The sequence below is a fragment of the Carex rostrata genome, chromosome 3, assembly GCF_964058835.1.
Source record: "Carex rostrata chromosome 3, lpCarRost1.2, whole genome shotgun sequence".
NCBI lineage: Eukaryota > Viridiplantae > Streptophyta > Magnoliopsida > Poales > Cyperaceae > Carex > Carex rostrata.
In genome coordinates this window covers 1,965,622-2,109,800 of record NC_135920.1, presented here as the reverse complement: position 1 = coordinate 2,109,800, position 144,179 = coordinate 1,965,622, and the positions used below count along the sequence as shown (strand labels likewise).

Below are 144,179 nucleotides of genomic sequence, written 5' to 3'. Positions count from 1 at the left end.
ACTATGATGTCGCGTGGTCCTTGCCGCAGTGGTTACACTTTGCCCCAGTTGTGAATGGATAATTGTTGCGTGGAAGGTTGGTTCTTGGGTTTTCCTCCACCCTAGGCCGGACATTCCTGGTTCCCATGCTCTGGCTAATGCGGACTTCATAGGATTCTGCAATGGAAGCTCTAGACATCATGTCTGTTAGCCTTTGTATCCCTAGTAGGTCAATAAGCTGGGTGAAGCGAGGGTTTAGGCCCCCCAAATATTGTTGTTTCAAACGAAATTCATCTCGAATGATGTCATGAGGTTTTCAAATTTGGAGTCATACTCCATCACCAAACTGCTTCCTTGTTTCAGGCTCGTGAACTTTTGGCGAAGTAGTTCTCGAGACCTTAAATCCATGTACCTCCCTTCAAATACAAACTCTATCCAGTTCATAGGGTCCGTGTTTTGACGCTCTCCTGCCACCAGAACCGTGCGTGTCCCTTGAACAGCTGTGTAGCTAACTCCACCTTGTTCGCTTCTAGAGCCCGAAGGATCTGGAACTTGTCCTAGATGTTAGCAATCCAATTTTCAGCTATAGAGAAATCTCTGATTCCATTGAATGTCGGAGGTTGCAGAGAGTTAAATGAGCGATATAGCTCAAAGAAAGGGTCTACTTAGCGAGGCCTTCTCTGTTCAGTCTCCATTGCCACACGATCTACCCTCTCGAGACCCTATAAGAGGGTCTGTAGTTGGTTGACAGCCTCTTGGGCATTGGCCACATGCGGGACAATTCCTTTAGTGTTACAAGCATTCGTTCCTTCTTAGGGGTGGTGTCCTCTCACCATTTTTATAGATTGATCATAAGATAGGTTACTTATTATTGTGTGAAAGGATTTTATTATTCATAATTGCTAGAGGAATATGTTTACACATTTACAGATAAAAAAAATAGTGAAATAATTGTCGTCAATTGAAATACAGTAGCATTTTTTAACTTAATCAGAGGTCCATTATATATAATATAACAAAACTAAATATGCTATTAATTATTAATTGATCCAATATTAATGTATAAATATTACTGTATTAATTACTTCAAATTTTATTTTACTATTTTTTTTTATCAGATTATAATATAATAATGGAAGTTGTATCGATATTCTTATATTAAGCATATAATTTAGCTAAATTTACTTATTTATTTATATATATACTTTTCTAAGAGAAGTTTTCAGAATAAAATATAAATGACTTGAATTCAAATAAATTTTGGATTATTTTAACAAAGATACATCGTCATCATAAGCAAACTCTAGTTCTACTAGAGTGCTCCAAACACCTTGTATTAGAGTGTTGTATTAGGGTTGTAAATGCCCTATTATCTTGTCATATAGAGACACTACTAAAGTGCTCCCAACACCATCAATTAGAGTGTTGTATTAGGATTGTAAATTCCCTATTATCTTATCATCTGGAGACCTACTAGAGTGCTCCAAACACCTTCAATTGGAGTGTTTTATTAGGATTACAACTACCATCTTATGTTGCTATCTGGAGACACTATTATAGTGCTGCAAATACTTTCAATTGGAGTGTTGTATTAGGGTTGCAACTACCCTATTCTCTTATCATATAGAGACATTACGAGAGTGCTCCAAACACCTTCAATTGGAGTGTTGTATTAGGGTTGTAAATGCCCTATTATCTTGCCATATAAAGACACTACAAGAGTGCTCCAAACACCTTCAATTGGAGTGTTGTATCAGGGATGTAAATGTCATATTATCTAGCAATCTGGAGACACTACCAGAGTGCTCAAAACACCTTGTATTAGAGTGTTGTATTAGGGTTGTAAATGCCCTATTATCTTGCCATATAGATACGCTACTAGAGTGCTCCAAACACCTTTAATTGGACTGTTATATTAGGGTTGTAAATGCCCTATTATCTTCCTATCTGGAGACACTACTAAAATGCTCCAAATACCTTTAATTGGAGTGTTATATTAAGGTTGTAAATGCCCTATTATATTGCCATATAGAGACACTACTAGAGTGCTCCAAACATCTTCAATTGGAGTGTTGTATTTGGATTGTAAATGCCCTATTATCTTGCCATCTTGAGACACTACTAGATTGCTCCAAACACCATCAATTGGAGTGTTGTATTAGGGTCGTAAATACCCTATTATCTTGCCATATAGAGACACTACTAGAGTTCTCCAAACACCTTCAATTGGAGTGTTGTATTAGTATTGTAAATACCCTATTATCTTGTCAGATTGAGACACTACTAGAGTGCTCCAAACATCTTCATTTGGACTGTTGTATTTGGATTGTAAATGCCCTATTTTCTTGCCATTTGGAGACACTACTAGAGTGTTCCAAACACCTTCAATTGGACTGTTGTATTACGGTTGTAAATGCTCTATTCTCCTGCCATATAGAGACACTACTAGAGTTCCCTAAACACCTTCAATTGGACTGTTGTATTAGGATTGTAAATGCCCTATTATTTTGCCATATAGAGACACTACTAGAGTTTTCCAAACACCTTCAATTTGAGTGTTGTATTAGAGTTGTAAATGCCCTATTATCTTGAAATCTGGAGACACTACTAGAGTGCTCTAAACATCTTCAATTAAAGTGTTGTATTAGGTTGTAAATGCTCTATTATCTTGCCATATAGAGACACTACTAGAGTGCTCAAAACAACTTCAATTGGAGTGTTATATTAGGGATGTAAATGCCTTATTATCTTTCCATATATGGACACTACTAGAGTGCTCCAAACACCTTCAATTGGAGTAAGCAACAAATGATGGAAGGTGAATCAATCGAGATCTCATGAGATTTGACAATAGATACCAGCTGATGTCTCTCTAAGAAGGTTCCTGCGACTTTCACATTATAAATTTTGTTTTATGACCTTCCTATAATTATAGATCTCGTTGTCCTCTTTCTAGCAAGTTTTTATTTGTTAGTGTAATAATCTAGAAGTCAATAATACGATAATTTATCATAAAGTTTTGTTCATGAATTGGATGATTAATATCATTTTGTTGCCTTGAGTATTATTGCATTTATGGATCATTTCGAGTTCATGACTGAAATTGTGAGACTCCATAATATAGATGATATATACTCTTAAAAGGTCACTGACCAAGGTAATTAGCAGGAACACTAATTACCGTTGTAAGGTTAGTATGTGGATTAAATGATGGTCAAGTTTTACAGACCATGGACAAGGAGTTGTCATTTTAATCACATAGATATATGTTCCAGGAACATGATATCTGACAGACCCCGAATGAAACATTATACGGAATTGTGTTCGTGTCATTAATGCTTTCATTCAGTGTTAAGTTCTAAAGTATGAGGTATTCATCTTTTCTACTAAGAAATGTATATGTGTGATTGTTATCAAATGCTGTCGGTAAAATGCAGTTATAACGGTAGCTCTTCGGTATACATGGCTTAGCTGAGGTAGTGATAGTTTACCAAAAGTACTATTGTCCCTCGTATCTCTATACGAGCTATAGCATCACTGGGCCCCTTGATAGAGTAAGATTATCAGCGCGCGGTATGATTACAAGAGTAATCATATTTGATAATCTGCTCAAGATCAAGAAAAGATTAAGTTTACAAGGATGACACACACCTACCTTGAAACTAATCTGATAGCTATGTGACAAAAGAACAGACACAAGTAAATTGTTTACTGGATCGTGATATTGTACTGTACAGCATCATCTGTGTAATTGGATGGTCATGATGTGTTGCCAGATGCCTCTCATGATTATAGAAGTTAAAACAGTTTTAACTCTATTTACCAACATAACACAGATCCTATTGGGTCACACCATATAGGAGTTAATCGGAGAATCTTATTGTGATTGATTATAAATTGGTTATGATCAATAGTAAGATGGTTATAATTAATTATACGTGTTATAATTAAATTATAAATGTTATGTAAAAATAACAAGCAAAAACATTGGTTAATTTATAAACGTGTGTGACACGTTGTATAAATTACTGAAACAACAACCGCAGAAAAATATATATAATTGTTCAGAATAATTATACAAACATTATTTGTGTTCGGGCCGAGGGCATTCGGGTCTTTTCAGATTCGTGCTTATCCGCATGACGTGTCATCGATCCTATCCAGATGACACGTCATCGATCTTATCCACATGTCATCATCCTTATCCATTCGATGGCATATCTTGTAAATAGGACGAACTTGGAGGGCATTTTGGTCATTTGGCAACCGACCCTAAACCCTATAAATAGGGGTGGAGGGGTAGAGAGAAAAATTGCTAATTCACTTGTATCGTTTCGTGCAGAATCGAATCGATATTTTCTCTCTTTCTCGGTTTCTCTCCCAAATAGTTTTTTGGTTGAGAAAAGAAAGTTATACGTAGTTGACGTATAATCTTGCGGGTTGTTGTGGAGTATATTTACGGGATCGATGAATAGTATTTTATCGAATTTCGCGGTATGTCAGTTTTGCTCATTTTATGAAACTGAGTAACCGAAAATTCGTGTTTACGGGTTTTCGTCTTTTTCCCCGTGAATAGTGTTTTTGCAGAATTCCGCGGATTATAGTATTTCTGGCAAAAGAAATAAACCGCTCTCTGGTTAGTCCTGGTGAATAACCGATAGAGGTATCACATGTGTGATACTCCGAGTCGATTCCTTCCCTGGTGAGGCTCTACTCGCTCGGTCTGCATTCCAACTGTGATTTGGAAACAAGGTATAAATATGTTATATTAATCTATTTAATTGGTAAGTAGATTAAAGTTTTAGAAATCAATCATGGAGTAGATCTGTAAAAGGATTAAATTGGGTTTTGATGCCAAAGGAACACTGAAGGTGGACCGCCTTGGAAAGTTTCCTGACATACCCCGTTTAATCCTGAGCTTAAGTTGGCTGTAAAAATTTTTGTTCTACGGTCATTCCACACCTTAAGCCTAAACGGGTTTTGGTTACAGCCCCGCCGAAACCCCAACATTATTCACCTAAAATGGAGCTCGTATGGCCCAAATATGGTTAAAATACAAAAGGGTGTCGAAAGCTGGAATTTCTGCGAATATATATACGACCAGGGGTGCCCACACCTTGGGCCACACAAACTCTTTCTTTTTCCTTCTTTTGCTCTGCTGTGTTGGTTGTGTGGGTTGGCTAGGCCGCACTGTAGGCTGCACAGAGCCTCTGACTCGGCTGTGAACCAAACTTCAAATAGGCATAACTCACTATCTGTAACTTCGTTTTTAGTGTTCTACCACTTTTCGGAAAGCTTGTGAGAAAATCTATAATTTGCTATATTTTCTATAATTTAAATAGACTTGGCCATTAACTTGATTCTTGGTATAATTCTAAACTAAATTACTCTAAAATGCAAGGAAATTAGTCAAGTATTGAGATTAAACCATAATCAAAAGTGTATATAATTTAGGGTTATCATGGCACTGGCCGGCGGGTGTGGTGGCGGTTCAGCCAAGGGAAGAGAGAGAGAGAGCGATGGAGTGAGAGAGCTAGAGAGAGAGTTTGCTTTGATCAAATGATTTTGCTTGAATGAATTCCTTAGTTTAGATGGAGGGATGAGGCATTTAAATAGACTTCATGAATTACACAAATGCCCTTGTAAATATCTAGCTTGTAACATGATAATCAAGGCTCATTTGGTAATTAAACATGCCATTGGTCTAATGGACCAATAGTTCATCAAAATAATATCTTAATTTTGTTTAAGGAACAAGCAACCTCCCTCTCCATCTCATATTGTTGACCAGGTCAATGCTTACATCACATAATCTGGTCAACCACGTTTTGACCAAATATTCCCGAGTTTGACCAATTCAAACTTCTCATCTCTTCACTAAAATGGCTCTAACTTTTAAACCGTAAGTCCAAATCGCGCATACCACATATCCACACGCTTGTCTCTCAATTCTCTATCTCATAGTACAATATAATTGTATCAAATAGTAGAATTAGTAATCCCCATTATATGTTTACTCCAGTTAAACATATATCCCCATTCAGTCGAATCAAGCCTTTGTACCAGTAGGTGTACAAACATGATTCAACTAATTCCTCATCTGATTAAATCTTCCAGTGTACAAACACTTGTACCATAGATTTAATCGAACCTCTCATTACTTCTTAATGTGTGTAATTGTATTCAATACTTATCATTAGCCAGCATGAATAAGTATTCCTGTGATACGATATGCAACAAGTAGTTGTGCATCAATGGCATCATAAACTTGTATGATGAAATGACTAGAGCCCTTGGAGGTGTGACCCGCTTGGATTCGTATCATGTTGACAATGAGCTTCCAGTCTCATTGATCAAGATAGGCATCTAGTAATGCTTCTTAACTACCCAAAAGATACAGACGATATGTAACCAGACACTATTGTGATCTAATATAGACAATGCATAACACTGCCTGTGTCGTATCCAATATCACATGATATCTCATGATAAGCTCAAGATAGGATTGTGTCATTCCTGTACACTTATCCATTTTGTTTCTTGATCTGTGAATCATTATATACTTGCAATTACCTAGTATCACAATGCATGTTATATAATTTGATTCTCTTAAGGGGCCCAAAAGATATCATCACTCATTACACATTCTTCCCAATGTGTGTGAGGGATATTTTCCTTCTTGATTTCACGAGCTCCATTCCACAAGTCTATATCTGCCGAGAAGACACTATTATGACCCATTTTTACAGAGAGCGATAGGTGCCAACTACATCTCAGGCTTGAGATTTGACACCATGTGAACCATCAATGACACCAAATAACGAATCCAGCTAATGTTCACATATGGTCATATCCAATGCCATATAAACACTTATATGCATCCACAGGGCATTAGATTTGAAACCAGTCCACTGTTCTAATTCCCATGCTAATCTCGTATGCAATCAGTGTCCCTTGCTAATTGTTTGGATTAGGGATGTTTAAAGGATACCATTTTAGTTCCAGCAGATGAACCAAACGGTGTCACACTCTAGGAACAAGCTGAATTTCTTCAGCCATCATATGAACCCAAACCATAAAGTCAAAACTATTTGCTCTATGATACTAACACTATCATTTTGTTTCCATTGGGAAACACTAATAGAGTGTTGCGAAGACCTTCAATTGGTGTATTGTATTGAAGTTGTAACTACCATTTTCTCTTGCCATATGGAGACACTAATAGAGTGTTGTAAAGACATTCAATTGAAGAGTTGTATTAGAGTCGCAACTACCATTTTCTCTTGCCATTTAGGGACACTACCCATTGTAATTTGAGTAGTGGCGATTGTATCAAGTTTGCAAAATAACATCTCATCTCTGGTCATGTGATTGCTACACCTACTATCAACATACCACATATTTTTTTTCTCAACCACTGATTAGCATGCATAAAATGTGCTTTCAACACCTCCTTTATCATCATTTTTCTCCTCCGTATAATTTGCATTCTCTTTATTTTTTAACCTACAATTTTTCTCAACATGGCCAAACTTCTTGCAATGGTAACATTGAGGTTTTCCTTTATGCCAACAATTATTTTCTAAATGACCTAACTTCTTGCAATGGTAACATTGAGGTTTTCCTTTATGCCAACAATTATTTTCTAAATGACCTAGTTTCTTACAAAAATTGCAAGTTTGGGTTTCTCCACTTCTACCACCATGAAACATATCCCCTTTGATCACATTTTGGTTAGATGACTCTTTTAAATTAATCTTTGATTAAAAAGCACTTTCTAGAAAAGAGTCACTAGGTCTATTTAATCTTTGCTCATGCATTTCAAGAGAACCCATTAAATCTTGTACATTAAGAGTAGATAGATCTTTAGTTTCTTCAATAATGACCACAATATTATTAACTTGGGAGAGAGAGGCTAATTAAAATTTTCTCATAAACTAGTTTATCAGTTAAGTTTCACCCAACTTTTTAATTTGATTCACCAACTCTGTCACCTTAGAAAAATACTTATTGAAAGTCTCTTTCTCCTTCATTTGTAAATTCTGAAAATCTCTCTTAAGAGTAAAAAGTTTTAGGGCTCTAACCTTTTCGGTACCTTGAAACTCATTTTGCAAAATCTTTCATGCTTCATTCAAACTTGTCGCTCCGATTATTTTTGGAAAAATCTTGTCAGTGATGGCTTGTTGAATCAAATAGAGAGCCTACGCTCTTGTTATTTTCCTTTTTCTCACCCAGCGTCTCAATCTTCTTCTTTTTCCCTTCTCATTTTTTTTTCTTCACAAACCTTCTTCCACTACCTCCCATAAATCTTGTGAGATCAAGAGGGTTTTCATATTTATACTCAAATAGTCATAATTCTCACCATCAAAGACGAGTTACGCACCTTGCAGCCCCTATGCACCACCTTGCATAGCCATTGCACTATCAACTTCTTCTTCTTTTTTATCACACTTCAATTAAAGAAACTTCACTTGAACTCTCACATAACTTATGCTCTGATACTACTTATGTTGGCCTATTCATGGCCTTTTGTTGTTTTGTTTTATAATTTATATTTAGTGGAAGAGAGAAATAGTAAGGAGAAGAGTAGCAGAAATTTTCATACTATATTGATATTTTCTAACTTTCTTAGATATTACAAATGACTACTCATCTATTTATAAGCTAAATGATGCCTTTTATATACCCTAAAACATAAATGACATTAACCATGACACAAGTATCAAGTACATGAATTGCACATTCCAACATTGACTCTAGAAAACATAAACATTTAATTTATTTAGAAAAACTCAAAATATATTAATCCAAACATTTGACTAATTGACCAATTTCATTATGTTTACTATTTTTCAAATTAAAACATTAATTTCAACAAGAAACTCATTATTTTTAAGGACCAACAAGTAACTATATGATTACTGCATACATTCAGGATATGAGGTACTTAGAGCATCTCCAACAGTGATTGCTTATGGATTGCTTATGTTGATGTGTCAATTGTTTTTGTAATTGCTGGGTTGTATGGCTATTGCTTATTTAGCAATTGTTGGAAATAATTGCTTAATAAAAAATCTTTTTTTAAAGATGAGTTGGCCAAATGTTTAATTCTCAATTGTTTAATTGATTGCACCAATGTAAGAGTGGATTGCTTAATTTTTAAAATTTTCATAATTGCTAATTTAGCAATTAATTTCAATTGTTGGATTGGAGATGCTCTTAATGTTTGATATTATAAGTTTAGCAAGTCAAATTTTTATCTACGCATACAACCCAGATTATTAGTTATAATAATACAACACCAATTAGATGGTTAAAACTAAATATCTAGCAATGACACAAATTAACGATAACTATAGAATTAAGCAATGACAATGATTTAGGTTTAGGTGGGCTGCTACGCGTGAGAGAGAGAGACGGGGCCTCGCCGTCCAATAATTAGGGCGTGTTCGGATGTCACGGGATTACGAAATGAAAATGAGAATGGGAATAGGAATAGGAATTCACCTTTGAAAAAGTGGGAACCCATGGGTACGGAATGCACATGATTAATTATGGAAATATGAGAAAATGAGTGTTCGTTTGTATCATGGGATTAATTGTGAAAAATATTTATTTATTTTAAAATATGTATATTTATTTAATTGTTTTAATTTAGTTTAGTTATAAATAATTTTTTATTTAATTATTGTTTTTGAATAGTATAGCATTCTGTTCTGTATTGATTTTAATCAATTAAGTTAAAGTTAGCTTAATATAAAGAAATAATTAAATATAAAATTACAATGAAAAAAAACTGTCATGGCATCATCTATTTATTTAGACCAATAATATATTGTAAATTTAATATTTCAATGGGATGTAAATTCTAACATTCGGTAAACATAATTTTTTTAAATTATATTAATGAAATTAAACAAAATTGATTAAATAATATTATTAAAAATATGAATCATATCTAATAAAAATATTACTAAAATGGTACAAATAAAATAAGAAAATATATATAAATAAATTAAAAAAATAAGAAAACAACAATTAAAAATATTTACAAAAAATAAACATTTATAAACAAACAAACGTTTAAAAATATGTAATTACAAAAATTAGAAAACAAACAAATAGGTAAAATATGTATTTAAAAAATACTACTAAAATGGATACAAATAAAATAAAAAATGATTATAAATAAAAATAATAAAAAACACAAATTAAAAATATTTACGAATAAATAAACACTTACAAACATTAAACAAACAAATATTTAAAATATGAATTACAAAAAAAAAAATAAAGAGGGACCGGATCCGGACTCTTTAGTCCCACTATAGAAAATAAAATGATTTCCCCCTTCCTTGTATATACATGAGCTTGGTTGCTAAGGATTATAGAAAGAGAAAGGGAAAGAGAGAGCCACGTGGTGTTGGGAGGCAGAAAAGCAAAAAGAAAGTGGGTTCCAACATAGAAAAGTAGAGGAGAGATATGGTTGGGAAAAAAAAAATGAAGTAGGAGGTGTTGTTTTTTTTCCCAAAATTTTACACTAATATAGGAATCGATGTAGGAAATAAAATGAGATTTTTGATAAAAAAATCCTGTACAGCCGAACAGCTGTAGGAAATTAATTGGGAATTTAATACTATTCCCACCAATTCCAGCGGGAATGGAGACAGCCGAACACGGCCTAACTGAATAGCGTCTAAATCCTTCTCCATCGACAAAATTTGAATCAGATAATTAAGATTCTACTTTAAAAGCATATTGAACGCTTTAAAACTTGGTTGCTTCAAAGTCCATATATAAAGGGGAGTGCTATACTGAGATCATCTTTTGAGATAATGAGAGCTAAGAGAAATTTTTCTCTGTAAATGTCTATTTTTTCCTTGCATTTTTTTTCTCTCACCCCAATTAATAGAAGAACAAATAAAAGGAAAGAAAAGTTACATGAGAAAAATCACATCCTATAGATCTTCTCTGTGAGGATTTAGAATCTTTCTCTCCGTGTTTCTCTTTCTCCTTCAATTTTTTTATTTCGAAATCTTTGTTCACCTATACCCAAAAACTCTTCAATTTTGCAAAAAATTGAATGTTGCTATTTCTCATCATGTTCGGGACTTAGTAAAAACAAAATAGAGAAAAATAATTTATGCTTCAAAGGGACAAACAAAACTCTCATTTAAAGTTTAGCACTATTCCTAGCATTTATTGTTATATTCCGAATTTTTAAAAACAAGATTAATTAGCTAAACTAAAATCACGCCTAAATTAAATTTTTATTTAAGTAAATGGTGCATCAAACGATATTCGAGTAATTAAAACAAAACTAAAATTTCGAAAATAAATAATCATAGGATTAAAAATTTCTAACTTAAGATTTAAAGATAAAATTTTAGAACTTATAAAACTAAGATAAAATTCGGAATATTTGAGAAATTCGAGAAATCAAATAATTGAGAATGAATTCATTACTCGTGAATTATTAGAACATGATTAATCGATAAAATAAGATTTACTAATAACGAAAATAACCGGATTTATGAGGTTAATACATAATAAATAAAATTTGAAACTAAACTATAAAACTTAGGAACTAGTTTTAATATTCGAAAGATTCGTAATTATAAAAATGTTATTAATTTATAAATTAGATATGTTCTCGTTTCAATCAGATAGTGAAATAAAATATTGTATAATTTTTAAACAAAAGTTTTGTAAGTTCAATTTGATTAGAAGACCAATTCCATTCTTTAAATTAATGGAGATCTCAACCGTTCAAAAGATTAGCACTAATCTCAAAGCCATTTCCCTATTGAATGTTTGGAGCAAATTCACTCTTAACCAAATTGAAATTTTGTTCGGATCCGCACCTTATATCCCTCTCTCTTATTTCATTCCGGGAGGAATCTCAACCATTCAAATACAATTGGCACGAATCTTAAAGCATCAATTAATTAAAACCCCCTCTATTTCTCTCCAGTCTCTATTCGTGTAACCCCACCCCCGCTCCTCTCTTTTCTCTCTTTTCCGCCTCCTCCATCTCTCCCGTTCAAAACTCTAGCTCACTCTCTCTTCACTCGCTGACCCGCGGCCCCCACTAAGGAAATGCCCTCTCTCGTTCCTTCCAGGAGAAGGATCTTGGATTCGATTTTCCCCGCTCTCTCCCACTGTCCTGTCGCAAGTCAGAACGCCCACGCCCCTTTTGAGGCGAATTTATTGCGAAGCTGCGAATTTCGCCGTTGTCTCTTCCGTTGTCAGTCGGTCGTACGGGCTGTCCCTGTTGCGTGTAGTTCCTCTCTTATTTCGGGTATATAAACCCTCCCCTCTCCCCTATGTTGCATGGATACGGATACGGGTATCGTATCGGATACGATACGGATACGGCGATACGGTAATTTTCAAATATCTAGGATACGATACGTCTATTATATATATATTATTTTTTATTAATTTATATATTACATTTGATCTAATTATTTAAAGAGGAGGGTTCAAATGCCTCCATGTTTTTGTGCCTCCATCATGCCTCCATCTCTCTCCATCATTTTCAAAGTTCAAACAGTCGATCCGAACCGCTCAATCTAACCTCCATACTAAAATATGTTTGGAGACCAAATTTTATATTTTTAGGAATTTTTTTACTATTTTTTTAGATAGGTACAAAATCAGTAAATCTGAACCATCTAAAAACAGTATTTTTGTACCTATCTAAAAAAATAGTAAAAAAATTCCTAAAAATATAAAATTTGGTCTCCAAACATATTTTAGTATGGAGGTTAGGTTGAGCGGTTCGGATCGACTGTTTGAACTTTGAAAATGATGGAGAGAGATGGAGGCATGATGGAGGCACAAAAACATGGAGGCATTTGAACCGTCCTCTTATTTAAATAACCACAAAAGTCTAATTAATAAGTGAATATATTACAAAAATCTAATTTGCTAAATGAAGCTATAATTTATAAGAATACGTTAAGTATTATAGTTACTCAGATATAACACGAAACAAACTTGGGTGGAGTGGTAAAGTGTTTTGCACAGGATGAGCCTTCCCAAGATCGAATCCCGCTACCCGCAGAGAAAAAACTCAATTTCCTCTGGGCGGTGTTTGCGCGGTGCCCAGGGTCAAAGTCGCGGCTCACGGCTGCGGGGGCGCGGTTCACGGGTCTATGCGCGGTTCACGGGCGCTGATGGCCGTATCCAGCCGTATTCAGCCGTATCCAGACGTGTCAACGGAGTATCGGAGACCGTATCGACTGAGTAAGGATACGCCACGTCAGCCGATACGCCAGCTGGTGTATCGGATACGTATCGTGGCCGTATCGGACGCGTATCGGTATCCGATACGGGTACAGCGCCTAAACTAAAGTATCGGAGTAACATAGCCTCTCCCCTTTGGTTGGTTGCTCTCTCTCTCTCTCTTTCTGCCTCTCTCTCATGTGTTGAGAAAAACCCTCTTTTGAATTCGATTTTTCTGTTGTAATTGTGAATCTGTGTTGTTGGTTGTTCTTGAGGCATTTCTAAGAAACGGGCATTTCAATGGTGCGAAAAATCGATTTAGACGGTCAAGACGCGAGCCGTGCTTGGAACCGACTGTTTTTCATCTCCATCTCTTCCCTTGCTTATTCGGGTAATCTTTCGAAATGCCTCATTTTATTTGATTGATTTGTGCCTTGTCAAGTTATAATCGTTAGAATTGTGGCTTGCTCGGGTTGTTGATTTTCCCGGCAAGCCAATGCACGTGGCTGTGTTGCCTTGCCCTCTGACCTGTTGCTTTGTCTGTGCTTGCCTTGCTCCATTCTGGTTCTGTTTGCCTTGACTTGTTTCCTTGCTCTGTTTTGTTTCGCTGGGTGTTTTGCCCTTTGACCTGTTGCCTTGTTCTGTTCTGTTTTGTTGGCCTTCGTGCCTTGAGTTACTGGTAGTGTATGGCGCTGGTTTTACCAGTATATGATTTGCCGGGGGCCTTGATGTAATTTCTAAAATTTAGGTGGGGTGATATGCTAATTGCCCTTGTTGTGTTAATAAATTAAAAGGGAGGGGCCTCTATGCAAATCTGATATGAAACATGGTAATTTCGGCCTTGAATTGATGTATATTAATTAGACTTTGGGCCTCTTCCTTGCTGGGCCAAAATGACATGTTTAAAAATATAGATAAATGGATTAAGGACTTTGGGTCTTTAATAAATGCGTAGTTGAATTGTTAAAATTGAATTGGGCTTGAACTTAGCATTTGAAATAAAAATTATGGTATTTGGTTTAAAAGCTAAGATGCATAATTGTTAGATTAAACTAAAACACTCCACATGTTAAATAAAATAAAAGTCTAATAAATAAGTTTTAATTAAAACTTTTAAACTTTTAAACTTTTTGAAACTTTTATAAAAACTTCGTTGCTAATTAATAAAAGGACATTTAATTAGCAACCAAAAGTAATGTTTTATACTTAGATTCGAAATGCTGAGATAAACGTAAAATTAGAGTAGTTATAAAATATCGAATTGTGCGGCTTAGTTCGAAATAATTAAAAACACGTAAACATTTCTTTTTCTAAAATTTTGTAAAATCAATTTACGTATCTAAATTACAATATAACTAAAAGCATATTATAATACTTATTAGTTTAGTAATAATTACATAATTTATGCATTTTTATAAGAATAGTAATATTAGGAATTTTTAATAATAAATTAACTTTCAAAACTGCAATTCGATCGGTTAGAATAGTTATAGTTAAGTTGGAATAAATCAAATAGCTAAGTAATTATGATATATTAAATAGGTAAGAACATGTATAAAATTTCTGTAACTCACGAATAATAATTTTGCGAATATTTCGACTTTAGAATTTTTATAAGCAATTTATCTTCAAATTAAATTATTAAAACTATAAATTATTTAGAATTAAAATTTGGATAATTTAAATCAAAGTAAATAATTAATATCTGACTAACCGGTTTAGTCGGACTGACTGAATCGGTAATCTTTATAAAATCAAAATAATTGATAATTTAATTTACATATTAACTGGGACAACGGTTAGAATAATTTAGAGTAGATCTTAACTAGTTATAATTACGTAATTTCAGATCAGCAGATCCCGTACGAGCTCGATCATTGGGCTGATCCGACTGACCCGCTATTCGGAGCATACGCGAAGCGCGCTGATTATTAGCGACAGAGACTCCAATCCTACAGGTGTGGGATATATGAATTATTCTTTTAGTGGGCGTACTCTTACCAGTCGTTCCATCTGACTTGACATCCGCACTTTATTTTTAAGTAGTTGCATTAAAACTTTAGAGCATGTTTATCCTTTCTGCACTGTAGGTAGATTTGCATAAACCCTGAAAAACCTGAATTTACTGTATTTTAGGAGTAGAATAATTAAATAATATTATAAATATATTATTAGAATATTAGGTTATTAGTTGTCTCCTTCTCGTGGGAGACAATATATTATTATTATAATACGTGCATACGCATGCATTGGTGAGAGCTGAGCAGAGCCGAGTGACTTCGTTCCGTCTTGGTGTCACTTGGCATGGGACGGCCCGACAGCCACTGAGCTGAGGGTCACTTGATCCTTGGATGGCTTTAGGATTTATATTATATGTATAAACTTTGAATATATATCTTTTCGATTCATTTTACCATTACGGCCCGACAGCCACGGACGATTCGGGATTTATTCCTTCCCTACATTAGGAGCTACTTTGCCTAGAACGGAAGTTCCCAAGTCCAATGCAGGCCTTGAGGAATGATGTGCAAGTGCATAAGGTCGACGAGCCCCTGATCCTATTGGTCTGACCGGACAGTAGAGTTCTCTCCTGCTCATGAGGGAAGAGATTAACTTTTTACGACTTGCATTGTATGATTTCTCCTATTGGATATGTTTGGGTGATGAATCGTTAGGCGAGATGACACACTGGATTTTGATATAACCATCGGCTAGTGTGCTGTTCTTGTGGAGCAATGCTCGATGTCACTAGGCAACGGGTATCATTGCACTCTGATCACAGTCCTTGGATTATATTATTCAGATTCTTTTTGGTAAAGGTATAACCATCGGCTAGTGTGTTGTTCTTGTGGAGCAATCCCGATGTCACTAGGCAACGTGTATTATTGCACTCTGATCACAGTCCTTGGATTATACTATTCGATTCTTTTGATACTATTAGCACGGCACGGGGTGATTTACTTAATTTCATATTATTATTATTATATTTGTTCACACAGTGCTTTGGTACTAGACTCCGATTTGATTTATATCTGATATTACACCTTGATTTTATTTTGGGTTTATTCCGCATATTGGCATAATAGAATAATCGCATCATGACATCATTCAAAAGTATTATAAATTCTATTAGATATTAATATAGGTTCACACATGTGCATATTTTTAATTGTATTCATTTTATAAATAAAAGTGCTTTGACCGTAGAGGATCCCTGAGGGGATAATTCTGGGTCACATACTGGGCGATTCGTCGCTCACCCACAAGTTGTTTCGTGGGTTTTAGGTGCAGGTTCTGGCGGTCCGCAGCAGGAGATGTCAGGAGCTATCCCTGAGGGCCACACCACTTGACCCGTATTTCCTGTGCTATATATACGGGCTCGATTGATCATGTATCCCCTTCTATAGATGGTGTTATTTGGATCCGAGATGGATCGAATTATTTGTTATGTATGTGTATGTTTATTTATTTGCTATGTGACTGATGCTTGATATTTATATTATTTTGCTTCCGCTACTGTTTGATTTATTATTTATGATTAGCCTTGCGTGCTTAATGATTAATTAAGCACGAGGCGATGTTGATCACACCTTAACCCAGAATTCCTGGTTTGGGGTGTGACATTTATTATGTATTTTTTTTCATTAGTAGTTTACTTGTTGAGAATTTATATTTCAGCTGTTATAGCAATGATTTCTAAGGTTTAGTATGTACCCTCATGTACTCTTTTTGCTTTAAACCAAGAAAATTTATGGAATCGTGAAGACGAAGCATCACAAAAACATCAACGAGACTAGGTTCTACACATTTGTTGATTCTTAGATAAGCTTAGTTTAATATAATTTTCTTAAATTGGGTATTTTTCTGGTTAATTCTGGTTTTCTGGAAATTTCTAATATTTACTTGTATTGCTGGGTATCTATGTATTTTTCTAGTTAATAGTACAGGAAACCAGTAGTGAGATAAAAATCTGGAGTACATTTTGCCAATAGCGAAAGGAAGAGATGAATAAATACCTCATGTCTCCACCACTGAAAGATAACGACTTTGTATTATTATTAATTAGGTGTCTATATATATGGTTGTATTATTATTAATTAGGTGTCTATATATATGGTTGTTAACAGTACATTATAGCGAGGATTTTATTGTATTCTTGAGTTAAAATTAAATATGAAAGCTATACATTGTAAAAATAAATATCGACCTTCTCAGGGGCGTATTATAAATTTCCTTTTTACTCACGGATGGAAATCATGGAATCATGGAAGGAACTTTAAAATTTCCTTTAAATTATTTCCTTTATTATTAGATGAGTTGGAGAGAAGGTGGAAGGGTAAAATTGGTATCTAAAGAAAAATGTTTCTCTTAGCTCTCAAAATTTGAATATATGCCTTCAATATAGCACTGAGACCGAATCGTCTGCCCCCCGGGAGACGGGAATTAAATTAGAATATATGCCTTCAATATAGCACTGAGACCGAATCGTCTGCCCCCCGGGGGGCAGGAAATTCCTGCCCCCAGAGTCACTGCGGGTGGGCCCTCATTTAAAAACAGTAACAGTAGTTAAACCCTTTAACAGTAACCGGTCCCACTCTACAGTGACTCTGGGGGCAGGAATTTCCTGCACCCCGGGGGGCAGGAAATCCGGTTCCTATAGCACTCCCCATATATAAATATTTTAATATTAACCATTTTATCTCTTTCTTTCTCTCTATCTCTCGATATTTGTGGAAACGTGCAATTTTAAGTAAGCAATTATTACAGCCTACTGACTAATCTTCACTACTAAAACCATCACCATATACAAACCGCCCCAAACTGAGACTACTTGAATATGCATTGCCCCTCAAAGAATTATTTGTTTAGCATATCTTATCTATATTCAATTATTTAACTGAGCCAGCACATGCATAGTTTCCAAAATTATTTTTAAGATTGTTAATGCTTCTATTTTTAAGATTATGTTTCCAAAAATAGATCTTGATTATTTTCTAACTTGGTTTTTTCACAATGCACCTGACAGAGCGAATTCACACTACAGGTATGGGCCAGATGACTTTTCTTTTTCAAAATTGAGCCAATAATACAATACTTTTTCTCATTCAAATAATAACAAAATCATAATTAAAATCGAAATTTTAATAAAAGTATCACACTGTATCTCAGTATTTCTTATATAATAAATCGAAATTATAATTATTACATACAACCTCTGTATATAGAAAGAGGAGTTGGCTAAAATCAAAATGGTAGTTCTTAAGCCTTAGTGCTATCAATTGGTTTTTACGGCTTCAAAGTTCGAATAGTTGATCTGAAGTGCTTAAAAAATTCTCTATATTAAAATGTGCTTAGAGACCAAATATATTCTTTATGGATATTTTTAACTTTTGTAAGGGTTTTTTAAAATGATTATTTTTATAATAAAAAATAAATAAATAAATTTGAAAAAAAAAAGTGATTTTTAAAAATCCATAAAAAATAGTATAAAAATTCAAAAAATATAAAATTCAGTTCCCAAGCACATTTTAATATGAAGAACATGTTGAGAACTTTAGCTCGACTATTTGAACTTTGAAGTCTGCAAATGCGAATTGATAGTACCAAAACTCGGGAACTATTATTTTAATATTAACCAAATTCTATGCAGCTTATATCATACTAGTATTGTGCTCGTGCGTTGCAACGGGAATATATTATAAGATTGAATATAATATGAAGAGATCTTTTTGTTTGACATTCACACAAAATTAATAAATATAATTTCATTACCTTACAGAATAATATATTATAACTTTTACATAATAATTATTAAATATAAAATTATATATGATATCTTTTTATTTATACATATAATTATATAATTTCATTATTAGAAGTAGAGTGGGGCAATGGGATACATAGCGCATATTGGTCCGCGCTATGAACTGAATTTTTTTTATTTTAATTGTAATAGTGGATATGAACCGTTCAACATGACCTTCATATAAATGTGTATTTGTAAACTAAATTTTATATATTTTTAGAAAATTTTACTATTCGTTTAGATGGGTAAAAAATCACTTAATCTGAAAATTATGGACCATCCAAAAATTCTAAAAATGTAAAATTTAGTTTACAAATACATATTCATATAGAGACCATATTGAATGATTCAGATCAACTGTTACAATTTTGAAAATAAAAATATTGGTCCGTAGTACGGACTAATCCGTGCTATACATAGCACCATAGCCTCACTCTTTATATAGCTATTTAATTAGTAATTTATGACAAAATTAAATTATACAATATTTTTTACCACTTTTTTAATTAATAGTTTATATATTTTGAAATAATGGTTATAATTTTCCAAGTTCAAATGTACTTGAACCCCAATCATGCCTCACATTCTTAACTTTATTTTCAAAGTTCAAATGGCTGGTCTGAATTGCTCAACATGATCTCCATAATAAAATGGTCTTTGAGGTCTTATAATTTGTTTACTAATTATTTTGATGAGTACAAAAATCATTGGTTTTGTACATATCTAAAAGTTAGTACTTGTTTTAAAATATACAATTTGATCTCAAAGCACATTTTAATTAAATGTCATGTTTAACAATTTAGATTAACTATTTAAAAATTAAGTGTATAATTAATATACGAAAATAATAATCAAGCATTTTCATCTTACTCTGAAAAAAAAAGACTTCAATAGTTTCATGTTTTAATTCGCTTTAGCCATCTGAGTGTTTCGTTAAATCGAAGTCATAAGGTGAGAGAAAGAATATGACGAGCGAATATATTCAGATAATGTGCAAAGATTATGTGTTGATTATGTAGATATATGCCAAAATTATATTTTTATTGTTTCTTTCTTTGTGTATCGTACACAAATTGAACTATCAACTAAAAATGGCAAACAATCATTTCTAAAAACTCTCTCACCTCAACACTGCATGAGTCAAAACATTGCTGTTAAAATTCACACCCTACTATCAGCACAAGAATTTTTTTTAGTGTAAACATCAACATAATAAGATTTGCTATTCATTTATTCACAAAGATACAGTAGATCTAAACAAAATTCGAAAATATATAATTGTTTCCATTTTCATTATCAAAAATATAGAGAAAGAGGAGAAATTAAATGAAAAAAAATATGGAAATAATTTAATTGCATGAATCAAAGATAGCTGTAAGAAGAAATAAGGAAATTTTAATTATGACAAACCATGTAACAGTCTGTGTGGCGACTATATTTTTAATTAAATTTAGACTTCTACACATAAAATAGATATATTTAATCAAAAAAATACATATTATGTGATTGAATGGCTGATATTCAATTCGAAAATTCATCTTTCAATCTTAGCCGTTGGCGGATCAGGACAACTACGTGCATAATATAAGAATTGAGATAAATTCTATGCAGCTTAAGGATTAGAAAAATGATAACATTGTTACCTATTTATGCAAAGCTGATAACATGCTAATAAATAACTTATTAAAATGTACTTAAATTATGCATTAAGCAGGGAAGGCACACTCCAAAAAATTCTTAATTCTTCGTGAATGATCTATAACTAGGTTATAATAAGGATTTCAACTCCATTATTGTTGGTCCATGAACCTTGCTTTAACGTAACAACTTTTTTTTCCTTTTTATTTTATTTCATTAGTTATTTTTTTTTAAAATATGGCTGACGAAACAAACATCATCTCAACCAGCAAACAGATTCGCCCCTCAAAGTCAAAAGGACAACTTGTGGAATAAAAGGGCTGCATCTTAAATTTCATTAAAAGAATCGAATTATTAGAAGACTAACCGAACTGAGGAAAGGTAAAAAAGTGTCACACCATTGTCAAATAAAAAAAAGAAGAAAAATAAACAGTGACAATAAGGACAATAAGTGTGTAATTTTAAAAAGGAAAAAAAGTAAGTGGGATGAAAGATTCCACAGGGGAGATTAGAAAAGAAAAAAAAAAACTTTGTTTGAAGCCTCTAGCTTCTATTTATTTTTTTATTTTGTTGTCTCTTTGGTGCAAAAGAAGTGAAAATAGAACAGCTAATTGTTCGCTTTCTTCCTATCTTTTTTTATCTTATCTGTTAAGAATAATTTATATTTAATAAGTAAAAATAATAATTACTAACACTATTTATTAGAAATATTACTTATTTATTTAAATTATTGTTGTTTTTAGCTAACAATAATGTATTTTTCGCTAATAAATAGACAGTTAATAATTTTTAATCTATATTTTGTTGTAGAGGTCAACATGTCTGTCCCATATATATATATATCGGTATCGGCTTCTAAAAGCCTCATTCCTCAACAATGCCTTTCTTGGTTGAGACCTTTCTCCTTCAACTTCCAACAGGTGTTTTTGAAACATTTGCCCTTCTAAACCCAAAAGGCCATGAATAACCTCTCTTTCTCAAAGGCCAAATTCAACCTGATCAACCAAGTCTCCGACAGGGGTTACTTTACGTACACAGGACACAGATTACATATATTTTGTGTATATTTTTTCAGTGCTCTCTTCTCCGTACCATTAGTTTTACACTTATTTTCTTCGATCGAGTATTTGTAATAATATATATGTGTTCTTCTTCTAGAGCTCTAATGGAGAACCCGAGCAGTTCTTCGAATAAGAAAGAGAAGAAAGGTTTATTCGCAAAGGCGATAGAGAGATGTAGGTCCATCGGTAGCGGCATGTATGGGGATACGAAAAACCAATCAAAATCCAGATCAAATCCATCATCACCCAGGCAAGCATCACCCCGGGTCGGCTTTTGGAATCGATCGAACTCAACCAGCTGTTCGTGTCATGGTTCCACGCAGCAAACGGAGAAGAAAAAACTCACGGAGACACTACAGAGAAGCTGGTCTCTCAGTAGTTGGTATCATGACATGAAAACCCAATCCAAATTCAATCCAACATCACCCTTGCCAAGCTTTTTGCGTCGGTCAGAATCAAACGGCCATGCCACCAGCTCCCGGGTTGTGCCAGCGGGCTGCATAGCAGTTTGCGTGGGACCCAAGAAGCAACGGTTCGTGGTCAAGATGGCATGCTTGAACCATACCCTCTTTCACGCACTTCTCCAGCAAGCCGAAAACGAATTCGGATTCGCATCCGATGGCCCGATAATGCTGCCTTGCGACATCGAGACATTTCAACAGGTAATGCTGGAGATGGAACAACGGAGAAGTCCCGACAACTCGCCGAGATGTAACTTCTCCAGATCTCCTTATAGATATGGCCTCATAAGTCCATCTACGTTCGTCGTTGCAGGGCCTATGTAACCATTGTTTTAAATTTTTTTTTTTTTGTGATGTTCACATTTGACTAAACTGAATTCTGTCAAGAATTAAAGAGGGTTTTGTTCATGGGATTTTGTCTGCTTTTCATGGCCATGATACTAGCTAGTAAGTTTATATTTTGGTTGTTTTGGAAAAATTCAAAGTCATCGCTAGTTAATTTTAAAGTTTCTTGTAAAGTGTCTTTTCTCGTCTGGTCACTTGAAGGGGAGGAGAAAGAGAAAGAAGGATGCCCAGGTCTGATCAAACTTAGTTTATTTGTTTCATAACAGTGAAATTTGAATGAAACGAGAAAAAAAAAAAAAAAGAGGTAACTTTGTATATAAATTCAACAATTTTTGTTACTCTGGATTTAAGTGTAGAAGTTATATTATTAATTTCTCTCTCCTTTTCTCTTTTTTATATATATTTCTGTCTGCGTGGAGCACGCTTATAGAGAAATTTATTAAATACTTCATTTTTTTTTTTAAAGTCAATTACTTGGGTGGGTATGCATATTTGTTTTTCTCGCTTAATATATTCAAGATTGGTCAATATTTAATTAAATGGATAACCACGTCTAATTTAGTGGTTAAGAGTTGTCTATTATATGAAAGTGCTGCAAATTTGAAACCCATACTTGCCAAAAAATTTATTATTATCCTCCGTTAAATAAAAAATTACACAAATACCCATAATTTTTTTTAGGGTAAATTTTTCCCTAGGTCACTAAACTTTATTATTTGTCACGAATTTGTCACTCAAATTTGATTTGTCCCTTTTTAGTCACTTAACTTTGTTATTTGTTCTAATCAAGTCTCTTTATATTTTCCATCCAAAATACTAATGGAATATGCTCATTCCGTTAGTTTTTTGGATGGAATATGCTCATTATGTTAATATTTTGGATGGAATGACTAAATTTCATTAATATTTTGGACGGAATAAGAATATTCTGTTAAGATTTTGGATGAAAAAGTATAGAATGATTAAAAAGGGACAAATCAAACTTGAGTGACTAATTCGTGACAAATAACAAAATTTAGTGACTTCTAACGAAATTTACCTTTTTTTTTAAAAATACCCCAACCGTTTAGATTCTGGACAGCTCACTTCCTATTCAACTGCCCAGAATCTGAACAGTAGACTTTGAAAGTTAACCTGGGTGGTGGTAGACTTTGAACCTGGGTGGTAGACTTTGAAAGTGGTCTATTTTATTGTTGTTTAAATTCTCAAAACAAAAATACTAAACTAAATATGATAAAACACTAAATTAAATTTAAGCGATTGTCTTTTATATAGCATACTCTAAATCTAAATATCAAAAACACTAAACTAAATTTCAAAATTAAAACAGTTACATAATAAAATTTTAACCAAAAATAAATAAAAATATAATAAAAAATTCTACATATGAGATTTTATACATTTACATGAACAATGCCTAAGAAAAAAAAAAGTAGAAAAATTAGAAACGTAAACTCAATCGGAAACTTTTTTTTCAAAATAGAAAGGTGGAAGTATAACTTACTAACTTCAATTTTGATTGTCCATAAAGGACCCCTCATCTGAGTTTCGAATCCATGACCGAAGGCTAGTTCTTCAATCAAAATATTGAACTAAATTAAAGTTTTGAGGTTCTTCCATTTGTTTATTGAGGCTAAAAATGCAGTTATTCCTTTTAGGTATAATTTTTGTAGATCTCCTTGTGAGATTTCGAAAAATGGTTGAACGCAGAAATTGGACACTCGAGCATCGAGATATGACGGTTTGAAGTTTCTTCGTCGAGGGTCGCCTTATCGGTGACAATATCGCCTCTTTTGCCTGATCTCTCGCTCTAGCCTCGCCTGTTTAAAATAAAATGTCTTAAAGAAATACATGTACAGAGAAAAGATGCTTTACAAATGAAAGAAATTACTTAAAAAATATAGATAGAGACGTATTATAACAGGAAGGCACATACCAATGATATGGAAATGTTTGTATTTATTTCATCACACATAGATCATACAGTAAAACTGTGTACAATTATTAGAGCATTCATATGCACCCATTCGAAAGAAGGATGCTCTTCAATTTTTTACTTGAACTAGTACAATTTTTCTATTTTGTCCTGTCATTTAGTTAAGAGTTATATACTATGAGATTGATATTTAATCATTAAAAAGTTAATTAATGAATAAATTTACTTCTCAATTAATCCTACATTTATATGACTATATGTCATCTTCATGTACTATTTGTTTGAGAATTTATAAAAAAAAAAACGTATAGAACCTGGGCAGTTCACTTCCGAAGGAGCCCATATTCTTAGCGGGTTGGAGCATTTTTGTTTAAATTGAGGATATTTGTGTATTTTTTTTTATTTATTTAATGGAGGATATGATAAAAATTTCGGCAATACATGTACTATAAGTAAATTAATTGACTCTAACCCTCGTTTACACTAAAATAATATTTGATTAAGCCATGCTATAGGAGAAATGTTGTCTTTTTTTGCTCCTCATTTTTTGATAACAGGCTAGCGCTGCTAGCCTCTCTTTGACAGAAATGAAAATTGATTTACGGATTGGGTGTCAACATTGATCCGATTCAAATGGATCGACCCGACTGATCCGACAAACCGACTTGATCACTTGATGGAAGAATAGATCGGCTACGACTCTGAACTTTTTAACCCGTCGCGAATTGGGTTGGGACTTGGGATCAGATCGGGCTTATTTCGACCCATTTAATTGTGTTCTATGGAGTGCGGGTTGAAATTTAGCACACGTTAATATTTGTTACACACTAATTATTATTAATCATATCTATATCGATTAACATTAAACTGTATAAGAATTGAATAATTAATTAATCAAGTTACATGAGTCGGGTTAGGTTAATTCATGACCCGTTCGGGTCAGATTTCGATTGGACTTATTGATTAACATTAATAAGATCAAACGAACCCATCTCATTAAAATAACAATACAATATCGATCCGACTAGATACCGATCTGATTCGACCATTGACGCTTCTACGCGGAACCATGGTTTAATGGTCCTTTTGTTGAATGTTCTTACTCTTCAAAATATTTTGCGATAGATTTTTTATCGGCGAAGAATCAAAGAGAAAACGATGACCAATAAAACAAGCAAAGGTTAACAAGCCAGTAGAAGTTTTCGACCATTAAAAATTCTTTTATACCAAAGGTTAACAAGCCAGGGCAATTTAGGCCTCTTACACAACCCGCGTACAGCAAGGACAAGGAATGGTCTTTCTTGAATGAAAGCTGTGGCGAAGAGAATCAAGGAATGGTCAATCTCATAGCTTCTTCTCTTAAGTTGACCGGAAGGGTAAGACCTGAAAATCTTTGACTCAATTTTGTACATACAACTACTTATTGAAGAGGAAGTAATTCTCTGTTTGTTTTTTTTTTAAAACATGTGATTGGCTTATTAAAAGGTGAGGCTACACAGCCATTTATGGTCAAATCAATATTTTAAAATGTAGTTTTGTCAGTACATGCAGAAGTTCATTGCATACTATATATGCAAACTAAATATTTTAAAATAAATTATTGTTGGAACCTAAATAGTTTGAGAATATGCCGGAATTTTTATTTATACCATATTTCAAAAAAAAATAAACCAAAACACCCTCGTTTGATCAAAATTCGATAATTACCTAGGCCGCAGATTGGCTGTGCGACCCCATTTTTGGGAATAGCACAACCACTCTGCGACCCCATCCATGGAGCCACAGAGCTAATCGGCTGCCCTGGGGATCGCACATTTCTTAATAGACAATCAATATACTTCCGTTATCTACGAGAAACAAAAATTGAACGATATTTATACAAAATAACAAAATATAATCAAACAAACAAAACATAATTGTTTTATTTAAATATATATATATATAGAGAGAGAGAGAGGGGGGTTGACTTGGGTGAGCCATGGCTCACCAAGCGTTTATATTCCACGCCGTATTTTCATTTTGAAAGTCTAAACGACCGATCCGAACCGTTAGATGTGGTCTCCATATTGAAATGTGCTTGGAGACCAAATTTTACATTTTTTGAAATTTTTTTACTATTTATTAAGCATTTTTTAAAATTGTTGTTTTGCTGTGAACAGTAAAAAAACAGTAAAATTTTCTGGACCATCAGATCAGCAATTTTTAAAAATGCTTAATAAATAGTAAAAATTTCCAAAAAAATGTAAAATTTGGTCTCCAAACACATTTCAATATGGAGAACAAGATGAACAGTTCGGATCGGTTGTTTGAATTTTCAAAATGGCTAAAATGAGCCATGGCTCACCAACGCACTTTGAGCCATGGCTCATTTTAGCCCAACTCTCTCTCTCTCTCTATATATATATATATATCTCTCTCTCTATATATATATATATATAGAGAGAGAGGCTAATATACAATCGATTGTTCCTAGCCTCCCATACTACCAAGTCGTTTTCCAATTTTTAAAGTCCAAATGATCGATCCAAACCATTAGATGTGATCTCCATATTAAAATGTGCTAGGAGACCAAATTTTACATTTTTTTTGAATTTTTTTACTATTTATTAAGCCACTTTGAAAATCATTGATCCAACGGTAGCTTCTGATTTTACTGTTTGGTTAAGCCACCGTTGGATCATCAATTTTCAAAGTGGCTTAATAAATAGTTAAAAAATTCCAAAAAATGTAAAATTTGGTCTCCTAGCACATTTTAATATGGAGATCACATCTAACGGTTTGGATCGATCATTTGGACTTTAAAAATCAGAAAACGACTTGGTTGCACGGGAGGCTAGGAACAATCGATTGTATATTAGCCTATCTATATATATATATATATATGGGGCCACAGATTCGCTGTGCGACCCCATATACGGGGCCGCAGATTGGCTCTGTGGTCCCCCTAAAATGGGACCGCAGAGTCAATTTGCAACCTGGGTAAAGCTGGAATTTCCCCAAAACGGAGGTGTTTTGGTTTTTTTTTGTTATGGTATATAAAAAAATTTCGGGAGAATATGTCTAAGGAATTTATCATATTATTTTTTTTGAAATTGTCGCAGTCTCTGCAAAGGTTTTAAAAAAAGAATAATTATAATCATCCCCACACCTCTATCCCCCCCCCCCCCCCCCCATTTACGGGCACTTCTATTAAAGAAAAATTGTACTATGGTCCCTACTAATTATATGGTTCTCCTTTTCCAGTTGCCACACTCGTCCTGCGTTAACATTCATAAGTATAAATACTAAAATATAAGAAATTAATACTTGCAAAATAAGATATTAATACTTGCATGTGTAACTAGATATGACCACCCATTTTCCATCCCTCAATGATCCCCACGTTAACCTTCATCAAATGAAATAGTAGGGACCCCGCATTCCCGCATCAACCTTCCCAAGCGTCCATGTGTTGACATTTCTCCAACAAAAATAATTAACCACATAGGTATATATACTCCAGTGCATAGATATAAATACTTGATATTAATACTTTCATATGTCAACCAGTGTCATATGTAAAAAGTACTTACAAGTATATGTATAAATACTTACACAACGAGGTATAAATACTTGGATGACGATGAGTCCGAAAGTATGTCATCATGGATCTAATTTAAAAGAGAAAATTGCGTAGAAGACGTCCATAATTTTAGATTCGCAAAATTACTCATAAATTGTCAGAAATGTAGATGAGATTGAATGAAGAAAAAAAAATCATCTCTAAAAAAGTGTATGGTCCCCCATGTAATTTGAGATTTGGTTGGAGAGACAATTATTTATGTAAAAATTATTCACCTTATAGATATAAGTATTTCCGTTCTTAGGTATAAATACTTCCGTGCATGGAGATTAATACTTTAAAAAATAAAATCAGTGCTGGAGCTTTTGTGGTCCCCAAGGCAGTTATAGAAGTTAAGTACAGTGATAAATGGGGAGATAGAGGTGGGAGGATAATTATCAGGATTCTTTAAAAAAATCCTTGAAAATTGAGTGAGAGTAATACCCTAAAATCTCTTCTTCTTTTTTTTGAAAGTCACTACTAATAAAGTAATAATAGACAATTTTCAATTTGAAATAAAATTCAATAATTCATAATAAAATTATACATAAAAGATCATGAATTTAGATATAAAGAAAACCTAAAAATTCAAAAGAGTTAATAATTTATATTATTTTTTGTAGTTTTGGAGACAATTTTGGATGCGCAGAATGAGATGCTCCTAACAAAAATTCTAATCAATTCTTAAATGTTTGCATGTAGTTTTATGCGTCCGCACGGACGATGCCACGTGTGTATTATACAGCCTTGCATAACTGTATATACGACATAATCAAATCTACATATATGTTGCAATTCATGCATCCACATTTCAAAACACTTGTTCGACAATCACAGTACAATATCCTACCATATAGAATGAAATTTGCACCATCTGTTTTAACCTGGCATGAATCTCAATGCGGACCCCCTTATAATCTAATAGTTACCGAAAATTATCTCGTTTGACTGGAATGATTTTATCTCTTACGGAAGGTTGTACTCATCTTACCATATATAAGTACATATTGTTATGTACTACGGATACATAATTTCATATTTAAAGTTTAAACAGCGGATTAAAAGTTGAATATTTATATTATTACAAAAAAAATTGTAATATATTATATTTTTAAATAGATAAAAATATGACTACCTGTCTAAAACAAATACTACAATAAATGTATTTGTACAGCTCGTATAAAACAGCAAAAAGTAATGTATATTTCCCATGGTCTGTAAAAAATAATCAATTTCTCCTCATTATTTTAATCTCAATTTAAAAAGTCAAATATTTATTAAATTAAACACGTGTTTGCATTTTTGACGAAAAATCCGGAGAAGAATCGTATTTTAATATGTATGAAGAGATCGGAACCGGGCCCTCAAAAGTATGTACTTAATCAACATACTTGTACCTATCGACTTGTAATAAAAAATAATATAACTAGCATGCCTGTAAATGTAATATATATAAAGTAGATGAATTATTTGTCTATATTTGTTACGGCATTCTGGTATACTGCCTTGAAATTTATTATATAACAAGTAATTGAAAATTAGCACAGACCAAAATATAGGAAGTTAATCATGCAGATTTTAGATATATGGACGGCCAGATTTAAATCATTTTTTTTTCTTACGGTGAAGAAAACTCTAAACTAGATTAGGCCTTGATATGATATTTAACAGTACGAAATAAAGATGTAAGAACTTCAAAATTTCTCAACATCATGTATCATTGATCGAATTACAAACATAATAATTTTCAGTTTTTCATATTTTTAGTTATGTTATATTTCAAAAATTAGATTGTTATTTTCACGATATTACAACTTAATATGTAGTTTAAAAAGTTGACTTTCATTTTTTCAGAAATCCAAAATCAATTTTTTTTCCACGAAATTGTAATTTTCAATTTTCAAATTTCTATTTCTGCAAAACTAAATTTTAAAATTCATATTTTTCTACAAAACTTGTGCAATTACAAACTATTCATAATTTGAGAGATGCAAAATTAATATTTTGTGCTTGATGTTTTCGAAGTTTCATCCATTTGACACTGTATTTTGATTAAATATGTCACTTCGTAAATAATATTATAAACTTGAAGCAATAAAATTTAACTATGAAGTGTTGAAATCATAGAAATTTTATTATGATATTTGAAAACTAAAATTGTGTGAATATAAAAGAATGTGCGAGGGGGAAGAAAAAGAGAAAAGAAAAGGGCAAATATTAAGCTCGTGAAATCCACAAAGACATTTTGTTGAAGAAATTAGAGATACAATTATTTTGTTCATAACTTTTACAAAAAATAAAAAAATTAATATATTTTCTCTCCAAATTACTTGCTCATAAATAAATATACAAACTAGGTCTGTTCGAAATAATATATCAGGTCAATTAAATAAAACATATTTTAGGATATAAAAGAAACTTATCTTAAACGCGGCCATTTTTATTAATACCCTAAAAAAAACTTAATTTTAAAAATAACCATACACTGAGTTTTTTTTTTTTTTAAATGCTCCAACCGCCAGGCTCACGGGCGGCCCAAAACACAAGCGAGCCGCCCGTTCCACGGGCGGGTCACAGCACTAGCGGACCGCCCGTGGGACGAGCGGTCCTCTTTTTTTTTTTTAGATATTAGTATTTTGATTTAAATAATTTTGAGAAGATAAAGTTTTCTTGTTTAGAGTGTATGTCAAAAAATAAAACATTTGATATATCTTTGATTTTTTTTTTTTGTGAATTTTGATTTTATTTGTCAGTTGGATATCACAAGTCTAAATATAACACTAATTTGACATTTGCTGATAAATCAGCAAGTATGGATTGATACAGGACTAAACTGCAAAAGTGATTGCACCAGCATGTAGAGCATTCAAAAATACACAGAATTGATATAAATTTCAACTTATTTGGATTTTTCTACAGTTAGTTATGAATTTTCAAAGTTTAATTTTCGAAAAAACTTTAAACAGCCATAACTTTAGCTAGGAAACTCGAATTTACGCGTATGAACACTTTTCGGAAAGGGGAGGGCGAGACAGATCGATTTTTCCTTGGTGGTACACCAGACATCGTCGTATCGGAAGCATCAGAATTTCAAAAAAATGTCATTTAGTGTCTCAAAACTAGATATATGAGCACGAATTAAACTAGGAAGTATATGAGCACGAATTAATATAGATTAAACATCTAACGGTTTAGATCAGCTATTTGGACTTCGAAACTAGATATATGAGCACGAATTAAAATGCCCCGTTTAATTCACAAAGTAGCGTAGCCTTACTCTACATGTATATATATAATATAATACACGTATATATATATGTATATGTATATGTACATATTTATACATATATACATATATTATAAAAAAAAAGAGGAGGGATCAAGTTACAACACTTGAAAGTTACAACAAAGTTACAACATCATTTTTTTTCATTTTCAAAGTCCAAATCGTCGATCCAAACCGTTAGATATTCAATCTATATTAAAATGTGCTTACAGACCAAATTTTACATTTTTTGAAAAAAAATTTCTATTTATTAAGATGGGTACAAAATTGCTGTTTTTTAATGGTGCATAATTTTAATAAAAACAGCGATTTTGTACCCATCTTAATAAATAGCAAAAAAATTTCAAAAAATGTAAAATTTGGTCTGTAAGCACATTTTAATATAGATTGAATATCTAACGGTTTGGATCGACGATTTGGACTTTGAAAATGAAAAAAAATGATGTTGTAACTTTGTTGTAACTTTCAAGTGTTGTAACTTGATCCCTCCTCAAAAAAAAATTGTATATATGTATATGTGTATATATTATAAAAAAAAATTGTATATATGTATATGTGTATGTGTGTATGTGTATGTGTATGTGTATGTATGTATGTATGTATGTATGTATGTATGTATGTATGTATGTATGTGTATAAGTATATGTATGTATGTATATATGTATATATTATACATATATTATAAAAACCGGAAAAAAAGAAGATCAACAAGCTGTCAAAACTTGAAATTTTTTGAATAAATGTCAAGTCCTTAATTAGTGTTATATTTAGACTTGTTATATCTAACTGACAAATAAAATCAAAGTTCACCAAAAAAAAAAAAAATCAAAGTTATAAAGAGTTACGACGTCACTTCATAAATATATCAAATGTTTTATTTTTTGGCATACACTCTAAACAAAAAAAAAATTCACAAAATTATTTAAATCAAAATACTAATATCTTAAAAAAAAAAAACAAAAAAAAAGAGGACCACCCGTCTCACGGGCGGTCTGCTTGTGTTTTGGGCCGCCCGTGGGCCTAGCGGTTGGGAAATTTTTTAAAAAAAACTCATTGTATGGTTATTTTTAAAATTAAGTTTTTTTTTTAAGTATTAATAAAAATGGCCGTCTTAAACGGTACATCTGGACCCAGCCATCTATAAATCGTATATATTCGAAGAAAAAAAATGAATAAGTGAATAGTGACCCTTAGCTCCCGACGTATTTCCAAATTTCTAAAAGGAATTGAAGCGATTTTAATAATCATTGAGAGTTTGCACGTGAGTGTATGATTCTTTCGACATTCGTACTAATTAATAATGAATGGATTAATTTCCGATTTTTTTTAAAATACCCAAAACAAAAAATAAATAATTTAAAATACCCAGGTTTCGGACAAAATTTTAAAAATGCCCAAACCGCCTCAAAATTCGGCGGTCCGGAATTTTAATTCCTAACCGCCCCAAAATTCGGCGGTCCGAATTTTTTTTTTTTTTTTTTTTTTTTTTTTTTTTTGCAAATCAAATTGTTTTATATATTCAGATTTTTTGCAATAAAATGTACCTCTGATTTTCTTAGCAAAACAGCTTGAAAAATCATGAAAATGTACCGACATGTAATCTCGACATCCTAGAACAGCACTGCCAAGTTTCATGTAGAATCTCTGAACAGAACATGAGATATAAGCTCGTAAAAATAGCCCCAACTGATTAATGTTTCATCCGGGGTCCAACTTTGCACTTCTGGTTTCCTTGGTAAAAAATCTCCAAAAATCATGAAAATTTACCAACATATAATCTCGACATCCTAGAACAGCACTGCCAAGTTTCATGTAGAATTTCTGAACAAAACGTGAGATATAAACTCGCAAAAATAGCCCCAACCGATGAATGTTTCTTCCAGGGTCCAACTTTGCACCTCTTGTTTTCTTAGTAAAACATCTCCACAAATCATGAAAATTTACCGACATACAGTCTCGACATCCTAGAACAGCACTGCCAAGTTTCATTCAGAATTTCTGAACAAAACGTGAGATATAAGCTCGCAAAAATAGCCCCAACCGATGAATGTTTCTTCCGGGGTCCAACTTTGCACCTCTGGTTTCCTTAGAAAAACATCTCCAAAAATCATGAAAATTTACCGACATACAGTATCAACATCCTAGAACAGCACTGCCAAGTTTTATTCAGAATCTCTGAACAAAACGTGAGATATAAGCTCGCAAAAATAGCCCCAACCGATAAATTTTTCTTCCGGGGTTTAACTTTGTGGTTATTTTTATTAGTGTTTTTTTGTTCTTATTTTTGTTGTTGTACTATTTTATTTTAGTGTTATTTTTGAAGTATTTTTGTGTTCTTATTTTTTTAGTGTTTTTTTTTCAAAATTGTTTAATATTTTTTTATTGTACGAATACTATCATAAAACATAGTTTAAGCTAACTAAAATATAAAACATAATAAGCTAACTAAAATATAAAACATAATAAGCTAACTAAAAACACAAACATAAAACATAATAAAATATAAAACACTACATAATAAAACTATAAAAAAAACCCACGAGCTCTAAAACATAATAAAACTAACTAAAAATAAAACAAAAAAAACTAAGTGCTCAACGATACTGCGAAGGTGTATATCGGTCAGCTGGTTGGCCCCTGTTCTCTCTGGTGAAAACCCGAGCCTGATGGCAATCATTCCACTGTACTTCTCCTTCCTGCGCCACGCGAGCTGGTGTGATCTCCTCCATGGGCTCAGCCTCTCTGCTCATCATGAGTGTTGTACCCCATGGATCATCGGCGGTGTGGGTAGCTGGCGGTGGCGGGGGGGTATGGAACAAGGATGCCGCAAGCTGGGAACCATAGTCAGGCTGAGTCCCGCTACCAGAAGCCTCCCAATCATGAGACCTCTCCGGATACGGCTGACGCGGTGTCGGGGAGGCGGCTGTGTCCAACTGATACTCTGGAACAAAATCTGCAAGGCTGAAAGTCAAGCTCTCATCCTGCGTAGGGTGGATCTCCGGAGACTCCCGCATCGGCTGGATCTCTGGAGACCCAGCCTGGTGCTCAGCCGGTGTCGGCATGTAGGTAGGACCATGCAAAGATACCAATAATTTAATAAATTTTACCTAACTTACTTTACCGAAGGAGAAAAGTGTAACTATTTTGACATAAAATATAAAATGCCATACCTGGGGAAGAACTGCACGTCCATGCTCATCCCAGAAGCCGTGCCAACCGGACATGCTCAATATCCAACGATGGTAGTCCCACTCTGGCTGAGATGTGGGCTCCGGTGGCATCTGACTAGCATGAACAGCGGGCTCATCGGGCTCATCCCTCTGTACTCTGCGCCAATCGATGTCCTCTCCGGCGTCTCTGAGCATCGTGACTAGCTTGGCCTCATGGCCATGGCCCTCAATGCAAGGGGCAACCAAGTTCAACATCGTGTGCCCAAAAGCCCTATAGCCACGCCTTCCAAGACAAACGATTGAATGCCCGGCACCTTTAATTTCCAGTAGTAGCTAAAAAAAATAAAACTAAAGTTAGACGAAAAAAATACATTAGGGAAAAAATGAATTGTTTGAGGTGCATTACTTACATCGCGAGCAACTTTTCGGCCTGTAGGGGTATAACCATCATCCTCGGAGATCTTTGCGCGAAGATAATCGCCGTAATCTCCCTCAAGATACACAGATGCCATGCCGACCCGCATGTACCAAGCCTGATATCGCAGTAGGGGAGGCCCCTGCAACTGCATCTCACCAACCTCCGACATCTGCCACAAGTTCTCATTCATGCTCGCTGCTCTGTTGTAGTGGTCCAGGTAATACATACTCCAATCTCTATCGTTATGATTACCGTGGGTCACCCTGTAATTATTATTTTAGATTCAATTTAAAGGCAACAACTAATATTAAGTACAAAATGCAAGAAAAACATAACTTGTACGTACCCGTGTAGTCCCATGATGATAGATCTCGGGATGTCTGGATCTGCGGGGATGAGTGGAGGAAGTCCAAACTGACGGAGCACCCGGTCTGGATAGTGGTGCTCCACTATCCAGAAGCAAACCAACGGACCCCTGTAGAGCCACATCTCCTCATCATCCGATACAATCTGCGGCAGCCTCCCCTCATCGTATAACTCACTGTACGGAGTCCAGCTCACCTGCGTGTCACCCAAACTCTGCAACTGACCTCGGACTAGCCTGATACCTACTGTCTTTCCGTGAGGCTGGTTAACATAGCGGTGATCTCCGTACCATTTCTTGCCAAGTGCCGGGCGATATGCATCATCGGGCTCATTCGGCACGGGAACAGCCACTGGTATACGTGACCATGACCAATGCTGCAGTAGAAGTGTCGGTCCATAAATCTGCTTACTTTTAGGCTGTATTTTGAAAAATATTAGCCGTCAGGAAAAAGTTAAATAATTAAAATAAGAAAATAATTACATGACAAGTTAAATAATCAAAATAACATACTGACTTTGCAAGCACGGCACAAGTTGGAGTAAAGATGTGCTAGGACAGCCCCACCCCAGTTGTACCTTCTTGACGTCCCAAGGTCTCGCAACAGCTCCAGATACATAATCGGGATGGAATCACCGCTCGAATCAGCGAACATGACAGAACCAAATAGATCCATCACGAAAGCCCGTGTGTATCTATAATGTCGAAATTACGGAGCACCTCATTTTTTAGTATGAAATATAGTACAAAATAAATATATATAATGGTTTATATGAGTACCTCTCAATGTCCTGCTCTGTGGATCCCCAATGCAGACCTCGATTGGCGAATAGAGCTCGCAGTGTCGTCTTCTTCACATGAAACCTCGACTTCCCGCCATTATCACGTATAGCTGGCTCCGCTCCCAACAGCTCTGCGAGGGTGGCATTAATCGTGTTATCATCAGTGGAGTCTGATATGCCACCGACAGGCACGCCCTGGATGGGCAAACCCCAAAGGACACTCACATCCTGGAGAGTCACTGTCATCTCTCCAAACTGGAAGTGGAACGTGTGCGTCTCGGGGCGCCATCGCTCCACTAGTGCCTGGATGAGGGATGCATTGGTAGCCTTACTCTCCGTCTCCAAAATATCGACCAAATGGTACAACCCCAAATTTCGTAGATACGGGTCCATCAGAGAGTAGTACTGCATGCCGTATGCCCGATTCTTACATTCTAGGGGGTCCTGACTCTGTGTTGAAAAAAAAAAAACAACATAAAAACCTAAAAAAATGAGCAATTAGCAAAAATTTAAACTTTCAAAAAAGAAAGGAAAAAGTAATCAAGTACCTCTCGGGATGCCAGTGAGACTCGATGCTCACTATGACGTATCCATAATAATGGACTAAAATGCTCCGTGCTGTCCACGGAAATGGGATCATCAGTATGGTCGGGTGGTGGTGGTCTCCTAGGCCGTCCCCTAGCCATCCTACGTTTGGAAAAAAATTAGACATGCTACAATTGATTAAATTACGTTAATATGAAAAAAAATTGTTATTTGGGCAAAATAGGATCATCACTAATTATAAATATTTTGGTACCATAATTATCACTAAAACTAACTTTGGTACCATAATTATCACTAATTATAAATATTTTGGTACCTACATTGACACTAATTACTACTAAATTGGTACCGTAATTAATTAACCCTAATTATAACTAATTAACACTAATTGCGATCAAATTTTGGACTAAATAATCCAAAATACAATTAAAACTAACTTTGGTACCATAATTATCACTAATTATAAATATTTTGGTACCTACATTGACACTAATTACTACTAAATTGGTACCGTAATTAATTAACCCTAATTATAACTAATTAGCACTAATTACGATCAAATTTTGGGCTAAATAATCCAAAATACAATTAAAACTAACTTTGGTACCATAATTATCACTAATTATAAATATTTTGGTACCTACATTGACACTAATTACCACTAAATTGGTACCGTAATTAATTAACCCTAATTATAACTAATTAGCACTAATTACGATCAAATTTTGGACTAAATAATCCAAAATAAAATTAAAACTAACTTTGGTACCATAATTATCACTAATTATAAATATTTTGGTACCTACATTGACACTAATTACCACTAAATTGGTACCGTAATTAATTAATTATAATTATAACTAATTATAACTAATTACACTACAAATGAAATTTTAAAAAAATATAGGGACTTACTTGCAAATTGGGAGAAGAGAGAAGAAGAGAGAAGAAATTCGGATGGGGAGGAGAGAGAGTGAGATTTTGAGAAAATGAATTGTGAGGAGAGAGAAGATTGCAGTGTGGGGTATATAAAGGCCCGGACCGCCGAATTTATTGGCGGTTTGGAATTTTAATTCCGGACCGCTGAATTTTGGGGCAGTTAGGAATTAAAATTCCGGACCGCCGAATTTTGAGGCGGTATGGGCATTTTTAAAATTTTGTCCGAAACCTGGGTATTTTAAATTTTTTTTTTTTTTTTTGGGTATTTTTAAAAAAATCGGTGTTTAATTTTAATGAAGTACAAATCGGGTGGAAACTTATTTAAAATTTATGAGATTCTTTCGACGTTCGTACTAATAATGAACGGATTAATTTTAACGAAGTACAAATCGGGTGGAGACCTATCTAAAATTATGAGATATTTTCGACATTCGTACTAATTAATAATGAGCTGATTAATTTTAATGAAGTACAAATCGGGTGGAAACTTATTTAAAATTTATGAGATTCTTTCGACATTCGTACTAATTAATAATGAACGGATTAATTTTAAGAATAATTATTTCTGTACCCGCGCTACAGTACCCGCACATTACCCGCGCTACAGTAACTCTATTTAGAGGAATAATGTATTATGATCCCCACTAATTATATTGTGTCCACTAATTATTATTATAAAAAGATATTATATAGTCTCAACTAATTATTATTCTAAAATCCCAGCAGCACCCTTTCAAAGCCTCGGTACTAATTTCGCGTCAACGTTTCTCTAACAAAAATAGTTGACCTCGTAAAAATAAATACTTGAGTGCATAGATATAAATACTTTCAATATTTAGATATAAATACTTTCAATATTTAGATATTAATACTTTCAGTGTCATATGTAAAAAGAGGAGGGATTCAATTACAACATTATGGCAGTTTAGGTCCCCACAAGCAGTTATGTAAAAATTACAACACTATTTACTATATAGATATAAATACTTGTGTTCTTTAAACTATATACTTCAAGATTTGACTATTAATATTAAAAAAAAAGTTATAGATATGGAACAGTTGCAATCTCCACAAACAATTACGGCAGTTTAGGTGCGGGTACGACGTCAGAAATTTCAAAAAAGGGTGCAGGTATGATTATTTAAAAATAATTAATTTATCATTTACATTGTTTACTATATAGATATAAATACTTGTGTTCTTTGAAGTATATACTTCAAGATTCGACTATTAATATTTTAAAATAAAATTACAGATCTGGAACAGTTGCAGTCCCCACAAGCAATTATGGCAGTTTAGATGCGGGTACGATTATTTAAAAATAATTAATTTATCATTTACATTATTTACTATATAGATATAAATAATTATGTTCTTTGAACTACATACTTCAAAATTTGACTATTAATATTAAAAAAAAAGTTACAGATCTGAAGTGCAGTTATGGCAGTTTGGTCCCCACAAACAGTTATGGCAGTTTAGGTGCGGGTACTGTATGTTGGGGTTTTGACGGTTCAAACCCATTTATTTAGCTTAAGCTGCGGAAAGAGTAAAACAAAAATTTTTACATCTAACTTAAGCTACGGATTAAATGAATCAAGAAGATTCGTTTAATCCTATTTACAGATCTACTCCATAATTGATTTTCTAAAACATTAAATCTACTTATCAATTAAATAGATTAATATAACATGTTTATACCTTGTTTCCAAATCACAGTTGGAATGCAGACCGAGCGAGTAGAGCCTCACCAGGGAAGGAATCGACTCGGAGTATCACACGTGTGATACCTCTATTGGTTATCCACCAGGACTAACCGGAGAGCGGTTTATTTCTTCTGCCAGAAATACCGTAAACCGCGGAATTCTACAGAAACACTATTCACCGAAAAAGGGACAGATTAAATATATTTAAGACTCCAAGTTATTCCGTTTCACTTAAAAAGCAAAACAAGAAATACCGCAGAGTTTGCAAAAATATATTTTTCCGAATCTCGTAATAACCGAAATCAGGGAAGAGAGGAAAAACCGATTAACGAAGTAATCAGATTAACACGTGAATTAGTAAGTTTTCTCTCTACCCTCACCCCTCTATTTATAGTGTTTTGAGGAGGTTCGCAAAAGACCGAAATACCCCTCAAAACAAATCTATTTACCAAAAACCCTTGACACCTCATCCTTTAATATGTGAAAAGACCAAAATACCCCTTCCACACCCTTCCACACTCTTCTCCATGCTTCTACACCCTAAGGTGTCATGCAAGGTGGCATAGGTGTGAAATGACCATTTTGCCCTTGGCCCATTAAGGCATGAATAGTAAAAGGCTTTGATTTTGGGCTTTGACTTTGGGCTTTTAATTTTAATTAAGGCTTTGATTATTTTGGGCTTTTAAACCCATAATTCAAATCCATAATTAACAAATTAAAGTCCAAATCAAATATATATAATTGTCATATACAATTATATTTATTTTTGGTTGTTGTTCGGTAACTTTTATACAACGTAACGTGTACGTTTATAAATTAACCGTTGTTTCTGCTTGTCATTCTAAATGACATTTATAATTTAATTATATCACGTATAATTAATTATAACCATCTTAATATTAATTATAATCAATTTATAATTAATCAGTAAGATTCTCCGAGTAGCTCCTATATGGTGTGACCCAATAGGATCTGTGTTATGTTGGTAAACAGAGTTAAAACTGTTTTAACTTCTATAATCATGAGTGGTATCTGGCAACACATCATGATCATCCAATTACACAGATGATGCTGTACTATACAATATCACGATCCAGTAAACTATTTACTTGTGTCTGTTCTTCTGTCTCATAGCTATCAGATCAGTTTCAAGGTAGATGTGTGTCATCCTTGCTAACTGAATCTTTTCTTAATCTAACTCTACCAAGGGGCCCAGTGATGCTATAGCTCGTATAGAGATACGAGGGGCAAATAGTATTCTTGGCAGACTATCACTTCCTCAGCTAAGTTATACATATGGAAATGCTACCGTTATGACTGCTTTTTACGGACAGCGGTGGATAACAATCACACATACACATTTCTCAGTGGGAACGATAAATACCTCATACTGTAGAACGTGACACTGAATGAAAACATAAATGACACGAACACAATTCTATTTAATGTCTCATTCGGGGTCTGTCAAATACCATGTTCCTAGAACATGTATCTATGTGATTAAAATGACATCTCGTGTCAAGTGGTTTGTAAAACTTAACCATCTTTTAATCCACATACTAACCTTATAGCGGTAATTAGTGTTCCTGCTAATTACCTTGGTCAGTGACCTTTTAAGAGTATATATCATCTATATTATGGAGTTTCACAATTTCAATCATGAACTCGAAATGATCCATAAATGCAATAATACTCAAGGCAACAAAATGATATAAACATTCAATTCATGAACAAAGTTTTATGATAATTTATTGTATTATTGACTTCTAGATTATTACAAACTAACACTGTAGCGCGGGTACTCATATCAGATTCCTAATTTTAATGAAGTACAAATCGGGTTGAAACCTATCTAAAATTATGAGATATTTTCGACATTCATACTAATGAATAATGAACTGATTACTTTTAATGAAGTACAAATCGGGTGCAAACCTATCTAAAATTTATGAGATTTTTTTTTTTTACATTCATACTAATTAATAATAAACAAATTAATTTTAATGAAGTAATTAGTACGAATGTCTAAAAATCTCATAAATTTTAGATAGGTTCCACCTATGGGTGAAAACATAGCAGATACGGAACAGATAGTGGTAAAATCATATTTATACTTTTTTTCGAATACAGATACGGATCGTATATCAACCGGATATAGATACAGATACGGATTGGATCAGATATTTATTAAAATAATATAAAAATATTATAAAATTACTTAAGTCCATAATATTTATCTAATTATAATAGTGAATAACAATATTTTTTATAATATATATTAAAACATTTAACATATTTAGATACGGATAATTAAAACATAAAACCATATCAGTATTCATATCCACACAAATATTTTGTTATCGAATATTCACATTAAATTTTTCGAATACGGATTAATATTATCCATACTGTTTTCACCCCTAACTTCATACGATCTGAATGCTTTGTACTTCTCCAGCTCGTCGTCTATCAATATTCAATAACCGCAGTGGTTGATTCCGAATTTTTTATTAATAAAAAATAAATAAATAAATAAAATATCAAAAAAGGGGATGGCTTTTGGGTTTTATCGATATATAGGTAGATCGGGACGAATTTTCTCGTCCAAAGGACGGGACCAATTATCCCGTCCGGCTTTCTTTAATCTACCCGACCAAATTAGTTGCTAATTTCGCTTAGCAAAAAAAAAAAAATCTTGGACGGGATAGATTATCTCGTCCGATATTGTAGCATTTTTTTTTTAAAATTCATTATCTAAGATGAAACCAAAAACCAATAATCAAAAAAAAAAAAAAAAACTACAGTACCGAACGGGATAATCTATCCCGTCCAAGAAAAAAAAAATTCTGCTAAGCGAAATTAGTGGAGCACTAATCTAGACGGGATAGTTTATCCCGTCCAGAACACTGTAGCTGGACGGGATAAACCATCCCGATCTACCTATATATCGATAAAACCCAAAAACCATCCCCTTTTTTGATATTTTATTTATTTATTTTCTATTAATAAAAAAATCGGTGTTTGATTGGCACACATCTCTTTTTGACAGAAATAACAAATAAGTGACATTACACAGGACATGACATCGCGTTGAGCGGACTTAGTGCAAATGGCGGATCCATGAAGGGCCAAGTGTCTACTCCTGAATTCAAAAAAAATTTAGACCCAGTGGTATTTTATACTTGTCTACTCCTGAATAAAAATAATGTCTACCCCCTGAATTTAATTTACGGTCTAGTAGAAAAAAATTGTGAGCAAAAGAAAGTCAACCCAGACTGATTCACGTAAAAGAAAGAAAAAGAATAGATGCAATCCGATTCGTTACTCTACTTAAAAGAATCGTTGATTTGTTAGAAGAAAAAAAGGTCCGCTACTAAGGATATTAATACGCACCGTGTCGTGACTAGTCACGCTGTAACTTGGATCATGTGTCTTGTCGTGCCGTGATCAAATTTAGAAGGATGGTCATGGCACGTGAATAGTCACAACATGTTAATCATGTTGTGGCCATGGCACACCGTGACTATACGTGACGTGTCCAAACGTGACCGGTCACGTTTAACTATTTTTTGCATAATTTAGGTTAGTTTATTTAAAATTCACCATTCGATCAAAGATCTAATGGTCTTAATTACACGTGACTATCTATTGTACTGTGACCAAATCTTTTGCATGATGTGCCTTGTCTTGTTAAATTTTTGAAAAATGGTCACATCATGTGAATAGTCATGACACGTAACCAGCACGCGTACTGTGACGGAAGCGTATCGTGCAGTAATGTATCCTGTCGTACCGTCACTTTTTAGATCTCTATCCATTTTTAATTCGTCAAAAATAAAAAAATTATACTCTTATCAATATTTTGTGTCTACCCCGACTAAAAACCTGTATTCGCCCTGAGTACAATAATGCATACACCTAAAAGGGGTAACCGTTTGATGGCCTGCTCCGTGACCATGCTTGATCTGGTTACTGCCACTAGGCCCGGTTTCAAAACATGTCAACATGTTGGAAATAAATCTGTTGTTATTCTGATCTCATCCATTAATCTTCGTTGAGATTCACACATGCAAAACTTATTTTATTGAAATTTGCGCATTAAAAAATTTGAACGGTTGAAATTAGAATTCCAAGTTCCTGTTATTTCCAAAGAATAACAGCAGATTTATTTCCCAACATGTTTTGCCTGTCCCGCTGTTTCCTTTCCAAAGAAGTGGGGGCGGTTCGATTAACATCAAATTTCGTGCACACATGATATGAACACGAATTTTTAAGTTAAATTTATGGACTGATTATTTATTGCAACCATGGAACCGCTTAAGCTCTTGTTTTCTTAATTTTTTTTCTGAAGCAACTTCCATACGTACTTATGTGTTGCGAGTTCAATCTTAACTAATAACAGTTCATTACACAAGATAATCATTTAGAAAGGAAGAAAAAATTGTAAAATTCTCCGACGACAAACTAAATAGTGTCAAAATATAATCAGATGTTATCATGTTAATTCTATAGAAATTCAAACTTGTAAAGCTACCCTAAAATAAAACATATAGATTTCACACCTAACGATCAGACCAGGAATCGTCCGAACAGTACGTGCTGAATGTACTAATGGAGAAGGGACTAACACTTCAGAGTTCCGCGAATTATCCAGAGAATGCAGTAATTCGTCCTAGTAATTGGACAACATTTGAACCAATGAATTACAAGCACTTGGTTATGAATGAATCTCTAATAAATAATGCTTGATATTGACCGAGTTACTGTACAGTTAACCTTGCAAGTAGAAAACTTTCAAGGACTTGAATTCAGCTTGTATAATAAATAATGCTTTTAGACTGCATATGTACAAAATCTCACAACCAACTCAATTCAAATCAAAAGTTTTCCAAAATCCTTGAAGCGCAATCCTCAAGCAGCCTAAAGTTCTGCATTTGAGCAATATGCAAAAAGATCCTCATCTTTTGTAAATATTCTGACGGCCCCTCTCTGCACTTAAAAGAGCCACCACAGGAACACTGATCAGCCAGATGTGCAGCCTTGACATGCCGACATCTTCTACACAGCAAATCCTGTAAGTGGTACAACCTCTCCCTCTGACGTACTATCTGTAGAAGTGAGTTCTCCATTTTCTCCCTGTTGTATGGTTGGCCACACTCCGGCACGCCACAACGCCACTCCTGGTTGAGTAGCATTGAGTCTCGGCATAAGTCCAGATCCCGACAGTCGTTGCAATAACTGAATAAAAATAACAAGGTTTCTGGTTGAGAACTCAAGATAATACAATTAAATGCCCTTTTTATCTTGAAAACTTTAGATCTGCATGCATGTAAACACGACACTGAAATATTTTCGTACTACCCCTCCAAGCCTGAATGGTCCGTGACCATGCTCATGCTATTCAGAGGCATATGAGATATTTTTAGTTCCTACAATAGGGCAATATGTGTTTTTCTCATTTCTCAAGAGTTGGCATGGTTTGGCAGGAAATGTAATAGTGATTTCTTCCCCAGAGGATCGGATTGGTGGGGTTACACAGTTCACTGGCCAGTCTGATACGTAACAGTTTGTATGGCACAGATAAGGTAGTTAGTTACCTGCAAATAACATTTGGAATGCAAAAGGAAGGGAAAACATCCTCGAACTGCACTTTTCGGTCGAAATCTTTAACACCGACCAGCCTCAACAAGTTTTTTCTTGTTGTCTGCAAAAATTATAACAGCAAAAGACAAATTACATCATGCTGTTACTTGAAATATGTCACAAATGCAAAAACTGAAAATTGATTCAAAGGCTAGCAGTTCACAAGGCCCAATTTAGACCAGCCGTGGATCAGAGCATCATCAGAGACAGAAACCCAAATGTGCTAATGTAATACCAATTTAAACTAAATAAATTGAGAACATCTCTCAGCTTTAGCACTTAGCATGCATTCCAGCCATTTCAGACTCAATTAACCATCAATCATGTGATTCACCTCAGCTTTCATCTATTTAATTTAATTTAGCCTCAAATTACCCTCAATTGTGCAAATGCAACACAAGCATTATTATGAAATCAAACAAGAAGATATGACTGCAGGGCATGCAGATTTAAGAAAAAGGTTTATTATTGTATGGTGAATATAAATCCAGACATGCCACTCAGAACTCCTTGGAGAAAAATAAATGTTATTACTGAACTTACAAGAATATCATATTGTACATTCTGGTCAAGACAAAGGACAGCAAAAACATGTTTTATGAACTCCAATGTGGGATCTCTTTCTTTATCGAGGACCAATTTGCGGTTCATTATCTCATCGACTATTTTGTGAAGCTTCACCGAGAAATGGCTGCGTATCTGCATGCACAAACAAAACAACAGTAGGTTGAGGCTAAAATTTCAAGCATGTTCTGTACTTGTACAGACCAAACTATAACAGTAACAGCCTTATTTGGGATTGCATATACCCAATCCCTCCACCACCGCACACACCCCCCCCCCCCAAAAAAAAAAAAAAAACAAGGAAACCAAAGTACCTCATGTATAAATTATTGTAAGCACTGTGTGATGCATAAAGGAAGCTTATTGTTTTTTTCTTTCTTTGAGCCTCGCATAAAGGAAGCTTATATTTTCCTCCCTTTCTTTGAGTAAAAAGTGGTATTGAGATACTTCCTGTTCTGCAAGCACACAAGAACTTTTCTGAGAATACGAAGTTACCTTGTTTCTGAGAAAATCTGCAACTGAAGTCTCAATGTTCTCTGCAGCCATGATTGTAATAGATTGAGTAGAAGATGTCTCATCTAAAGTATTTGTACGACTAGCTATTTGCGTCTCCAAATACTTCCATGGTAAATACATGAACTCCGATACAATCAATTCAAAATGATCCTGAATTGTATTATTAGACAAGTTAATCATGTTTACCACAAATGCTACAAAGATTACCAAACAATTGTTGCAAGTTCAGTATAGTTCGTTGTGTATGGGCTGATTGGCATGTTCAAACACAGTAATGATTTAATGTATCCTCAGTTGTATAGAGGTGCTATTGCAGTCAACAAACATAAAAGTCAGAAACTGGTCGGTGCTTTTCATGATGTGTTGGTACCGCACTGTACCTGAATTTCCTTGGGTAGTGATTGTGATATGTTCCAGCTCAAGATGATATCAACTTGAGGCTCGTCAGGAGATGGCTCTTTTTCAGATTTAGCTCGGATTCCTCCATAGTTATACTATACCATACAACACAGAAACAGATGAGTAACTTGAAAAATAATCTGCATAAATTTTCTTCTATCTACCTCCATATGATTTGGGAAAGTAATTAATCTGCATAGATTTTCTTCTATATCCCAAGTTGATTGGTTAACTTCGGTTGGTCCCCCTCAAATAGTAAAATTTTGATTGCCTCAATTAGGTCATTCTGTTATCTTACCATCACAAAGAAGTATTGGATTCAGATGGATATTTCTTATGATGTGGAGAACATTTTTGGCTGAGATTGATAACTTTTATTCATGCAGATAGAGACTATTTGTTTATTTTGGATGTCGATACTGACTTTAGCTGTGAGTTATTTGGATGGAGGGGTGATATAGTGACCTAATGACAAGTCAAAAGTTTGGTGGCACCAGGGGGACCAATCAAAATTCAGTAACTGTCACACGGGCAAGATTTAGTGGCTTCCTAAGAAATTTATTGTCTTAGACCTTCCAACTAACATGCATTAAATTGTCATGTATACACTAGGCACATGCATTATCAAAAGAAAAGAAAAAATGATAAAAACTATCAAAAAAGAAACCTGATCCATAAAGAGCAAGGAGTGCCAGTAATGAACAGGCTCAAGCTCAATCCACTCAAAAAGATCCCTAAAGAACAGAAACAAAATTTGCTTCATAAATTTAGTAAATTTTTTTCTATTGAAAGCTCTGGTTCAATTACATAGACTTAGCACTAATATAAATTAAAACTATTTTCAGGAAGCTCTCATATGTAATCCCCAGCAAGATGAGGAATCTCATGCATTTCTTAACAAAACATTTGAAATATAAAATTTCTTGCAACAAATTATGAAATCCGACCACTGCCCCTCCCATATCTAATTCCATTTTAAGTATTTTGGGATTTCCTTGAGAAAAATTGAGATAGGATGGGGCATTAAAGCAATTGCCACGACCTTACACCGAGTACAATGGAATTACTCTCATTTTTTTGTAAAGCAAGCATAATTTTGTTGCGAGGGTGGATGATAAAAAAATTTGGCCCTATGTTCTTTGATAATAGCAAGAAAATCGATTTTGGAACCGCAAAGAGTTTTTTTTTCTGTCCATCCCGCTTCTTGGATAGAATAGAACAGAACCCCTATATATAAAATGTTAGCACAAAGTATGCTTGAAATGGGACATGTGGTAGTGTTGTATGGATGCAAGTATTCAGAGCTTTAGACACAGACGTTCGGACCTTTTGTTCCTTCCGATTTACTAGATCAATGCATGAGTTCATCAAGCACTTTAGCGCATTCAGATTTAAAGCACCTTTTTTGCTATTTTTTTCAAAAACAGGGATATTGTGTTCAGTTTTTATCAAAAACAGGGTATACAGAAAAAAAATTCCCACAGACGTGTCTTGTGTTCCTCCTTTTTCTCTGAAACTTGAAGCAAAACACAAAGAAAGCAGTACCTTTTTTGAAGTGTATTGAGCATACAATCACAGTAGGCATGTGCTGATGCCAAATCAATCTTGCCAGTGTCAATAATTATTCTAGAGAAACTAGCAAATATGATAGTGGCCCCTAAATTCTTCAATTCAGCGATTAGTAACGCAAACACCTTTCTCATTACCTGCCATGTACAAACTATCAGAGAGTTCATTTTCAACATGACTGGTAGAGTTCTGTACCAGATTAAGTATGACTTGATATGTGCACCATTACTGAGCCTAAACAGTATATTTGGAAAGCACTGTTATCTGAACTTACATTGTGAAGGGCACGATGGAGAGAAGGATCATGAAGTTTTGATGAAGGGCTGAAAGACAAAACATAGGCAGAGTTACGAGACAATTCTGGCCATCATAGAATATCTTTGGCTGATGTATAAATCAGAATTAATTGGTTCAATAGAGCTTTCAATCAACCCTCAATTAAACCTGATTTGAACTGCATTTTATCAATTTTTGCTCAATTGTGTGACTGGAACGAACAAAGACCACAAGAAAGAAATATGAAGGAACAAAAAAAGGTCTTCAATAGATCCAAACAGTATCAGTACCCATGGCAGTTGCTGAAAGCTGTTTGGCAGCAATACACAAACCTGATGAAAACCATACCACAACCTGGTATTGTGATCTTTTGCCATAAAATAGTGAAATATCATATACTTGCCTACAGATCCAACGGTACACGTGCTGGAGTATCGCATCAGCAAATACATTTCCTGATGAGACGACATCAGAAACACATCTCTGTACTAGTTGCTTCAGAACCTGAAAGGCAGGCCGACATGAGACCAACTCATCAAAATCATCTTCGCTAGGTGGTGCCTCCTGGTCAAAACAGTACACTGGCCCTCCGTCCATCTCATCCAGCTGGCTACTCTTGAGGAGCGAATTAACTGCCAGATGATGAATCTACACCAAGCCAGTATCAGCAATAGAATGTTTAAGTGCATCATGTGTAGGTAAACTTTGGATACTCTTATTTAATGGTGTCCTTGTTTTTATTTTTTCTTTGCTGGTTTCTAAAACCATTCAGGGATGTCAAACTTGAACCCTGCATGCCATCATTTTTTTATTTAATTATGTCTGTTAGTTCTTTTAGAACCCACGATTTTAATGATGAATCACAAACCTAACATTGGAACACACCACAAACATAACATAATGTTAGCAACAAATGAAGTAACAAGGCCTCTCAAAAAAAAATGGTGTCACAATAAGACTATTATATTCTCACTCTTTGCAGATTATAAGATATAAGGTCATTTCTTATTTGAAAGAAGGCAGAAACTTGAACTTACCTTTAGTTCAACAGATATTCTTCTGTACGCTCCAGGATTATTAAGATCTGGCTGATTGACCTATAGATTTCAGATTACAATCAAATCAAGTATCCACATGATATAGACTGGCTTAGGTTTATATTTAAGGTTCCATCTGGCAATATTGATTATCCCTGATGCCTAAATTAGAACTTCAATTAAACACAACAAAAAACCAAAAGATACAAAACAAAAATCTGGAATCAAAAGCCTTTCTTATTCTTTGTGGTAAATGAATGAAGAAAGAAGTACCTCATCAGCAAAGCATGAGTCTCCCTCATATGTACCTCCTAAATCTGGAATTCCATCATCTGAAATCCAAAGCACCTGAGAAAGAGCATTTTAAATATTACAAGGAAAAGAGATTGCTTCCTGTGCATGTGTGCCTGCCTATCCATCTATCAACATTTAAGCATTTCAACAGAGCACTGAAAGCATCCCAAAATCTGTGTGAACTATGAACCAATCCATAACTTGTAGACATGCATAATTACTATCACTTCTCTCATGTTTTTCTTGGGTCAAACTAATATCACGAGCTTATGCAAGCACCAATTCATATATAGGCCGAGAAAAACCAAAATGAGGAGAGCTAAGCAGATAAAATTCACTTCAGAACAAATGGAGAATGCTGGTGCATTGTGCAAATAACTAACCTGCTGCTGATCTCTTAAAGCCCTTGAGAAGAAAATATCTGAGGTGAAAAGAAGCCAATCGAATTCAAAATTTCCCAAAGGTACCTGTTCAAATAATTATAAAGTATCGCCTCAGTGAATACCATAGTTCAAAATAACAATCCTTTTAGCTAGACCAAATTTGCAGATTTACAACACAAGTCATACAATAATGCCAAGTTAAATATAGATTATTACATGATGATTAACGATAATAAACCATGTAAATTGCTCCGTAGGTTGGTTTGTTGTTTCTGAACTGTGTTCGTTGCCAATTAATTACCTAATATTTCTTGTTGCAATACTGTACCTAATTGGTAATAATCAATCAACATTTCTGATTTTTCTGACTGGCATTCAATTTTGTTTTGAGTTATAAGTAGCACCCATCGATTTAATCTTGGTTCCACGGATTATGCGCTATTTTCAAAAATAAAGCAAAAAGTAATCTGTTGTTTGCTAATATGCTAAACTGCAAAATCAGCATAAGACCCTATTTCCAGGGGATAATATAATGCTGTCCAAATAAAAGTAATTTGGGGGCATCTGGGGTGAGAACTTCTTGGAGGCTAATTTCAAATTGTAAAACCTGCAAATTTCATAACAAAGTACAACATTGTTTTAAAAAAAATGCTGGGAGAGAGAAATACATGAGCATATCTAGAAAGAAGAACTCTTTCACTGAACCACTGCGAGGATGCCACACATCTTTGCATACTTATTTTTCCAGCTGTTACTTGCCACAGAAGTGCCTATTATTAGTTATTAAATAAAATTAGTTAGCACTAACCCACCCATCTAACAAGTACCTATATTACACACAATCTTGTATAACCTCAGATTTTGGTATCCTTTCTTGCTTTTCTAGGTGTTCAAACCGCAACACAAAGGATAACTCAAGGCAGAAGTTTTAGTTGGGATGATCTGACATTAATTGAGTCTCAATTACATATAACAGAGGTGAAATTGGTATGAAATTAGCTTAGATGGGTCAAATTGTCTCTTCATTGAGAAATTACAACCATAGTAACAAGTGGTTGCACGAAATGTTCTGCTTAATTCTCTTTACTTGGCTTTTGTGGTGCTACGTTGTACACAACTGAGTGTAAATAGAGCTCCAAATGCTGAGTCAGATGGTTAATGCAAGGATGCCAGAACTATAACTTAGTTCTTAATGCAGGCCTAATTCAAAATCGTCAAGGGCCTATCCACAATTGATGGAACAATATTACATTATCCAGTACATACAGTAATGTACAGCCTAGCCTATAAATTAAGATAATCCTAAAGTACAAAAAAAAAAAGTAAAGGATATTGTGCAACCTGATAGTCACTGTCTCGTGCATTGCAAGGGACAGCAACACAAGGGAAGTCATCTAAAGCCCGTATATATGATTTTACTGCATGTATACTGGGGCATTCTATCAAACCAATAATGGGTTCCAGGTGCTGACGCCTACAAAGGAATAAAATTAAATAACTACTAAAATCAAGCATGGTGAGAGGACGAGATCATATATTTTGGAGTTAATAACCATTGAGGATTGGCATGTCAAGGGAATTGATACTAGATAAAATGATATATTTTAAGTTATACAAATTAAGCCAAAATTAAAGAACCTGTACTATATACATAGCTGTTAGACATTCCAGCAAGCATGTACCTTTTTAATAGCAATATCTTCTATTGGTTAAAACTTGACAAAGGGGGGCATGTAATTTATTTCTCAATTACAGGTGTAAAACAGATAGCGTTTCATGTCTTCAAGTAGCACAATAAGGTGAAAAAGAAAAAGAGCAGACCTGTAGTCAGTTAGCATTGTTTGCAGGAACTTGCTAGCAGCTTCCCATGTTTGGAAATAATCCACCTTCATAACAAGAAAGCACATTAACACTGCAAAAAAAAAGTTATTTTGTGTAACAAGGATTGTCATACTGGCTAGCTGTTCCCAGTAGGATATCGCAGTATGTAGAACTGCCGTCCTACTAGATCAAGCCAATACTTCTGAATTTTCAACACATTATTGAACCAAAATCAAGAAACCGAATAAGTTCAGAAAAAAAAAAGACGCAACCCAACAAAACAGTACAAAGTATGATACCAGACCAGAATCAGACCTAACCGGTACAATACTAAAATCTTAGGCAGCAGTCTTGGTTCTTAGAATGTGCCTATCAGCGTATAATTATATTTCATTACTATTTCATTCCGGTACTGTACTAATTTGTTAGGCTATGATTGAGTTGCTTACTTGAGCCTTAAGTATCACCATATGACTAAGAATTAAAGGCATTCCCAAAACCTGTACGTTGCAATAATTTAAAACAATTACCTTAAATGCAGGGAGTGATACAATAGATGTATTAGGTATAGTCTGGCAAGCTTCACGAAAGTTCTTCTCAAGAAGGCCAGAAGTCAGCTCTCTATTTCTGACAGGATTTACTACAATAGCATTTACTGCACGAGAGACAGGAAAATATATGACATACACACCTCGTCCTTCGGATAAGCTGTAGAGCAAAAATAGGGATTTAGTATTATTTCTACGAGAGTTCACATACATAAAATAGAGATTAAGAGGGCTGAATTTTTGAACAACAACAAGTATATGTGTTTTCCATGATGAGACAGATGACAACTTCCATGTACAATCTTTGCATAACTGTCATTGTAAACCATGTGAATTTTCCTAGTAAGCATTGCAACGAAATTTGTACTCGCAGGCGTGCACCATTGAAACAATAAAATTGGAAAAAGTTTCATCATCAGCAAATGCTGATGACTCGTCAAGGTGACATCTTAACACCTAGTCCTTTTACATTCTAACGGTAGCAATGTGACATCAATACGTAACATCCGGTAAACTAACCTGTGATAGAGATAGAAAAAAGAAATCGACTGCTCCAGGTAAGCACACTCAGCTGTGGTCTTCATGCTTAGCTCAGATAGATTCCATCCTTGTTGCATGCTCCTGTTGGTTGCACTCTTGTTCACTTTGCACACACATCCTAATTTGATGATCGCGTTGAAATCTACTGTTACCTTTGTCTCATATATCCCCTACAAAAGACCAGTAATTAGTAACAATAACAGAACTCACGGTGCTCAATTGCACACCTGAAAATAGAACTAAAAGTTCATTTGGGTTCAGCGGATAACAATAAAACCTCAGTTAAGGTTTGACTGCACCACTGAAAGTTAATAGAGGCTAAATTGGTTCAACATCAGGCCTAATTGAACAATTAAGCAATCAATGTGGTTCAATTGATAGATTGCCCAACCAATAACAGTGCTATGTTCTGGTTGGTTTTTGCTGTTGCCTGGTTTGTTCATCCACTCAAACAAGGACACGTTCTGCTGTAGTTGTATGTTGTCGTGTATCTCATACTGCTAGTGCAAACTCAGGCTAATTTGGTCTTTCGGCCCTAATGGTGTTGCAGGGTGATAGTAAAATTAACTCCATTAATGTGTAACAGATCTTTATTGCAAATTAAGCATGCAGTAGCCTAAAATGGGTTAAGATGGGGCCCAACTTTAATTTGATAGGTCAGGAGGACAGTCTTGGAGAACCAGTGTAAGACCCTTCTGACATATAGACCAGTCAATCCTAGAGATAAGGTATCATTAGACCAGTCATCTAACATATAGACCATACCTCAACTTCAGGCTCTGCAAGGTAGGCCTCAAGCTTCTTGCTCTCAGACTTAAATTTGTCTTCACTTGTCACAACCTATAGTAAACCGCAAATTAGAAATAACATTAGAGCTCGTAATGGAGTATAAATCACAGATCTGCTAATAAGCATGTCTTATGGTTCTATGGGTTATGTAATCTTCAAAAAATAGCAGCTACATCCCTACCAAGGTCTCTAACGCATGGGGTAGGCAGATATACCAATTTAAAGATGACAACAAAAGTTTTTTTTCATCTTCAGGTTATATCTTGCATACCAAACAAAATAAACAAATAACAATCACCTACAGAACCACAGAACCATTGGCCAGGCTAGTATGTATTCAAATTGATTCAAATTATGCATTTATAATATATAACATACAAAATTATTATTTTAGATACATATCAATAGTATAATTTATACAAAAGCAGTATCAGATGTGTAAATTTTGTACAAGATAAATCAAAGTTAAGAAAATGCTATGAAATTTTCAAGTCAACTAAATCAAAATATTACGGCTGTACATACAAAATCTGAAAATTGAGTTCAAAATAGTGTTTTAGTGGTACTGAAATGATAAAAAAGAATGAAGAAATGAAAAAAAATATATTGAATTCAAACATCTGATGGATACCTCAAGGAGGTCATAGTTGGGTCGGCTGTGAGGAAGAATCTTCTTCACCCGCCTACCAGGGAACTCTTCTGGAACTGTGCCTCTGGAGTTGATATAGAACAGTCTTGGCACATTTATAGGGACCTTAAACATTACTCCATTGGCAACCACCCATGCTAACAAACACCCGGGTTGACCACTAGGAACCAGTTGAATTATCTGATCCATAAATAGAATAATTCATCAGATAATGTGTTATTCTGGATATATGAGGTAAAAGTTCATTAAGCTTTAAATTGGCAGCCAGTTCTGACTCATACCACAACTAGGAACCAGTTCATTCAACTAAATTTATAAGATCTTTTCTCTTTTCTTTTCTTTTCTTAAATCTATCTGTGGGGTATGAGGGCACCATGACAGGAGTCCGCATCTTCTGCATTAACTCAACTTTTGAGTTAATAAATCTGGGCCGTCTGATCTGAATCCGAGCCAATCTGGCCTGAGGTGAAACACACGAGGCATCTTTAATATTCATACCAACACGGATCAGACACTCCGGATTCATTCTGCATTAACTCAAAAAGTTGAGTTAATGAAGAGGATACAAATTCCCATGACAATTGCATTGGTACTAAAGAACCAATTATAGCAAAATGAGTACGGAACTTACTTGCCAGTGAGTCTTGACAAGAGCCAGCTCCTGTTTCCTGAAAACTGTAGTGTGGGTCCCATCCTTGCCAAGCTGTTTACCAAGAATGGATGTGGCAAGTTTTGATTGGCCAACAACACTAGATGAAATATTAGCATCGCAGAACCTGAAAAGAAAAGACAAAATTCAGCTTGTTCTTTTATATCCAATGACAATCAAACCAGAAGAAGAAATTTATATACACCAGTGGGGCACAAGCTTGTTCTTTTATGATATTCTCTACTTGCATTGCAGTTGATTAGGTATCTGGTCCAAATTAAGTCTTAGCATCACAACTTGACCAAACAATCCATTCCTGTTGAAGCCTGCTTTTTGGTTTATGCTAGTGGGCATTTACTTTTAAGTGGTAAAACAATCAATTAATGCATTATCCCTGGAGTAAAAATGTTAAAACTTGAGAATCTTCGAATCATACAACTCAGAAACACGAAATCTACCTGCGTCTTTTCTTTTGTTCAAGAACCTCCTTCCATTTTCTCTTCTTGCCATCAAGCCATCCACAATAATCCTTCTCTTTATCCACCTCTTCACTGGGGGCATTATCATCAATCTTCTGACGAGGAGCCAATACTCGTTTGTTTGGGTAATTGTCCTTGTTAGCCTCAAATCTACGGGCAATTGGGTTATGCAATGCTCTAGATTCAACCTTTGATGTGCCTAAATCTTCCATGTCTGCCATATCTTTTATTCCTTCTGTGTTCTTGTCTGTTTCTTTTGCCTTAAAAATGTCATTGAGCTTGCGCTGACGGAACCGATCTTCCTTCTCTCGCACCTTTTTGTGCAACCAATCAGGGTGGACCACTCTTGGTACAGGGTTAGACACCTTACAATTTTGGCAAAGGCATACAACATTCTTGTTATTTTGTTAATTTATCAAGGAATTAGACATAGAACTAGCCAGAACTAATGTGGTGGTCAATTTCTTTCCTTTATTAATTGACGTCCCTTATTGGGATTACCAAGAGCATGAATTAATGCTGAGTCTTCTTGCGCTTTAATCCCTACTTTATTCCTGGCCAAAGCCATTTATTTTAATCAAAATTCTTTAAATTCTGATAAATTCTCTCACAAATGGGACTTAGATTTTTCTGATATCAGGTCAATTGTTATTGCGAGACCAAATGCATCCGAAAGAATGTAAAAAATTATAAATTGAGAAATATTAGGGCATCTATGCATAAGAAGGGGGCTATGTATTACCTTCTGCATGGCCGCAGGAATGGTAATAATTTTTTGAATGGTTGAGCAAAGGCGTTGCTTGTAGTATGACCAGTCTATGATTGACCGGATGCCATTATCTGACAAGATTTTGCACCATTTACGAAGGTAAACACTCCTTGTGATTTCTCCTAGAGAAACATAAAAGAACAAAGGAATGTAAGGCTGCAAAACATGGCATTCACACATCCACCCTACCCTTTTATATGCATTTATCTATCATAATATCGACGCTAATTCTAATATACGCAGTTGTATTACTAAAAATTTTATTCTTTTAGATTTTTCATGTAAATTATCATTTGGATTATTAACTGGTATGCAGCAGTCCGACCATCTTTTGCTTAGTGTTTCATTTTTTTCATTCACTTATTTAGTTCAAATAGCAGTTCAGTGGCTATGTGCAGCTCAGTTGCCAGTTTGAGAGACCAAGTGGGTCAAAATGAAGCATACTGTTGTACTAGGGAAATAATATGGTCATGGTCAAACCTGTTATCAATTGTACAAAACAATATTCAAGTACAATATTCAAGTTTAACAAGCCTAAACTCAAAACTCTTGTCATGAACAAAAGAGAAGAAATGTGCTATACCAACTTCCTTGCCAAATAATGCTACTGGTACAGCACGCTCGCTTACTGATGTTCCCTGCATGATTTTAATGCATAAAATTTATGTTGTTGTTGAAAAAATTTCATTTCTATTTTTTTTTTCATTTAGATCTTCAAAAGAACTATTGAAGTTTCTCATAGTACCCGACTAAACAAGAACATATGTTGTTGCTTTACAATAATATGAATGCAATGTGGAACAATATTGAAAAAGGTACAATCATACTTGGAACACCATACTGGTAATGTCTGGTACCTGTATGTAGCCGCCCGGATTGTACCAAACACACGAGTTGAATGAAGGTTCTATTTATGCATAGGCATCTAGCCATAGGAGAAAACATGGGTTCCTTTTAAATAAATTATCATTATTGATGGTTCCGGCACATACTGGACTAGGTCATACCAAATCCTTATATTTAAGGTTTTATGCATAGGGACTCAATTTTTGGGATAAAACATCGAGTTCTGGTCAATGACCTCTTAGTATTGGTACACCACAGATAATATTTGGTCGAGCATGAAAAGGAACAGCAGGAAATCATGGTTTACCTGTGGTTGTTGCGCAATAACATAGGTGCAACGCAGGCCCTTCTCTCGGACCATGGCAGGACCAAGGAAGTCAGCTAGGCGTTTGGCAGTAGTTACAGCACAGGATTTCTGCTCACCGTAATCTACCAATGACTTGCTCATTGTATTCGACTCTGATATGTAGTCTAGCAACTCACTATCAGCTAAATCAATTCCCTGATTCTGAAAAAAGAAAAAGTAAATTTAAGAGCAGAAAACAACTATTTACCATTTACAATATATTGCCAGACTGAAAATGTTTTCTACGAGGAGAATCTGGCAAAGGTACCAATAAATTTGTTGGCCCAACCAAGCCTGGATGAAATGGTTACTGACCAATCTCTGCAGACAGATCACAGGAGTTTTGAGATGAAGAAAAAACCAAATAAGTCCAATTACAGGAGTTTTCACAGGATGGTTTGGCTCGGTCTGGCTACAATTGCATACCCTAATCCCCATACTGCAGCCCCATTCCCACACCCCACAAAACCATTAACGAACATTTTTATTGTACTATTTACTAAGGCAACTTACATCAAGCATATCTAACCACCGATTTGCAACTGATGCAACAGCAGCATAGCACTCCTCTAGAGTTGATCCATGGAGAAACTTGTCAAACACCTCTGCCTGTCACGCAACAAATAAATAATCAAATATCTATGTAAGAAACCAATTACACATCATAATATTTTTTACCATTTTGGTTTTATATGATCAAAGTTGGCATTTAATATGAAACCTACAAGAGAGGTGGTGATATAAAATACTTTCCCAGATTACTATGTTTCTACATTTCAGGACCTAAATTTCAAAGATTACAGAGAAAACAGTGATGTATAATACTTTCTCAGATCAATATATAACGACCTGTCAGGTCCTGAATGTTGAAGATCCATTAAACCCGGATATGTATCCAACAACACAATCGCAGTGACATTGCCGGTTGAACCAAGTACAATATAGTAATACATTGCCGGTTGAACCAAGTACAATATAGTAATGTATTGTATTAGAAAGGAGACGTACTTGGAAAACTTTAATGAGCTTGAGCTCGCCTCTTCTTTTGATCTCAAAGCCCTTGAGCTCTGCAAGTGTTCCATCTTCATTGAAAACAGCATACCTCTTCTTTAGCAAGACCCCTTCTTCTTTTGACGCAGGTAGAATCATTGCCTTGTTTATTATTTTTGTCAGTAATATTATAAATAACATGCATAAGCAAATAACGATGAAATTAACTTTACCAGCATAGAGATAAAAAAAAAATCAAAACCATTTTTGCTACTTTGACATTTTTTCATTCTAAATCCATTAATCTCTTAATGATGTTATTCTTTTTTGTAGTTGGTGTGTGGGTTCTCATGCTGAAATCTATAAAATGCTCCATCTGGAATATGTTTTCTCCAGTTAAAAGAATCTTGCATCCCTTTACATCCCTCTCTTTTTATTCTTTTTACCAAATAATAGTTGTAGACAGACCAGCAAATCTGTGTTATGCTACATTTAAATACAATCAGTCTTTTGGACTTGTTATCTAAAAGAAATGTCTTTGCAGCTTGTTTTTGCAGCTACATTGGTAAATTCTGATACAATTTGTAAAGTAGGAGTACCTTGTATGGTCCATCTACTTCAAACTCAATGGAGCATTCGCTGTGTGTGGTGTATATCTTGTTTAGTGGATCTTTCAGTGTCTGAAGGGATATTTAAATAAAAGAAAAGTTAGAACAGATATGATTATGATCCTCCCATGATTCTCCTTTTAAACTTAACTTCAAATGGCTAATTATGGGTTGGTTTTTTGTTTCTTTCTCACTTGGTATTGGTCATTTGTATTGTTCCTCGCAACATCAATATTCAGCATCACACAGGGGTATGAGATTGTGAGCTTTTTCTTTCCATCTCTGAAAAGAAAAGATATCAGTTAATGTAAATAAATTTACAGGGATTTAATTACAGACATTCTGAGCCGTTATTGAGTATAACCAGTTTGGCATAAGCATAAGGCATTTAGCCTTTTTTTGTCAAGGCCAGCTCTAACCCAAAAATAATAGAGTTTCATGTTAATGGACAGGTGGCAAAAAAAAGACTTGAAACCTACCCATTAATGCCATAGTACTAATACTTCTATGAGAGCCTGACAAAAAATATAAGTATAGAACCATGATCATTTACTCCAACTCTTAATCAAGTATCTTCCACCACCACATGCATATCCATTGTAGGAATGTATTTAATCAATGCATGAATGAGAGAGAGAGGAATCATGAACTCACATGGATTTGAAGGTGAAGTTCTCAGGGAAAGAGCCAGGAAGAGCACACCAAATACCATCAGTATCAAGTTCAAGTGGCCGGCCTATTTTCTCTACAAGCAGACGTGCATTCTGTATAATCTTTGCACCAGTATATGTCACCACTCCAGCCATTTCCATTGAATACCACCTTGCTCCCCTACAATTTAGAAGAACAACAAAATTGAGCATTAAAATTGCCAAACAGTAAACTTTTGCTCCATGAATGTACCAGGGGCTTTATCATTTGCAACCAACCAAAATGCAGGGAAAAGATGTGCAAGACAAATAGGAGATCAATTGTATAAACCCTGGCTGGTAGAGTAGTGGGTTAAAGCAATGGATATCGGACTTGAGAGTCCTCTGTTTAGTTAAATGCGGAGAAAACAATTGGAAATCATTTGAGGAGAAAAAAGAAAAGACCAAAATTGGTAATTGAAAGGAGAACTTACTTGCGCATGACGTATCCATAAAAGGAATTCAATATACATTTATGCGCCAATTGCAAAGAATCATAGAGAACAACCATATCCTGAAATAATTATAAAAAACCCAAGGGCATCAAGATTCATCAGACAGGCTTAACTATTTAATACGGTGTGAGAATAATCCATTGGAATGCTAATAATATCAAGCAATAGGGGAAGCATGTGTAAGTCAATTAAATTTTAGGGCAAGACTATATATCACAGCTTTTAAAAGGCAACATAACCATTAGACTATTTGACTTAAACACATATAAATGAGATGATGCCAAAGCTCGGAAAAAGGGCACTAGCATGTATACCAGTACCACGCATTGCCCAGTACTGGTACATAGGTTTTCAACTCATGATGATGACAATGATAATAAAACGAAGCTGGAAGAAACAAAAGAAACAACACGATGGTATCAGATAGACCGGCACTGAGTCACTGGTTTATTTGTCTCCAGCTTTATTTGCCTCAGTTAATTATATTGTAAGCCGGAAGTACCTGTGCTTCTTGAATTTTCATAGGATTTTTGTCTCCAGCTTTATTTGCCTCAGTTAATTTTCCCTTCCACAACTTATTAAGACCTTTGTACTCATACCTCCTGTCTCGAAAACTGAAGCACAAAATAGTACAAAGAAGTTACTTCAAGGAAAATGGATGATGAAGCCGAGTATATAAATGATACAACAGTTCAGTTTAGTCAGCTCCTTTCCATATCGTGTTTCTTTCTACCTAATCAGGTGCTCAACTCCAAAGTAGAAGCTGAAGTTGAGAGTATTTGGGTCTTTTACAAACTTTTATTGAGGTCTAGTTGCACATTTAGTGTCAATTAAGAGATCATAGGCTAGGGTTAATTGCATGAATTAGGTGTTGTCTAAACTTAAACATGGTTAGCACTAAACAAAAGCATGTGACAGCATACCATTGGTGGGAAAGCCATGAGAGAGCATACCCCTGGGCAATTGTTAGCACTGATCTTAAATTTAAGCTTTATTGACGTGAATTGCACAAGTCAAGATCAACTGACACTTCATAGGTGCAATTGAATGTTAGTTGCAAGACTGGAGTTTATCACGATCAAATCGAGCATAGAGGGTTCTGATATTACTCAACTGTGGCACCTTACCTTGTGGAGCATAATTGGAGTGACTGAAACAATATAATTAAACTAAAATCAAAAGGTTTACCTCCGGACTGTGTCCACATAGAAAGGATTTTCACGCATACATATTCCAGCTTCTCTAAGCTCAGTTGTCGGTTTATCCAGTGCCCTTTTATATGCCTATAAAAAAAAGCAAACACGTGTCAAAAGTACTATGATCTTTTATTTAATTATTTTGCAAATTACGCCGAACATTTTGCCATACAGTTTTCAAGAATAGTTGATTGGCTTGTGGAGAAGGTATGCATGATTAACATGGTCAACTCGCCCCTGCCTCTGCCAAAATAACTAGACTGGGAGATTTCACCATGGGTCTTTGGTCAATACAAGCTTGTTGGGCAGCCATAAGTTTGTCAGGCAGAAACATTAGGTATGTTATAGTACTTTTTGCTCAGCTTAAAATTGATTTCTAACATGCTGTTGTTACTTGAAATAGTGCAAAAGATGCTAGGAGCAATTTGAAAAGAAGAAAAAAAATGAAACATCATATGCTTATGTGTACCTTTTGACAGTACTTTTTCAAACGATCCTTTAATCTCAATTGTTGATCTAATTTTGGAAGGTCAAGATATGACTTTGATGGCTGTCCTTCGCCGCCTTCAACCATCTCCGACTCAATTTGTCTTTTTATATGATAATAGTCACTGATAGTTTAAGAAAAGATATTAGAAATATTTTCAATCAATGTTGATTTTTAATTATTGGCTCTAGATGACTGTTATTTTCCCTTGAACAATAGATTTTGGATGGTGGATTAACCTGGTACTTCGTTGCAAAAATTAAAATAAAATAAAATAACTGAAGACCTCCTTTTGGCCGTGTAGGTCTCTCCTCGCCAGACCCATTCAAGCTTTCTGAGGCAGTTTTTCCCAGGACGATTGAAATCACATGCCGTGCACACTACATCTGTTACTATTGATGGTGGCTGAAGTAAAAAGAAAAGGAAACCCCAAAGCATTATAGTTCCAAACTTTTAACCTCAGTTTATGATACAGCAACAATAAGTACTTGGTCATGTTTTCTTTGTGTGTACAGTATTGCAATGCTTCTTGTTTCACTTAAGAAACTAGGCAACTAAACAGTGTGTGAGTACAAGGATATTAAAGTTGGCAAGTATGTCAAATTATTTATCTCATATAACTTGTTGGGTCCTTTAGCAAACATACATTTGTCTTGTACTTGGTCTATTGTAAGATTTCATTTCTTTTTACTCCTTTTTGTTTTTGGTTTTTGGAGGTTATATGACCAAAGTAGGCCACCACATTCACTGTCTTCTTTTTTTCAGTAAGTTAAAGAAAACCTGAGGGGGGGAAAAAAAGATATAGAAAAGCTAGAAGCAGACCTGAAGCCTGTTTGTTAAAATGATGTTGGGATACATGGCAGCCACATCGAGATGATAAATAAGGGGACGCTCTTCAACAATTGGGTGATCTTTCAAATATACAAGCTGCATTTTTATCATTGGACGGGAATAGAGTATAAAAATGTGCTAAACTGAACAAAAGTGATATTAATTGACAATGGAGGATCAAACAATATTGGCTTTGGTTAAATAAGACTCAATTACTCATCCAGGGACAACTACGGCAGTATTACACCCTCCATGAGAAAAAAAGGGGCACACCTTTTGCAATATGGCATTCTTCACATCTTCATAGTTTGAGACGGAATCAATCTCCATTTTTCCTTCTACTGTTATGGCGTATTGAAGGTCTCGATCAAGGTTGTCAATTAGTTGCTGCAAAAAATATATGATTTTTGTCTAATATATAAAACATAAACAAGAAATTTAATAGGCAGATGTATAATTTTTTCAACCTCGTAAGCAGAGGGTTCAAGATGAAACTTGGTGGGGAGATCAGATCGAAAGACGCCAGTTTCAAGGCACTCGACATGGCCTCCTATATATGTCTCACTTTCTAAGAGGCGATTGTTGTGAAATTTCTCTGGTTCATCTTGGTGCTTGTTTGGGCATATTACATTTGCTTTGTATGCCTGTAATAAAAAAATCAAGTACTTAATTAAATTCCCCCTGCAGATAGTTCTGAAGCTACAACAACCACCAACTAAAAAAAATATGGTTAGTAGCGTGTATGATTCATCAAAGCATCAAGCATGTAATCATCTTCTCCTCAAACAAAAAGCATGTAATCATCCAAAGATGCTTTCCTTTCAACCTGGGGGGGGGTGCAAAGATGGAATTTCCAGTTGTATAGAGGTATGGATGACATCCATGTTATGAATGCACGTTCATGATATTTTGCGGTTTCTAGGCTTGTCAAGGAAGTTTACCTAAAAGATTAGATTGAACGATAAGTTTGACGATGCCAACCTGAACCATGAGAAGCATTTCACAAAGGGTCCCACTTCCTTTCCTTAACACCTCATCCGGTGACATAGGAATTATAGTTGCAAGAGAGAATATGAAGGGATGGACATAGGTCATGTATAGATAATATGTTGACACTGCATCTGACACTGAGTAAGAAGCCATTCTCTGAAAATTATCAACAAAATTGAAAAGATTACTCAAAAAGAAAAAAAGGTGCGTCCGAAAGAATTGTTAACCCTACCAAACCCTCTTGTGTTCAAGCCAAAACTTCAGTAAAAAGGATGGCAACAAAAATAAAATCAAGACAACAGATACAGATAAATCAAACATAAGAATTCAGTACAGAGGTTACAGGTATTAGTAATGAATGGTACAAATAGAGACAAGTATACCTGGGGTTGTGTCTTGGCAAAGTGAACCATTTCTTCAGGATCAACCTCCAGTGGATCATAGCCTAGTTTTGCTTTAGTTACAGCCTGATTTAAGTAAAGGATCAAAACTATTAATAATTATTGCTTGGCTGAGAACTTAGCAGTTAAAGCTTGTTATTTTCATTGGAAGCCAATATACAGAGTTGAAAGAAACCATGAATATTAATCTGTACCTGTAATATTCAGAACAATTATAGTTATTGACTAACTAATTGTGCATTTAAATGGATCAACCATACGTGCATTTGCCAGACCGACTTTTAAAATTACATACAATACCAACAGGACCAAAATCCTGAATTGTTCCTTGATTAAAATAAAATTTATGGCATTTTCATTAGTCAGTGTCAGCCCACGTGCTTATAATCCAACAGAGCTCAAAGAGCAAAACCTTTCCTTCAACAATTCAATACATTATAGAGCTGCACATGGCCAAATCCATATATTAATCAAATACCTTAAGACCTTGACTGCCTTGAGGAAGATAACTGTCTCTTTTGACCCATGCAAAACAATCCAAATGGCATGAAAATTTTGCACCACATTCCCCTTGCTCACTGTCACATTTAAAACCAATCTCCTACAAAGAGACATAAAAAGATAATAGAAAATTCAATTTCAAGATCACCTCTCTCTCTCCCCCCATCTCTCTCCCAACCAATAAGAACCAGTCCACCAGAATAATTCATGAATTATCCTTATGGTGGGTTCCTTGCAAATGTAAAACTGATATATATATATATATATATGTATGAAAAAAAGTGAGAGGTGTACCTGACCCATATTGATACCATGGTGAGAAGCCCTTTTCTCTACAAATGGCCAATCAAAGAAATCTCCATTGTAAGTAACATAAATCCCTGGCTTCACCTCTTGCATGTGTCTGAACCAAGCTCTTAACAACTCCAACTTTATTTAAACAATAGAAATTAGTAATAAAGTTTTTAGATGAAATTGATTTGCCGTACTGTAAGTACATATCAATTTATTACCTCATTCTTCACATTCTCAACTTTGAAGTAACCCTGAAATTCAGTTTTTGGTGTATACTCCAAGTCTTCAATGTCCTCCCCAACGAACTAGCAATAGAAGTAGAAGTAAAATTAGGAAGGGGTGTATATCTCAAAGCATTTTAGTCATTTTCCACTTGAAGGCTAGCTTGGTTATTTGAATTCCTCATTAATAATTAGATTAAAAATAATTAACTTCAAACAAAAGTTGATAGAAGAAACTGTATAAATTGATAACCAAACCTCGCGGTTAATAATGAGATAGCCTTGGCCGTCTATCATGTAAGAAATCATCATGATTTGATCAGTGGTGGCATCAGGAAACTTGAGGGGCAGTTTAGTTGTTTCGATATCAAATGCACAGACGTGCACTTCAGCACGCTGTAAGAGATCACTCCTCTTCTCCAGTAAAGGACCGGAACTACAGATACTCACGTCATACCATTGCCCACATCTCACATCTGTGGCCATACCCCAGTGTACATGTTAGCTAGAGGAGCTAGAGATAGTGTATCAATTAAAAGTTCAGAAAAAACAGGGTACTAACACAGTTCTGGTATATTCCTACAGTTAATTGGTAGATATTGCAATTTCATTTTTGATGATTACAATTGTCCAATTGTAGTAAGGTGTAAAAGACCCCACCAAAAAAAACTTTAATATTGAAACAAATCCAGGAAAAAAAGAAAGAGAAAAGCGAAAACCGCTTTAATGGAACAGTAATGTTGCATACCAAGATCAATAGCAAAACGAACGTGGTATGGCACATCATATTCACGTAACTCGATAATACTATTTGTGTAATCTAAAGTCCTCTCGTTCCTGAAAACAGAATTAATGTCCAGTTAAAACATTATTAAAATATTATTTGGATAAATATTGGTGTTTAAGCACCCATGTTGAACAATTATTTGATTTAAGTACCTTTTAGTACTGTAGAAGGACTCAAATGCTTCCGCTGCATCTTGTTTTGCCTTGTTTCTTTCGACCACATGATGAAGGTCATTTCTGACTCCCATCAATTGTTGAACCGTGTCAAAAGAAAGCTTTAAGTACTTTCTTCGAAGGCCGGACAAATGATTTTTCTAATCATATCAACCAAAATGGTGTTTAGAAATAAAGAATTATGGTAGAAAACTGCACGTTTGAACGTTTTTTAGAAAGAGATTCCCATATGATCTCTACTAAACCCGAAATAAGCTTTGCTGAAGCTTCATTTGAGTCAAAACTGTGTAAATTAGCCTAACTTAGACCTAAATTTAGTCTTAATTGTGCTGAAATGTAATTTGATAATAAAGACTTAATTCTGGCTTAGATGGAAAACATGAGACTTCATAGAGTCATGATTGCATAATTAAACCTCAACTAGATCCATTTGAATCTCGCATGTGCAATTATAACCCAACTCAGCCTCAATTGTTTGCAGCTAAGTGTTGATTTAGCCAATAATTACAAGAAATGGCCCTTGATTCTGCATTTTAAGTTGTTGTACAATAAGTAATTATGCATTTAAATGCACCGAAAAACTAAGAAAAGCAAACAAGGAACAACAAGGTCATAATGATCCAACTGAAACAAGTACAACAGCACGTACTATCTAATTGGAAAGAATAGTGGAAGTTATGTATGTTATTTTGTCGTTAAGAAGACAGAGAAGTAGAAAAGCAGCTTACAAGATTGAGATCCTCTTTCTCTACAATCTCAATATCCGCAATTTGGCCTTCATACCTTCTTCTAAGATACCCATCCACCTCTAGTTCCACCTCTTCCTAGAATTTCCAATTTAAAAAATTATCAGCTGCCAACTAAGGTACGGTGCACTGCACCTGCCATCAAGGCTAGTGCCAACATGAAATCATTTATGTGCTCTTGTAAGTACCTTTGTGGCGGCGTAAAAGTACGGCTTGAACTTGTACTTAACTTTAAAAGTAGAACCGTCCTGAAATAACGAGGAAAGCAAGATAATATTTGTGTTCATTTTCTACGAATTGAGGAGCTTAGGAGAAAATTGTCTATTGCAGGCATCTAACTACGCTGTCTGGTACATAGCAGGGTGAGGCCTGACCAAAATGGTACCGGATGATTAGCTGGTTCTTCAAAAGAGGAAGCAGGTGAAATTTAAACCTTGGTAATTAAGCATCCATCTAACCCAATTGACCATAAATTAGCTCTCCACTACATGCTAGTATGGGGCCTAACCCGAATGATACCAGTGAGGTCTGGATCCCGTTCTCTGAATGAGCAAACAAACAAAATTTAAACCCTTTGATGAATTAATGCTAACTCATTTTAACGTAAAGTAACATGATAACACAACTCAAAAACCAATGAAATGATAATGTAATTGTAAATAAGCAAGTTATTGAAACTAGTAAATCACCTGAGAGACAAAGTATAGATCAACGCAGCTGTAGATCTTTCCTGTGTCCTCATCCTCCCATGAAGACTGTGTATTGAAATCATGGTCAGAAGAGATTGAACTTCAGTTTAATTTAAGTTGTGCCTATTTTAATGCAAAGATGTTTGATTTAAGAAAATAGTATGAATTGCATGCGGACAAGCTAAAAGAGTACTTCTCTGTATCCTCATCCTCCCTTGATGACTGTGTATTGAAATCAAGGTCACAGAATATTTGACTTCCATTTAACTTAATCCTTGCCCATTTTGATGCAAAAAAAATGGTTGATTCAAGATAATAGTATGAATTGCATGCGGATGAACCATAAGAGTACTTCTCTGTAATTAGTTCGACTTGTGCTTGCCTAGTTTGAAAATATAATTAGTTCGGGATCTTCAAATTTTGGCCAGATTTTAGATGATAAATAACTACGCATCAGAGAACATTTAACAGAGCTAATACCGCTAATTAAAATTTATGAAACAATTTGAGGAGAAGAAACGGAAAGGAAAATCGGTACTGAAGAAAACGTGGTACCAAAGTTTATTTCTTATGAAATCATAATAGATTAAATACATTTTGTTCGATCTGGTGCTGACTAGGGGTGCAAATTGGGTATCATTTCATGACATGAAACATTGGTTAAAACCATGGTTAACGGAAAATTAATTTAAAAGAAACGTAGAGTAGTAATTCGTAGCTAGAGATAGAATCAAAGTATATAGAGATGTAATTGCTACCGTAGAAAAGGTGAGAAGCCATCCGAGTCGTTTATCTCCCTCTGTGAAGAGAGAAAACCCTAGCTTACTCTCCAGTTGTTCTTCTGCTCCCAGGCGAAGCTTTTGCTTCGATTTCGACCTCGAATCGTTGCCGTAGGAGTTTGTTCTCTCCCTTCTCCGCCGCTTACCATCTCCGCTCATGGCTGATTACCGATCGAATGAGAGAGAGAGGAGCTAGAGAAATCCTATTTTTTTTTCTTTTTTGAATTTCTTGACAGCTTCTGTCAAGTTCGAGAACAAAGAGATCCTAAGATCAGATTGGGAGAAGAGGGTTTAGTGAGGCGGGAATAGTGGGTTCGATTCCCGCTCTTTTACTCTCGCTTCTCTTCGTCTAGAAAAATCGACTAGAATTTGTTTCTGATATCTTTCCTTGATTGCACGATCCGTTTGTTTTAATGAGATCTGAGTCGTCCGCTATCTTTCAGATCCAGTGCAAATTGTGCAATACCTGACCGTGGATAATTAGATCTGGGTCGTCCGTTTTCACATGATCAAAGTGGATTTTATGTATTTCAAGTGGACACCCAAGTAATTTTGACTCGGGACCTACTCGGCTAGAAAGAGAAAAGAGAAATAGATTGGACTATATTTTAATTTTTGTTATATCTATCATGATTTTATTTGATTTTAGATACGAGTCAATTATAGTATCATATTTTATTTGCTCTTCACTGCAAATGAATTATAGTAGCTTTTTAAAGTATTGAATCTAAGGTTTCGAGTTGTAATGTAAGCTATAAATTAAAAATTGTGTATTTTAGTTTATGCGAATTTTTTTCTCATAATCTCTTCTCTCGTCTTCTAATATATCCTTAAAAAGGAAATTCCTCCAAAGTTTAGTAGATTGTGCAGAAACAAAGAAAAGTCCAGACAAATATGAACTGCACTAGGAAACTGAGCTCAGCAAACTAACAAAGTAGGACTAAGTTTTTTTTTTTTTTTTTTTTCAGTGTAAGACAAGAGCCCAATAGATTATACTCAGAAATTAATTTTTAAAATTTAGAATAGAACGATTGCCTACTGCTGAACCTATATGTGATTTGCCCCTGAATAAAATGGACAGAGCCATTAATACCTGTGCCAGAGCAGATTGAACGATATGGATCTAAACTCAAAATTTGAGTTATTTGGCCTACTTGTTTGTTACGGGATTGTGCAGGATGGAATTTAACTGGTTCAGGAACCCATACTCATAAATATACAAGGGAATAATTATAGAAACGTATTAAATAAGTGCTCGGTTGTACCGTGAGAATAGTTGTGGAGAATCCTATTTTCTTTCTAAAATACTTGATATCAATAAAGTAATTATTAATTAAATTAAATCAATTAAACAATATTTTTATTAATAAAATGATAATAATGCAGTTAAATAATAATATTAAATAGATGGACGTGGCTACGGTGCTATGGGTAGCTAAGAGGCCTCCGTGCTACGGCTCGGATTTCGAGTTTTCAAAATCCTAACGGTCGATCCGAACCGTTCATCTTGTTCTCCATATTAATATGTGCTTGGAGACCAAATTTTACATTTTTATGAATTTTTTTACTATTTATTAAGCCACTTTGAAAACCCCTGATCCAACGGTGGCTTAACCCAACAGTAAAACCAGAAACTACCGTTGGATCAGGGGTTTTCAAAGTGGCTTAATAAATAGTAAAAAAATTCATAAAAATATAAAATTTGGTCTCCAAGCACATATTAATATGGAGAACAAGATGAACGGTTCGGATCGACCGTTAGGATTTTGAAAACTCGAAATCCAAGCCGTAGCACGGAGGCCTCTTAGCTACCCGTAGCATATTAGCCAAAACCTTAAATAGATGAAACATTTCTAATAAAATTATTACTAAAATAGGTACAAATAAAATGAGAAAATATTTATAAATAAATAAATAAAATAAGAAGACAACAATTAAAAACATTTACAAAAAAATAACATTTACAAAAATTAACATTTATAAACAAACAAACATTTAAAATATCTAATTACAAAAAATATTTATTAATTATTATTTTATGAAATATAAATATTTATTCTTATAATGAAAAAAAATTGTATTTAATGAGATGAATATAATGATAATCTTACTAAACGGCAGTTTAAATATTTTAGCCGCAGGGAGGGAGACCGGAGACGCACCAATCAAGTGGCCCAACAGCCGCTAATGCAGCGGGCACTTATTGAACGAGTGCGTATCCTCTGAGATATCTCAACTTTTGCGTGACCGACGTGTCCGGTGCCTATTCGGGGGTGATGTAGGGGTCCTTATTATTTGTGCTTTGAGATTCGTGCAGACGTATTTAAACGATTGGGATTTTCCACAAAGTCACGCAAAGTTTGAGATATCTCAGAGGATACGAATTCCTTATTGAACGGCCGAGCCAACTTTTCCCTATGTTTGATTTTCTGTGACAGTAACTGTGCCATTGAATAGAGCAGCTATTTGTTTAATATCTGATATTCAGGAGGCTCTATGAATATAGACACGTAAGTTTCTTGAATGTAGTTTTAAAATTTTCACTGAAGTTTTTGCTAATAGATTGTAAAGCTATATTAAATAGGATATAAGAAAATAATCAAAACACATTTTTAAAAGAAAGGTATATCTTAGATGGGGGGTGTTACAGTCAAAGAAAAGCTACAACATTTCCTTCAAAAAGAAATAATTTAAAATTTTTATTTTAGAACTTACAGTACATTGAGACAACACACACCAAGAGCAAAAGAAAGAAAAAAACAATAAACCACAAAGATAACATTTTCATCAGCAGCTGGGATCCGAGTTAATTGGATTGAATCCAAACTGCTTGTCAGCTGCATACTTGAACTGAACCCAGTCACCTCTGTTCAAGGTTCTTCCTTGTATCAGGATGCACATATTCCCGGCACGCCGTAGAATGCTCGGCTTGATCTCCTCGACACTCGTAAACCCGGTGCAGTCGAACTGGATACCAGACTGAGCGCACACACAGTTGTTCCTTATCACCACTTGGTATTGGGGTTTGCCTTGAATCAAGCTTCCCGTCCGTGATTCAGTGACCAGGATATCTCTATAGCTGCATTGCGACTGTGCGTACCCTGTCACATGCCACAAATTATTGTGATTTGTTTTATACAAAATAAAATGCTATCACACACGTGGCATGTTCAATCAAGTATTTTTTATCTTTTACTGATTTCTGTATTGACAAGCTAAAATGCCTAATCCAAATTAATTGAGAGAAGGGAAAATTGATCAGTATTATTCACAAATCTTTTGTCGGAGATAGAGAGAGAGGAGAGGGAGAGAGAAGGGTAGAGATTTTAACAGAGCAGTTTTGGCTTCATGCAGCAGACGAACCCTATGCAGTGCTGTTTTGATTCAACAGTATGTGCGCTGCATGAAGCCAGAACTGCTCTGTTAAAATATTTACCCAGAGAGGAAGGGGGAGAGAGAGAGAGAGAGAGACCTTTGACGAGGAAGTAGAAGAGGGCCATGGCTTGAACGAGCTTTACAGGAGATACCATTATTGATTATTGTTTTTATTTGGGCTGCTCGGGCTAGGCCTTTCCAAAAATATAAATATCTCAAATATTTTTGTCATTTATATATAGATGTTTCCGATGCTCAAAACTATGTTCGGTTGGAGGATGGTGGATAGAATCAAATTGGAGATGAACAAAGCTTGGGAAGTTATTTTGTTGTCGGTAACTTTTAGCTGGAGGTTAAGGTTATTAGGTGATTAGGTCGACAGAGAAAACTTATTAACATCTTTTAGTTTACTCCCAATTTTTTTTGTACACCCTGTTTGATGGAGAGTAGAGGAAGGAAAGGGAAGTAAATAATAGAAGGGAAGATTAATACATTTAATTTTTTCTTGTTCGGGTGATTAATGAAAGAAAATAAATTCAACTTTATTTTCGTCTTTTTTTTGTTTGGTTGATTAAAATTTAGAAGGTTAATGAGAAATTCGATAACTGTTGTGGGATTGTGACAAAAAACTTGTATAATAATTATATAGGTAAAATATAGAGTGCATCTGTGTTATTTTTTCTAAAAATATTTGTAACAAATTTTGTTCCATCCGTTACAATTTAAATTGGGAGGGAAACCAATTTTATTGATCATAATGATACACGGTTAAACTTTTTACCTTATGTACCATTCACCTCCAATATAATTCTGTCAACCAATACGATTCAACGAAAAAATTTATTCTCTTTCCATTCCCTCCCTTCCTCTACTCACCATCCAAATAAGGTGTAGTGAAGTCTAACTTGGTTATTCCAACTTAGGCCGGTCTAAATTATTCATGTTTGGTTGATATCTAAAATTATACCTTGACTTATATTATTCCTTGTTTGATAAGAATTTGATGACTTAAGGCATGATTTGATATTACAAATTATCTGTCCTACAAAATTTGTAATGATAATAATAAAACTAGTCTTCGTATTTTTTTTCTTTTCATTTTTATTGAAAGAATTTGTACAGGAAAATGAGTTATATATAAATTAATTTTATATCTTAGAGAAGCACATTGTATTTAATGAATCTTATTTAATTAAAGTTATATGTGTACTAATTTATTTGTCAAAATTATGTTAGGTTGATGAACAATTTTTTTATTATTTTGTATTACAATTTAAAAAATATTTTATTTAATTATTTAAAAAAAAATGTTGATTCTATAATTGATAAAGTTATAAGTTTCCTTATACGTAAATAACAAAAAAAATTAATTGCTTATTTTATATTTCTTAAAAAGTGACTAAAAATAATGAAAAATTAAACCTCATACTCAATTAAAATTAAACCACCTAGAGAGGTGGTTTAGTTTAGGCCAATTTTGTCTGGCCTAAAGATTAACTTATTCCGTCTCAGTCCTGTTCAATTAAACTACATTTAGTAGAATAAGTGAGGCCTAAAGCCCTTCTTTCACTGTTTAGTCCACAACCAAACATAACCAGAGTCTCTAAATTGGATATCCCGTGTCAATTTGAGAACTCAATCGTGGTACCCAAAAGTTAACATTTTGTTTTGTCGAGAAGTTAACGGGCAAATCATTCATTAAATGAGGAATCAATAAGCGAATTCACGTTTAGATCTTATCTTATTGCTGAAATTTATCACCGGAATATGCTTTATTTTGACCAAGTATCTTTAACCGGGAAATGATAAATTAATAATGATATACTGATGTTATTCGAACTTTAATTCACTCCGTTCTGTAATCTATTGATGCCAAAAAATTTCATCGTATCCTAAAAAATAATAATAATAATATTCCTACTCTGTCCTCAATTTCCTATCCGAAATTTTTCATCGCATCTTCAATTCCAACTAGTCTGGGCGAGATAAATCATCCCGTCCAGACTAGTGCTCTGCTAATCTCACTGAGCAGCAAAAAAAAAAATCTTGGACAGAATAGATTATCTCGTCTAGAACCGTAGCATTTTTGTTTTTTAAAATAAAAATGCTACAGTGCTGGACTGGATAATCTATCCCGTCCAAGATATATATATATATGTATTTTTAAGTTAAATTGCTAATTAGAGTCAAGATTAACGGGACGGGATAAATCATCTCCTTTTTTCTATATTTCGATTTTCTATCAAAACAATCCCCTTTCGCGATATTTTTTATTTTTATTTTTTATTAATAAAAAAATTGGCAGGTCATACATGTAATTTTAATTAGACCCGTTCCAGGTGCTGTTCTGGACCACCAGTCAGTTGTTCGAGGCAAACAGCCAACAAAGTCTGTATAAATAATATTTGTAATGGAGCAACTGTCCTTGTTAATATTAACAAGCATCTTCATCTCAACAATTAAAATAAATTTTTAAATAATTATCAACTATTTTAAAAAATCAAAGTCTCTAATATTTCTAAATCTTCACATTTTTTAAATTAATTCTAGAGTTTTTAAATAAACCATGGGACAATTAAAATAATTCGAGCGAATTGTTTGGCCAGCATAGTGATTAGAAACAGTTTTTAATAAGAAATTTTGCCGAATAATTTCTAAATAAAAAACTATAATACATCTATAAAATTATAATAGAAATCTCAAAAGTTTTTGAGAAGGAAATTAATAACAACAAAAAGGAAACTTTTGAAGCTGATAATTACACAATACAGTAATTAAAATATATTTTGAATATATTGGTTAAAGTTTATACATGACACCGCTCTTTTTTCTTTTTCTTTAAACTCGACATTTTCATTACATTAATATCAAAATTTCTCAAAGATCACTTCATCTGTAATCGAATAAATTCAATACAAACTAGAAGCAAAACAGTGAGCAAATTGTTTTTCTGCCTGAGCCATTCTATTTGCTCTCTTTTATAACGAAAATTGTTTTGTTTCTAGTTTATTTTAATTTTTTCGATTACAAATTAAATGATATTTGAAAACAAAACGATATTAAAATAATAAACTACTGATTTCAAGAGTAGAAGAAAAAATCACAATAGCAAAATAATTTTTTGATGAATATTCTAAATACATATTAATTATTATATGACGATGTATAATTAAGTTATTAAGTCATTAAGTGAGGTCTATCTTATGGAAAGTACAATTTAAATATCTAATTTGGAATAATTTAATGAAATATAATCTCCACCAAGAAATCCTTCTCAGATTTTAACTTGGAAGGAATAAAATCTACACATTAATTTTTATTAAGAGAATGTGTTATTTGAAAAACAATTAACTAAATTTTTTGGTTCTCATATGTTCCTTTTAGTAAACAAAGCTAAATTAAAAGGAACGCATGAGAACCAAAACTTTTAGTTTACATTGGTGGAAAGAGAATTGCAATATTTTTGTTGTTGGTCTACGCAACTAACCTTTAAAAAAAAAAATTGCGATTTTTGAATTTAGATAGGGAATCAGATCTCCTGCGTGGGCCCGGTTACTGTTAAAGGGTTTAGGGTTAAAGTGATTTTGGGTTTAGGGTTATATGGGACCCACTCTGCAGTGACTCTGGAGGCAGGAATTTCCTGCCTCCAGGAGGGCAGACGATTTGGTTCCGATAGATAGTGAGAAGGTCTAAACTTTGAACACATAAATTATAGAAAACAGCAACCATTAATTAGTCATCTCATTAATTATATTATTCCAACACATAAACAAAACAAAAACAAATGCAAACCAAAATCTAAAACAAAGGCTTTTAACTAGATCCTGAACCATTCCATGATTTGGTTAAGAGCAAGAAACTTGTGAGCTGATCGGCTTGAACGGGAACAAGGTACCCGATGCATACTTGAACGTTACACCATCGTATGGCAACGGTAACTTGTCGTTGACAAATCCGTCCTTATCGAGAATACTCGGGTCCACCGGCTCTGCTGTTTGGAAACCATTGATGTTGAATTGAACATTGCTCTGTTGACAAGGACACACATTTTTTATCGTGACCTCGTATTCGGGCTTTCCACTGAACAAATTCCCGGTCGGCTTCTGCGTTACTGATATATTTGACAGTGTGCATTGTGCATGACCTGTGAAAGAAATGCAATGTAGATCAAATTACCATACCAAATTGTTCATAATCACGCACAATGAAGCAGTAGAGAAAGGCAAAGGCAAATCTAAAGAGAGATAAATTAAACCTGGATAAATGAAACAAGCGAAGAGAGCCAAAATAGCTAGGAACTTGAAAATATTTGCCATGTCTTAATTCTTCGTTCTTTCTCTGTTTAAGTTGAGTACTGTTGAGATGGGTTTAAAAATAATCTATGCGCTAATTTATACACTTAAAGAGAGAGCTTAATTCGGCATGTCTGCTGCAGCAAATCTCCAGATTATCTCCATTTTCATTCTGTCTATTTATTTTGCTGAATTTCCGCCTTTTTTCTAGGAAACAAAATCTTGCCAAAACTGATTCAAAATTATTTCCTTTCATCTAAGAACAGATTTAGTGCTATAAAATTTTGGATCTTATCATCTATTAAACAAACATGACAAATTTGTCAATGGTGTCAATGTATTTTCTTCCCAAATCATTTTCTTATCCGCTCCTGGTTCAAATTTCTGAGTTCGCTCCGTAAATATGAGACATTTATTTAATTTTCAGTTTTTAATATTTAATTGCAAAAAAAAAAAATTAAAAAAAAAACTAGTTTAGTCTATACCAGAAATTACTTTCTTTTGGTTGTAATTCAAGTAAATTTCAAACTACCATGAGCCCTTTGGACATAATTAATTAGATAAAATATCACGATTTAAAAAAGAATAATCAAAATTATATAATACCTGAAACACATTTATTTTGGTCTCATACATTGCAAGAAGATATATATATATATAGGTCATGTTCGGTATCAAATAAATTAGTTATCCTGAATAGCTATGACAATATATTGCTATTGACTGTTGACCAAGATTTTTTTTTGTATTAGATTCTTTTAGTAGAAAATATTTGTTGGATTTCACTTGCAGATGTAATACAAATCAGGTTGACGGCTGCAAGAAAAAAAATAAGAAGCAGCAGAAAAGAATGCCCATTTTATTTCTAGTTTAGAAGTAGTTTGATTTGCAAATTATATCCGAATTATTTGCGAATAATTCATTTTTTTGGTGATTACAAATTGAACGCCGAATTATTCGGTTAACCGAACTTTAACTAAATTATACCCGAATAATTCGCGAATTTTTTCAAATTTTTGTCATAACATTTTTTTTTTGCTCTCTCGTAGGTTTGAGATCTCTAGTATGGATAATTCCAAATCACTTCCGAATTATACCCGAATTATTTTCGAATCACAAATTTTAAACCTCACCTTATCGAACCCGAATAATTTATTTGTCACTCTAGTGAGAACATCGATTGATCCTTTTGAGAAGGTGGCATCAGCACAACTTTTTAGTGCCTGACTTTTCAAGTTATTTTTTTTTCCTTTCAATTTTTTTTAAGTTTTAAAAAAGATTTGCTTGTATACGACAAGGCTGCCCTTTTATATAATATATTGGACGGATTTGGCTATGGTGCTATGGGTTGCATAGTGGGCTACGATGTTACAGCTCAATATTTGAGTTTTTAAAATCTTAATGATTGATCTGAACCGTTCATCTTGTTCTCCATATTAATATGTGTTTGGAGATCAAATTTTATATTTTTTTGGAATTTTTTTTTTATTTTTTAAGATTCATTGAAAATCGTTGTTTTTCAGAAAAATCTGGACCATAAAAAACATAGATATTCAATAAATCTAAAAAAATAATAAATTTTTTAAAAAAAAATGTAAAATTTAATCTCCAAACACATATTAATATTAATACGGAGAACAAGATGAACGGTTCGGTCCATATTGGGCTTTTTAAGTAAGGGTCGTTTAGCAATTTAGCAGGCCTACAGTAGAAAGCCCATGATATACCTGAAAATATATCCTCTCCAATACCTGATAAGGGAATCTTTTACAATTACTAGATCTGAACCGTACTTTTTAACTTGGCACGAATCTCAAAGCCCAAAAATGGGGCCCCCTACAGTGACCCGAATCCCAAGCCGGTTGAGATTTAATCTCAAACCGTAAAGTAAGTCATCCTCTGCAATAATTGTGCAATACCTCTCTACGGGTTCCATGATACCTCACCAAATATTCGCTAGCGCCGATCGATCGGGTACTGATCCCCTAAAGTAACTCAAAATTTGAGTTTGTATTCGACCCGTCCGATCAGAATCCGGACCAATCCGGCTCGACGTAATTCACTGGTCTCCTTAAAAATTCGTGTAGATTTTGATCGGACAGTCTGTATTCAATCTCTTACTTGAGTTAGAGGGATCCGAATTCCGATCGATATCCGGTCCGGTCGGTTAGACACGGCGGTCTGAAAGAGCAAGAGAGAAAGGCGGAGTCAGGTGCCACAGCGCAGGAACTTGTAATCTCGTTGCCTCCGCCTCAAAGAATTTCCGGTCTCCTCTTGAAGGAATGTTCTCGACTGGCTCCTGTTCTCTGCTCACACCCTCTTCTTATAAGATCAAAAGCAACTATTCACCAAGTTCGCTTTCCTCTTCTCGCGCTATCTGTCCCGAGACTGTTCCTTTTGATGATTCTAGAAGAATCATCCATGTAACTGATGCTTCTAAAAGAAGGTCTGTGTTTGCTTGGTGTGTTGTTTTTTTTTTGTTACTAGATTTGGTGAACAGGAATCTGCTGTTACTATATTTGCCAGTAGAGCTTTGGTGTTAGTTTATCTGCTTTTAGAGATATCAATTTGTTCATTTATTTAGAGAAAAGTTCTCCAAAATAAGGTCCATTTAAGATCATAACAGATAATGCCTGTGTTATACTATAATATAATTGGTAATGACAATCCTTTTATCTTAATTTTAAAGATATCACGTATCTCTGTTGGGCATTGCAGGTGTGAATGCCTCAATATGTACAAAGAGCTCATACCATACAAACAAGCCTGGGAATGGCAAAAATCACTGGTGCAAAGAAGATATTCTTTAATAGAAAAAGAGGAAGATACTTCAGACATTGTTATAGTTCTTCAGCACCAATCTGTGTACACACTGGGTACAGGAAGCTTGGAGGAGCATATGAATTTTGATATGGATAGTGCTCCTTTTGAGGTGTACCGTACTGAGCGTGGCGGTGAGGTCACATATCATGGCCCAGGACAGGTAACTTTGTTTGAAGAAATGCCTTCATATTGGTTAGAATGTTATACATAGATGTAGATTTATATTATTCGATTGTTTGTTATGGTTCAGATTGTTACCGTGGATTTCGACTGTCATAATAGTTAGAAGGTTGGAATTGTATGAAATTGTGCATTGCTACTAAGATAGTATTATTTTGTTATATTTTAGGTGCTCTTTTGGTCTTTCATCGCATTGTTTTGTGTAAATGGTAGGCTGGATAGGGCTTGGATAGAAGCCTGATTGTGGAAAAGTGGCCAGCTGCATGCTTTCAAGGTGGCATAATGTCTGTAATAAACTTGAAAAATGGAGATCCCATGAATTTGATTGGGGATGAAATGATGTTCAGTTCACTTGCTGATTGTTTTTCTTTAATTAGAGGAATTGTCAAATTTTACTAATCAGAATTTAGGACCAAAATTCATTTCATATTGTCTTATTATCTAGTCATTTGTACCAATTCTATTTTCTATAATCATTTTTTGCAGATTGTTGTTTATCCAATACTAAGTCTAAGGCACCACCAGATGGATTTGCATTGGTACTTGAGGAGCCTTGAAGAAGTTATTATCCGTACTCTTTCCTCTTCATTTTCAATCAAAGCATCAAGGATTGAAGGCTTGACTGGCGTTTGGATTGGTAAGTCAATGCCCTGATTGTGTGTTTCTGTGCGTGATGCTTGTGCTCACACTCGCATTAAATTTTGAAAGGGTAATGACCTGATATTCAAAACTGAATTTATCGCATTAAATTCAGTGTTTTTTTTGCTTTCTTGTAAGACCCTCCCTCCCTGTCTGTGTGTCATGTTGGGTCAGTTTCATCATGTTGGGTTACGGGTTGCTGGGTTTGGGGCTTTTTGGAGGGCTGAGATAGAAACTTAGGTGCAGGAGTTAGGTCTCAGACAAGGAGTTTTGAGCTGTGAGCCAAAATAATCTTGGACCTAAGGATTAGAAATTAGAAGTTTAGAACTGCTAATATTTTTTATCCATAAATATTAGACTAGGGCCAAGAACATAGCTACAATTCCTATCTCCTGACATAATTCAGTTGTGTTGCAGCAAAGCTCAGACACCTTGAGTAAGGTTCATTCTGGTTCCAGTCAGGTCAGGATTTCAGTTGGCCGGCTATATTGTTGATCTGGGTTGGGATTGGCTTTCCAATAAAAAAAAAACACAATTCAGTGAATTATTGTTCAGGTTTAGTCATTTTGGCTGGTAGTCCAGGTCATTGATTTTGCCAATTAGTACTACCCAGCATGTGCCAGTGCCAGTACTAACTGATGGAGTTAATGATCTTCGTCCAATTGACCTATATAATTACCAGTTCAGTAAAATTAGTCTCCACAGGACATGCTTATGAAAGAAGAGAAAATGATGAATAGTTAAGCTGATAATATTCTGTGGGCTGTCGTATTGTTTTTGTGTGAAAAAGGCATTCTTGGTAATGATGTGCTTCTCCCCACAGGTTACTGATATGTTTAATTTCTCGGTGAAAGTTTCTTGCAGTCCTTTCAACAATTATAATCATTAGTGGTGACCTCCTATGTGGTTAATTCTAATGGTATGACATTACGTATTTCCTATGAGATTGGAACGTTATGTTCTTTCTAATGTGTTATCTCTTTTCAGGAAATGAGAAGATTGCTGCCATTGGAATTCGTGCCTCTAGATGGGTTACTTACCATGGTTTAGCTGTGAACGTTACTGCCGATTTAAACCCATTTAAGCACATTGTACCGTGTGGCATAAAAGACAAAGAAGTCACCAGCCTCAAGCAGTTATTATATGGTCCAGAAACTGATACTAGTGAAGTAATAGATTCTACACTGATTGATATGGTCTATGAATCTTTAATCAGAGAATTTTCTGAAGTTTTTCAAGTTTCTCTTGATTTCAAGTCTGTCACTGATTTGAATTTGTAGCTCAATTTTCACACTGTATGATCTACGGCATTCCTTTAGCTTGGGAAAGCAAAAGGGATTGAGATGAACTTTGATTGTTGTAAATAGAGGAGTATCTCATGCTAGAGAACATTTTTTGTGGAAGAAGCATCTTGCAATGGTTTTCCTCCAAAAATGTTCTTTAATGTTGTAACTCGTAACTCTTCTCTTGGTTTATACATCAGTGAAATATCGTTAAACAAAGCTTTGTTTTCATTTTCGATCATGTGATATATTGGTATGTTTCTCGTCCTCACAATGAGATCGCAAAAAGTGGAAACAACATATTGTAGCATACATTACAATGAACAATGAAGCAGGAAATGTATTAACATGATTATATTTCTTGCATGCTGTGGAAAAATAAGCCTAGCTACATGAACTTTTAATGTACATACAACAGAACATCCCTGGAATTAATGAAATGCAACTTTTTTCCTAACCAAGTCCCTAACCTATGTACATGAGCTATTTTTACAAGAAAGATCGTGTTTCTACTTTTAGAGTAGATTTTGCTATGCAATTTGACTTTTCTATCCTTTAATTTCTACCATTTACCTGAAGCAAAAAAAAAAAATGCTACACCTCACTGAGAGATAACAGGGTTTGCAAGTCAGGCATTTCTGGCAACTACTAGAAATGTGTTCCTAGAGAGCCTTTCTCAAGAGCATGGCCTAATAAGCTGAATGCCCGGGAAAGAATGCTTGAAAATATTCCCTAAAAGGAAGATGCCAGTACCATTCGCATTAGATGCCTTCTTATTATTAGTTTCCAGAAATGGGTTGTGCTTCACCTGCAACATCATTTGCTGTCCGATTTGTGTTTGAATTGATTCAATAGTTTTGGCCTCGACCGGGTTTCCAGAAGCTTCAGAGAGGTAAAAGGTATCTACAACCTCACCTCTGTCGGTAGAAATCTTGGCCCGCTTGATGGTCAATCCATTCTCCCGGAATATCCTTGTTATGTCAGACAGTAACCCCACTCTGTCTTCTGTCCGCAACTCAAGTTCCAATCCCTGAAATTTTTAAAACCCAAAACAAATGGGATTTGATAGTTTAGTTATATATCGCTCTCTGTAAAATTGGTTGACTATAATTGTAACTGTGCTGGTTATGTTGGAGCAGTACACCAAACTGATATTTTTATGCAATGGCAAAGTACACATGTGGTCTTCAGTTTCTGTAAGGATACAAAATTGCCTCACTGGTACAAGCCAGCCAGTTAAAAACAATATTTGAATACCTCAGATGTACGCCGCTTGATAGCTGCCTCAAGGCATTGAATCAACCGTTCTTTCTCAGCCTCTGAGTTTAAGGGGTTTCCATCAATATGTCTTATGTAGTACTCCTACAAATAAAGAAATTAGAAAATAGAATAAAATCAGTACAAGCGCAAATTTCTTGTATGCAAGATATATTCTGCAAGTATGTAGAATCCATTATAAATTTACCAAGCCTGCTTGATTTGCCATCTTGTAAACAATTTTATCACTTTTTTCTATTTTATTTCAAATAAAAACCTCACTGACACCTCTAATTTGACTGCTCCTAGAATGTTTAAGTTCACCACACAATTGACAAAAGTAGCCCTCATTTACCTGATAGGCCTCCTTGCCTGAGCTAACCATCCCATGATAAATCACATATTGCATGTCCGTGAGTGTGCAAACCGTATCAAAAAGAAGCTTGGCCCGATCCTTCGACCTCAGAATCACCACCGTATAACCTCGTTCAGGGCAATCTAATACTGACACGTGGGGCCCACAACCCTCCTGTTCACCCTCTCCACAATCAAAATCTCTATCACCATACATCATCTGATGCAATCGCCTCTCTCTATGGGTCATCCCAGCTGAGATATCAGTATGAGCAGACCTAACATCGTCTGCACCACCACTGGTAAGAACATTAGAAAGGAGTCTCTTGATCTCTAGTATACGTTTCTCATCACTGAGCGGTATCCCGGTGTGCCCGTCAGTGAGGTGGACCACTGCTGCAACACGTGTATTGTGGGTCCACAACTCTGCACTGGTCACATTACAATTGAGATTGGCTAGCACTGCACATACGTCGGACATGAGGCCTGGGCGGTCAGTACCAGTTAGCTCGATTGAGGTGTGTTCGGTTGTTGGTACAATACCGATTGAATTACTAGTTGTAGGGTAGAAGTACTCATCCGATTCAAGTGTCTACATAGAAAAATGAAACCCGAAATGTTGATTAATATGTTAAGATTGAAACCACCTTTATTTTCAATCCAAGTTTTCTATATTCAAAAGAGTTCAAAGAATTTTGTAAATTTACCTTTTGGATATAGGCTGTTATTTTCTTGCCTGTAACTTTTTTACCAGCACAATCGGTCACATTGAACACTGCATTAAAGCATTAAAAACATCAAAAGAAATTCGCATGAATTATGCAACTCATTGCAATCAGGAATAAAACATATACTCAGTGTTTTATTTTATATCTCAATTTAAAGCAAATATATACCATCCATGAACCAACTTCCATCAGAAGAGATGTACGCCTTTTTTATTACAAGATTTAAATCCGCAATTACTTGCACCACCTGTAGAAGACTACCTTGTTTGTTTACACTATCCACCTACATAAATAAAATACTGAGATCAGATTTCTAAAGGTGAAACTTTTTTGAGATAATTTTAATTAACTTTTAGGTTTTTCCAGCAGGTCTGAGTAATTTACCCGAATTACAGTTGCATTCTCACAAGCTTCATTATCTATCACGACTCTGTAGCAATACATAAGAGAATATATATGATTATGAATAAATAAGCACAAAAGGAAACCAATAAAAATATCCAAGGAATATATTGGTTGAGAAAAAAGTTTCATAAATAAGGCGACAAGAATCTTAGAAAGCAAATATACAGAAAGAGATACTTGCATCGAAAAAAGGATTCGTGGAATAATAGAAACAATAAAAGCGAAGAAGAGAAGTACTAGGTAGCAATTATATATGGTTAAAAGTTAATACAATATCACGAAAAACATATATTACGATTTTAAAAACTAAAGATATCTTTAATAAAAAAATAAAGCTAATGACACCATAAGGCCTGAAAAAACAAAATTAGTTATAATTATCTAAGCAAAATCCAAGAAGAGTTCTGCAAAATATTCAGAGAATCGTTCAAAATAACCGTCGCAAAATTCCCTAATTAATAAATTATTATCCTATAATATTGAAACCATAAGGATTGATTCTCCGAAACCTAAGAAAATTCATAATCAATGGATAGAAAAACTATAATGAAATTAAATTATAATAGAAAAAAAGCTTAAGAATGAACTTCTATATGTATAGCATGAATTTTTCCAATTAGCTAAAACCATCAAAGAGAATCATCAAAAAAGAAATAAAAAAGCACATAAATTACCTAGGTGGATTCATCCTCCTAAAGAGCTTTGCATATTCATCATCGTTATCCATCTCCAATGAACTCTCGCCAACAACAGAGACCCCTAATTTCTTCTTCTCCTCCTTCAAATTCTTTGATTTTTTTTGGATCTAAATTGTGATTTCCTCAGAACTATCTATCTATGTATGTATATATGTATATATGTCGGGTAACTATATATGAAGCCGAGAGGTAATAAAGGAAATTTATGGTATTTATATCTTTTTATAGCAGACTGTTACATTTTTGGTCGCAAGAGATTCTTTTAATATATTTCTATTTTTTGTTACGATTTTTATGGGATCTCATCTAATGCGAGCCGTTGAAGAGCTGGTGAGCGCCGTATTCGGAACTCCAACTGGTGATGGGTAACGCGTCGATTTCTTATTGGTTCAAGTTTGACTATTCAGTGACCACTAATTCTTGCCAAGCCCCTCTATCTATCTTTCGTTCGTTCGTTCCGAAGAAATCGCTGCCCTCACAATTTTGCAAAATAACCCATTCATTTTTGTAAAATATTGTAATGAGGGCCCGTGATGGCTCTTGTGATTTTAAAAGAATATATAATATGACAGGCTTAAATCTAAATTTTGTTATGAAATAAAGATAAACAAGCATAAACAAGAATAAACAAGAAGGAGAGAATGTAAAGAATGACTATCTCTTATTCATATATTTCTCATGTGTACAATACAAGATTACATGCCTCAATTTATAGGCTACCAATTGTAAATGAAAAGTCATTACAATAATAAATATGAAAATGAATTCTAAATAGTAGTAGGATATAAATTCCAATGGTAGTAGGGTAGTGGGAATTAATATTGGGAGTTACAAATGAATGAACCATCCACTATATTCATAACAAATTTTACTTATAGTTATTTAAAAAAGAAAACCATCTTTTTTCGCAAGGTATGTACTGTGTCTGTGTAGGGTATTTTCTATTTTGGATTTTATAAGCAATGCCAACAAATATGCCATATTCCTATATTAGCAGAGTATGTCTATTTTATTTAGAATAATTATATTGGTTTCCACACTCCTATCCTCTCTCTATCCCCACAGCTACAATTTAGGAAGGTTACATTATGATCCCACTAATTATTTAAACACTTCTAAAATTAAAGGATCCAAGTTAAATAAGAAAAGTGATAATTATTTAGAGGTTGTACTTGTTGGGTTTTCGTGAACGGTTCAAACCCATTTAATTAGCTTAAGCTGCGGAAAGAGTAAAACAAAAATTTTTACATCTAACTTAAGCTACGGATTAAATGAATCAAGAAGATTCGTTTAATCCTATTTACAGATCTACTCCATAATTGATTTCCTAAAGCATTAAATCTATTTACAAATTAAATAGATTAATATAACAATTTATACCTTGATTCCAAATCTCAGTTGGAATGCAGACCGAGCGAGTAGAGCCTCACCAGGGATGGAATCGACTCGCAGTATCACACGTGTGATACCTCTATTGGTTATCCACCAGGACTAACCGGAGAGCGATTTACTTCTTCTGCCAGAAATACCGTAAACCGCGGAATTCTGCAGAAACACTATTCACCGAAAAAGAGATAGATTAAATATATTTAAGAATGCAAGTTATTCCGTTTTACTAATAAATCAAAACATGAAATACCGCAGAATCTAAAAATATATTTTTCCGAATCTCGTAATAACCGAAATCAGGGAAGAGAGGGAAATCCGATCAACGAAGTAATCAGATTAACACGTGAATTAGTGAGTCTTTCTCTCTACCCCTACCCCTCTATTTATAGACTTTTGAGGAGGTTGGCAAAAGACCAAAATACCCCTCAAAACAAATCTATTTACCAAAAGCCCTTGACACCTCATCCTTTTATCATGTGAAATGACCAAAATACCCTTGCCACCTCACATGACACATGTCAATACATGGGAAGTCGGCACCAAGGTAAAAAAGACCATTTTGCCCTTGGCCCATTAAGGATGAATAGTAAAAGGCTTTGATTTTGGGCTTTTGCCTTTGGGCTTTTAATTTTAATTAAGGCTTTGATTATTTTGGGCTTTTAAATCCATAATTCAAATCCATAATTAACAATTAAAATTCCAAATCAAATATATATAATTGTCATATACAATTATATTTCTTTTCGGTTATTGTTCGGTAACTTTTATACAACGTAACGTGTACGTTTATAAATTAACCGTTGTTTCTGCTTGTCATTCTAAATGACATTTATAATTTAATTATATCACGTATAATTAATTATAACCATCTTAATATTAATTATAATCAATTTATAATCAATCAGTAAGATTCTCCGAGTAGCTCCTATATGGTGTGACCCAATAGGATCTGTGTTATGTTGGTAAACAGAGTTAAAACTGTTTTAACTTCTGTTAGTCATGGGTGGCATCTGGCAACACATCATGACCATCCAATTACACAGATGATGCTGTACTGTACAATATCACGATCCAGTAAACAATTTACTTGTGTCAGTTCTTCTGTCTCATAGCTATCAGATCAGTTTTAAGGTAGATATGTGTCATCCTTGTTAACTGTATCTTTTCTTGATCTTGAGTAGATTATCAAATATAATTACTCTTGTAATTATACCGCATGCAGATAATCTAACTCTATCAAGGGGCCCAGTGATGCTATAGCTCGTATAGAGATACGAGGGACAAATAGTATTCTTGGCAGACTATCACTTCCTCAGCTAAGTTATATATATGGAAATGCTACCGTTATGGCTGCTTTTTACGGACAACGTTAGATAACACTTACTCATATATATTTCTTAGTGGGAACGATAAATACCTCATACTGTAGAACTTTGACACTGAATGAAAACATTAATGACACGAACACAATTCTATTTAATGTTTCATTCGGGGTCTGTCAAATACCATGTTCCTAGAACATGTATCTATGTGATTAAAATGACATCTCGTGTCAAGTGGTTTGTAAAACTTAACCATCTTTTAATCCACATACTAACCTTATCGCGGTAATTAGTGTTCCTGCTAATTACCTTGGTCAGTGACTTTTAAGAGTATATATTATCTATATTATGGAGTTTCACAATTTCAGTCATGAACTCGAAATGATCCATAATTTCAATAATACTCAAGGCAACAAAATGATATATAAATAAACATTCAATTCATGAACAAAGCTTTATGATTAACTTATCGTATTATTGACTTCTAGATTATTACAAACTAACAGTACTATGACCCTCACTAATTATTTAAACACTTCTAAAATTAGAGAATTCATTTTTAAAATTAGAGGTTGTATTATGGTCCCCACTAATTATTTATCCATAGAAAAAACATTCATCACGATAAACGTATACGAGGTGCTTATTCAAGTATTTTTTATATAAGTATAAATACTCTAGTGTATAAGTATAAATACTTGTAATATTTCATATTAATACTATCATATGTCAGTCACTGTTATATGTAAAAAATATTTATAACAGTAAAAAATATTTGCAAGTATAGGTATAAATACACGTGTAACGACGAGCCCGAAAGTATGCCATCATAGATCTCATTTGAAAGAGAAAATTACGTAGAAGACGTTTGTGATTTTAGATTCGCAAAATTCCTCATAGATCGTCAGAAATGTGGATGAAATTGAAATGAGATAAAAACACATCTAAAAACGTGCATGGTTCCCCCGTGTAATTTGGAATTTGTTTGGAAAGACAATTATTTATGTAAAAATTATTCATCTTATTAGTATAAATACTTTTTTTCTTAGAGATAAATACTTTCGTGCGTAAGTATTAAAACTTTAGAAAAAAATATCAGTGCTGGAATTTTTATGGTTCCATGATAGTTATGAAAGTTTATTTTGTCGTATGCTGAATTACTAACTCTGTTTATTTATATGTCTTGAATTTTAAGAGTACAAGAATAATTGCCTAATTATTGTTGTTATATTCTCTGTTAAAACAATACATCAGTATTTGTAGGTCAACCATTTATTTTACTGTTTGACTATTTTTTAAACCGCTGAAGACAAAATCTGACTAATATGGAATATTAATTATGGTTGAGTACCACTTTAGCATATAATAGCCAATATATCTTTTAATTAACTTCATCTAGGATAATATTCTGAGACCAATTTTTATTCTCAACAATATGCATTATGCAAGCAGTTTTTGTAATTCTTATTCAGGCAGTATCTACTATCTAGTGTTTTTATCCTAACAATATACATAACAGTCTGGGCGGATTTATATTCATTCGTACGGGTGCTAAGTCACTCTATGATTTTAAAATTTTAGTTATGTATATTGAAATTTAATTTAATTTAATTTTTTTATAACTTTTTATATAGCTTAGCCCCCCTCATAAAATATTACATATCTACTTGTAGTCTAGTGGTTAGAACTTACTTTGTGGCTGTGGAGATCTTAGACTCAATTCCCACCAATAACATATTTTTCGTTTTAATTTTAGCACCCATTATCATGAATTTATAGTTCTGAACCTGAATTAACCGTGTTAATTCTGAAGTTTAGTATTGTGATTGTACTTTATAGTTTATATGACATAATGATGCATGATAATAATAATGAAGTTTATTGTATATTTTAAAGATCATTTAAAAATATTTCTTGGTTGTCAGAAAATGTTGAAGATTTTATTACAAATAATATTTGAATTCTTTAGAAGTATGTCTTATTCTATGTACATATTGGGTCGTCAAATTACTTTTGACTTATTTTCTTCTTCAAGTAATAGTATTACAATTTTCTTTTTATTTTCCTAGAATTCTAGAAATCAAAAGTGTTTAAATGGTTTGACTAGACAAAAGCCAGAATGGTGTGAAAAACAGTGTTAAAATAATCCGATATGTAAAACAATACACACGAGACATTATGACAAAACTTAAATAATTGAAACAAACAATCCACATTTAAGTCGTTTTTTTTATGTGTAAAAAAAAAAAAACCTAAACCCTAATCCACATTTAAGTCGTTGGTTACTTGGTTTAGTGTCAGCAGAAGCTAGTAATAGGAAACTAGTATCATACCCATGCGCTGCAACGGGGACATATTATAAGAAACAAATATATCAATGAAAATAATAATTATCTAAAAATTAAAACACATGTTAATAGAAAATTTATATGATTATGTATTTTTAATTAACTTTAATCGTGATCTCTGATAACAATTTGATGATGTCATGATTCTTTATTTTTTAAGTACCAATGATATCAAATAATAGCTCGATTCGAATCTAATATCAAATATCATACAACAAATCAATATCAACATATAATATGATATCAAAAAATATAAATAAAAAGTGTTATCGTTTGTATGTATAGGATACACACACACACACACATATTATAAGAAAAATATATATTCACACACGTTCCAATTTATATTCTTCTTTGTTTCCAATTTAGAATACACACACACACATACACACACATTGATATATTATATATTGGAAATATATTCTAAATTGTCCACACCAATATGTATAAAAACAAAGAAAGAGATAAGGAAATTAAAAAAAAATGATTTCCATTGTGATTCGTATAGAAACGAAGAAGTAAGGAAACAATAAATAAGAAAATGGAAAGTGAAGTCTTCTCAATTGAAGAGGAAAAATATAGAAATAAATGAATAAGGAAACAAATAAATATATAGCTAAATTTCAGAATTTGTTCAAATTAAATTGTAACGTATCGTGTGACAGCACATGTGGTGGGTATGTTTTTAACTAAATTTAGACTTTTATACATAAAAGAGATGCATTTAATCAAAAGAAGACAAATTTTGTAATTTGAGAGCTGAGATCAAATCCGAAGTTTTATCTCTCAATCGTAGCCGTTGGCGGATCGGACACCCAACGTGCTTAATAATAGAATGGAGATAGGGGGGTAAATTTCGCCATAGGTCACTATACTTTGTTATTTGTCACGAATTGGTCACTCAAGTTTGATTTGTTCATTTTTAGTCACTCAACTTTGTTATTTGTCCCAATCAAGTCCCTCTATACTTTTTCATCCAAAAATGTTTATTCCGTTAGTATTTTGGATAGAATATGTTTATTATGTTAATATTTTGGATGGAATTAGTATATTCCATTAATATTTTGAACGGAGTGGGAATATTCTGTTAAGATTTTGGATGAAAAGTATAGAGTGATGATATCTCCATATTATATCTAAATTACAGCCCTGATTTACACTGAAACCTGTACTTTAAAGCCTATAAATGTGGACTTTTTACTTATATTTCGATGAAATGTGGTACTGCTATGCTTTGTTTGGTATTTTGCAGGAAAAAGGGTGAAAAACTGGATCTGACTACTTTTCATACGGCTCGTATGACATTTTGTATGGCCCGTACAGGATCTGCCCAACTGCACATAAGGTTCCACAACAGAGGCACAAAGTCTCCAAGACAAAGCACAGGCATACGGCCCGTACGGGGTCCCCTACGGCCCGTAGGGCGCTAATTCAGAAAATCCAGCTGGAATCTGAAATGAGCATAATTTAAGGAGGTCGAAAAGGAAGCCTCTGGGGGCGCGATCTGGGGCATTAAATGAGATATTTCCTCACCAAAAAGGGGGATTCACCACTGGAACTTGGACAACCTTTCTTGGAGCAAAAGACGAGGAGGAGAAGAGGAAGAGAAGTGAAAAAACGCGAGTTTGCAACGGATCTTCGGATTTTTCCACTGTTTTGTCATGAACTCTTTCATTTCTTGTTATTTGTGTTATCTTGTGAACATGAGTAGCTAATTTACTTTGTTTCTAGGGTTAAGATGTAGTTTCTAGTTTGGTTTTGTTTGCATGCTACTTGGATTTTGTGTTGAATGCTTTGTTTTTACCTTGTTGAGTAGTATTTTGATTGCTTTATTTGTACTTGCTTGAATTGATTAGTCATCCCGTTAGATGAATGCGCACATCTAAGTGTTAGGAGCCAAGTCTATGACATTTAATCCAACCGAATAAAGTATATGAAGTAGGATGAAACCAAGGAGTACCCGAAAGGTGAAACTTTCCTTGAGGCGAAAGTCCTTAGATACTTTTAGTAAACCAACAAGTAACTTAGATAAATTAGACCAAAATGCGAAAGTTGAGGTTTAACACATCTAAGAGGGAAGTATTTGAGTCCGGTAATCGAGTACTAGGCCAAAATGCGAAAGTTGAGGTTAGGTATCTAGATCTGGTCGATAGAAACCCTAAACATTAGCACCAACGCAGAAAACAGTAGCTGCAGCATTAACTCGGGGTCCCCTACGGGCCGTACGGGAATCCGTACGGGCCGTATGCCTCGAGGCTGAACAGAAATGAAATCTGAACCCTGGAAACGCCTTTTTATCAATTGAAAACAACTTTAATTCTCTTTTATTGCTTTTTAAACTTGTCATAAATCATTAGAATTGTTAAGAACCAAACCAAACCAATTTCTCTCACTTCTAGAATCTCAAGTAATTTTAAGACGAGTCCGGTCATTTTCTTCCGTCCGTGTGGATCGATACCTGAGCATACTCATCGATAGGATAGTGCACTTGCTATCTGATTTGACAGAGTATAACAAAGGTTTAAAAGGTATAGCTTGCTATACCGAAACTTTGTAAGCATATATTCTGTGCGAACAAGTGACTTGATTGAGACAAATAACAAAGTTGAGTGATTAAAAATGGACAAATCAAATTTGAGTGACCAATTCAAAACAAATAACAAAGTTTAGTGACCTCCAGCGAAATTTCAATTGACCTTTCTTTTTTATTTTGCAAATTTTTTGTGCTTAAACGTAAATCTTTTATATAGTTAAAGTAAAATGCTACGGAACTATAAAATTGACTTCATTTACAATATAAAATTTTTATATGATTGATATCTATTTACGTTTGACCCCATAATCAGAAAGTCAGTTTACCATGAATTTTTGTTGTACTTGAACAATTTTCATTGTTAAAGTAAATTTTATATGATTAATTTTTCTTCTTTATTTTGCAATTTTTTTGTACTTAAACATAATTTTTTTATATAGTTAAAGTAAAATGCTACGGGTGTTATAAAATTGATTTTTATTTGCAATATGAAAATTTTATATGATTGATCTCTATTTACGTTTGATCTCATAATCAAAAGTCTATTTCCCATGATTTTTTTTGTACTTAAAAATTGATCTCTATTTACGTTTGATCTCATAATCAAAAAGTCTGTTTACCATGAAAATTAAAAATTGTTTCCTACTTTTTGCACATCAAAGGCTCGCTATCAATTAGATACAATAAAAATTAAATTATTAAAAAATTAACAAAACTTTTATTTTGGAATTAATTATCGAATATTTTGCAACACTTCATTATTTACGTATATATAAATCCGTCCCTAAATCAGTGATATCCAACATTTAGTGTTTCAATAAATGTTCTATAGCTAGTTTATTTTCTTGTACAATTAATATTTCTTATCTTAAACCTTCGGAAAAATGTTTTTAATTAGCGATCTAACTAATCATCTTGTTCCGTTAATTTTGATTTTAATTAGCGATCTAACTAAAGAAATTTTAAAAAAATTCCTAGACGGGATATATGATCTATCCCGTCCATCACTGTAGTTTTTTTTTTGCTAAAAAAAAATTGCAATAGTGCTGGAGGAATAATCTATCCCGTCCAGGATTTTTTTTTCTTGCTTAGCAGTGTTAAGAATTTGAATTAACGAGACATTAATCTGAACGGAAAATTTTGTACCGTCCAGGAGACGGGATAATCAATCTCATTTTTTCTATATTTCAATTTTCCAACAAAACAATCACCTTTCACAATATTTTTTATTTTATTTTCGATTAATAAAAAAAATCGGCGAGACTTGACCGTACTAAAATCCTAAATCAAAATTAGGTCTCCATCGCATGATTGGAAATTTGGAACATTTCCACTTAATTAATTAACTTGCACGTGTAGGAATGCTAAAAATCTCGCAGTGTATATACCTATCAGCTATGGTTTATATTCCAGCCACTTGCAAATTATTAAATCCAGGCATGCCTGTCAGTGTCTCTTGCTAAATTAAAAATATCTCCAGACTTGATGAATTTTCAACTTCTGTTGTAGCTTTCTTAACCTTAAAGTATTGCTTATTTAGCTTAATGTTCTTTTTCATATAGGATGGTACATGTTCAAGTCCAGTGCATATTTGATATTACTAGCTTAGTCTTTTTGTTACCCACAACATGTACATTTAGTTACATAATTCAGGTCATATAATATCCCAAGCAGGAAACAAAAAAATCTTGGAAGAAGAAAAAATCAAAATTGGATAGATTCTGTTAAGAAAAGTACAAGAGCAAAGCCAGATTGTGATGTGCTCAGTAAGAAAGTTTGGTAACCACAACTCCAAAATCGTATCGGATCGGTTTCAAGCATAGAATCCAAACCGTTGAAATCCATGTACTTAATGAGTGATGCATATAAATGCAAAATTTTTAAAATTTTGAATTCATTTGCGACAAGGCCAAGCAGTCAAAGAAACCATGAAAAATGAATATATAAAACAACTTATAAAATAACTTATAAAATGTTCATTTTTTTGACCGCTTGACCTTGTAGCAAATGAATTCGAAACTTTCAAAATTTTGTATGTACATGCATTACTTATGAAGTACATGGATTTCAACGGTTTGGATTTGTCGTTTAAAGCCGATCCGATATACTTCTGGAGTTATGCTCACCAAACTCTCTTGGTGAGCACGTCACACCCTAGCTTTGCTCAAATTATAATATCGCAAGGATATTATATGTAGGAGTTTAGGAGTAGGGTTAAAATGTATCATTGATTTTATATTTCAATCACGTTTTATATATATTTTTTTGGTTTTCAAAGTTTGAATAGTCAATTTAATCTACTTAACATAATCTTCGTATTATAATGTGCTTGAAGACTAAATTTTATATTGTTTAGAATTTATTTATTATTTATTTTATATGTACAAAAACATTGTTTTCGGAATATTTTTTACCATCTAAAACAATAATTTTGTGTCTATCTAAAAATATAGGGAAAAGTTTCAAAAAATATAAAATATGATCTCCAAATACATTTTAATACGAAGATACCCGTCTATATCAGATAGAAATGCCAAATGAGGGAAGATATTTTCATATCCGCAATGTGTCTTTAATTATCTATTAAGTACGAACTTTATGTGTAGTTTGTCGTTTGTTGTTCAGCATAAGCTCTTATACGTCAAAATTAAATAAGCAACAAATGCAATGGCGAATCTCAGTCATAGATGTGTTTAGTTATTTTTATAATTTTCAATTATGCATATTAAAATTTAATTATACTTTATTTTAAATTATATGATTCAACTTCTCTCGTAAAATATTAAATATGTACTTGTAACTTAATTGTCAGAAGTTTATTTTACGATTGTAAAGATTTGAGAGTTCAAATTTCACACACACACACACACACACACAAATGGATTTTTCTAGTTCTGCCCTGAATGAATGAATAATTAATATTATTAAAAATAAATTTACAACTTATATGATTTAACAAACAAATACAACAACCAAATAAATATATCACTTTAAAATTTAAACACAGTGTACATTTCAAAATATAAATTACTAATTTCATAAAAATGTTACAACTATATAAATGTTGCATAAATTAATTTTATCGTAATAATAAATTATATATACAAATTTATTAATACTCTAAAGATAACATATAAAAAGACATGTTCAGCATATAAATAAAGTTCCAATACATTTTCAGCATATAAAAAGACATGTTTTTTTTTCTACGAACAAAAAAAGTTAGAAAAAAAATATGAATCCTTCTATTAAAATAAATTTGGAGGAAAAAAGCTGAATCGAACAAATGAAAATGATTATAAGGCGACATGGATGAATAATCTTAAATTTAACCATATTTATAGGTTATAAATTATATTTATTTGCATTTTTTAAGCAAATTATAACTTGATGTATTTTTTTAAACGAATTATCATATATATTTAACAAAATATCATAGCATGCAACATAACACTGCACAACACATCTAACACTCGGACTCGTTACTTGTTGTGACTTTAATTTTGTCGGACACCTTCTTTGTCAATGTTGACACGTTTAGACACAATGTCAGAGGCGGATGCAATATTTTTATTAGAGTAGAGAAATAAATTATTAAATCGGATTTAAATTATCGAGACGAATTTGAACCCATTAGATTGAAACTAACTCTCAAATTATCGAATCAGGTTTAGTCAGCCAGATAAATTTGCTAACAGAGTCAGGAGAAAGGAAATTGCGACAGTGGGTTGCGCAATTTTCTGGTAAGATATTATCAAATCGGTTTTAAATTATCGAAACATATTTAAACCCATTAGATTGTAACTAATTCTCAAATCATCGAATCAGTAAAATGAATCTGTCAGCAAAGTCAGAAGAAAGGAAATCACGATAATGGGTTGTGAATTTTCTTTTTCAGCCGTGCACAAAAAAAATTGCGCTTTACTTATTTCTAAACAAAATGGGTTGCTACACAATTTTTTTGTTTCTAAACAAAATGCCAATTTTTTAAAAAAATACCCAAAAAAAAAACAAATTATTAAGAATAACCAGTTTTTTTGGAAGAATTTTAAAAATGCCCAAACCGCCAATATTTTTGGCGGTCCGGAATTTTTAGGCACCTCAACTTTGCACCTCTCATTAACATAGCAAACCACCTTCAAAAATCGTGAAGATTTACCGACATGCAGTCTGGACATGATAGAACAAGACTATGAAGTTTCATACAAAATCTCAGAACAGGTCGTGAGATATCGGCTCTCAAAAATTGCCCGAATTGCTGAATATTTCATTATGAGTCCAAATTTGCACATCTGGTTAACATAGCAAAACACCTCCAAAAGTCGTGAAAATTTACCGACATGTAGTCTTGACATGGTAGAATAGGACTGTGAAGTTTGATACAAAATCTCTGATAAGCCAAAATTATATATGTTGAAAACTAGGGTTGGAAATGAAAAATAAGCCGAGTTTTGATTAGATTAGGTTTAATTAAGTTAGAAATGTCCAAAAGTTCAAGTTACTGCCCTAGTTATGTTTGTTCTACAGGTAATCAAGTTTATGGAGCTTAACGAAGTAAAACGGGCGAGTTAGCACGAAGAATGGAGCTTCTGCCATAGCCATTGCGGCCCGGAAGAGACCCATTGCGGCCCGCAACCAAGAAGCCAGAATCAAGCTGAGTCAGGGCATTTCTGCCACAGCCATTGCGGCCCGTAATGGGTATTATTGCGGCCCGTAATGGGTATTATTGCGGCCCGCAATAACCTTAGAATTCTTCGCGCGGTCTGTTAACTTTCACCATGCTCTGCGGCCCGCAATGAATGTATTGCGGCCCGCAATTAGGTCGGTTCAGAGCCCGAATTTGTTATTTTTGGTTGGTTATTTCTGGGTTTTTGAGTAGGGTATAAATAGGAACCTGTAGAACAGATGGAGGACGTTTTTATAGAGTTAATTTCTGATTTTGAACAAGGAAGAACAAGGAAAAACTAGAAGAGAGAAGAAGGAAGAAGAGATCATCATTGATCAATCGGTTTTATTATTTTCTTTCCTTTGGAACTATTTTATTCTTTTGATTTGATTTGTATCTTAGCCATGATTGGCTAAGGGCTTTTCTAGGGTTGATTAGGGCTGTACTTGAAACTTTTGTTATGATTTAGTTGGTTTTATTTTATATATTCTTGTTCTTTGTTATGATCTATTCTTTATTTTAATTGATTGTGAAGACTTAATCGAAATCACATGAAACCCTAGGATTTGGTATTTGCAATTGAGAAATTGAATATTAGGTCCAGACCATAAGGAATATGGTATTTGATAGGCTAGGTACCGAGAGGTGATGCTTGTCTTATACGGGCTTTACCTAATAGTTTAGAAAATTGTGCCAAGTACCGAGAGGTGAAAGATAGTTTTCTAGATTAATTGGGACAGTAAGAACTTAATGACTTTAGATTAGAGTAGCCAAGTACTGAGAGGTGACGTTTATTCTAATTTAAAGATGATATTAATATAGAAATATCACTTTGTACCTACAACACCAAACTGTGCATTCATAAACATAAGAACATAAATTTATAAACCAATTAGTCGTGACATTAGTGGATAGGAACCCTAAGAAACCCTAATTTCTCATTCTTGTTAAAAACCTAATTTTGTTTTAAAGACTTTAGTTTAATTCATTTTAATCGAAACCAAACCACTTGAACAAACACAAAACCTTTTTACTTTCTTATACTAAATTAAATTGTTAGGTTAGAGTTAATATTCCAACTTGTCCCTGTGGAGACGATCCCTAAGTACTACTTGACAAGGTTGTACACTTGCAACCGAGAGTATCAACTAGGATTTATTACTTGTATTGTAATAATTCACATCAATCTCCGAACAGGTCGTGAGATATCGGCTCTCAAAAATTGCCCGAATTGCTGAATATTTCATTCTGAGTCCAAATTTGCACATCTGGTTAACATAGCAAAATACCTCCAAAAGTCGTGAAAATCATATGGTTATCTATTTTTGTTTTTAAAATGCAAACATGTACTTATTAACCAGATGTGCAAATTTGGGATCATAATGAAATATTCAACAGTTCGGGCAATTTTTGAGAGCCGATATCTCACGACCTGTTCGGAGATTTTTTATCACACTTCACAGTCCTGTTCTACCATGTCAAGACTACATGTCGGTAAATTTTCACGATTTTTGGAGGTGTTTTGCTATGTTAACCAGATGTGCAAATTTGGACTCAGAATGAAATATTTAGCAATTCGGGCAATTTTTGAGAGCCGATATCTCACGACCTGTTCGGAGATTTTGTATCAAACTTCACAGTCCTGTTGTACCATGTCAAGACTACATGTCGGTAAATTTTCAAGACTTTTGGAGGTGTTTTGCTATGTTAACCAGATGTGCAAATTTGGACTCAGAATGAAATATTCAGCAATTCAGGCAATTTTTGAGAGCCGATATCTCACGACCTGTTCGGAGATTTTGTATGAAACTTCACAGTCCTATTCTACCATGTCCAGGCTGCATGTCGGTAAATTTTCACGATTTTTGAAGGTGGTTTGCTATGTTAATCAGAGGTGCAAAGTTGAGGTGCCTAAAAAAATTTGCAGTGCAGCTTTAAAAAAAAAAAAAAAAAATTCGGACCGCCAGGAAATTTGGCGGTTTGGGCATTTTTAAAATTCTTCCAAAAAACTGGTTATTCTTAATAATTTGTTTTTTTTTTGGGTATTTTTAAAAGAAATCGGAATAAAATGGATTGCTACACAATTGATTTTCATTATAGAACAAGAGCTCAAAATTCAGTACCTGAAATTTGAATTGTACAGTGCATTGGAGTTTGATACCTTGTCAGGGGACAGGGGGTCTCATTCGAATCGGATTCAGAGAATCTGAAGGAGTATATTCCTAATTTGTGTTTCTCACTGGACCATCTATGCATATAAAATGAATGGAGCTAGCAATTGAATCCCAAATTGCAAATGATCCGGATTTGGATAAGGCTAAATTAGCTCAAAATTTTAGGTCCCTCTCAAATGGCTCGTTTTGAAACGGTCAATAAGGCCCCGGATAAGACGTTCAGATCCTCTCCAGTTCACCCGAAATATATTCTACTTGATGCAGAAAAATGAGTCCCCATCAGGCCATCACCCATGTGTGCATTATTGTTTGTCCAAAGGAAATGGAGAATATTTGTTGTCGCCGGATAAGGTTGGTTAGAGCCTTAGAGGGAAAGCAACCGGGAGATGAACCTATCCTAGGTTCTGAGTTCTGACTTCTGACTATTGTGTGCACTCGTGTGCCATGCTTTCTTCATCTCTTATCTAAATATCATCAGAGGTTTTCATCGAAAAAAAAATATGTGGCGGCAATTTTCTGCATTCACTCATCTCAAAACAGATGAACAGTTAGATTTGGAAAAGCAGAATCCCTGCATTCACTCAAAGGAGTTGGTTTTTATACAGTAATCCCTTGCACAATTTTCTGGTATATTACAGTCTGATTTTAATAAAAAATGTAAAAAATAATAGAGCACGAGAGGATAAAAAGAAACCGAGTTATTGCAAGTCGCTACATCTACAACGAATTATCTTCTAAAGAACGAACCAAACACACTGTAAAAGAAATAATTTTGAACCTACTTTAATCCTTTTAATGCATACTGATAGAATTGCATGATTCCTTCATTGCTACCTTGTGTATTTGCGTTTGTAATTGTGGCCTACTAATAAGAACCCCAGCCAATCATACTAGTTTTAGTTTTGTAAACAGAAATGCTGAATTACCAAAAATAATAAAAGCTGCTATGGGCCTATGGCTGCAACATTCCCATTATATTTTCCGAGTATTTCTAGAAAACAAGGATTGGGCCGAATGTGGCCTAGAATTCTGCGTCTCCAGCCCGAGAGCCCAACTACTCGTTCGTAGAATTTAACCGGAGGCCTCCATTACCTACCTCGCTTTAAATTATCTCTATCCCTAAATCCCGTAGCATTGCTCCTCGCCTCTTGCTCTACCATCTTCTTCTCCGCTCTCAACTCTCTCCTGTTGCTCAGCAATGGCGACTTCACTCTCTTCTCTCGCTTCTCTCGTAATCAATCTTTCTTTATCGTTGTACTTGCAGTTGGATAATCTAGCTATTGAATCGCTCTTTTATTTCGTTGTGCTGATCCTCTCCATTTCTCTGTTTCATCGTGACAGGCCAGTGTACGACCAGCTATCGGCACCGGTCGGAGGAGAGTGACCGTACAATCTTCCATTGTGTGTTCCACTGTGAATCCCGCCTCCATGCAACAGAGAAGCGCTCTCTCTTCTCCAGCTTTCTCCTTGTCTGCTCCTTTTCTCGCCATTTCGTCCTCTCCATCTGCTAGGAAGAGGTTCAGCAGGGCCCACTGCACGGTCTCTCCTCGTGCTGATGCTGAGGTTCTCTAGCTCGTTTTTCTTGTATGCTTCAAAAGTACGAATATTGGGTTTAGGGTTTATATTTGGGTCATAAATGGCTTTTTGGAGCGACTTTTTGTCTTAATAGTTGCAATCCTTGATAACAAATAATGTACATACGTTGTAATTTAAGTGAGAATGTTATATTTGCTCCAAGTTGCAGACTATTTCATAGTTCTGAAATTGAAACCGTCAGTCAAAGTTGTGATTCTTACGTACTGAATCAAATTCTTCTCGACACAGAGATTTCATTTCACTGTGTAATAGTTGGTTGTAGTTTAGATTCTAATAGAAATGCATAGTTTGAAGTGCCAAAGACGAAATTGGTTCTTATTTCGTATTTCCTTGGGTATATTTTGGAACAAAGCACGATCTGCACATATAGTTTATTCATAGTTTGTTTTGAAACTTCCGATTTTTGCAGGTGTTGTAAATGACATTGATAATTTAGGTCCAGTTTCTATTAAAACTGTATCTGACACCATTAGTTATATTTTGTGGTATAACTTCATTCCAAAAATTGCACAAATTTAATCTAATCGTTATCCAATTGAATTTGTTTCTAACTTAATTATCTACAATGAATTACAGTTTTGGTATAGTTTATTACCTACAAATTTTATGTGAAGTTGTGAGGAATGTACCCAACTAGATATCTGAAAACAATGTAGCAATAACAACTGCCCGATGGAGAACCCCGTTTGAAATTTGCCTAATTAGACCTTATCAAATTTAATGTTGTGTAAGTTGTCTTATTTGGGGTCTATCTAGTGTTGTAGTTGTATGGGAGTTGCATTGGCAATTTGGTTTAGATTTAGGAACATATCTAATAATAGATGTGGGGTATAATTTCTGTAGTTGTGTCCAAGATAAACGAGTTTATTATGATTCAGGGCATAATCTGGATGATGCCGAATACCAGGTGGGAATTGATCACATTGGATCTGATCTTAAATTCAATTAAATCTGATTTTGAGATTTTCTTCTAAACAGGTAGCACCGTTGCAATCAAAGGTAACAAGTAAGGTGTACTTTGACATAAGTATGGGTCTCGCAAACACGAGCCCAGTTGGAAGGGTTGTGATTGGTTTATATGGTGAAGATGTCCCCCAAACTGCTGAGAATTTCCGTGCCCTCTGCACAGGTAACATGTCTTTGTATTGCAGGCTTTTCTTCAATTCAAATGATCAATTGGACCTTTAACTTCAGTTGATCTCCAAACCATCTCATGCTTATCGCTATCAATTGCTCTTAACTTGATTTTTCCTCAAATGAGTCTCACTTTAACCACGTTTATCCTTAACACCTTGTTTGGATGGAGAGTACAGGAAGGGAGGGAATGGAAAGGAACAAAAACTTTATGTTGAATTGTGTTTGGTTGATAAAATTATATCGGAGAAGGGTATAGGGGTGAAAGGTTTAATCTTCTATCATTATAATTAATAGAATCGGTTTCCCTCCCAAATTGGGGTGTAACAGATGGAAAGAAATTTTGTTACAAATATTTTTAGAAAAAATGATACAAATGCCCAACCATATATCTTACATGTATAATTTTCATACAAAATTTTTTTCTCAAACCTACAACAGTCACCGAATTTCTCATTAATCTCCTAAATTTTAATCCACCAAACAAGAAATAAGACGGAAATGAAAGTTAAATTTATTTTCTCTCATTAATCATTCAAACACGAAGAGGTTGAATATGTTAATCTTCCTTTCTATTCCATTCCATTCCCTTCTATTCTTTACCTCCCATTCCTTCCTCTACTCTCCATCCAAACAGGGTGTAAGTTTTACTCTTAGTTCGTGCAATTGAAAGCAAAGTCAAATAATTATTAATGTTATATAGGTATGCTCTAATTAACAATGGATTCCTGATTATGTTGTAGTAAAATTCTTCACTTGCATCATCAAACTCTTGCTTTCCAAGTGCACTATTCTAATTATTAAAGCACAAAAACAGATACAAGACAAATTTAAAGTTATATATCACATTTCATCTTCTTTTCTGTCTTTTATAATTTGTTTTACTGTTCTCATATTGTATTTTCTTGAATCAGGAGAGAAGGGGTTTGGCTATAAGGGATCCTTTTTCCACCGTGTCATTAAAGATTTCATGATTCAAGGAGGAGATTTTGACAAGGGAAATGTATGTTTTCTTTCATACTTAGTTTAAAAAAATTACATACAGATGAGTTGATGTTTTTGCCTTAGGTACTTGTGCATGATATTCTTTTGGTAGAATGGCAGTTTGAACTCTATTTGGCTAGTACGGTCCTGTATGGTTAAGCTTTGTTTTTTTTTTCTTTTTTCCTTTGGTATTATTGACCTTATCGTGAATTCATGATAGTTAATCTTCAGTTATCACTGATCAACTGTTTAAACTTTAAAGCTTAATTAACCTGCAAACGAGGCCTTGTACAAGAATGGCACTGAACAAGATGCAAAACCTGTTCGCAATCATTGACTGCGATAGTTGGAAATGTTTATTGATTTCAGGGCACTGGAGGGAAAAGTATATATGGGCGCACCTTTAAGGATGAAAACTTCAATTGTATGCATTGACTATTGACTTTTTGGTAAATCTTAGTTTTTGGAATCCAATAATTAGGTTGGTGACAATGACATTTTTCTTTGCTTCCCTTTTTCCTTTTTTGTTTTGTTTTGTTTAATACTGTAGTGACACATCTTGGACCTGGTATTGTTAGCATGGCTAATGCAGGACCCAACACAAATGGAAGCCAATTTTTCATCTGCACTGTCAAGGTACATGCACTAAACATTAACATTATTGGTACAGCATGGTGCCACTAGACATAGTTAAGGGCCACTTGACATCAATTGTGCAGTATGGTGCTGGAAAAGAGTTGGGTCCTAAAGTTTAAACCTCTGGTTTAATTCACTTTCCCATTTAACCATATGTTTTCAATTGTACTTTATTTACTCTTGAGTTGTAATAAACAAATAATAAATGAAACCAACTATAAGCTGGTTAGTATTCAAAATCTGAAAGAAAGTGTACTCTAGGTAGGTTGTTTTAGTCGGGCACATACTAAGCATCATTGCAGTGTATTTACCAATTTAGGGTACCATTTTTTAGGGAATCTCACACATCAAAACTGCAACTATATTTTGTAAACAGAATATAAAGATAACTCCGTATAACATGAAAAGAACATGGGTAAATATCCACCCAACTTCACCTTTATCTAATTTTGGTCTCTGACCTGTTATCCATATCATGTCATAGTCTCCATTTTAAATTCAAATTGGATGCAAATTGTAAACTTTCTAATAATTTCCTTCTAATCATGTATTATCCTATTCCTTGAAATCTTGATCCCTTGGGGGATTGAATTAGGAATATTATACTTAACCCCGAACGTGTTTCTCCGCCTTGCCGCAATCAGTGCAAGCGCAAGTCTTTGATGTTGCAATGTGGGTCTCACAGACAGATTCAATCCCACCCCCTTCTAGAAAGCCAATGTCGGTCTGGGTGATTTTGCCGGGGGACACTTACACGGTCACTGGAATAATACCATCCATGTAGACTTTCAGGTGTCATATACACCGCATGAAGTGGATAATCTCACATATATTTAACTACATTGTTTGATTAATAATTTTATAAATAATTTTATACCCTATGTACAAACCATATTTTTCTTAGACGTTGCCACAAAACAATTAAATTTACATGCTATAATTAAATAATGCAATTATATGAAGGATTATTTTATATTTTGTGTAATTGTAATTTAAATTAGAGAAAGTAATCCAACTTTGATAAAATTTAAAAGTTTACTGACTAAGATCTGGTAGATCAAGTTAAGTGACTAAATGCAAATTGAGGGTAAAGATGCATATCTCCCTTGAAATTCACCTGAAGAAGATGTGCCAATTATCTCTCTTTACCGTATAGGTCTACACAAGCAAGATATTAATCAAATACGGGCTAGACCCATATTTCTACTGAAAAAAAAAGGTCTACACAAGCAAGGAAAAATGGATGTTTAGACTTGGTATAGAAACTAAACTAGGAGATAAGGGGTACACTTGATATTCAAGATATTTATTGTTTTGCAAGGTTATGTATTGTTTTGAATCTTTGCACAGGCATTCATGGAACTGTTGTTTTTTCTTGGAAGGTTGTTCAGCTGTATCTTGATGCTGGTGTTTATTGTTAATTCTTGTTTCTTTTGTTAGACACCATGGTTGGATCAGAGGCACGTGGTGTTTGGCCAGATAATCGAAGGAATGGATGTAGTCAAGATGATCGAGTCTCAAGAGACTGACAGAGGGGACCGCCCCAAGAAGAAAGTCTTCATCAGCGAGTGTGGCGAGCTCCCTGTTGCTTAGTTACCAGAATGCTTACTCGGGTAGCATAGGGAACATATTTTTGTCATGCACCCTTTTGGACCTCTTTGCTATAGAGTGAATTTTTCTGACCCATCTTATTTGGGTCTGAGGTGGCTGGTTTGCAAACTTAATCGCAAGACATGACTTAATCAATAATTGGTTTCAAATTTATAACTAGTTTGTAATTAACTGTCCAATCTGTGGTGGAGAAAGCCGGGTGACCTTAGATCTGTCAATTTGTAGAAATCATGCTTTATAAGTGTTGCTATGAGATTAAAATGCGAATTCGTATCCTCTGCATTAACTCAAAAGGGAATCTTTTGAGTTAATTAATCTCAATCGTTTGATATGTTTTAAGATTCGTGCGGAATAGATCTGCACTAATATTGAAATGTTACAAGTAGGTACCAAATTAGCTCCTTATTAACTCAAAAGATTCCCTTTGAGTTAATGCAGAGGATATGCATTCATTAAAATGCACAATATAATATACAGATCAAGGTCTGTAGGCTGGTCCAACTAATTGTCAAAAGGTTGCTTTGATTTATTCGCAACGGCTTTACAAACGCTGAAGTTTTCTTATTTCGTGTTGATACTGCTAAAAATTAGAATTTGGAGAAAGGAAACTGATGTTCTGAATCAGCTGACGACCTCATGTTTGTAACTAAAATAGATAGATATTGGTTTGCTTCTCAGCTCTCAGCAACTAGGCCTATTATTAGGCTCTGGTTGGAAACGAATTAAATAAGAATTCAATAAAATAAAAAAAGTACAAAATAATTTTTTTTTTTTTTTTTTGAGGACTTAGCAGAGGCTGCCAACCATAAAAATTTATTAATAACAGGAAAAAAAGTATTTACATAGTGGGATGCAATAATTGCAGATCAGCCCCTCAAACATCTAATATTCACTACCTTCAAGTATAAATAAATTATTTAAGATTGAAGTTCGTGATCGGCAAACATTTTGTTCTAAAATAGTAGAAAAGGATTTGATTGCTAAGATTGAAATTTTATAAGCGGTATATTCGATGACATTCACTTTTTAATCAATTAGTTTAAATTCACGGAGTTTTACCAGTTTATTTATTAGAGGATTTCCTGTAATAAATCTTCAAACATGGAGTAAGAACATGGAGTAAGAGGCAAAGTAAGTTTTTATTCCATATTTAAGCTGCTAAAATGAGGAATACATGGAGTAAGAGATAAGTTCAAATGTTTATTTTCTAACATTTTATTTTTCTAGACAAATTACTTTAAATCACAAATAATCAAACGAGCTGTAAAATATAAAAAATAACACGGATTAAGTAATTTAATCCTTATTATCTTTGCTCCACAATTGAATACGATCCTAATAATTTGTTTTCCTAAAATGTACAAATTAAAGTTTCAGTTAACTAAAAGCACGAGGTGCGAGGGTGGCAAAAGTTGTAGAGAGGAAATGAAAATTTAGAGGACCTCGTCAATACTCCATACTAGCAAGTAGCAATAATAAAATTTTGTCAAATCTGTACTCTTGCAGCGAGATCCCTTGAATTTTCTGTGCTTTGATTTATGTCAATTTTAAAAATAAATCAAGAATTTGTTTCTGTTTATTTCATTTATCTTTTCTTTAAGAAGGCAATCGAACTTACATTTTAATTCTAATTAATATTCTATCAACTTGAAAAAAAATAAAGAAAAAAGTAAAATGCGTCTGCCGGGAGTCGAACCCGGGTCTATTGCTTGGAAGGCAATTATCCTAACCGTTGGACTACAGACGCTTTCATGCATCCGATTATAATAAAATGATTAATATTCAATCACATCACAGTCACCAGGTTGCACCGGTTGGAGGGAAAACCAAATACCCAGCCAAAACCCAAAAACCCTTCGAAACAGAAAGCGCCGATGGTACGAAGGCTTGGTCGTGTCGTCCTCTCCGACGACGAAGAAGATAACGAGACCGCCGCCGGCCCGACGACTTCCCACGACGGCCTTCCCAGTTCATTGCCACCTATTCCTCCTACAAATGCTAACCCTAACCCTACGACGCCTTCCAACATCTCTGACGACGACCAGGATGATTTCTCCACAGTCCCTGATGAATTCGCCCCCTCCTCACCTCCCGCTCTCTCCACATCGCCCCATCCAGTTCCCTCCACAAACAACACGCAAAATGCAAACTCAAACTCTAGAACTACCCCAATCGACCAATTCTTGCGGAGTCTGGGACTATGCATTCGGCACGAGTGGCTTGAAGCGTGCTCTGACAGAATCTCTGGTACAATGCACTGTTACGATAGACTTGCTGACAGCGAGAAGGCTAAGAAGATATTTGAGCAGTTCCTTTTTGCTGATTTGAATGAATGTGGAGCTGGCGTGTTGCCTGAGAATATTGGGATGATGCACAAAGCCGAGCTTGATGGTCCTTTTGTGCTACAGGTTAGATCCTTTCCATTTTATTAGTTTTAACTTCAAGTCCGATCTCAGGATAGGCAATTTTGTAGCAGTTCTAAGATAGAGATATTTTATTTCTTCTAAATTTGTTCGAATAAAGTTTAGCTTCATACAAGAAAAATACGTACTCTGTTGGAACGTAAAACTTCAAGTTCGATAAACTGTAAAGTTATCAGAGGGCGGTATATGTAGCTCGATAAAACAGTAAGGTTTATGTGGGAAATATGTAGTTCCTATGTAGCAGGGACTTTTTAACACATGTTTGTAAGGAAAACATTATATGAGATAATGGTTTGCTATTTACTACCGTAAAATATTTTTGCAATTTTCATGAAGTTTTATAACTGCTCCGGCGTGTTTAGGTTTTTAAGGAAGTCCCATCTTTCATGTAATTTCAAGCCATCTATGTTACCAGGATATGCCACCCACATTAAATACGCCCAGCCAGCATTTCTGAATAAATTAATGATTTTGACTGCCAGATACGGCCACTAATACACGCAGATACACGTATCAGTACACGAGATGCCATAAAAAATAGGTCTCACATGGAATCCCTGTGCTGGGAGTGCCTCTTTGCATAGGGTGACCCTTAGCTTTTATAGGAGCTGTTGCGCTCTTGTTTATATTTCTACTGAGTGGATTAAAAGCATTGCAAGTTGTGACTGCAAAGATGTTCTCTCTCTCTCTCTCTCTCTTGTTTCTTTTAAATGATACCTGTAGGTGAGTATGTGTTCTTCCAGCCATTGTGCATGTGAGACCAACATGTACTACATTCCCCATAAATACGTTGCTTTAAATAGTAAAGGTTAAGATAAGTTCTTTTTTTTGACCCAAACTTTCTTATATCATACTTTGAATATTATAAATTATTGTATATCAAAAATGATAAAAATATGCATATAAAAAAACGTATTGTATCCTTGAATTTTTGAGAACTGTTGTATCACCTTATTCGTATGCGTGCAGCACAGCAAGCCATGAGCAAAAAGCAGGATATTATAGAATTATCTAAATCTCTCCTTTTTTTTTTTTTTTTTTTTAATTGTGTGTTACCATTTGTGATGAAATTGTTTGAAAAATTGATTATTCATTGAGGAGAAGCATATGATAAATTACAATTGAACAATAAAATGAAATGATTTTAAGTAGTGTAAATAAGATAGCTTTTTAAAGTGGCCTGGGATTAACATGCAGAGACACATTCAACTAAATCTGCAATCTCCCTCCTGTGTGAGAATGTGTGGTCTATGAACTGGTAAAGATGTTAGACACAGAGATGGGCACTTGCTCCTTGTCAGTCACAGCTTCAAGGAGGCTACTGACAACTTTTTTTTCCTTTTCTTTCAAGCATGCAATTGGATGATTAAACCAATCTAATAGGTCACTATGATAATTATATTTGTCTGAGAGAGAGCATAGAGAGAGTATATCGTTTTGACATTTCATTTTATTCTCCTTTGCTTAAATAGAGGAGTTGGATACTTGGCCGTTCATAGGTCATTAAATATGGTCTTAATAGAGTGTTCAAGTCTAAGAACACTTTACATATGATATTTAGTTATCGATATGTACAATTCTCTCACAATTATACCATGAGTGATGTCAAGTTAAATAAAACAATAATATATTTCCCATAACAAAAGGGTCCAAAACCATACACACACTCTTATGAATTCAAATCATGAGTAAAATAGTTTCTAAACCAACATAACCTATCTTTAGTTTATTTCTGAATCATTTTAATTTTGAAATTTTAACTAGGTTGATGAGGTGGTGAACATCTCAGCTCCAATTAAAGAGAGATATCAAAAGGCTCCTGCAGGCCCCAAAAGGTGCCTCAAGCTATCCATGACAGATGGAGTCCAACACGTTTTTGGCATCGAGTATAGACCAATCAAAGAGCTTGAAGTTCTTGCACCCTCTGGTTTTAAGGTCATTTCTAGAATTTTTGCATTATGTACCAGGGTACAGAACCTGTACCGGCGCCATGGTTTCAGATCTTTACCCACAAAGTATTAGTTTAACATTATAAATGTCTGTTGCGCAGATGACCTAGTTTGACCTTGTTAGGCTTAAATTATCTGTAAGTTAGTGCAGTTAATTAAGAGTTTACCCCACTTGAAAATCAATTTTCGTTTAAAACAAACTAGTCATCACCTCTAACACTTCAGTTGTCACCATGCTCTGCAGTTGACTTCAATTGAACCTCAAGCATACTATTTGACAGTTTTAAACAAATCAAGATGTCAACATTTTGGTCAACCAGCACTCAACATTTACCATTTTCCTGAAACATGATTTAATATGAGATTGTAGATTGTAGTTAGAAATGTGCAAGTCAGAAGGGGGCTTCTGATGCTGGTACCAGAAATTATAAGCTTTCTAGGAGGGCTGGTGGATGATTTAGATCAAGCTCGTCAGAGACTCGTTTCTGAAGTCAACAAGCCTCCACGTGGTACAAGGTCTAACATTTTACTGTAAAGGAGGGATCCAATGCCAATGGTCATTGGTGCCAAATGGTCCCAACATTTTGATTTGTGCTTATATAACAAATTTAAAGGATGTGTTTTATTATATCATCTCAATTACATGCATTTATAAAATTGTAGGATTTTGACCTCATTTCAATAGCCATCAAGAGATGCCATAAATTGCCAAATTTGGGGTCATTCATTTTGTTGGCATTTGGTGCATATTGAAATAAAGTTGAAATGATGTAACTTTGTGTGCATGTAGTGTATATATTGTATGGTATGTTTAATATATTCAATTAATTGTTTTGTTAGTTGAAAGTTCAAAAAATTAGTTATTCAGGATCTAATTTTATTGGCACCACCATTTGGCACCAAAATTTTGGGCATTGAATCCCTCCTCTTTAATATATGTTCTGCATCTCTCAAGGTCCATACTTGTCTTACTTGTGTCGTGAGTCATAATTTATGCCTTTTTCAATATGTTTGCTTGTGGTATATGAAGGGCTAATATTCCAGCTTCACCTCTCCCATTTTTTTGTTCCTTTCCTTATATCTTGCGTTGTTTTGAACTCAGTTTTACAAAATAAATTGAGTTTATATTGGGTTCAATTCAGGGTTAACTGAAGCTTAATTGCACAATGAGGTACCTCTGATGCAATATTGAATTAAATTGATGATGAAATTCATAGACTGATTGAGTTTATCTTGGTTACCTTATGACTTAAACAGGCTTATTACAATTTGTCTAGTACTTATTGGTTAGCATTGCTTCCTGTTGCAGAAAACAAGGTGGAATACCTTTATCTAGACGGGCTTCTCTTGCTGCTTGGTCTGCTAACATTGGTACTGGTATAACAGATGATTTAACTGAAAGAAATGCTACTTCAATTCCAGCACCCCAGAGAACTAATTCAGCTCAACTTGCTCGACCCAGTAAGGATGCTTATTATAACTTGATTTACATCTTCATGCTCATACTTTTACCAGTTACACCTCTACTATGATTCTGTAAGTCTGTGCCTGTACTGAAAATTACATCCCATATCAGTACTGATATAGTCAGCCTCAATACTGGTATGTGTTGATATTGTACCGGTTGATGTAACAATAAGCTTCTGCGAGTACTTCTGCAGGTACTTATGTAACTATAAGTTTCTGCCGTAAATGTTCCTCCAAAGGTCCATTGACCTAAATTTTGGCCCAATCCAGCTTTATTTTGTCTTAGCAATCCATAATTTATGAAATCATGCCTCAAAACTTACTAAATCCAGTCCTATCATTTCTTAGTTCTGAAAGTAAACACAAAATAAAATGATTAACCAGATCCTGAATTCGACTTTTTGCAGCTCATTCTCCAGCTACAGCATCTGGAGTTACCATTGATGCGAGAAATACTAACCCCAATATAAGACCAAACCAAATGCAAGAAATCACCGTGGAAGAGGTTGATAACTCACATGAAGAATATTCATTGTTCAACCAGAGTAGAGACTCAGAACAAATGCACACTCGGGACCCACATGTCAGTGCTGGAAGTTCCATTAATTGTTCACATGAACCTTCATGTATGAATGAAGAAAATTTTATGAGTCAAAATAGGGATTCAGAACAATTACAGGGTGGTGGGAACCCGAATGTCATGGGAGAGAGTTTAACGAGTGTAAATGAAGAACCTTCTACTGGCCACAGGAGAAGAGATCTGGTACAACTGCATGGTAAGGGTCCCCCACCCGGCAGTTTCAGAGGTACTACCATAGAAGAAAATGACATGGTTGTTGATGAAGAACCTTCTGTCAACAATTGGAGAGGTTCAGAACAGATGGCATCTGGGGACTCACATGTCAGCTTAAGAAGCATGGCGACACGAGGGAGTGGCATGGCCAATGATGATGAAGCTAATAATACTTTGATGGATTTTATCAATGACGATGCTAAGGATGTTGAATTAGAGAATTCTCCGTTTACCTATATGAGCTCTTTGCAGGCCCAGTGGGGTGCAGAGGAGAGTCGAACAAAGCCTTTCATTAGAGGAAGAATCAAGGTGAGAGATAATACACTTTGTACTTTACCTTAACACCCTCTCCTCAAAATGAATAAATTAAACAAAAAATGAATCACTAAAATAATGAAACTGACCTGTTTTTTCTGGCACTCAGTGTTTCTTAACGGGTGTGAAGTCAAAGTTTGGGTTCCAAGGCAAATTTGATCTTGAAGCTTATATTGACGATGGCAGTCTCATTTCTTTGGTTAAGATCGATCACAATGTAAGCCCCCCCCCCCCCCCCCCCCACACACACACGCACACCAATCCCGTTCTTACTGGTACGTATCAGCCTGCATTAAGCACATGGTTTTTAGTACCTGACTGGTACAGTTCCAAGGAATCTTAATCAATTGGACCCTAATATAACCAATTATCTTCACATTCTTCAATTAAGCAAGATCATTCAATCTCACTTAAGCTTTGTTACCATTTTTTACCCTTAAATATGTTCATGTAATCATAGGTTATCCAGAAAAGGATTGGTCATACCCCAGAGGAGGTGGTGTCTGCTATTAAGTCGTCTGGCACAGAAACAGAAGCTGATATGAGACAAACTATGCGCAATTTCCAGGATTTTTTGCGCCAATTTGAGGTCATTTCTCTCTCCAAAATATTGGAACAAGTATACGATGAGAAAATGTCTTGGTGCTAAGTACAAATGTGTAGTGGCACTTAATACCATAGGAGCGAAAACTTGCATTCTAATTAAGACCAAACTACCTTAATTATGTATTGAGCCTCCATCTACTCTCAATTTCGACAAGCACCTGCCACTGGCCATGTTTGTTAGCTTTTGATGCTTACTTTTTTTATTTTTTGTTGAACTCTTATTTTATGATGAGTATCCATGATGCAGGGAACAATGGTAATAGAAATTAATGCGAGCTCAGATTTGCCGATTGCCATAGAGATGAATCAAGGCTGTTCTTCTGATGATGCAAGTCTTCTTTTCAGAAGGCTTGAGGTAATAGTTGTCATATGGTAACACATTTCCAGTTTTGGTCATGAACTATAGAACTTCCCATTTTGGTTATTGAGAAAGATGTTATTTTACCGCACTGTTAGTTAATTTGCTGTCAGTAGTCAACCCTATCAAAGTCACTGTTTCAACAGCCTTGAGAGGTACTGTCAACAATGCTTAGGAACACATAAGAAATTTCTAAAGTGAAAAATCATCACTCAAATCCTGTAATACTCTGGCAATCATTTAAAGTGTTTTACTCTTCAGAACTTTAATAATAATTTTTTTTGGATCATGATTATTCATTGTAATGGAAATTCTTTTATACCATCTATCGTAATATAATTTTTTATCATTGTTTTTAGGCAATGGAGCAATAGATGATCATCTTTTCATGGTGCGACCCATATATGACAAGAGCTTAAAAATGTTTGCTAGATGAGATTTATCTCGAGCAGTATGATTATAGTCCTGTCAGAATTTCAATGAAACAACCAAGGAATCATTTTACTTTGTTTGTTTCGTTTTTTGTTGTCTACAATGTTTCCTAATTTATAACAGGAGTAAATAACAATGGAAAAATAGCATGTAGAACCAGCTAGCATTGAATGTCTTGTTTTGAAAAATACACACATATATATATTATGATACACTGCTGCACTTTTCTGTTCAAATAATGCTCCCAAGTAAGACAACCATATTGAAAATTAATATAATTTTGAATGAAACAAGACATCCCCTTCCTGCAGCTCAACTCCCTGCGTGCTTTTTCACCCCTTCCGTCTTAATGTTAGGATTCCTTATTGAAGCTGGGTAGAGAAACTTCTTCCCTCCAATTGCCTCCAAAATCCATTTGCTTTGGTTATTGATGTACAGGATGTGGGATACAAAGCTTATAACCTCAGGGGCAAGGTACGCCACTAGGCGGAATGGCCGGTAAAATGATGGCCATGTCAGGTACTTTTCACCCCTACAGGCACCGTCTACTGCCAGCTTAGTTAGCCTCTCAGCCTTTCCAACTGGTACTGGCCCCACTTGCACCTGTCATTGCAACAAATGGATTAGTTTTAGATTGATTGGTTTGCTCTTGAGTCTTGACATATTAGTATTTTAGGATATGGTGCATGTTTCCTAAAAACCCAAAATTTGCAGCACATTTAATTAGAAGAGATTTGGAAACATACATCTCGGGCTTCCTCATTGACGCAAATGTCGCCACCCTTTTGAAGTGCTTTACCTTTTGTCAGCTCCGACTCGACATATCCTGGTGTTAAGATGGTGACCTTTATATCTTTACCAAACTCTGCTCTTACTGACTCGTAGAAGCTGATAACTGCCGCTTTGCTTGCCTAAAGCCACATATGTTAGCAACAAAGAGAAACATCGAGGGAAAATTTTGTTGAGTTTTTAGTGTTATTTGATTTATCCATATTGTTCTTCAAGTGTTAGACAAATCAACCTGCTTTGGCCTTTAGAACCCAGAAGATGATTACTTAACCAACTTGTTACTGTTTCTTAGAAATATCATTCATAATATTTTCACTGTGATATCCTCTAGAGATGCAGTGGACATATGCTGTGTGTGGAGTATTTTTTATAGAACTTCTATAATGAAAGACTTTCGATAGAATTTCTACCATGTTAAATAATCATTTTTTTTAAGACAATTTCTTCGAGTATGATCATTTTTCCAAAAACCATTTGCACAATATTGGCATGGTACATTTTAAGTTTCAGGATGACCATTTATGCAACATAATTGTAAAGATCTTGGGGCTGTGGTTCTCTTACATTGTAGAAGCTTGATCGTGCAATTGGTACTTGACCAGCAACAGATGAATTGACAATGATGTTACCATGGCTTGCTCTCAAATATGGTAGTGCATAATATGTCGGGTACACTGCGCCCCAGAAATTCACATCCTGGAATTGTTCGCATTTATAACCTTTTAGCCCATGTCAATCGACTTGCTAATGGTAAAGCCGGGGAAGTCAATTATCATAAAAAAATGCAACTAGAAAATATGGAGCGAGACCAGTACTTGCAGGTGGTAATGAAATATGTAATTTTGCTGCATTTCAATTGTGATAATAAAAAAAAAATTGAGATTCTTTCTAAAGAAGTATAAGAACACATTGATGCTCTTCAAAAAAGAGAACTCCTTGGTCCTTACCATGACTTCAGTGAAAGCAGTGATGTTGGTTATCTCTTCAAAAAGGCAGCTAGACCATATTCCAGCGTTGCACACCAGATGGTTCACTACAAATGAATCACACAAAATTACACTCAAGTTGCACTGACAATTCAAGTTTGAGATTAAATTTTCCTTCATCTGTGATCATAGATTGCAATTTAGGCCACAAAGATTGTAGCAGAGATGACTAGTCTAGCACAATCCTGTACCGATGCCACATTAATATTGCAATTGAACACCAAAAATGTCTAAAATAAAAGAACAAAAACTATGCCAAAACCTTGCCCAAATATTGTCATTCATGTAACAATTCCTTTTCTCACCTTCATTGTTTTTATATTACTTATACAGTAAATGCTATAGAAGCAGACAGAAGTGTCAAAATCCTGATTGTTAATTCTTTAATCTGAACACAATTTTTTTTTCTTTCTTTAACTTACATTGACCGAAGTGAGATATAGTTTCTTCGATGACCTGTTTTGCTGCTTCTGGATCTGATATGTCAGCTGGTACTACGAGCACATCTGGCGCACCTATGTCCTTTGCAACCTTTGCTACATTTCTTAGTGCTTGTTCTCTCCTGGCCACTAACACCATGTTTGCACCTCTTTTTGCATATTCATATGCTAATTTCTGTTGAAGACAAATTTGTTTCACTAATAATGTCTCGGGGAAGAAAACTCGAATTTTCAACATTAAATAGCTATATATAATTTAGTTACTTTCTTATTATTATTTTATTCAAGAACAGTTAACTGATGTCAGAAGCAAATAACTGAAGTTGAGTTAATGAGTTGGCTTAACATGAGTTTGAAATTTGAATAGTTATTTTCGTCCTTTACTTCCATTTTTATCCTTTTGAGGATTGCTACAGAGATGTAACGGTTTACATGAAATTGTGTTGGTTTTTCTTTTTCCTCTTCCTTTGACGAATTTATTTCAATATCATTTTCTTTCTCTTTGAAGAAAAGAAAGAGGCCTTAAATAGAGAACATTGATTCTTCATAGCAGTCACTGAGACTATTAATCGGGCATTAGGAGTATTAGATGAAAATTAGTTTATGGTCCTCACATCTACAGGTCCCAATTTGATGAACTGTTCTGGGTTCTGGTACAATGTCTGTTGTTCGAGTTCATAGCGACACATGCATTTTGGACCTACCATGTCTCATTAATGGAACTTCTGTAACAGAAAGCTGGAAAAATAAAGTTTCTGTTGTAATTTACCAGAGCACTCCCCTGCTTGGTTAGGTTGCCAAAATTTTTTTGTTTTTGTTTTTGTTTTATGTTGAAAAGATCCATTGATTTTCTTTAAGAAAACAATAATTCTTTTTCAAACTCTAGAAAATTCTGGGGCGATAGAAGTACCTATTGATGCCCATACATAGTGCCATTATTTGAAAACAACATCATTAGTTGCAATATATTCTTGTTGGATCAATATTTTCCCTGATATTTCTGGCGCATTGAAAATAATGGCAACTAATAATGGATGGGCACACTATTCTGGCGCGCATTTGTCCGTACTTTAAATCAATATTTTTGTTTTCAAAGTGAAAACAGTCGATTTGAACGGTTCAACATGAATCCATATGAAAATGTACTTGCATATTAAATTTTACATTTTTTAAATTCTATTTATTTTTTTAGATATCTAGAAAATTATTATTTTTGAATGGATAGAATCTTTAAATCAAGTGATTTTCTACCAATCTAAAAAAATAGTTAAAATTTGTAAAATTTGATCTATAAGTACATTTTCATATAGTGATCATGTTAAACGGTTCAGATCGACTATTTTATTTCATAAGCATAAACACCATTTTCCTAGCTATGAGAGATTCCAGCCAGTAAAAAGAATAAAAAAGAAAAAGAAAAATAATTGGTAATTTAGGAAAAAAAAGTTGCAACCAATGATTGATTTTCTGAACAGTACTGACTGGTGCCCACAACTTGAATGTGCCAGAGTTACAACTTGCTTGTTGTGCCTTTTTGTAGACGCATGTTAGGTCGTGTAGTCCCCAGTTATACGCTATAATAATACTGATAATAATTCCAACACGGAATAATTTGGAGGTGGTACTATTAATTTGAATTGTGGATTAGTGGTATATCAATGTAGCCAGCAGGTGGTTGAAAGGGATATAAATCTGCTGTTATTCTTTGAATAACAGGAATGGGAATAATTAACAGGAACCTGTTATTCTGATCTCAATCATTGGTCTTTGTTGAGATTCGTGCATGATCAACAGTTAGGATCGGAATAATAGGTTGCTGTTGAAAGGGATGGGGATCCTCTCTGCCAAGGCGACATTCTTTACAATGTATTTTTTTTTTTGTAATAAAACATTCTCTACAACCTTAATTTTGAATGCATATTTTTTAATTTGCCGAGATGCATGAGAGGTATAAATTAATGTATATGCTGTTGAATATATTTATTTTTTGTACTGTTTTCTTTTTTTAAATGTGGGTCATAAAGGTGACCGTTGGATTCATGGGACCTTCAAATATTAATTAGCCGCATTAATTTCTCAACTGACAATAATAATACATTCCATGGGAAGAAATATATTGATATGCAAATATAATTGAACTCAAATTCAATTTAGATGGTATTATTATCTACACGTGTCGTTGGATTACTGATTGTGCTTAACTTATGCTCCTTTTTTGGGAATTTTTTATTTAAAATAGAAAGGAACTTAATTGTTTCATCTAAACAAGTAAGTTTGACTTATTTTTTTTTTATGAAAAACAGTTTCACCGATCCTGTGGCAATTGTTATTTGCCTCCACCACCGACCCACAGGAAACAGAATTCAACATGCTCGTTTTCTTGAAATATTTAAACTTAGTTCTATTTAAAAAAAAAAAAAAAAATTCTTTTTTGGGCTTAGCATATCTTCGGTATATTTTTTTGTCAAACTAACTTGCTTAAAAGAGCAGAAGTGTAACCAGTTTTGTTGATCAAAGATACTTTACCTTCTATTTTTAACCCAAATGAACTTTAGATGGTGTTTGCTTGTAATCAGAAATAACTTGATGGCATGTCCAAAGAGACATAAACTGAGAAATTGAGGTGGGGTGCATGTGACATGACACCTCTAACAGCTGCAGTGTAGAGTTCGCATGCACACGACACATCAAATGATCCAAGGGGTGATTAAAGGGGTTGACGGTGGAACCTACATGTGATGTGATTATGCGAATTGTGACAGGCCACATATCAATTCATTCGGCCCAATCGCATTAATTAAACTTACCTAATTAAATGTGGCGATGCCGTATTAAAACTAGTGTATTAATGGTCGGGCGGGTACGGGTACCCCGGGTATACCTGGGCACGGGTACGGGTATGTCTCGGGTACGGGTATGACGGGTACTAGGGTATACGGGTACGGGTATGTCGGGTATTTTTTTTCAAAAACCATACCCTACCCGTCCTATACCCGTACCCGTGTACCCTTGACAGGTAGGGCGGTCCGGGTACGGGTATTTTTTTTTTTCTGGTTTTTTTGTTTTTGTTTTTTTTTTTCTGTTTTTTTTTTTTTTACTTTAAAACAATAAAATATAAATATAAATAAAAAAACAGAAATAAAAAAACAGAAATTAAAACAGAATTTAAAAAAAAGAAATTATAAAACAGAAATTAGAAAACAGAAATTAAAAACAGAATTTTAAAAACAGAAATAAAAACAGAATTTTAAAAACAGAATTTAAAAAACAGAAATTAAAAAACAGAAATTAAAACACAGAAATTAAAAAATAGAAATTAAAAAACAGAAATAAAAACAGAATTTAAAAAACAGAAATTAAAAAACAGAAATAAAAACAGAATTTTAAAAACAGAAATTAATAAACAGAATTTAAAAAACAGAAATTAAATTGAATTTGGGGGGAAATTTGAATTTGGGGTTTGAATTATTGGGTCGGGTATAAGGGTACGGGTACGGGTAAGGGTAGACGGGTACCCGGGTAGGGTAAAGTCGGGTACGGGTAAGGTCGGGTAGGGTATGGTCGGGTATTTGTCCAAAAAAACCGGTCCGGTCCTTTTTTTGCCCGTACCCGCGTACCCGAGTACCCGAGTACCCGACCCATACCCAGGCTCGGGCACGGGTACCCCGGGCGGCGGGCACGGGCGGGTAGGGTAGGGTATACCCTTGTTGGGTATAATTAATACTCTAATTAAAACCAATCTATTTCAAATATGATGGTTAATTAACTGCCTCTGTTCGGCCGAGTACTGTTCACGTGGGAAAAAAAAATTCTGACTGATATAAAATTTTGCCAACCCAATTCTACTCCTATTCCATCAGTAACGCCGAACATGCCCTTAATGATGATTGTACATGTAAAAGTTTAGAAGTTTAGAATTTATTTAGTACAAAGTCAAACAGTTATAAAAAATGAGTTTTTTATAAATTATTTTATACATTTATTTTTCATCCTGTAATACCATCACACAGGTACGTACTTGTGCATTGTAATATGAACACATGATCTTTGAAAACCAATATTCTAGCATCGCACTATTTATGCCACTTATTTGGAGTTAGATAATTAAGTTTTGACAAAGAAATGAGGAATCTTTAAGAAATGGTAGTTGAAATAGTGTGATAGAATTAGGATGAGTAATAGTTGGAAGAGTAATGAAGAAGTATTATTTGAAACAGTTAATTCGTAATGTGTTTTGCTTTTGCAACAAAAACGAAACAGCGAAATTGTATTATTTTTTGCAATCTTTCAACTTTAACCTTTCTATTTTCTCCTCTTTTACATTAATTATATTTAACCTTTCTATGAAACAGTGAAGTCGTATTATTTTTGCACTCTTTCAAATTAATTTTAATCTTTCTATTTTCTCCTCTATTACATTATTTCCAACCTTCCTTTAAAACAGTGAAATTATATTATTTACGCGCTCTTTCAAATTTCAGATCTGTGTTTTACAACAACGTTTGTACGGGATCGTTGTTGTTTGGAATAATGCTAAATCAAAATGTTGTTATATCGGTCAGAAGAGGTTTGTATCTATGCAATATGTATTTAATCTTCATTTTTGTACGTATGTATCCATAAATGCCAATTGGAGGACAATTCTTGGAAGTACATCATTCACATGTAAGGCCTGTGTTATATTTAATTATACCATAGCATTAAACTTTCTGATTAATGCTCGTATTATATTTTTATTTTTGTTTCAGTGCTTTCTAGTAAAGCATATATATACTCATTGTCAGAAAATTAAGACATACAAAAGTACAGAGTCGTAAAAATCGACCTTGTAGGTGCTATTTTTATTTTCAAGGGACAATCCTGCAGGCAACATAGAGTTGCTATAGAGTTGCTATTTCAAATTCAAATTTGAACCAATTTTGTACTGATCAAGATTCATCAAATGTGTTGCCGTAACTCGTGTCATGGGAGACGGTTTGAAATGTGTAAAGCATGAATTCATAAAGCATTTATTCAATTCTGTTTCAAAAAAGGTGCATGCTCAGCGAAGGTACGCTTCAATTAAATTCCCTCAGTAATTTTCCCATTTTCATATCATTTCTTTCATACACACAAGATTCCTACTACTTTTGTACTTAAAAAGTAATTAATGCGCAAGTTGCTCGTTAGAACTTAGAATACATGCGTTGTTACCTATCCAACATTTAGTGACTTATTGTAGAAATATAGATGTATTTAGATAGTTTCGTGTTCTCCACATTTTTAGGAGCTTTTGCCTCACTTTTCTTTCACAGAAGGGGGCCCACAGGCCAGAACCCCATTTATAACTGTATTTCACGGTCAAGCTAGCTAGCAACTTCTAAATATTAAATGTATATATATATATATATATATATATAGAGGTAGGCTAATATACAATCGATTGTTCCTGAGGTCCCGTACAACCAAGTCATTTTCTGATTTTTAAAGTCCAAATGATCGATCCAAACCGTTCATCTTGTTCTCCATATTAATATGTTCTTGGAGACAAAATTTTACATTTTTCTGAATTTTTTTACTATTTATTAAGCCACTTCGAAAACCGCTGATCCAACGGTGGCTTAACAAAACAGTAAAATCAGAAGCCACCGTTGGATCAGCAATTTTCAAAGTGGCTTAATAAATAGTAAAAAAATTCAGAAAAATATAAAATTTGGTCTCCAAGCACATATTAATATGGAGAACAAGATGAACGGTTTGGATCGATCATTTGAAGTTTAAAAATTGAAAAATGACTTGGTTGTACGGGACCTCAAGAACAATCGATTGTATATTAGACTACCTCTATATATATATATATATATATATATATTACAGTGCATTTTACTTTCACTATAAAACTTTCAATATTTTTTTCATAAAAAATTTGTCTGAATCTGATAGATACTGAGCATTACAAATTTATAGATTCCGTACGTATTAATTTCGATCGTATTGTAAATTATTTTTTTGTCATAAATTCACCGTATAAACAACTGAACAACATGAAATGTCAATGAATAATTAATTAATACTTACTATATAGTAAAGAAAACAAAATAAAAATGATAAAGTAAAGAGCATATATATATACTAACCTCGCCTATGCCGGAGGATGCACCGGTGATAACAACAACTTTGCCTCGCAAGTCTTCTTTCTTGAAAGGCCTGACAAAAACCCACCAAAGCAACCTCAATACCAGAGATACTGGTAAATATATCAAGAGGAACAATGTAATGACTATATGTATCAACACACTAAGAAACCCGTTCAACATGTTCATGTAGTGTTTGTTACTAGCTAGCTAGTTAGTGTAAGAGAGTGAAGAGAAGGATTATTATGTGATGGGAAAGAGCGAAGAGGTGTTCTTTTATTTATATCAACATGTACAGTACCTAGGTGGTTGGTAGTTTACCATTAAATGAGGAACATTTACATTATTGGATTAATACAAAACAATTAGATGCATTAGACTTGTACTGATTTAGGGATGTTTTTGGTCTTCTATTCGTAAAGTTCTTCACTTTGATACCGACTGGAGCAAACTTTTTCAGTTAGAAATTATTCTAAATCTGACACTTAGATGGTTGATGTAAAACCATGCGATGGCAATTGGCGTTCAAGTCACTAACTATATATGGTGCTACATCGTCTATTTTAAGTAAGATTTAATAAATACTTTTTTTTTTGAACCAAATGTAATATAGGTAATTGATGCAAATTTACATTAACTGTGCTGAGTTTTTTTGGTCACAATTTTTTTTTTTTTTTGAAAAGAAGTGGGATTGCTACCGATTTCTATTGAAACGAAAATCACAGTTTTATACAACTAGCTTTGTCGATACTAACAATTGGTACCAGCTGCACACGTACCACAATCGTAAACAGTAATTTACCACATACCTACAAAAGGAACTACCAACCAACATCATCAAAATATAACCTATACAACCAACAATCATGAAAAAACAAACAAAACAAAACAAATATAAACAGCAGCAACAAAAGTAAAGTATGCAATTAAGCTCCTGCATCTTCCAAATTCAACCGAGGCACCAACTGCAACTCATCTTCACCATCCAAAGCTGTCCCTCCTCCATTCATAAGGATTGTAACACGTATATCCCTCATGAAAAGGGCTCGCGTGGTACCAAACAGGTCCTTCACATCACAAAGCATAATAAGCTTTGGTTGCTAAGTTAAATTAGTTTTCTGTTGAGATGCTTAAAAGAAAACAAGTGAAATAATCGATTGAATATTCAAAATATTACCATCACGAAAAACAATCATGTTTTTATCCAACCAATTAAAGTGACCAAAGTAATGCCCCCTCTAATTATTTTCACCAAATTTGCATTCTTTAAAGAATTTTTTTGGTCACAAATTAAATAGCAGGTTAACAAATGGAGAGTGGTGCGGTGGTAAAGGGTGCTTGTGCTGCACATCCAGGTTTCGATTCCTGCTGCTGAAAATATAATTGTTTCATTTCAAAAAAAAAAAAATTAAATCGCAGGTTATTCTACTCAACAAATGCTCCCAATTTGGATTGAAAATAATGGTTTGCCTTCGTTCCTTCCGGTGGATATTGATTAAAGCTGGCGTATATATTCTAAATGCGTTGTCGGTAGTATAGATCGGTTACCTTAAATTCTATTTTAATTTCTAGTTTGGAGCATATGCATATAGTAAGAAAGTCAGGTGATACATATGATTCCAATTAATTTCGTTTTCCCTACCTCATCATGCCGAAATTTTTATAAATATCCAAAATTAATAATAAATTACGGATTCTAACATTATTTGTAAGAAATATCAAAAAGTACCCAACCCGGTGCTCCAATAACCGGAAATAACAATCCTTTCCGGTGCCCCACATCCCGGACCGTTTGAAATAGCCCGGTTAACGGGTATCCGGAAATTTCATTTGAGTCCGGTTATTGGTTAACCGGTTTCTTGGTCCGGTTATTGGTGTACCGGAAATAGAGTCCGGCTAACATAGAACCGGAAATGCCATAGAAGTCCGGTTTTTGGAATACCGGAAAGTCACCCGGTTATTTTAAAATCTGCTATATAACCCGATCACTCTGACGGAGAGATGAAAGGAAGAAAAAAAGAAAAGCGCCCTCAAACAGAGAGACGAACGGAAGAAAAAAAAGGTAAGTTTTTTTTATAATTAATTTGTAAATTATGTAAGTTATGATTTTTTTGAACTGTATTAATTTGTAACTATCGATTTTTGAAATATTTTTTTATAATGGAGATTTTTCCTCCAGTACTTGTACGCAAATTATGTATGTGTAAATTACTTTAATCATAATCATCCATACAAAAATAAATCAGTAAACAAAGATTACTTGCTCTATCAGTAAATAAATAATTATGTTAATTATTTTATCTTTTAACTATCTATCTTTTTTTGAAATTATGTTAATTATTATTTCTTTTAAATATCAAGTAGTAGGGCTGATAAATTTACTAAGAATGTGAGTTATAATTTATAAGTACGGTGACATATAACAAAATAAATAACTTGATTGAAACATACCCTTCCCTGCCGAGTCACTGTCGGAAGCTTGTTGTAAACCCTCCTATACGGCTCCCAATTCACACGATCCTCCGTCAAACTCTGAAACTCGTCCCGCGGGATACATGCACCTTGGGTCTTGAAGTGGGAAGATGACACGTATTTGTGCGGACCATACCATTTGTATGCAAAAGATGCACATGTATCAAGCGTTGGAGCGCCCCAGACAGGTTCCCAGTTTTTAGTTTGAGGCTCAGGCCGAAGAACTGGAAAGCGGGTCCATGACCAGTGCTGCAGAAGCATCACCGGACCATGCATAGATCCTCTATCGGGCTCGGTAGCGACACATAGATGCCGATACAAATATGCAAGAACCGCTCCACCCCAATTGCACTGTATTGGCTGGTCCAAATTCACAATTAGATCGAGATACCACAACGGTATCCCATCCCCGCTACTGTCTGGGAACAAACTGGACGACATCAGGTCCAAGATATATGCATGAACATACCTAGCAAAATTTAAGACAATGTGAGTACATTATTGATAGGCTAAAGCACGAATAAATTGATATATATATATACTTACCACTTCAGCATCTGATCGTCGCGATCTACCGGTAGCTCCTCAAATCGTTCACGAAACTTAGATTTCAGGAAAGTCAACTCCATGCTTCTTTCATTTCCCTCAGGCCCCCATTTTTTCATAAGTTTACTCTGCTCATGCTCTTTGATTGCTAACAATTCGAAGAGCCGGCCTTTTTCATTCTTACCGTCTGTACTCCCCGTCACTGGGACTCCCGTAATGGGCAAACCCCACAAACAGCTCACGTCCTCCAAAGTAACTGTAATTTATCAAATAAAAAAATATAAATTTCTTCATTTTAATTATCAGTAAATTATCACAAAGAACAGATTTATTTAAAGTAGTTTCGAAGTTAATATCTGTCATCTCTCCGAAGGGAAGATGAAAGGTGTGTGTCTCAGGACGCCACCACTCCACAAGTCCGTATATCAGCGCCGCATCTATTTTTTTGCGAGACATGACTGCGATCTGGTATAAACCCAATCGAATCAAGAATGGTGCGTATGCAACGTGGTACGTGGTCTGGCAACGGTAGTGCTTCACGTTTATAACCTCTTTTTTCTACATTATCGAAAATAAAAATTAGAAATTAAAACAAGATTATATTTCTGAACAAGTCAAAAAAAAGAAATAAGTAATTGCTTACCTCCTCAGAAGACTGACACACTCTGTGATTGCTGTGCGGTATCCACAACAGATCACTAAAAGTACCCCGCGCCATATCTATTTCATCATTCATTTCGTCTGCCATGCTACAAAATTAATTCAAAGTTAAATCATTGTTTTCAAAAAATTTAAACTAATCTAAACCGTTTTGGATGTTTCTAATTATTTCTAAACCAATTTAGATTACCTAAATCATTCTAAACCATTTCATAACCAATTTGCAATTTTCTAAACTATTTTACACCATTTTGAAATTTTCTAAATTATTCGGGCAACAATTTCGCACTGTCTAAATTATTCTACACCATTTTCAAACTTTCTAATTATTCAGACATCATTTTGGAGTTTTCAACATTATTCTTAACCATTTTAGAATTTTACAAATTACTCTAAACTATTTTGGAACTTTCTAAATTATTCTAGACTATTTTGGAACTTTCTAAATTATCCGGGCCCCATCTTAAAACTTTCTAAATTATTCTACACTATTTTACAACTTCCTAAATTATTTTTCACCATTTTAGAATTTTACAAATTACTCCAAACCATTTTAAAACTTTCTAAATTATTCGGGCACCATTTTAAAATTTTCTAAATTATTCTATACTATTTTCGAACGTTCTAAATTATTTTTCACCATTTTGGAATTTTACAAATTACTCTAAACCATTTTGAAACTTTTCTAAATTATTCTACACTATTTTGAAATTTTTCTAAATTATTCTACACTATTTTGCAACTTTCTAAATTATTCGGGCTACTATTTTAAAATTTTCTAAACTGAACTAAACCATTTCAAAATAATCAAAACAATATTCCAAATAAATTCTAAACAATCTTTTAATATTCCAAACAATATTAAACTATGTAAAATATATACATAAAATATACCCATTATTTTCAAAACATAAATATGTACATAAAATATTGTATAAATCAATATTATCATATATTATTAATAATAAAAAATGTAAAATATTAAAAAACTAATTTTCATATAAATATAGAATAAATCAAAATCATAATAATAACAAAAATTTTCAACATATAAAAAAACCAAGCTTTCCGGTTATAACAAAAAATTTCAAATAATATTCCAAATAATTATTCTAATAATTTTCCAAATAAAAATTTCAAATATATTACAAATAATATTCCAAATAATTTTTCAAATAATTTTCCAAACAATCTTAAACAATATTCCAAATAATTCTAAACAATCTAAACAATATTCCAAATAGTTCTAAACAATCTAATCAATATTCTAAACTATTCTAATCAACATTAAACTATTTTAATATTTTCTAAATAAAAAAAACCTGATACCAGCCCCTCTTTCTCTGCCTCTTCCTCCTCTTCTCTTGTTCTCGCAGCCAGGGAGCCTTATCTCCCTTTTTTTTTGAACCGTTGCCTTCTCCTAACCCATAGCGCCAAAATCCATCTTAAAACAAAACCCACGCGCCCACAGTGCTGTTAGTTTGTAATAATCTAGAAGTCAATAATACGATAAGTTAATCATAAAGCTTTGTTCATGAATTGAATGTTTATTTATATATCATTTTGTTGCCTTGAGTATTATTGCATTTGTGGATCATTTCGAGTTCATGACTGAAATTGTGAAACTCCATAATATAGATAATATATACTCTTAAAAGGTCACTGACCAAGGTAATTAGTAGGAACACTAATTACCGCTATAAGGTTAGTATGTGGATTAAAAGATGGTTAAGTTTTACAAACCACCTGACACGAGATGTCATTTTAATCACATAGATACATGTTATAGGAACATGGTATTTGACAGACCCCGAATGAAACATTAAATAGAATTGTGTTCGTGTCATTTATGTTTTCATTCAGTGTCAAAGTTCTACAGTATGAGGTATTTATCGTTCCCACTAAGAAATATATATGAGTGAGTGTTATCTAACGCTGTCCGTAAAAAGCAGCCATAACGGTAGCATTTCCATATGTATAACTTAGCTGAGGAAGTGATAGTCTACCAAGAATACTACTTGTCCCTCGTATCTCTATACGAGCTATAGCATCACTGGGCCCCTTGGTAGAGTTAGATTATCTGCATGCAGTATAATTACAAGAGTAATTATATTTGATAATCTACTCAAGATCAAGAAAAGATACAGTTAACAAGGATGACACATATCTACCTTAAAACTGATCTGATAGCTATGAGACAGAAGAACTGACACAAGTAAATTGTTTACTGGATCGTGATATTGTACAGTACAGCATCATCTGTGTAATTGGATGGTCATGATGTGTTGCCAGATGCCACCCATGACTAACAGAAGTTAAAACAGTTTTAACTCTGTTTACCGACATAACACAGATCCTATTGGGTCACACCATATAGGAGCTACTCGGAGAATCTTACTGATTAATTATAAATTGATTATAATTAATATTAAGATGGTTATAATTAATTATACGTGATATAATTAAATTATAAATGTCATTTAGAATGACAAACAGAAACAACGGTTAATTTATAAATGTACACGTTACGTTGTATAAAAGTTACCGAACAATAACCGAAAAGAAATATAATTGTACATGACAATTATATATATATGATTTGGAATTTTAATTGTTAATTATGGGTTTGAATTATGGATTTAAAAGCCCAAAATAATCAAAGCCTTAATTAAAATTAAAGGCCCAAAGTCAAAGCCCAACACTATTCATGCCTTAATGGGCCAAGGGCAAAATGGTCTTTTTCCCTTGGTGCCGACTTCCCATGTGTTGACATGTGTCATGTGAGGTGGCAAGGGTATTTTGGTCATTTCACATGATAAAAGGATGAGGTGTCAAGGGCTTTTGGTAAATAGATTTGTTTTGAGGGGTATTTTGGTCTTTTGCAAACCTCCTCAAAAGTCTATAAATAGAGGGGTAGGGGTAGAGAGAAAGACTCACTAATTCACGTGTTAATCTGATTACTTCGTTAATCGATTTTTCTCTCTTCCTTGATTTCGGTTATTTCGAGATTAGGAAATAATATATTTTGTGTAATCCTGCGGTTTAGCTTTTAAGCAAAACCGAGTTACTTCGGGACACAAATATATTTATTTCATCATTTTTCTCGGTGAATAGTGTTTCTGCATAATTCCGCGGTTTACGATATTTCTGGCAGAAGAAGTAAATCGCTCTCCGGTTAGTCCTGGTGGATAACCAATAGACGTATCACACGTGTGATATTGCGAGTCGATTCCATCCCTGGTGAGGCTCTACTCGCTCGGTCTGCATTCCAACTGAGATTTGGAATCAAGGTATAAATTGTTATATTAATCTATTTAATTTGTAAATAGATTTAATGTTTTAGAAAATCAATTATGGAGTAGATCTGTAAATGAATTAAATGAGGTTTTGATGCCGAAGGAATACTGAAGGTGGACCGCCTTGGAAGGTTTCCTGACATACCTCGTTTAATTTTTAGCTTAACTTAACAGTAAAATTTTTGTTTTACACACTTCCGCTGTTAAGCTAAACTAATGGGTTTGAACCGTTCCACAAAACCCAACAGTGGTACCATGGGTGCTGCCACACGTCCACGCCCCAGCAGATGCCCCCCACGTGGGAAAAAAAAACTTGCCGGTTACCCAATAACCGAACCAGAAAACCGGTTACCCACTAACCGAACCATTAAATTGGTTATCCAATAATCGGAAAAACATATTCTTTCTGGTTACCCACTAACCGGATAATTTGAATGGGTTCGGATACTCAGTGACCAAAAATTTGTCCAAAATTCGGTTATTGGGTAACCGGAAGGGGCAGAAATCAAAATCTATTAAAAATATGGGCAGATTTGGTAATTTAATATATTTTTTGGGCATTTATAAAAATTTCAGTCATCATGTCTTTTTCATTAATTCCAATTCAAATGTTTTGGTGTATTATATAAATATTTTCGGTATCTAAGTAAATTACGACCCAAAATCTTTTTCGATATAATTTATTTTATTTAAGTCTCTTAGTATTAGTATTTGAAAAAACTTAATTCCTAGCTACAAAATGGACATTTAAAGTAGCGAAATAAAATTTCATGTACATGCATTATTAATGAAGTAGAATAATTTTAACGGTTTGTATTCGTCATTTGAAGCCAATTCGATAGATTTTTAAAATTGTGTTCACCAAACTCTCTTGATGAACACATCATACTCTTTAACTTTGCTCTATACGTAGAGGGGAAAAAAAACTCTAATATTTCAATTTGGTGATCGATAAAATAAGTGAGCAAGAGTATTGTAACCAAAAACATTCCGACATTTTAAAAAATACCCAAAAATAAAAAAAAATTATTAAAAATAACCACGTTCTGACCGGAATTTTAAAAATACCCCGCCCGCTCAAAAAATCCGCGATCCGGATTAAAAGCCCCCGTCCGCGGATATTATCTGCGCTCCAGAATAAAAAGTCCCACCTGCGGATAATATCTACGCTCCGGACCTTTTTTTTTGCGCAATTTTTGTTATAAATAGATCAGAGACAGAGAGAGAAGGAGAAGAGAAGGAGAAAGAGAGGAAGGAGAAGAAGAGAGAAAGAGAAGGAGACGTGTTCAGCCGGTAAATCAGGTATTTTTTTTCTGCAACTGTTCATATACGTATGCACTGTTCATATACATATACGTATTTACTATTTATGTGTTCATGTATTTTCTCTTCATGCATTATTCATATACATTATCATATGTACTGTTCATACACATATAAATGTATACTGTTCATGCACTGATTAGAGTCGTATACGTATTTACTGTTCATATACTGTTCACATACTGTTTACGTACGATTCACCTAATGTTTGTTAACTGTTCACATACTATTCATATATACTATTCACGTACTATTCATATACACTGTTCAAATACTGTTGAAATACTATTTACGTACTATTCACGTACTATTCATATACTGTTAAAATACTATTCATATACTGTTCACAACTGTTGACAATTGAAATCAGTAAAATGACCAAATATTTGACATTTATGAATGTAGTTCATTGGCCATGTCTATTGGAATTTTAGTACATTTTGGAGGGAAGTTCATAAATGACCAGTATGGGGTACGTTACTCCAAACCTCCAGTAAATACGTATTGGGTTGAAGAAAATTTCTCATTAGAGGAGTTGCAATCGCTTATTTATGAAGCGAGCGGCTACAATAGGAATCACTGGAAATTAGAAATACAGGCCCGAATGCTCCAAGCAGGAAAGTATGTCAGAATCACATTGGGAGATGAAGGAGCATTCAGAGGACTGATAAGGAAGGTTGTGAGGTCCGGTGATCCTCTATTGAAAGTTTTTGCATGCAGAATTCACAGAGAGTCAGGAGCTAGATGTTCAGCCCAAAATTTGGCTGCAGAAAATTATCAACCAAATTATGAACCACACACTCCTCTATTCGTACCTGGACCAATGCCAGTACTAGAACCAGATCCAGAAATATACAGTAATTCACCCCAATCTCCACCTTTTATCCAACCCCGACCACAATGTCCACCTTTTATCCCACTTATATTCGTAGGTTCTCCATCCTTACCTAGACCTGAACCAAATCCTCACCCCAAATCGCCACGAGTACAGGAAGATCCAACGGAGTCGGAATTTGAATTTATGAACGAGGTACCGGATGAGAATCTGCAAACTGGGGATGAATGGGGGGAGAGAGAGACTTGGATGATGAGGAAAATGAAGAAGATGAAGAAGAATACACACAGCCCACTGTGAGGCAAAATATAGATATGTTGTTAAGTGGCCGTTCTGAGACTCACCCGTTCCTAAACTTCAATGACACATCTGCTTTTCGAGAAGCAGATGTTTCTTACTACGATCATCGAATTGAATACAAGAGTGAGCTCGTAGAAGGCCAATGCTTCGCAAACAAAAAGCAAATGACGAAAAAGATCAGAGAGTACCATGTTGACAAGAACCAAGAGATATATACGAAGAGAAGTGACACATCCCGGCTGGAAATTAGATGCAGTACTCCGGGTTGTTGTTTTAAACTGAAGACAAAAGCAACAAATCAACGAGATACATGGAAGATAACTGAGCAAGACACGTCTCACACATGCACATCTGAGTACACCAGGACCGACCATGCACAACTGACGGCATCAATCATCGCAGATATCATTGGGACTAGCATTAAGGAAGACTCCACTATGCGCATCCGGAGTGTGGCAAACTACGTAAGGGTTAGGTTTGGCAGTATAACCCCGAAGTACAACAAACTTTGGAGAGGTCGCGAGCTTGCAGTAGCCCGGCAACTTGGGAGTTGGGAAGAGTCGTACAATTTTATGAAACTATTGCTTATCGGGATATGTGATAAGAATCCTGGCTCGAGGCACCAATTTTTGACCAACCCGAGCTTCGATAAAAATACAGGACTGGTCAAGCAAGGTGTTGTGGAATTCGTGGCTGTGGCATGGGCTTACGGACCATGCATCACCGCATTTGATTACTTGAGGCCGGTGATCAGTATAGATGCAGCCTTCCTTTCTGGGCGGTATGAGGGAAGGCTTTTGATGGCTTGCGGCTATGATGCCTAGAACCAATTGCTACCTCTAGCATTTGCAATTGTGCATAAGGAGAATGAAGATAATTGAGGTTTTTTCTTACATTGGCTTAGGATTAATGTGATTGGTGTTAATAGATTCGTATGTGTTATATCAGACCAACACAAGGGGATCAAAACTGCATTGAAACCTGACTATGGATGGGATAGTAATAATTTTGTGCACATGTATTGTATCCAACATGTTGCTGATAACCTGGTCCAGGCGTGTGGGAAGGATGCATGGTACGAAACTAGGTTCAAACTAGGAGCCAGGAAGAAGAAGCCAAGAAGGCTGAAAGAGATGTTCGAAGATTTCGCCATGGTATGTCTAATATTGTCTAATTTATATCATTTTCGATTCTTTGAGATGCATTTTGTCTAATTTGACTTTGTTCTATTGCAGCAAAATCCGAGGTGTAATGCTTTTCTGAGGAGAGTGGGCAAAGTACGTCCTAATGATGTCATGGAGCAATCAAATTTTGATAAAATTTTCCAAACCTGTGATGGAGGATACCGATTTGGTAACATGACAACAAATGGCTCCGAGTCCCTGAACGTTGTCTTCAAGGACAGCCGAATGTTGCCCGTGGCTGCACTTGTGGAGGATACATTTTACAAGTGCAATAAGTGGTTTGTTCAACGGCGACAAGGAGCGTTGGAGCAAAGCAATGAAAGCCTTTCTCGAAACGGGTACAGGTTAAGCTTGCCAAACGGTGGGAGAAAGGTACAAAAATGGATGTCATCCCATACTCGCACGGCGAAGGTAAGTACGAAGTCACGGGCCCAAATGAATATGTTCCAGTAGTCCAAACGCAGGATGGAACCATGTCCATTCTTCACAGAAGGTTCCAGTATATCGTGACATTCGGGCCCAACAAAGCAGTGGAATGTACATGCAGAGGTATCCAATTAACTGGAATTCCGTGCGCTCATGTGTTAGCTATTTGTCGCCGTAATAACTGGTCACCCGGCCTATTTGTTGACCACCGGTATAGGGTGGACTACCTTCTGAGTACTTGAAATGCCGTGTTTGTTCCTTATGGCAATCCTGAAGATTGGCCTACGACCACTACCCCTAAAATTGAGCCAAACAAAGATTGGATACGGCGTGGTAGGAGAAAACACATCCGTCATGTAATGACTATGGATGAAATGTAAGGTAGGCGACAGGGGCACCGTCCTCGCCATTCCACTACTGACAGGTAGAGTCGAGGTATGTAACATTCAACCTTGAAAAATGATTATATTTCATTCCAATATTGAACAGCTTAATAAGTAACATATGTGGGATGCAGATGCTCATAACGCAGCAAATGCAGCAGAAAATGAGCGAGTTATGGCAGAGGCAAGTGGATCGCAAGGGTCACGACGAAGCACATCCAGAAGCCATACAGGTGACCGTGAAAATGCAACTATGATGTTTAGGGAGGCAATGTGAGAAAGACTGGCAGGAGGAGAGGTGGTTGGGATGCAAGGGCCTTCAGGTACTACCCAGCGAAGAAGGAGCACATCTCAAGCTGGAAGAAGGAGCACATCTGGTACAACACATCGTCAGGAAGAATCAGTTCAACCAGCTAGAAGAAGCAGTGCAATCAGCCAGAAGGAGGACCATCATCATGGGGATCTGGACAGTTAATGGGATTGAACTTTCTTCAGGGTCGTAGAAATTAACTTGAGAGCTATTTCAAAGTATTTGACTATTTTACCGTTGTTGTACCCTAAAAAGTCTCTAATTAAATAAATGGAAATTAGCAACAAATTTAAAATGCTTGAAAATGCTAAATGTGCATTAAACCTTCTCAAAATGAAGGGAAAAGGCATGTTAGATTTTATGACAATATTCTACATGCAAAACCATGAATTTTGATATTTCATACAGATTCTAACTCAAAATGGTTGAAGAGTTATGAATTTTCAAAGAAAATGCTGACATGGTAATTTCTGAATGGTGTCAATGGGTACGATACGGGGAGGGTGGTACCATTTCTGAATGGTGCCACATGTCAGTGATCCGATTCATCGTACTCCAAGCTCAACCAAACTTAAACTTGAATCAAACCCCAGCGATTCAGCGCTCTTCGACCCCTTCGGGTTGCATGCGCTTGGTGCTTCATACACTGTGCACAAGCCCCTACGGATCACGCTATGCCAAGCTCAAGTAAGAAAAGAGAAAGATCAGAGAGAGAGAAACTGACACATGGGCTCCACTAGTCAGCCTCTCCTCTCTTCCTTCTTCTCTTTCTCTTCTTCTCTGATGATGGAGAACACCGATTCCGGTGGAGCAAAGCTCAATTCACGAAATTGAAAGCACAGGAAGGGTTCTTACCTCAAGGTGATGCTATTTGAGCTATCAATTTGATAGAAATGGCTCTGGATAGCTTGAACCCAAATACCCGAGTTACAAGGGTTCTGAAAATTGAATAAGAAATGGATGGAATCAATGCTCTCTGAGCAATTTAAAAGAGTCGTTGAGGATCCTGTGAGACCCTTCAATGCTTTAATTGAATGGGAATACACTGCATATGCCCGAATTGGCTACTGGCAACTAGGTGCATGCAAAAAATAAAGTCGCAGAAGACCAGAAAATAGAATCAGCTGTTAAGGAAGGCTCTGACACTCAATTAACCTCTTGTACACCTGTTCTGGCGCCTGCATATCATGACAAAATAGAAGAATCTTCTTCTTACGCATGAGGAAGGGCATGACCTCCATATACCAGTATCTCGGCCCTTCAATGAATAAAATCAAGGGCTCTGATTATTGTACCCCTAGATTGCCAACATGGCTCAATGTGATTGGTTGACACCCTGCAAATGACACTATTGAAAGCCAGGGCTGAATCTCAAGCATTGAAATCAAATTGAATGAATTGGAGAGCTCAGATGGTGCCAGCATAGGCCAAGCCCTAACCCTAAGCTCTCCTGCCTTCAAGGCTATATATACATGATCAAATGAAAAGAAAAGAGACGATTGATACACCTGAAGAGACAGATACAAGAGAGGCACTCACATACACACACACATACACATACATACATACATACATACTGGTATACCAGTACACCAGTAGCCTTTAGAGGCCAAACTTCCCCTACACTAGACCTAATTCATAGGTAATTAGAGTCCTGAAGCAATGTAAGGCCCTTGGGGTCAAATTGTATGCCTTTCATGGCTAATAAAGCTTGTTTCCTTTGAAATTTGACTATTTTCTTTACATTTTCTTATTCTTTTCTATTCTGTTCTGATGCTTTCTTTTAAAATCATTTAAATATATATAAAAAGGTGTATAAACATTTAAAATGCAAGGATCTATGATTTCAATACAAATCTTTCATAAAAAACTACATTTTAGTTTATTTTCTCTATTTTCTTTGATATTTTCTTCTTCTCTACTTCCCTTGATTATTTTTGTAAATTAATTAGGGGTAAAAATGAGTGTAGTGAGCCACAGGCATCCTTGCTCATCTGATCCTTTAGTTCTTTTATAAAAATAATCAAATCAAGGGACTAAAGTGACTTAAAACAAAATATAAACACACAAGGGCTGTTTAAAGCGAGCCACAGGCATCCTTTGCAGTTCCTCAACCTAATGATCACTTGAGAGGGCCTATATGCAAATAATATCAGAAAAATAGTGAAGTTATGCTGCCAAAATAGCTAATTTCACTATTTTGAAGGGTTTATTTGCAAATAGTGAGAAACTGAGGTTTAAAGTGTAAAAAAAGCCAGCAACCTGGCTGCTCCATGTCATTTACATCTTTAAATCCTTGAAGTTTTGATGATAATGCCTTTAAATCAAGTGTAAAGGTGCCAAAATATGATTTTCAAACATCCAGGGACCTCCCTGCATAATTTAAAAAGTCTTGACATGTTTTAAATGTTTCAAAATGATGATTTGATGAACTTTGAACATCTTGATTTCTTCTTTATGTTTACTGGTATAAAAACAGTGGCTTTGAGCCCTTGAAAACCTGTTCTAAGCTAAACCAGACGTTCACCATGTCACCTGATACCTCCTGGTACCCTCTGGTATCATACCAAGGCCAGACTCAGTAGTATAAAGCTTTAGATGTACCACTGGTGCAGTGAAATGCACTGAAATACATCCATTTGACCTATGCTGACAGATCTGTCAACACTGATTAACCAAAGGACCAAAGTGAAAAATGGACTTCACAGTCAGATAAAGCATCAAAACATATAAAATTGATATAAAGTTCACATCATTTGGACAATCCTACAGAAAGTTATGGATCTTCAAAGTTCAGCTTTTAAAAAAAATGAAAATTCTGTATTTAAAACTGTAAAACTACCAATATTGCCCCTGGCACTATATAGACCTTTTAATTAAGGGATAATGTTCAAGTGATCATAAAATTCTGAGTAAATATCCTTGACACATACATCTTTGACCTTATAAAAAGAAATCACACTACTGTGTATAAATTTCATGAGAAAATGGATCGAAAGTAAATTAAAAATATTAAAATGTACATGGCTTTAATAATGTCACGATTGAAGCACAATTCTAAGGGAATTAAAGCTCTTGGCATGTTTTAAACTTTCCTAAATGATGAATTTGACTTAGTTGAATCCTTGAACCAGTCCCCTAAGCACTGCACCTCTTATCGGTACCAAGTCAATACCAACCTGAGACACCAAATGATCAATTCATGTTGAAAGCTCGCTTAAACACCAAATTAAGGCCCTTGATCCCTTTTATAACTCCATATAAGCTCAGAGAACTAAATCCCTGAAGAAAATCGCAAGCAAATCGATCAAATTGACCAAAACCTCTATCGGTACCGATGGCCACTGTAGAAGCTTATACCGGCACTTCTGGTGATTCCCAACCACCGACAAAGACACTAATCAACTCCTGACAATGAGACGATCAAGGTAGGATGTTTGGTCGGAGCCGCAGTGACCGGAATCAGTCAGAACTCTTCTTACTCGGCCATGTCAGAGATGAACCCTAAGGCTCATCGGGTTGCACATATCTCAAAGCGTCTCTTTGATCAAGCGGCCCAAATTCAAATCCAAATAACCGTTTACTGGCTCATGGGACCCTTTGTCGGTGATTCAAATAAATTTAAATAACATGGCACCAATCTTAAAGCTCAGATAAATGATATCCATAATTCTGCACATTAATTAATGATCCAGTACACATCTCAAAGGCCCAAAAAACCCAAATCTTGAAAGCCTAACACCAATCTCAAAGCTCATAAATCATTAAATAAAGTCTTTTACACATGAACCCCTCTGTTTATTCAAAATATACAGAGAAGTCCATGTAAATTTACACAAAGGCCCCTGTTAGGATAAAACCTTTTCCAACAAGCCCTTAAAGGCCCAATATTCATTCCAGACCTTGTCAAGAGCTCAAATCACAACCTCAGCCCCCTGGAAAATCACAAACAAGTCCCTGGAAACATAAAAAGTTTACAAATAGGTCCTTTCAAGTCCTTTTTGACCATAACTTTGTCATACTAAGTCCAAACCAACTCAAATCAGTTCCAAATGAACCCAAATTCAATTCTCCACTAAATAGTAATCAAACATATCCAGGTCTCGGCCATAATCTGAAATGACCAAAACACCCCTCTCTTGACATATTTTTCATAAATAAAAATATAAAAAATGACATTTAAATGCTCTTTTCACATTAAAAACATATAAATGATATTTCTTATGAATATTCTCATATTTCAAAATTATGGAATCATATCTTTCATGCATAACAACAAATGACTTAAAACAAATTCAAACTCAAATAAGAACCAACCACATGACCAAAAATAAATTATGCATGAGCCCTTTCTTTAGCCCTATTATTCAATTGAATCCAAATAGGCACACATCCCGGAATGCATGAGGTCTTCAGATAGACTCGAAAGGTCTTTCTGATATAATTAACGGCGGGGGCTTACGCCCGTCGGGAGTAAAACGTCCTCACAATCGAAAATAATAAAACCTCCGACAACTGATCATGAACGTAGGTTGTCACAAGGGGTGAACCGGAAGGAATGCAGAAAGAAATCCCAAGTGGATGTCTTCCCCTAAGTTCGGTGACCTGCTCACGTTCATCTCAAAGAACCAGAGCACTGAACCCACGCGGGAGCATTTCCACTCACCCACATAAAAATTCGCACCGTTAGCTAACCTGACACCGTGCAACTTTCTGCGCCCTACAACCGTCTCACAATGATTTATTATGTTGCAGATTGTTGCTATTTTATTATGTTGCATTTTTTAATTATTGTTTTTTTTTAAATTGTTGACGAGAAGGATGGACAGTGACAATCGAGGAAAAAATGAGGAAAAGAAAACTAGTATCGGTATTTGCGAAAAGCTTAGAAAGGACTGTTCGAAATGTGTACAGATAGATGAATTTTTTAACCGGAATGACATATCTGATGATGATTTTGTAGAAAACCCCTATGGTTACGGATCAAAGAAAAAAAAAATTAATGTAGCGATGCCTAAGGCTAAGACTAAGACTAAGACTACGGCTAGCACATCGTCTGTTGTTACTGACTCGAATTCGTCAACCTCGGACGAGGACTTTGTTCCATGTACCTTCAAGGCTCATGGTAAGAAATAATATGTTTTTCAGTTCAGTTTGTATTTGGAGATTATGTTGATCAGTATGTTTGAAATTTAAATTAGTTTTAATTGTTAAGTTAGAAGTTTGCATGAACTTAATTTTGTTGTGTAGTTTATTTGTTATTTTTAAAGCTTGTCGTATTATTGTTCTTAAATTTATTGTGCTCTTTATTTGTTATTTTTAAAGCAAATAGAAAAAAATATAAAACTAAACACAAAGCATAATAAAACATAACGAAACTAAACTCAATGCAGGGACAGTAACTATAAAACACAAGTCAAACATAATAAAACTAAATGAAACAAATCTACACTAAAACAAGAACTATGAAACAATAACTGTAAATAAACTCTATCTCAAATATACTCCGAAGGGCTAAATCGGTGAGGTGCTCGACCCCTATATTCCCTACTGAAATTCCTTTGACGCTAGTCATGCTACTGTAGTTCGCCATCTTGCGCTCTAAGAGCTGGTGTAACCTCCTCCTCGGGCTCGGCCCGTGCGCTCATCGTGAGTGCTATACTCCATGGATCTGTGGGCTCGGCCGCGTAGGTAGCTGGCGGTGGTGGTGGGGTGTGAAATAGGGAATTCGCAAGCTGGGATGCATAGTCAGGCTGAGTCCTGCTACCAGAGGCCTCCCAACCATGAGCCCTCGGTGGTACGGCTGACGCGGTGCTGGAGAGACGGCTGTATCCCACTGATCAGCTGGAGTAAAATCTGAAAGGCTGAAAGTGAACCTCTCATCCTGCATAGACTGGATCTCTGGAGACTCATGCTGGTCAGGCGGTGGCGGCATGTATGCAGGACCCTGCAAGGATAATAACAATTTAGTAAATTTTTACTAAATCTTTACCTAAAATAAAGAAATAAATAAAATAAAGAATCATATACCGGAGGAAGAACTGGACGTTCGTGCTCGTCACGGTAAGCGTGCCGACCGGCCATGCGCAATACCCAACGATGATAGTCCCACGCTGGCTGCTCTGTGGAGGTCGGTGGCATCTCACTGTTCTAAACAGGTAGCGCATCAGGCTCGTCCGGTTGTATTTTGCGCCAATCAATATCCTCTCCAGCGTCTCGCAACATTGTGACTAGCTTTGCCCCGTGGCCGTGGTCCTCAATGCAGGGGGCAACCAAGTTCAACATCGCATACCCGACCGCTCTGTAGCCTATTTTTCCAAGACAAATGATTGAACGTGCGACACCTTTAAGCGCTGCCAGCAGCTAAAAAAAACAAGGTTAGATTTAGTAAAAATTATGAAAAAAGTTCATATTTTTCAAAAATGTGTTGTTTTAGATGCATTACCTGACGAGCACCCTTCCGGCCAGTGGGGGTATAACCATCATCTAAGAATATCTTCCCACGAAGAAAATTGTCGTAATCTCCCTCTATATACACCGAGGCCATGCCGACACGTATGTACCAAGCCTCATATCTCAATAAGGGATCTCCCTGGAACTGCACCCCATCCTCCGGCATATGCCACAAGTTAACAATCATATTCCTCGCCCTTTCGTAGTGTACTTGGTAATGCAAACTCCAATCTCTACCGGGGTGATTACCGTGCGTCATCTTGTAATTAATATGTTAGTTGCAATTTTAAGCCAATAACTAATGTCCGCTACCAAATACTAAAAGAACATAACTTACCCGTGTAGCCTCCTGATCTCAGATCTCAGGACGTCTGGATTTGCGAGGAGGAGTGGAGGATATCCAAACTGACGGAGCACCCGGTCTGGATAGTGGAACTCCACTATCCAGAAGCACACCAGTGGACCCCTGTATAGCCACACTGCTGAATCATCCGCTACAGTCTGCGGCAGCCTCCCCTCACTGTATAGCTCATGGTATGGAGTCCAGGTCACCTACATGTCACCTAGGCTCTGAATCTGACCTCGGACCAGCCTGATACCTACTGGCTTTCCGTGGGGCTGGTTCCTGTACTCGTGATTTCCGTACCATTTCTTGCCAAATGCATGACAGTCTTGACTCGTGGAAACTCCCCATTCTGGCAATTCATTCGGCACAGGTACCCCAACCGGTAGCCGTGACCATGCCTAGTGCTGTAGTAGAATTACCGGCCCGTACATAACCTTAATTTTCCTCTGTAATTTGAAGAATATTAGCCATCAGAGAGAAGTTAAAATATTTAAAATAAGATAAGAAGAACATACTGACCTGGCAACTCTGGTACAAGTTGAAGTAAAGATGTGCCAGGACAGCCCCACCCCAGTTGTACTTTCTATCCGGCTCAAGGTCCTGCACCAACTCTAGATACATCATCGGGACGGTATCACTGCTCGAATCAGGGAACATAATAGAACCAAAAAGGTCTATCAGGAAGCCCCGTGTGTATCTGTAATATTGAAATTACAAAGCAACTCATTTTTCGGCATGAATTATAGTACAATATAAATTTATTTCCTAATAGTTTTTGTGAGTACCTCTGAATCTCGAGCTCCGTGGCATGCCAATCCAGACCTCCCGCAAACAGAGCTCGCAGCTTCATTTTCTTCAGAGCGTATCTGGACTTCCCACTATTATCCCGTATATCTCCTCCCGCTCCCAACAGCTCTGCGAGTCTGTCATTAATCATGTCATCATCCTCCTTAGGGGGGGTCAGATATGCCACCAACGGGCTCACCCTGGATGGGCAGACCCCATAGGACACTCACGTCCTGGAGAGTCACTGTCATCTCTCCGAACGGTAAGTGGAACATGCTCGTCTCGAGGTGCCATCGCTCCACTAGTCCTGCAATGAGGGACCCATTAATGGCCTTAGTCTCCGTCTCCATAATATCGATCAAATGGTGCAATCCCAAATTTTGCAGATACTGGTCCATCAACGGATAGTACTGTATACTAGGATGCCGACTCCTGGCCTCTACAATCTCATCACTCTGCGTTGAAAAAAATAAACAACATAAAAAACTAAAAATACGAGAACTCGACAAAATTTAAACTTAAAAAAATAATCAAGTACCTCAACAGATGCCAGTGAGACTCGGTGCTCTGAGTGAGTCATCCATAATAGAGGACTGAAATGTTCGGTGCTGTTCTCAGGAATTGGCTCAAGATCAGGGTCTGGTGGTGGTGGTCTCGTAGGCTGTCCTCGTCCCCTAGCCGCCATCCTACGTTAAAAGCATTGAAAGCAATAAGAAAGCTTTCATTTGTCATACAAAAACCCTTAAAACCTGTGGTTGAGGGACTCCATGTTCTATATTTTTTGACATGTATAAGAGTCACTTTCTAAACCCAACCTTATCATCTAAAAGTGAAATGCTGTCATTTTTAGAAATATAAGGGTACCACACCATATTCTGGCTAGACCGAACTAATCAAAATTTTTAAATCCATCCAAGAAAATTCAAAAAATGCTTATTTTTACAATTGATCTTCTTATTTTGGTTCAATCGAATAGATCAAAATTTTGTTTGGTTCAATTTTAAGTCTATTGATAAGTTAATTTCGATTGATTCAGTTTAATTCGTCCGAACAGATCAAAATTTTGTTCAGTTCAGTTTTAATTCTGTTGATAAGTTAATTTTGATCGATTCAATTGTATTTTTGAAAACCAAATAAATTTTTTGTTTTTCTATTTTATTTAATTTTAATCAAACCGAACCGATGAATATCTCTAATTAAGAGGGTTATTTTGCCTTCACGCAGCGTCCAAATAACAAAGTTAGAGTGATGCTTCTATGGACATAAGGACCTATTTGTAAAATGAACACCCTTTTTATTTTCAAAGTTCAAACAGTCGATTCGAACCATTCATCTTGTTCTCCATATTAATATGTGCTTGGAGACCAAATTTTACATTTTTCTGAATGTTTTTACTATTTATTAAGATGAGTACAAAAAATATCAAATTCAAACCATTGAATTTTGTACCCATCTTAATAAATAGTTAAAAAATTCAGAAAAATGTAAAATTTGGTCTCCAAGCACATATTAATATGGAGAACAGGATGAACGGTTCGGATCGACTGTTTGAACTTTGAAAATAAAAATATGTTCATTTTACAAATAGGTCCTTATGTCCATAGAAGCCTTTGCCATAAAGTTAAATTGAAAAAAATATGCAATTAGTGAATTGTATTAAGTCAAAACATCGTTATTATATATTTATTTCAAACTACTGTCCTAAGAATAATCCTCACACATAATGATATTCTTTGCTATTAAGGTGTAGTAACGAGTGCCATAATTTTTTTGTGTCACAAAATGTACATTCTCTTTTACATATATTTTTTTTAATCTAAAATTTAAATTTCAAATATAAACTTTAGAACTTGTGTAACTTTCACGAGAGATCCTTTCATGTAATTTTTGTAAATATTGTGAGCTTACTTGTATACTAGATCAAGAAATCAAAAAATAAACGCTTTATTAATCTGTCACAATTAACTAAATTAGTTTTTTTTTTTTCTTTTTGACATCTTGATCTAGTATATATAATATAAGTTTAGAAAATTGTAAAATTTTAAAATAATGCACCTATCATATGAAAAATAAACAAGATTTTCTTTTAGGAAAGAAATAAACAAGATTTACGTTTGAATTTAATATTCTATTATCAATTTTTCTAAAATAAAATAAAAAAGAGTGTGTGAGTTTGACACAAAAATCATGGTGCATTGAAAACCCTCCGAATTCGATATATAGTAATAGTTTAAATTATTTAACAACAAAAAAAGTCATGTCGACGACAAAATAAGATAAAAGATGATGATGAAAATTTTTATGTCGCTTAGAGCATCTACATTCCTGACCTAATATTACATTCTTGATATTATTAGAGTTTATGATTTAGTTTTAGAGATGTGGGAGAGTTTCTTATTTAAAAGCTATGCAGCAAAGTTTTTTTTTATTATTATTATGAAACTGTTTATAAACTGTTCAAAAGCATTAGAGCATGCTTTTTTATTATCATTGCAATAGTTTATAAACTGTTTTTTTTTGCTTATTAATTATAGGTAAACTATTGCAATGAATATACCTTCATGTTCATAGAAGCATGCTTTTGAACAATTAAATTTTAACACATCAACTTGGTCCAAGAGTAATTCATAAAGGAACATTCTAATCCTATTCTTCATTATGAAATAGTGTTATGCTAATAATGGGACAACAAATATTAAATGGAAAAATTATGGAATGTTTACTAGTACGTACCAACCATCTGGTACCAATACCATTGTTACACTCATGTCCTTTGAACAATCATATTGCAAAGAAAGAAATAATTCTATAAATCACTTCAATTGATACAATAATTCCTATACAATTACATTACGTGTTTCATAGACCACAATAATTGAGCTAAATGTACTAACAATTTGGCATTGACAGATCACAAATAACCTATCAAACATCTTGCATGCATTTCATCGAACATCTTACATGCATGAACTATTCAATAAAATTAACTCAAAATTATCATAAAACTACTTACTGTTCTTGAGTAGCGGACTCGTGGAGGTGCTAAACCAGTTATGGCAGTCGAAGGCAACGCTCGGCGGCTCTTTTTTCACCTTTCGCAGAGAGGAAGGGAAGGGGACAGAATCAACGAGATGGGAGAGATGGAGCGGGGCAGAGCAAGAAGGGAGCGGGGCGGAGCAAGAAGGGAGCGGGGCGGGTACGATTTGGCGGAGCAAGCTGGCGGTGGCGGGTGGGGTTTCACGAAGGCGGGTTGGGGTTTCACGGACAGAGAGAGGGCAACACGGGGTGGGGGTGGAGAACAAAGGAGGTTGCTTCAAGATCCGTGCTATCTATAATTTAAAGGTCGGGCCGCTGATATTTTCTGCGCTTCCAAACATAAATTTGGGGCCACGCATTTGCTTCAAGATTCGTGCAGCGGATATGTAATTTAAAGGTCAGAGCGTGGATATTATCTGTGGGGGGGGGGGGGGGGGGGGGGGGGGTTTAATCCGAAGCGCGGATTTTTTGTGCGGTCTGGGTAGTTTTAAAATTTCAGTTTA

General features: G+C 34.7%; 8 protein-coding genes, 1 long non-coding RNA gene and 1 other non-coding gene across 13 annotated transcripts; 4 read left to right on the top strand and 6 right to left on the bottom strand.

Annotated features, from left to right (window-relative positions):
- Positions 1-43,996: 43,996 nt before the first annotated feature.
- On the bottom strand, positions 43,997-68,602 carry LOC144552187 (DNA polymerase epsilon catalytic subunit A-like). 4 transcript variants are annotated; one of them, XM_078300320.1, is made up of 49 exons: positions 68,202-68,602; positions 67,444-67,509; positions 66,943-67,002; positions 66,737-66,832; positions 65,988-66,148; positions 65,797-65,885; positions 65,307-65,524; positions 65,046-65,132; positions 64,828-64,962; positions 64,511-64,633; positions 64,015-64,098; positions 63,623-63,787; positions 63,109-63,285; positions 62,915-63,028; positions 62,633-62,737; positions 62,097-62,215; positions 61,793-61,934; positions 61,316-61,410; positions 60,630-60,741; positions 60,107-60,186; positions 59,638-59,814; positions 59,178-59,265; positions 58,975-59,055; positions 58,394-58,537; positions 57,899-57,994; positions 57,347-57,547; positions 56,777-56,831; positions 56,167-56,315; positions 55,404-55,789; positions 54,928-55,072; positions 54,279-54,476; positions 53,624-53,698; positions 52,838-53,028; positions 52,301-52,478; positions 51,771-51,835; positions 51,291-51,423; positions 50,618-50,719; positions 49,950-50,033; positions 49,546-49,620; positions 49,273-49,332; positions 48,639-48,883; positions 48,234-48,282; positions 47,936-48,096; positions 47,058-47,124; positions 46,372-46,485; positions 45,971-46,141; positions 45,455-45,610; positions 44,866-44,972; positions 43,997-44,528 (listed from the first exon to the last, which is right to left on the bottom strand). In XM_078300320.1, exons 1-49 carry the CDS (start codon positions 68,379-68,381, stop codon positions 44,327-44,329), a joined length of 6,363 nt encoding a protein of 2,120 aa, XP_078156446.1. In that variant the 5' UTR covers positions 68,382-68,602; the 3' UTR covers positions 43,997-44,326. The 4 variants fall into 4 exon arrangements, with proteins under 4 accessions (XP_078156446.1, XP_078156444.1, XP_078156445.1 ...); XM_078300318.1 differs by having other exon boundaries at positions 43,997-44,506; XM_078300319.1 differs by having other exon boundaries at positions 43,997-44,506; positions 64,828-64,956; positions 68,202-68,461.
- Positions 68,603-71,009: 2,407 nt separating this feature from the next.
- LOC144551704 (TPD1 protein homolog 1A-like) lies at positions 71,010-71,752 on the bottom strand. Its single transcript, XM_078299776.1, has 2 exons — positions 71,695-71,752; positions 71,010-71,323 (listed from the first exon to the last, which is right to left on the bottom strand). The coding sequence occupies exons 1-2, from the start codon at positions 71,750-71,752 to the stop codon at positions 71,010-71,012; spliced, it is 372 nt and encodes a 123-aa protein (XP_078155902.1).
- A 3,690-nt stretch (positions 71,753-75,442) lies between these two features.
- On the bottom strand, positions 75,443-75,913 carry LOC144551685 (TPD1 protein homolog 1B-like). Its single transcript, XM_078299753.1, has 2 exons — positions 75,853-75,913; positions 75,443-75,741 (listed from the first exon to the last, which is right to left on the bottom strand). The coding sequence occupies exons 1-2, from the start codon at positions 75,911-75,913 to the stop codon at positions 75,443-75,445; spliced, it is 360 nt and encodes a 119-aa protein (XP_078155879.1).
- Positions 75,914-78,064: 2,151 nt separating this feature from the next.
- LOC144552184 (octanoyltransferase LIP2p, chloroplastic-like) lies at positions 78,065-80,934 on the top strand. The gene is made up of 4 exons (XM_078300316.1): positions 78,065-78,335; positions 78,608-78,872; positions 79,379-79,529; positions 80,519-80,934. Exons 1-4 carry the CDS (start codon positions 78,172-78,174, stop codon positions 80,809-80,811), a joined length of 873 nt encoding a protein of 290 aa, XP_078156442.1. The 5' UTR covers positions 78,065-78,171; the 3' UTR covers positions 80,812-80,934.
- Positions 80,935-81,142: 208 nt separating this feature from the next.
- Positions 81,143-84,515, bottom strand: LOC144552183 (ACT domain-containing protein ACR6-like). Its single transcript, XM_078300315.1, has 7 exons — positions 84,233-84,515; positions 83,538-83,583; positions 83,322-83,436; positions 83,133-83,200; positions 82,427-83,017; positions 82,072-82,176; positions 81,143-81,844 (listed from the first exon to the last, which is right to left on the bottom strand). The coding sequence occupies exons 1-7, from the start codon at positions 84,283-84,285 to the stop codon at positions 81,491-81,493; spliced, it is 1,332 nt and encodes a 443-aa protein (XP_078156441.1). The 5' UTR covers positions 84,286-84,515; the 3' UTR covers positions 81,143-81,490.
- Positions 84,516-99,799: 15,284 nt separating this feature from the next.
- On the top strand, positions 99,800-104,787 carry PNSL5 (cyclophilin 20-2). Its single transcript, XM_078300317.1, has 7 exons — positions 99,800-99,919; positions 100,030-100,251; positions 101,263-101,413; positions 102,333-102,421; positions 102,772-102,826; positions 102,953-103,038; positions 104,479-104,787. Exons 1-7 carry the CDS (start codon positions 99,887-99,889, stop codon positions 104,629-104,631), a joined length of 789 nt encoding a protein of 262 aa, XP_078156443.1. The 5' UTR covers positions 99,800-99,886; the 3' UTR covers positions 104,632-104,787.
- Positions 104,788-105,238: 451 nt separating this feature from the next.
- LOC144552186 (uncharacterized) lies at positions 105,239-105,679 on the top strand. Its single transcript, XR_013510966.1, has 2 exons — positions 105,239-105,400; positions 105,553-105,679. It is a non-coding gene; the product is annotated as an uncharacterized LOC144552186 (long non-coding RNA).
- Positions 105,680-106,324: 645 nt separating this feature from the next.
- TRNAG-UCC (transfer RNA glycine (anticodon UCC)) lies at positions 106,325-106,396 on the bottom strand. Its single transcript has one exon. It is a non-coding gene; the product is annotated as a tRNA-Gly (tRNA).
- Positions 106,397-106,510: 114 nt separating this feature from the next.
- On the top strand, positions 106,511-113,180 carry RMI1 (recQ-mediated instability protein (DUF1767)). Its single transcript, XM_078300313.1, has 9 exons — positions 106,511-107,057; positions 108,837-109,007; positions 109,392-109,537; positions 110,331-110,482; positions 110,896-111,590; positions 111,706-111,813; positions 112,057-112,185; positions 112,450-112,557; positions 112,920-113,180. Exons 1-9 carry the CDS (start codon positions 106,524-106,526, stop codon positions 112,932-112,934), a joined length of 2,058 nt encoding a protein of 685 aa, XP_078156439.1. The 5' UTR covers positions 106,511-106,523; the 3' UTR covers positions 112,935-113,180.
- Positions 113,129-121,573, bottom strand: LOC144552182 (11-beta-hydroxysteroid dehydrogenase 1A-like). The gene is made up of 6 exons (XM_078300314.1): positions 121,324-121,573; positions 115,190-115,382; positions 114,729-114,814; positions 114,346-114,477; positions 113,739-113,903; positions 113,129-113,595 (listed from the first exon to the last, which is right to left on the bottom strand). Exons 1-6 carry the CDS (start codon positions 121,507-121,509, stop codon positions 113,305-113,307), a joined length of 1,053 nt encoding a protein of 350 aa, XP_078156440.1. The 5' UTR covers positions 121,510-121,573; the 3' UTR covers positions 113,129-113,304.
- Positions 121,574-144,179: the final 22,606 nt, after the last annotated feature.

Bases quoted from the DNA above. Each gene is read 5' to 3' on its own strand.
- LOC144552187 (XM_078300318.1), bottom strand. From the start codon at position 68,381: ATGAGCGGAGATGGTAAGCGGCGGAGAAGGGAGAGAACAAACTCCTAC. The intron at 57,548-57,898 runs GTAAGTTGCCTT...TTCTTTTTTCAG, and splicing joins GGTGGTTAGATATGCTTGAT to AATCAGGGAATTGATTTAGC. The intron at 56,316-56,776 runs GTATAGCACATT...ATGTTTCTCTAG, and splicing joins ATTATTTGGCAAGGAAGTTG to GAGAAATCACAAGGAGTGTT.
- LOC144551704 (XM_078299776.1), bottom strand. From the start codon at position 71,752: ATGGTATCTCCTGTAAAGCTCGTTCAAGCCATGGCCCTCTTCTACTTC. The intron at 71,324-71,694 runs GTCTCTCTCTCT...GGCATGTGACAG, and splicing joins CTTCTACTTCCTCGTCAAAG to GGTACGCACAGTCGCAATGC.
- LOC144551685 (XM_078299753.1), bottom strand. From the start codon at position 75,913: ATGGCAAATATTTTCAAGTTCCTAGCTATTTTGGCTCTCTTCGCTTGT. The intron at 75,742-75,852 runs GTTTAATTTATC...TTTCTTTCACAG, and splicing joins CGCTTGTTTCATTTATCCAG to GTCATGCACAATGCACACTG.
- LOC144552184 (XM_078300316.1), top strand. From the start codon at position 78,172: ATGTTCTCGACTGGCTCCTGTTCTCTGCTCACACCCTCTTCTTATAAG. The intron at 78,336-78,607 runs GTCTGTGTTTGC...TGGGCATTGCAG, and splicing joins ACTGATGCTTCTAAAAGAAG to GTGTGAATGCCTCAATATGT. The intron at 79,530-80,518 runs GTAAGTCAATGC...ATCTCTTTTCAG, and splicing joins CTTGACTGGCGTTTGGATTG to GAAATGAGAAGATTGCTGCC.
- LOC144552183 (XM_078300315.1), bottom strand. From the start codon at position 84,285: ATGGATAACGATGATGAATATGCAAAGCTCTTTAGGAGGATGAATCCA. The intron at 83,584-84,232 runs GTAATTTATGTG...GTATTGCTACAG, and splicing joins AGGAGGATGAATCCACCTAG to AGTCGTGATAGATAATGAAG. The intron at 83,018-83,132 runs GTAAATTTACAA...TTTTCTATGTAG, and splicing joins TAACAGCCTATATCCAAAAG to ACACTTGAATCGGATGAGTA.
- PNSL5 (XM_078300317.1), top strand. From the start codon at position 99,887: ATGGCGACTTCACTCTCTTCTCTCGCTTCTCTC. The intron at 101,414-102,332 runs GTAACATGTCTT...TTCTTGAATCAG, and splicing joins TTTCCGTGCCCTCTGCACAG to GAGAGAAGGGGTTTGGCTAT. The intron at 103,039-104,478 runs GTACATGCACTA...TTCTTTTGTTAG, and splicing joins TTTTCATCTGCACTGTCAAG to ACACCATGGTTGGATCAGAG.
- RMI1 (XM_078300313.1), top strand. From the start codon at position 106,524: ATGGTACGAAGGCTTGGTCGTGTCGTCCTCTCCGACGACGAAGAAGAT. The intron at 107,058-108,836 runs GTTAGATCCTTT...AATTTTAACTAG, and splicing joins ATGGTCCTTTTGTGCTACAG to GTTGATGAGGTGGTGAACAT. The intron at 111,814-112,056 runs GTAAGCCCCCCC...ATGTAATCATAG, and splicing joins TGGTTAAGATCGATCACAAT to GTTATCCAGAAAAGGATTGG.
- LOC144552182 (XM_078300314.1), bottom strand. From the start codon at position 121,509: ATGAACATGTTGAACGGGTTTCTTAGTGTGTTGATACATATAGTCATT. The intron at 113,904-114,345 runs GTAAGAGAACCA...ATGTGGCTTTAG, and splicing joins CACGATCAAGCTTCTACAAT to GCAAGCAAAGCGGCAGTTAT. The intron at 113,596-113,738 runs GTATGTTTCCAA...TTGCAATGACAG, and splicing joins TCAATGAGGAAGCCCGAGAT to GTGCAAGTGGGGCCAGTACC.